Source organism: Hirundo rustica, chromosome 4 (assembly GCF_015227805.2).
Source record: "Hirundo rustica isolate bHirRus1 chromosome 4, bHirRus1.pri.v3, whole genome shotgun sequence".
NCBI classification, from domain to species: domain Eukaryota; kingdom Metazoa; phylum Chordata; class Aves; order Passeriformes; family Hirundinidae; genus Hirundo; species Hirundo rustica.
In genome coordinates, this window is record NC_053453.1 from 36,671,157 (window position 1) to 36,788,550 (window position 117,394).

The 117,394-nt window shown below is 39.3% G+C and overlaps 3 protein-coding genes and 1 long non-coding RNA gene across 12 annotated transcripts; 3 read left to right on the forward strand and 1 right to left on the reverse strand.

The window, feature by feature from the left end:
• Positions 1–1,428: 1,428 nt before the first annotated feature.
• On the reverse strand, positions 1,429–41,600 carry ZFC3H1 (zinc finger C3H1-type containing). Of its 5 annotated transcripts, none has more exons than XM_058420165.1 (35): positions 40,996–41,600; positions 36,259–36,678; positions 33,123–33,181; positions 32,682–32,877; positions 32,270–32,496; positions 30,599–30,722; positions 28,963–29,060; positions 27,833–28,036; positions 27,036–27,200; positions 25,332–25,469; positions 24,821–24,939; positions 24,333–24,479; positions 23,569–23,743; positions 23,219–23,350; positions 21,995–22,543; positions 21,801–21,910; positions 20,450–20,581; positions 19,437–19,558; positions 18,755–18,856; positions 18,281–18,397; positions 17,188–17,359; positions 15,227–15,413; positions 14,609–14,800; positions 12,487–12,724; positions 11,256–11,361; positions 10,969–11,167; positions 10,404–10,498; positions 10,044–10,154; positions 7,721–7,825; positions 7,467–7,632; positions 6,708–6,808; positions 5,477–5,578; positions 4,848–4,887; positions 2,403–2,465; positions 1,429–2,276 (listed from the first exon to the last, which is right to left on the reverse strand). In XM_058420165.1, the coding sequence occupies exons 1-35, from the start codon at positions 41,582–41,584 to the stop codon at positions 2,139–2,141; spliced, it is 5,940 nt and encodes a 1,979-aa protein (XP_058276148.1). In that variant the 5' UTR covers positions 41,585–41,600; the 3' UTR covers positions 1,429–2,138. The 5 variants fall into 5 exon arrangements, with proteins under 5 accessions (XP_058276148.1, XP_058276147.1, XP_058276146.1 ...); XM_058420164.1 differs by having other exon boundaries at positions 32,682–32,880; XM_058420163.1 differs by having other exon boundaries at positions 33,123–33,187.
• A 54-nt stretch (positions 41,601–41,654) lies between these two features.
• LOC120752184 (uncharacterized) lies at positions 41,655–55,656 on the forward strand. The gene is made up of 5 exons (XR_005700621.1): positions 41,655–41,736; positions 44,702–44,784; positions 45,546–45,769; positions 46,169–46,314; positions 55,442–55,656. It is a non-coding gene; the product is annotated as an uncharacterized LOC120752184 (long non-coding RNA).
• An 18,928-nt stretch (positions 55,657–74,584) lies between these two features.
• Positions 74,585–85,944, forward strand: TMEM19 (transmembrane protein 19). Of its 5 annotated transcripts, none has more exons than XM_040063208.2 (7): positions 74,585–74,620; positions 74,840–74,990; positions 77,717–77,830; positions 79,428–79,565; positions 79,869–80,123; positions 81,176–81,385; positions 84,153–85,944. In XM_040063208.2, the coding sequence occupies exons 2-7, from the start codon at positions 74,861–74,863 to the stop codon at positions 84,314–84,316; spliced, it is 1,011 nt and encodes a 336-aa protein (XP_039919142.1). In that variant the 5' UTR covers positions 74,585–74,620; positions 74,840–74,860; the 3' UTR covers positions 84,317–85,944. The 5 variants fall into 5 exon arrangements, with proteins under 5 accessions (XP_039919142.1, XP_039919140.1, XP_039919141.1 ...); XM_040063206.1 differs by lacking the exon at positions 74,585–74,620 and adding an exon at positions 74,641–74,737; XM_040063207.2 differs by lacking the exon at positions 74,585–74,620 and adding an exon at positions 74,641–74,737 and having other exon boundaries at positions 74,840–74,978.
• A 10,591-nt stretch (positions 85,945–96,535) lies between these two features.
• Positions 96,536–109,514, forward strand: RAB21 (RAB21, member RAS oncogene family). Its single transcript, XM_040061663.2, has 7 exons — positions 96,536–96,880; positions 103,566–103,625; positions 103,815–103,922; positions 105,535–105,598; positions 106,359–106,413; positions 106,847–106,935; positions 107,839–109,514. Exons 1-7 carry the CDS (start codon positions 96,734–96,736, stop codon positions 107,976–107,978), a joined length of 663 nt encoding a protein of 220 aa, XP_039917597.1. The 5' UTR covers positions 96,536–96,733; the 3' UTR covers positions 107,979–109,514.
• Positions 109,515–117,394: the final 7,880 nt, after the last annotated feature.

Below are 117,394 nucleotides of genomic sequence, written 5' to 3' on the forward strand. Positions count from 1 at the left end.
CAAGGAGGAAAAAAAAAAAAAAAAAAAAGTCTCTGCCACTCAAAAGACCGTACAGCTTCTCCGTACTTTTTAATTTCACTTTCTAAATTAACAATTCCTATTATAATCAGTCACTTTTATATACACATCAAGACTGTGTCAAAAGGCCACATGCAAAAACCATGGGTATTTTAATCAGAACATTGTGGGCTTCTGGTTTCCCCTTCCTACCTCCAAGTATCTTTAGAAGCCATTAAAGCACAGTATACATGATTAATCCCTGATGAAAATGTAAAGCCTAATGTCTCCTTTATAAGGTCTTTTGCTAAAAGTCACTGTACAGCAAGGCAAAAAAGGTCACCAGGTAACAGCCCTAAGCACAATACAAGACTAAGGTATTGTACAGGGCAGTGTAACTGCTCTATCCCTTGACAGCTTTTCCATTTTTAATAGTGGAACAGGTAAAATGGTATCTCACTAAAAAAACCACATGCTGCAGAAAAGTATCAACTGCTTATCTGGAAAATTTTAAAGACAAACTCTGAAAAAATATTTGGCTAACTATGGAAGAGAGCATTCATCAAACTTAAGGGGTTTTTTAAAAGAAAAACTGAATACTGCACTTAGGTGGTATGTGCCACATGACGTAAGCGTGAAAAAAAAATCAGGACACCACACTATTCCAGTAAAGAATAGGTATGAGACAATTTTCCAATACTGGTTGTGTAGTCTGCAGGCAAACTTGGCCATTAAAGTGAGTACTTTTACTCTTTACACTTATTTTTACTTTACATTTTTTTAAGCATGAATTATAAAATTAAGTATGAGTTGTTTAAAAGGATTTAAGGTGCAGAAACACTCTCAATTCCCCTGGAAGAAAACCAGTATGTCCCACTTTTTCCTCCTTTAAGAGAGCTTCATATAGAAGCTTTAGCTTCAGATACAGTAAGGGGTTTGAAAGTTACTGGAAACAGTTATGTCACAACTAGTTTGTCTCACTCTCTACCATGAGGATCACTCATATACTGGCATCTTAATGAAACACCTGCAGTGCAATAGGTACTACTGCCACCTTTTGATATTACTTGGCACCTATTTCATCTCTCTCTACAATGTACATGTAAGCAACTTTAGAAAGTAGGCCTCATTTCATTGAGGGCAAAAAGGACAATATAAAATGTATCTTCCTTTATTGAAGTGGTACTGATAGGAATAGTTATTATGGGACAAACAACTGTGTACCTGAGGCAAGGGGATGAAAACAACCCCAAGGGGACAGTTTTTCTATATCCACAATAGGCAGCTCAACCATATCTGCTTATCTCTTGATCAAACTAACAAAAGACAACCGATTTTTTTTTTTAAATGTGAGATTGTATTAAAAATATCTCTGTAAAAACACCTGTAATAGTGCAAGGAAGTAACAAAACAAAACAGATAAATATTATCTTTCTTTAAACTGTTAAACTTTATTATAAATTAAAATTTCTTTACAAAAAATTGCACATAATTGACCACTCTTAGGTTCTGATGCACTGGCATTTGCAAAAGTTTCTTTAATCTTCAAGTTTAATAGTCTCTGCCATGAGTCCAATGCAGAAAAGGGCAGTAAGCAGCCCTCTTAGAGCCTTCAAGTGCAAGAAGCATACTTGTGGCCACGGCAGTTACACTTTCCTTAAGAGCGGCTGCTTTTGTTTTAAATCCTGTAATGAAAAAGTCTCAAAAAAGGTTTAAAAAAGGAAAAACCCAAAATGGACTAGTTGTTTTTTACTGTAAACACAGCCCAGTAAATTAATCCCAAACACAGATCTCTCAGGCATCAGTGAGAGTGTCAAGTGAATCAGGAACAGCAAAACAAAGAAAATAGTAAATAAAAAGAAAACATAAAAAAATAAAGTCTGTCATTTTGATTAACTATACTTACGTAGATGACGTTATGAGAATCTGGCAGGGCCCAGAAGCAAGGCCAGACAGGGAGTTCATGTTTCCAGAGGAAGGTGATGTCAATTGTTTCCAGGTTCAAGGAAAGCAGACTGGAGACTTGATATGCTCAGCAATACTCATCTGCCTTACATAGATCTTAGGGCATGGATCAGCCTGAAGAACCATTCAACTGATTCTGGCATTTTATAGGACTTATGGCTGACCATACCCAGCGTTCAGTGATTCTTGTTTTCTGTTCTGTACGTGTTTAAATTTAAAAGCTCATCTAGGCTGACTCCAACCTCTTGGCACTTGGAAACTAGTTTTCTCAGGTTATCAGTTTTACCTCCTCCTGATGCTTCAAACAAGAGTTGCTGAAAGAGATGGGGAAGCAGATATAAGATTTAGCCAGAGCCTGAGCATCACCACATCTATGGATATGGGATATGCAGAGAATTTATATGAAACCTCAAACTTAAATCATAAGGAGAAAACATTACATCTTTCCACAGTGTTGCACATAGAGGTAACTTCTGAAGGGCTCTCTGATATAAATGATGGACCTGTAAAATAAAGGCATGTATTAAAAGTCAGCACAATTTCTGGCACTCAAAATGAATTATTTGAAGCAAAAAAATCTCTTGCAATAATTTTTAAAATAGTTTTGAAGTCAAGCATTAAATTTGTACTAAAAGCAAAGGCAAGTTTATGTCTGACCTTAATTCTGACCCTTGTATGAACATGATTAGTTACATGAGGACCTGCTATTTTTCTTCACAAGATTCTTGCCTCATTCATTGCACAGGATGGAACACATTCAGGGAATGAAGCAGCTTACTGAGTATTTCTTTCACCACTCAATATGTAGTCTCAAGTCTTGTCTATTGCATATCATCACAACCCTGCAATGAAAATAACTGTTCCATGGGCTTTTTTTGTTCAGCATCTATCTATCTATGCTTTAACAATCAATATGAGTCTTTGCAACTCTCAAAAAAAATGGTTTTACCATTTTATGGTTCAAAATAGAGGACCAAAATATTTAATACTAGTACTTACTCAAGTGTCCTTCAACTACTGGTATCTTAAGTCCCAACTTCAATCAGAGTCACTAGGGAAGGTATATGTTGGCATTTTAAATACTTGTACCCACTTTCATATTCTTTTAACAAACCTCTACATGACCTCTGAAGGAAATAAATGACAGGTTCTCCAGGAACAGGAAGTCCAGAATCTGAATCACAATTCAATTTTAAACAAATATCTTACTTGTTCACTAGAAAATCCAGTTATCTGGAACAATCACTGGTTTGTGTAAACAGTTTTAAGTGCTCGCTACATCCCAGACCAAGACCTCCATAAAAGCATGTGAGACTTTTCTGCACTGTGTGTGACTACTTAAGTCATTTCACCACATACCGTATAATTAGTGAGGCGGTTGCAGAAGAAAACCACAAGATTTCTTCTGGGTGTAATCCAGCTACAGTGTTTCACATATGCCTTCATTTTAATTGGTTCATTTTCTTTAAGGGCCCTCTTTATTATGCATTTGACAGATTATTTTTCTAACCAAACAAATCAGACAGAGTTCTTTTCAGTCACCGGCCTTACTATAGGCAGTGTCTTAAGATGTTGTCCATCTAATACAATGACTGAAGCAGGGATCTGTGACTAATTACAGATTACACCAAACCATCAACACAGAGACAGAATTAAGGTTGAATAGGCAATCCAGCCTTTGATAGCTCCTGACTTTGAGCTATTTGATCGAACAAACCAAATAATTCTGCTTAGGGGATGTTCTTTTTAAACATTCTAAGACCATAAAAAAGGAAAGAAAACATTTCATATGTGAGTCTAACAACAGCCATGCTCCCCTTTATGGATCAGTTAAAGCTTTAAGATTGATTCAGAAGACTACTGACAAAAAAGGATGCCAAGAGATGACACACAAAACTCAAATACCACAAGCAAGTGATGAGTGACAAATCCAGGGCCTCATGACAGCCCTCACCCTCAAATACACAGCATCTTTTCACAGGTGGAAGAGTATTTTGAAGGTGACAGCAACAATACCAGGAAGATCATTCTGTTTGAAAAGTGATGCTGTTGCTGTGCCAAAAAACCTCTTCTGTGTTTGTACATAGAGTGGTATTTCCCTACCCTAAGTACTAATAAGTAAACCTATTATTTTTGGAAAAAATTGGAGTCTTTCATGTGGTCAGGAACTATAGAAACTCTTTCCATACACTAGCTTGGCAGACCCACTCTTCCAAGTACTTCACAGAATCAAAGAATGGTTTGGGTTGGAAACCAGATCATCTAGAAAACAAACCGTCTGTCATGGGCAGAGACATCTTCCACTAAACTAGGCCAGGTTGCTCAAAACCCCACCCAGTATGGCCTAGAAACCTCATCCCTAGAAGAGATCTACAACTTCTCTGGGCAATCAGTTTGTGTCTTTACCACCTCACAGTAAAATTGTTTTTCCTAATACCCAATCTATACCTCCTCTCAGTTTGAAGCTATTCCTTCTTGTCCTAGTATGACATGCCCTTGCAAAAAGTCTCTCTCCAGCTCTGTTGTCTACTTGTAAAGATAGTTATTAGCATCTTCCAGCACGAGTCTTGCTTCCCTCTGCTAGAACTTAAAATACAACAATCTCCTCCAGGTTAAAAAAAAAAAAAAAAAAAAAAGGGAGAATACAGCCTTCTCAGTATGGGAAAGGTACACAGAAAGCATGGATTATATCATGAGTGCATGCTCTGTCTCGACTGTCAAAAACATTTCTCACAATTGAGGCACGTGTTTTGGTGTTTATAAACTATTTCAACTAACTAGAAATCTTGGATTTACAAGATTACCATTGCTTTGGATAAAGCAAAGGTATGAGAAGTTTTACAGAATTTCATAATTACTCATTTTAGTACACTGTGTCGACTTACTTCTCTTTGTCCCATTAGAAAGCATTCGGCAGCAATGGCTCTGAGGAAAAGAAATATATAAAAACATTTATTCTTGAATTATTTTAAATGCCATTAATGGCAGAATACTGACTGTGGAATGGAATTACTAATTCCTTGAGAAGAAACTAACTTCCAATGAGGTTAATCTTTGTGAAAAGATAAAAATAGCCATTTTTTAAAAACAACCTTACATGAGCAAGACATTTCAGTGGTTCCCCATTATGAACAAACACTGAAGAAAAAGATCAGTTCAGCATCACTGGATAATGGAGAATACTGCTATTGTGATATATAAAGGGGAGGGGTAGAGAGGGGGAGACAGAAGTCAATAGTTGAATTTAAAAAAGCAACTTGTAAATACATCATTCATCTTTATCTGCATAATATCCATTCAGTTTCCCCAAGAGGGAAATTCCGTTTCTCATTTTTAAGAAGTGACAGTATCTCTGTCTGCTGTATCGAACAGTTACTCTCTAAAGAATAAGCTAACGAAAAAGAAGCTTCCAGTACAAGCCCAATTGGAAGGACATTTCAGATTTACCTTTGTGAAGTAAACCTTACAAACAAAAGCAATAGCTATGAAAACAGATGTATGACTGTTGCATTACATTTTCCAGATGGCCAGGCATGTTGGGATATTATATGTAAACATCTTGGCTTGTAGTTTCAGAATCTGAACATTGCTCTCCTCCCAGTATCGCAGAAGCAGTCTGCAAAAGGCATTCATGAGAAAGGAACACTGCTCTAATCACTTGTAAAAGAAAAGCCACTCAAAGACACAAACACACTACACGAAATATATTATACCTAATCTGAGTCAAGAGCTGCAAGTAGGAAAATCCCAAGCCACCATATACAATCTTGATTTGATCATGCTCTCAGAGCAAAACAAGTTAAGATACACTTTCAGAGAATAACTAAGAAGAGTGAAATCAGAGAGAAAACATGATCTTGGCATATTACAAGTGGATTCACTTTTAGCATGCACAAGGTAACTGCACACTTGAAAAGACAAACTAGTTTCATAGTAATGGGGCTAGAGGTACTGTTCAGTCAGTTCTGCTCACCCATTTAATGCAGCATCAACATAGTCTAAGGGAGCTGCAAGTTCCATCTAGACAGAATGGCAACTTGGTTTAAAATGAAGCCATGCAACTTCATGTGCCAAAGGCAGGTGTAACATGCTCTCCCCCATGCCCACAACCACACATGAGCCTTGCTTTGAGTTCTTTGGGGTCACTGTTGATGATGAACAGTGTTTTGGGACTTTTCAACATTACTCAAATATTCATGCATTCAATGCACCTGAACACAGTAAAACACAGACTCCAATCCTGGCAGAGCACATTTTGAAATACTGTTCAAGTAAGAGCCAGTGCAATGTTTACATTATCTAGTTGTTTCCCCATCAGATTTCCTTTAAATTATGTTTTATCATTACTTAAAAAGATGTCAAGTTAAGCCTTAAGCTAGCATTGTTATAGACCAGTATATCCATTTTTATCTGCTCTGGAACTATATTAGTAATAGATCATCAAGTAACAACAAGATTTTAATATGTATCTGACGTTAATCTACCCACTTGAAATTTTGACCATTTGTAGTCATCATGCACAATGCAGAGTTAATTTCTGTATAATTATAACCTGCCTGTAGATAGAACAGAACATTGTCAAATCTAAGATTGAGATGATGTTAGAAGGCACAACATGCCTCAAGCAACATGCAATAATAGAGGAATAGTTTTATTTCTGTAGCAGAAAGTAAATTATGCATATCTTGCACAAAAAACAATAGTTATGTTAACTGCCTGCCTTAATTAGAAGTATTTTTACATACCTCAGTGCAAGTCCAGGATTAGTAGGCATGGTAGAACAAAACCGTTCCAAGGTTTTGGAATGCTGAGATTTTGGAATGCAGCTCAAATAAAAAAGAATTACCTGTAGAATTTGAATTATAAACATTAATCCCCTTTATAGGTCTTCTTTTGCTAAGAATAATGGTATGACAAACTGCGAACACTATGACTAAAATGAGTTGCCACCTTCAGACCTTATCCCTCAAGGGTACAGAAATCAATTTGTGTAGTATGAATTTAGTGTCAAATTGCTAGCACCACCTATTTTAGTCCTTCTAGCCTGCATTCAGTGCATAAAGATAAATGCATTATTTGTTAGCAAAATGGGATCCAAGATGTCTATAAGCTTTTTCCTGTCTGTAAAAGTGCTCAACTTTTTCCTCCTACTTTATTTCTTCTGTTTCTCAACCATCATAATTTCTATCATCAAAACTGTTTCCATCCACCAGTGGTACAGCTCTGCAGACCCTTCCATATATATTCCTTCCTATTCCTCTAGAAAAAAACAATTTTTTCATTACCTTGCCATAAAGTTTCTCTTTGCATTACAAGACCTTTTTTTGAAAAGATGACTGCTAGATGCTCTTCTGCTCAAAACACTGCTTACACTAAGACACTTCTTTTTCTAGCTCTCAGTGTTCACGTACTGGTGCTGTACTTGAACAAATAGATTACAGGTACCTGCTAACAGGTCATCAGCCTCTTTGTTTAACTAAAACTGTCCACAGACACATTTTTACCTTATTATGAAACTCGTAATTGGTCCAATAATCAGCAGAACTAAATGGAATTGGGTATCGTGTGGGGACTGTCACCAGACATCTGTTCACTAGATCAGTAAAAAGCTTGAATTCTTGAACTTTGTTGGTGGATTCAACAACTTTGCTATTGAGAAAAACAAGGTAACTGGAAGAAAAAGAAAAGAAAAAAGATGGCTCTGGTAGTGTTCACTTACTAGTTTAGATTAATTAACTTTCTTCCCTTAAGAACTTACTCCAACCAAATGTTCTGAACAGTTTCCTGCTGCATCACTGCCCCTAGAGCTGCTTCATAAGCATCCAGTGCTTCACCAACACTTGCATGAAGAGACTGGCACAAACTGTTTATATAAGAAGATAAAAATTGTTGTTTGTCATAAACAATACTTGTAATTACACACTAAGAGTAAGACACAATTAAGAATTTCCCATTCTCAGATGTAAGTAAGAAAAACAGTGTTTCCAGTTTAACAGTATAATGGACTGATTTATCAGTCAATTTATTAGAATGGGTAAGTCTCAAAAGCAGGTAAAAAGGAATAAATCAACCATGAAGTTTAAACTGCAAGCCTTCAAAAATAAATTAAATATTACAAACTGTCTTCTACTCTTGTAAAGTACCCTCTACTAATCCTTCTAATAGGAATGCTCTAATTGCTACAGAATGGAGACAAGTCTTTAGTTTCCATTTGGAAAGCTCCAGAACAATACATTTTGAAGTCAAATTAAAGCCACTTGAGAAATAGCATCAGTCTCTGGCAACAAAGTTAGTATTCTGAAACAAGTATTACCAGGATCTGGGGTAGAAACATACTGATTCTGCCAAAGGAAAAAAAAAACCATGAAGAGAAAGGTCAACACCCTCCCCTTCCCTTTAATTTTGTTCAACAGCTTCTCAAACATACAGTTGGACCAACACACAAGACCTCATTAAAGACAGGAGCAGAGACAATCTTAGATCAAGACACCGTGAAAACTCCGCATTTCAAAGTGTAACGTAACAATGAAAGAAAAGTAAGACTTGCAATAAGTATTGGGGGGGGAGATCTAACCACCTCATAAAGAAGGAAGATACAGAAATATAGAAAGATAGAGCTGACCTTGCTAAAGTCATATAATCAGTGGCTGATTCTACTCCTGCTTTCCCCAGGAATTATGAACAAAATCACCTATTTGCTACTCCTTCTAAATTTGTGTATTACATTTATGTGGAAACACACATGTGTGCACACACCAATTTTTCCAAGTAAAACATTGCTACAAGACCTTTAAGGCTTTTCTGATTTCAATCTATTTTCAATTGGTAAAAGTGAACTTTTGTGTCTTTTGTCCTCCACACCTGAAGAAAGGAAATATAGATACACAGGCCCAGGTACCTAGAAACTTATTGCAGCAAAACTCAAACTGAGAAAACACCCAATTATTAGCTCAGAAAGTAATTTAGGTACTTATTTCAGGAGCACTTATTTTCCCTCTTAAAAGCAGGTGCTAAAATACAGAAGAATCTTAGCTTATGTCAGTGTACCTTATGACTAAATAGAGACCTCAAGTGTCATAGTAATAATACTTCTACTGTGTAAGTGCCAACCCCGAAACTGAGCTTGTCAAGAGGTATTTTGTTAACAAAAAAAAAAAGTCTTTAAGCTGGTAGTAATAGACAATGCAAAAAAACCCTTACCTCATAATCTTTATATAAGGTTTAGATCAAATTTTTTTTAAAGCCATACATTTTACCTGTAAGTTGTCCACCAATTAAAAACAATAAGCAACAGTGTTGAAGAAGTTCTGAGGAGTCCTCACTCAGTATGTGAAGTAATATCATCCTTGCCCTTCTACTTATCTGAAAAGTCAAATAGCTACTTGTGAAGACTGTCAAACCCAGACCATGAAATGGTAAACTTCTTAAACAGCCTAAGCCAGCACCTCAGTAACCATAGTTAAGTAACTAGTGCATGTTACAGGTGGCTAATATTGTGGTGTCTGGTAATCCTGTATACTGCTGCTATCAAAAGGAATGATGGAAGAAACAGAAATAAAGCAAAAAAGAAAAAAAGATTGTGTATGCATGACAAAGACGTGTTTCTTTACAATCTCTTGCAGAGGAATAGGTTACCCTCCTGCACTACTTTGCTCTGGAGCTTCTCCATGAACAGCTGGAACAATGAGTTAAGGTAATTGCGGAGATCAGGACTAAACAGAATAGAAACTTTTGTGAAGTGAAATGATTGTAATATAAAAGGGAGAGAACTGAAAGCCAAGAGAAAGAAAACCACTACTAGTAGCAGCAAACCGAAACAAAAGTAAAACAAACAAATAACTTTGATATGAACACACCTATTTACCATTTCCATAGGTCAGAATTTCTGAAAGATTTCTCAAGTGGAAAATTTAAGTTGATATGCAACTCAGTTTCATAAAATTATCTCCATTGTGCAGCAGCATTTATTCAGAGAATCCAAAGTGATACACCCTTAGGCAGGTAATGAATACTCTGCTTTTGAAAATGCAATTTACTCAGACACAACAGCTGTTTCTCAGAAATTCCTGGGAAAATCTCACCAGTAGATCTGCCACAGATACGGGATTTGCTGGTTAACAACATCATCTGTAAGATGTTCTTTATAGAGAGGTGATGTAAATTCAATGGGCATTGGAAAATTCAAGAGATATCTACAAGAGAAAAAAGGAATCCAGACATTCAACTTGCTTGCTGTTTTATTTTTAGAAGCTCATGGCTTCATAAATTAGTGTCTATGCAAAAACAAGTGTAAACCTTATACCAAATCACCATTCACTGAAGTTTTGGCAAAACATGCATGCCATGCTAAAAACCAGAGCTTAAATGTTCTAGATTATCATGTAATTCAAGAAAATGCCAATACTGGCAAAATTTAAATTAAAGAATTATTCTAAACATACCTTAAGAGATCCATGGGACCATGCTGTTGGCATGTACTCTCAAAGAAAGCTGCCACAAAATCTTGCAACAGTGGAAGAATGCTGCTTGACTTTTCCTGTTTTGTTGTTTGGGTTTTTTTTTTTAAAAATGAAAAAAATTAAAATCAAACATAAATCTGAATATGGTAAGACTGATTTAAGCAAAATAAATAAGTGGTGTGTCTATTTCTGCAATGCTCCATTGTCTTCATTCTCTCACAAATGAAATTCAAATGAGGCAGTCAGCAGTAGAAAGAAGATAAAATATTACAGGGCATACTTTTACTTCCTGTTATTCTTGTTTACGGATATTAACACTGAGTTAGAACAACCAAATTATAAATCTATAATTTTATGTAATTGCTAAGATTATCTTTTATCATGTCACTTGCCTTGCCAATTATACTTTTCCTATTTATAGGAAGGAGTACTAGACATTACAAAAGTATCATGAAATTGAGTCAATTTGATAACATTTTTAAACACCCTAACCCCAAACTTTGCAGAGCTAGTAGACCAGCAAGTAAGTTTTGATGTGGAATATTACCTGTGAAACAAGAAATTTACACAATCGATAAAAGATTTCTGCATTCTGAGGATTCCTCTCAAAAGCTCCAATCCACACGTTGTGGGCATTTTCACTCTGCTCCATCTGCAAATACAAGGTGGCCAAACTCTCCAAGAGCTGACAGTTGTTAGGGCAGAGCTCCAATAAAGTTCTACAAAGTTCTGCAGCAGACTCCCACCTTAAAGAAAAGTCAAGGTTAAGTTAAACAACAACAACAACAAAAAATTGCCAAGTACTCCAGTTAAGAATGTCTTGAAACAACTTACCTTTCAAGAAGTTTCAGCAAAGCTATCATGTTTCTGTACAGAGGAAAGCAGATAGCTATTCTTTTGTCAGCTTCAAGGTTTTCATCAGTACATGTTTTCACTGCATCTTCAAAACAAAAGTAAAAACAAAGTCTTTACACGTCCAACAGTGTCAAAGTTATGTGAAGCCCCAACATAATAAAATGTCTCCAAGAACATAATGCAAATACATAAGCATGAAAAGATATTTCTGAGAGTGCTGTTTTTGCAAATCGCTAGAAACAGATGATCAGCTTTAGAAAAGCTCTCTTTACTTTTCACCACAGTACAAAGACAAATCTTTCCATTTCATCTCTTATTCATTTTAAAAATAGGAACCATCCTACCAATGAAACAGTAAAGCAATGTTACAGACAGAAACGTATCCCTAGATTTAAAATCACATTACAGGATTTTCAGCATAGTTGCTGAAAGCTACTGAGGCAAAAGCTAATATAGGATATTATTTTTCTCCTCAGTGTAATAAAGTCATCCAACATTGAACACCCCATTACTATAAGCTAGACTGCCTTCACTCACACAGCTGGGCTACTCCATTGATCCTTGAGAATTTCAACACTGCATTACCACCAGCAGAATAGGTATTTTCTCAGTGGCAACTCAACACTGCTGCCGGCTAACCACTAAATACTGACGTTTATAAAAACTATATAACAGCATTTGTCTGCTACTATGAAGTCTACCTCTGGCAGCACCACCATAAGCTAAAAACTCAATTTCTTCTAATATCTTCATTTTACATTTTAAAAAATGTATTCAATTTACCTAAATTGTGAATTAAGATAATCTCTTTTAAGGAAATACACTAATATTCCAGGAAAGTAACTTTCCAATAAACACATCCTACTGAGGAGAGAAAGAGTAAGAAAGAAGGATGGCTGAAGCTTGGCTTTATGCTTGCATAAGCTCAGGAAAACTAGCAACATTATAAAGACCAATCAGTGGCTTGTGATTGCTTCTCTGAACTACGATATTGTACCAAGCTAAGTTGCGGGTTGAAAAACAGATGAAAAACTCAGGGTGTTGGTTAAGCACCCAAGAACCCAGATTTGTTCAAATTAAAATCAATATTCACTGTATTAATTCAATGAGTTAGTAGTCATCAGCACTGTATTGAAATTCCAAAGTTGAATAATACTTCTTGAACTACAACATGTGAAGAATGTATTAAATATTTACCACCTTATCTTACCTTCAAACATAGCTAGAAGTGTATCAGGATCAGTCTTCACATCTTGAACTGTCTGCCACGGTATCAAAAATGGCTCCTTGTGCACAATTCTTGAAGGACTGACATTAGCTGGATCATAGAACTTGACCGGGAGAACACCAAATTCTATCAGATGTATGTAAGCCAGCCAAGCCAAGCAACGGTCACTTGCAGTAAGATGTTCTGATATTATCTTTTCATTTGCTGATTTTAAAGCATTCTGTAAAGGTTAAAAGAAATTACATTTCAACCAAAGTCTTTACGATTTAAGAATGGGAAAAGAAAACAGGCAGAGTAGGTTTTAATATTCTCAAAAGTTTCCCAGAGAGAAGACAGGGACTAATTCTTTATGCAAATCAGGATCATATTCACCTTATGTGAATGTGTGGCTATCCAAATTATGCACGGTTTCTAGTAAAAGGTTCAGAAAAACCACAGAAGATTGTTATTGCAAAAAGTGAAGAGAGACACTTTGAAAACATGCATCTCCTAAACATGTGTTCGTTCCATTTTCCTGCTTTATTCTCCTATTACTTCCAGTTCCATAGAAGTAATACAGTAGCTCTAAAACTCTCTACAACCTGGATTCAAGTTACTATATCCTACTAGGTTTTGTGTATTTGGGGTTGTTTGTTTGGCTTGGGGTTTTTATTTATTAAATTCTAGTTATAACAATACTAAGTTACACCTATTCAAGTCTCTGAAAGGGCCACCATCTCTAGACATGTTTTAAAAAATGTTTTGGAAACCTTACTGAGAACAAGGGTACTATTTCAATTTTTCTATTAGTCATTTGCAAAGACAGAACAGTCCAGTTAAACTAGCATATCCGAAATAAAATAATTAAAGCATGCAATTAAATAAAGTCTAAACACAAATTCCTTCTAAAACACAACAGAATCTCATGACCAGAGACGTGCCAACATTTTTCTGGACAAACACAGTATGATCAAACAATGCATTTTTTCAAGAGAATGAATATATTTGCAAATTTATGCAAAATTCAGCAGGACACATGTCCTGAAGCTGGTGAAAACTTCACCAGTTTCAAAAGCATTTCACTTATTCACTCCACAAAATACTTTAAAGAATTGCTTTTAAGTTTTCCAATACACACTGCTATTTATTCTGAAGTAGTCATTACTCTGAAATGATTTTATCGTATTTCAGAGAAAACACTCTTGCCCAAGCCTTTCTTTTGAATTGAACACATTTCAGAAAAAAAGTTTGGCTTTGTGATGATGCTTTGCAGAAAGGTAAGGGTAACCAACCAGTGTTATTCTCCCTGGATTCTCTCACTGGATTTTCATGTTGATTTGATACAAACAACTCTCCCTCTGTTCTTTTTATTCATCTGGAGTTACATTTCTCAGTACATTCGGGGAAAGTCAGCACAGCATTGTGCTTTCCCATTCCAACTGGAGCCAGACAAAAGCCTGAGGTTCTCAAACTCTGTCTGAGGGCAGTGACAGGCTGGCACCTGGTGGCAGGAATGGAACAACCTGCAACTGGAAGGACAGAGCTCCCACTTTAGGAGAGGGCGATGTCCATTTCTCACCCTCAGCCACAGCTTTTATCACCTACCCAACAGTTAACAGTCACCTAAATTACTTCTACAATCATAGTTCCAGCCGGAGATAACTCAATGACTTCAGAGTTGATATGAGCAATAAAATGTAGTTTAACAGTCTGCAGATTTGAGAGCAGGGCAATACTGCTAGATAACGACTATGTTCTTTCCCAAGAACTACTGGTTTGATAATTTCTGTAGCAATTTTGAATACCTGAGGCAATACTCAGACTTTTCACTGCAAAAACCTGATCTATGGCTTACTAGAAACCAAAAAACAATTCCCTGGGAATTGTTTTGAGACGTTGTAGTCTAGGCTATTCGCTACACAATCAAAAACATAGGCAACAAAAGCCCCAAAGGTATATCCATAGCTTTTACAACAGCATCACAGCTCAAAGCAGAAGCCTGTATTTGTTGAAGAAATTCTCCTAAAGCAAGGCACAGCTCCACTAAAGGTCAAACTACCACAGTCACACGCAATAAAAAGGTGAAGCTATGAAAACGCTCCTGGGGTGGTAACTTGGAAATTACCTGGAGCAGAACAAGAGCATTTTGACGTCTTCCTGTAAACAGGCTTAAATGAACCCTGTAGAGGAGAGTCTCCAGCAGCTGAAAGGAAACAAGATTTGGGTTTTCTCCTCCTCCTGTCACTTCCATTAGGAACTGTAGCATCCTCCCACATACATAGTCTTTTCCATCAAAGGAATTCTCCAAATTCAGAAACTAGAGAGACAAAAATCATAGTAACAACAATTATAATACAAGTAAAGCTTCTAGGTTAAAGTTTAAAAATCATAGAGATCACAAACTTCAAATAAGTCTTTTACTATCTTATGAACTGTTTCCTTCCATCACACCAAATTTTCATATTAAACTTCAAAAAATACCACTTTTAGTATGTACAAGAACACACAAATTTTGCATTCAATGTAACATATTGATTTAAGTAACTCTTACTAGCTGAGGAAAACCAATGATTTCTACAAACAACCTGCAAGAACTTGACTAGTTTCATTTTCAACATCTGAGTTTTCAAAAAGCTTCACTGCTTTTTATTTGACACTTTCCCTGTCACACGTGCTGACTTTATACAGTAGAAAACATATACTTACAGGAACATCTCATATATACTTTGAAATTTTTACTTACTGTCCACCAGATTTGGTAAGAGGGAGCATATTCCACTGCTGTTTCACACATTTCCTGTATCTCCTCCTTGGTTCCTCTTTTTGAGAAAAGTCTGAGGTAATGACACCAAATTTCAGGATTTTCTTTGTTATTCTCAAGGGCTCGAGCCAAAACATTTAAAGTAGAATCTAAACACTCAGACGACGAGCTGTTAAAATTAAATATTGAAAAAAGCACTCACATCAACCGCATTGGTATTATGACTTACACATTATCAAATATGAAAATAGATGCTTTTAATTAGAATGGAAGTCACACGCTGTAGGCCATCATTTTTTATACATGTTGTCCTTCACTATGAAGGGTTCAAAGCTTCAGCAAGTTTTCAGCCTTCAGAGGTTATCAGGTACAATTATCATAGTGCACAGAAATAAGTATTCTATGAAGATTGCCAATTCAAATAAAAGAGTGCAAATTAATTGAAAATGGGTAAGATTGATCTGTAAGCAAAGTTCCCAAGCTGCAAGGATATAAAGACATTTACATCATACAGGCTTAAGAACTTAAGTAGATATTTTAAAGGTGTAGTAAAGTAAGTCACATTTTTGTTAAATATTTAATTTACTTTCTACAGTCATTAAATATAAGCCTTTATTTTAGCATATGATACAGGTTCTGTCGCTAAGACATCAAAAAAAAAAAAAAGAAATCTTTTTTGAACTAACACATCGTAAGATTATACCCTCCAAGTAATACAAGATTAACTGAAATAACTGTCTATATACTGCAAACCATAGAGCCGAGCTTTAATTCATAAATACATCTTCCATAAAACCACAAAATGCTTCTGAGGTCCCACTTATTCTGAAAACGACTTTAGAAATTATTTTGCATGGACATTTATGAGAAGAAATGCACAAGTCTCAAAAAAACCCTAACACAGTTAACCATGCATTGAGTTTGAAGCTTTCCCAATCCCACTACTTTCACCTAATACAGCAGTCAAATTTCTTCAGAGTACTGACGAAGGGGGAATGGGAGAGGCAGCTGTTTTAAGAAAAGGATGTGTACCTTCCACTAGGTTTTCTCCCCTCTTTTCTTGGTTGTTTCCCAAGTACACATATTTAGAAGGCATGCTCTTCTCATGCTGCCACTTGCTGGTAACACTTTGATTACTGGCCTTTCCCAGTTCTACCCCTTCTACTGTTCAGGCACCTACTGATACAGTTAAACTGATTTTTTCCTACATTTTCCATTACCTACCGTTTCAAACAAGGCTTTTAAAGTAGAGCTGCTCCTCTCCATTCCCCCTTTGCTTCCTGCTACAGTTGCTCAACTGTACCTCATTATTAAAATTGAAGTCAATCATCATAATGGATGAAACCATCATGACAGAATTCCTATTGAAATGATCTGATTGCCAATAGAAACACGGTACCCTGTAGCATAATTTTATGGAAGAGAAGCTAGAGAAACTTAGGAAACTAAAGTTAAAAAATAATCACAAAATAAGAAATCAAGTGTTCAACTGGATGATTTCTACAGGGATAAAACCAACAAGCAGTACTGTACTTATAAGAAAATTTGCTGATGATAGTGATTTCAAACACTATTCCAACCATTCACTCTCTAAAGGAGAATGATTTGAGCTCACTGGTCCACTTTTACTGCTGGAAGTACAACATTCCACTGTAATCTTACACAAACTACTTTTCAAACAAAAACAGTTACTTCTTCCACACTACTTTCCATCAACTTCCATTCTGAATCAGAATCTACCCAAATATAAACCATCAGTGCAATTTATTACTAAAATACTGTACTAAATACAGTAGGAAATATAATCAAATCTATTTTTTAACCTGCTTGAAAGTAACAAATTATTTGTGGCATTGTTGAAGAAAGTCCTTTAACATCAAAAGGGAAACTTGATCCTAGCAGCAACAGCAAATGAAGCAAGGTCTCAATTGTAGCAGACATACCCTTCATTTTGATTCAAGTATTTATATGCAAGTTTAATCCAAAGCTGTACATCACAGGGGTTTTCTTGGACACTTGCTTCCAGGTTGGAAATGTCATCAGTCTCACTTGTAAAATACCGGACGTCATCTGGAGTCACCACTGTATCAAGCACTGGAACTCTTTTTTTATGTTCTGTGGGATGGGTTGTAAACAATATCAAAATTTTTTAAAAAGAAAATTTCCTTTTAAAAACAGTAGTGATCTGTAACTCTCACCAGAAGTGGCATTTATATATTTCAAGTATACCCATTGATCAGAACTAGCATATAGCAATATAAATAGCATTATCTCAGCAGCCTTCAAACTGTATTGCCTGTAGAGAACTGGTTATATTTCAAATGTGAAGGAATGAGAGAATCAGCAATAAAGGCTGCCTTGATCAACAGGCACCAACTGAGGCAGTTCATCAGGCAGCATTAGAACTAAACACATTTGACAAAGAAAAACTTATCTCAATTCTGAGTCTCAAAAAACCCTTTATAGAGATTTGCTAAAAAATCCTAAAGCTCCTACTTGCAAGTCACATGTGAAACACTGTCAGGTTACTGATGCTCTAGCAGCTTCCAAATATCAAATGCTGCTTAACCACAGCTTTTTATAACTCCTGACCTCATACCAAATACTAACACCGTACAAATTTAAGCTAATTGAACACTATGTTTTACTACTTAAAGTTCTGGAGGAGGGGGAAGGAGAAAGCAGGGCTGTTGAAGGAAAATACAATTTTTTAAAAATCCTAATGTTATATGGACTAGGCTGAAACATTCTAGGGAAACAGCTCCTTACTCCCCTTTTAAGAATAGGCAATTAGGTAAATTCCACCCTAACTTCCAGTCACATTAAAGAAAAAAATCCAATGGAATTACAAGTGTAGGTCAACCTTTATCCAAAAATTCATGCAAAATAATGTTTGCATACAGGAAGTGGAAAGTCAAAAAAACTATTAAAAGCACTGCTTTTCTCAAGAAGCACTTGAAAAATCAAGCGGTAGAAAGAGGTGGGTGGGTTTTTTCTTCCAGAACTCATTTAAAGAGTGCCACACATCCAGATTACCGTATTTAATAGGTCCAACAAACTGTTCCTCTTCACCGCTGCTACTATCTAACAGAGGTTTTCTCCAGTACTTTGGTCTCCATTTCCTTTTCTCTTTCCAAGTCGTATGTGGAGGTGCTGTAAACAAAGTAGTAAAAATTCTTTCACTTTTCTGTATTCAAGAATAAAATGTATTTCCTAATAAAGATTTTAGACAAAAAGATTCTGTGAATTCAACAAAAGTGCATACATTTCAATACTACTTATTTAAAATTTATTGTGCTTAAATGCACAAATAAATTCTATAAATGCAACTCCAAAATTATTGTATTATTGCCTTAAACTCTCTTGACCTTATTTTACCATAATCAGAATTTATAAAAATGAGATAAATAAAAGATACGAAAATATAATCTTGGTTTACAACATCATCAAGGTACTTACATAATTTTTAAAAGTTTATATACATTATATTTAATCTACCAAGTTACTTACTGTGACTTTTACTCTCATTGACATTGCTTGCCAGAAGAACAGCCATCTGATCCACTGACATACGATCTCGGTTTATACCAAAAAGTTTTTCAACATATTTTTCTGAAACAAGAATATGAGCAGCTTAGGTAAGCATATAGATTAAAACAGTTAAGTAACTTAACTGCAATTTAATAAATTCTATTATAAATTTATGAAATATGACTGCCTTAAGAGGCAGGCATGGTGATTTAACACACTAGCACAAAGAAATGAAAATGAAGGAAGTTTCAGTGGAGCTGGAATTTTATAACAATGCATTTGCCATTGTTATAAAATTCCAGCTCCACTGAAACAGCTCAGTGCAGTATTTACAGAAAGAACTGAGAAAGGAGAGAGGTAAAAATTCCATGCTCACTGCTCCCCAACACCCTGAATCCCAGCAATTTTTTTTTTTTTTTTTTTTTTTTTTTTTTTTTTGAGTGAGATGTTCCTCAGATCAGTGATTGTTGTCTTTCTGTAAGATATCAAGGTAACAACCCGCTAGAAAGGATTGAAATGGGCAACTGAAGAAACTTCATATAGCTGTTATCTTAAGATACAGCTTCACATAGAAGTCCATTCAGCAAAAGCTTTTAATGAAACACATTCCCTTCAGAAATTAACTTTTAGATACAAAAGAGAAAAAAAGATTCATAATAACCTGTGGCAGCACTGATTTCTTCATCAGTACTTTTTTCTGAACAGCCAATCAGTTCTAAATTGTAAGACAGAATATCCTGAAAGAGCTGCTTACGGTTAAGAGTGCAATCTTTCATGTGCTGCCTAAAACAAATAAATGAGCAATTAATACATTTATCACAGCAATAAAATATCAAGAAAGTTTTAGTACACACTTAGGTGAGGCATGAAGAAAACACCCACAGAAAAACTACTGTTTACTTTAAAATTTGGTTAAATATATTTTCTAAACTTAAGCCTGCATCACAGTACTGAGAACTTTCCAGTTCAAATAAGGGAATGATAGGAACTAGATATTATTGTATCTTAAGGAGTCAAACAATGGGCTGATGACAACAGCTAAAAGCTTATCCAAAATAAAGTTCACTCCTATTTTACAAGTAGTTAGGTTTCTATATTGGTTTCCATTCCATTTCCATGTATTTCCATTCCTAACCAATCCATATCCACTTCTAAACATATTGCACAACTTGATAAACAAAGTATTTTTTACTACAATTTAACACCAGCCTTTAAAGAAACAAACCTAGCCAGAACTTTTCCAGGAAACTAGAATTACACTACAATATCATTATTTCTTTACTTAATCATTTATTTGGTATACATTTTTCATATCAAGTGCGCTTAAGAGTATCAACCACTATGTTAAGGTTCTGCAATGAGTTGACATTTTGCTGAAGTCATATGCAACCAGTTCCATTTGAATTACCAGAAAAAAGTGAAATATTCTCTATCCAGCCACACTATTTTTCTAAGTTTACATCTAAAGAGCCTCCTCGTTCTTCATGGCTTAGATGAAAGAGGTTTTTCTTCCAAGTATATCTAATAGAGTATTAAAAATAGCCACATCTAGAACTTGTGCATAGGATCAGATATCCAGATCTTTTCAAAGAAAAGAAAACCGTACTTATTTCAGACTCAAAGTCACATCTAGAAGAGATTTAGTTTAAGCTAAGAAAATGAAGAAGAACTTACCACTGGCAGTCATCATCATTACACGTGCCCGTTAAATCAAAGCGGCAGAAACACTGTTTTGGCTCAATCATATTGCTGTATGTGATTGAACTGAGGTACAGCTTTTCCTTGGTACGAAAATAAGGACTAAACCTAAAATGAAACAGCGAGTTATTGTCATGAAGTACACAAGGCAAGACATCAGTTTTCTAAAAAATGTAATTAAAAATAACTCTCTGTATTAAACCTCGTTATTTCCAAAACCCCGCTATTGACCAAAAGCATCATTAACCTACAAGCTAAGAACAAGGTAAAAAAAAAAAAAGCCAGAAGAAGGGAACAAAGGAATACTTCTCAACCTAATTAAGTTTTCCTCTAGCATTCTCTTCTCCTTTAGGTGCAGAACTTCATTAATATGAAAACAGGAAGTGTAGTAAAAACCCAGTACGGGTTGAAAGTGCATTTCAGTAGTTTTTAGAAAATCTCATGCTCTAATCAGCATTAAGAAGAACATCAAAGAGAGAACTGTAAAGATTAACTTGAAGAAACAGTGGAGGGGGGCGGGGGGGAGTATTAGCCTTAGAATATATAAACAAACAAAATCAGTCAGTCTAGCAGACTAACACTCGTTTTAAATCTTTAGCTGAAGTTTGACTACATCAGTTTCGGGATTTCTAGCTCCCTCAGGAATTGACATCATGACCTACAACATAAAACGAATACTCCTGTAAAGATGGCATCTTCCATCATCTACTACGTAAGACCACTGCAATAAAAAACCTGAAGCACATGGTAGGATACAACTTCTCCAGTTTAAATTCCAGAGTTTTGTTTTCTAAAATTTGATGTGTAGGAATGAAGTTCTCTTTAGTCAAGAAGACAGATGTGCCAAATTGATTACCCTTGCAGATGTTACTGTCAGGTCAAGATGAATCACTGTGATTATGACTCTTTCCACTGAGGAGGAATCCAAAAATAGATGATTGAGCCAATTTTGACTCAGATAATGTAAATCCCAGCCAAGTTCAAAGACTGCATAATTGAAATACACTTCTCGGATTTACATTGCTTCATTCTAGATAGAAAAGGCCTCTTTTCAAATGCTTAATCACTTTTTTTGTTTAGTTGTATCAAACAATGTGCAATGCAATGCAAATACAGCATATTGCACAAAACCAAGGGACGTATACAGCCGAAAAAAAGAGTAAATGAAATCATTAGATTCCCTAAACCAGACAATATTGTTTAGGGATAGTCAGGTTTCTCTTCTCACTAGGACTCATCTTTCTGTACATGCCTAGATATCAAGGAAGAAGAAAATTTAAACAAGAACATGTAAGCGTAAGTCAAAGAGCTGCTGCAGTCTTCATACCTGTAGGATTTAAATAGCAGAAGAGGACTACGATACGGTCCAAATGGAAATGGTTTCACTTCAGCTTGTTTACTTTGTGATGTAAAAAAATCCATGTCCACTGAAATTTCCTAGAAAACAGATAAACAGATAAGAGAGCAGTTGCCATATCCCCTAATATAGACAAGCTTCACATTTAGTAGTAAAACATTTACCTGACCACATAAGAGATCTTCTTTCGGCACAATGAAGGCAGTACTTTTCATTAGCAGCTCTTTCAAGCTGTCAGCTTTAGCATAAAGTTTTTTCAATTCATCAATATTTAACCCAAGGAACAGCTCAGGCTTCTCTGAAGCTTTTTTAGAAAGTTTGTTTTTAGTTTCTTGTTTTGGAGTATCCATGTGTTTAAGATTTGGCTTAGTAAAAGAATTAGATTCTCTGAAAGATCGCCTTCGTTCCCTGTTTGAATTAGACAAAACTTCATCATCAAAGTAATTTTCTTCACTGTCCAAAGTCAATTTGTCCTGTGTAAGATCATGAAGCGATGGCTGAGGTAATGCAAATTCAGATTCCTCTTCTACATGAGGTGCACTATTTGACTGTTCCTTGGTTTGAAGTGCACGGGCCTCCTTCAACTTCTGAATCTTTAGAGCATATTCATACTCTAGTTGCTGCAGTCGTTTTTTCTCTAGGGCAATCAGTTCTGCTGAAGGTTTTTTTGGACTTGATGCAGGGGAGGTCTCCAATTTCAACATTTTGCTTGGCTGAAAAGAAAAAAATTCCCTTTATTTAAATTTTCTCATCTACTGATCTATCAACTGGAGGGAAAATATAGGCAAAATATTTAATTCAGGAGTTTATAAAAACATTTTAAACTCTTGCCTGAAGATTTCAACAAACAGCAGAAAAACAACAAAAGTTTGCCACAATTCAAGCAGAAGATTTGCAGGCGCTGTGATAAAAATTACTCTACATCATGTACCAGGCTTCAACAGAAGTTCTGGTCCCAGTTAAAAGTTGAGCTATAAAACAAATACACACAGTGTTGCTGGGAATAGGAGCACTAAAATTTAGAAAAATATTTTAGCTTTGTTTTTGTGCATTTTGTTTTTCAAAACAGTATCTGATCTCCTCCACAGCAACTTAGCTTCACAGTTTAACAAAATCATTGATGCCTACAAACAGTATTTTCTTCTTTCACAACCATATGGCTCCTCTTATTACTTATCTATGAATGCCATTCCTCTAGCATAGAAATGCAGGTTTTGAAGAGTTTTCTACCTCAAATGATTAATGCCTTTCTTTGAATTCTCAAAAATGAACAAATAGGAATACGCCCTACATTGTTTCTGAAATGTTTTCGTGAAATTCCATTTGAACTTTGTTATTCAAAATTGACACTTTTCCAAGCAGTTTGTTTTAAAAGCATGCTGACTTACACCAAGATGATCTTGCTCCAGCTTTCGTTTCCCAATTTCCTTACTTGCTACTGCTTTTGCACGAGCAAGTTCTTCTCCATATTTTAATGCCAGAGCTTTTTTTACTGTAACTCGTTGTTGAACTTTATGTATCTGAAAAAGTAAAGATAATAACTAAATACTACATCAAGCTGAAAACTCAGAGATATGACCAGATTAAAAAATATAATTACATGGAATTAATGAGATATAATATAACTAATTGGGAATTAATAAGTAATTCAAAGAAAGACTACTGCCTCCAAAAATCAGGCATCCCATTTCAAGATTTCTAGCTCTAAGAAACAGAAATATTTCAGAGTGGCAGTTACATGTTCCTGAAGCCTCTTGAGAAATGCTTTGTTCGCATTCAAGATCTTCTCTGTTGCTTGTAGCTGTTCAGCCAGTTTGTTAATTTTATTTTCAGCAATTCGAACATTTTCTCTCTTCTTGGCCTGCTGTTGCAATAGATTTTTCAAGACAGACTCATCCTTCATCAACAGCATTCTGAAATAGAAAAGGAACGGACATATTTTTTTCCAAAGGTAAATTGCTTAGAGCTACTGCTGCTCCTGCAAAACCCGTTAAGAACACAGCTATCCTCACTTATAAAAAGACTACAAATTAAGCCTCTCCAGATACTCCTAACATCCATAAAACAGTAAATACTGTCGATGTTACAGATTATAAGACATAATATTATGGCACCACAATCGACTACACAAATTACAAAAAACTACACAATCAAAGGAAGAAAAACACTTAGGTAGATGGATGTGGATAAAGAGATGAGGGAAGACTGTTCTTCAGCTGACGACTGACTACAAATCAGTTTGTTCGCAAGACCATACAGAAATAATTAAGTGGCAAATGAAGCTGAGAAGAGGATGCAAAGCACTTATAGTTCCAACCGTTAACTTGAAATTAGGGTGAGAAACATGGAAGAGGCATGCCACAGAGAAACGCCATATTAGGTGGCACATATCATATTCTAGCCACTGAACATAATCGTTCTTGGAATGTTACATATCTAAAAGTATCTACTCTTTTCACCCTGTTAAGCAAAAGGTAGGACTTATGACAGTGAAATGTATACCTGTTTTTCTTCAGCTTTGCTTCTGCTTCTGTGACTTGTCTGGTCACTACTGCTATTCTCCCAATTCCATCAACTTCGCCATCAGAATTTGCAGGGGATGAATTGTTCTTCATTGGATCAGACTTAATTAAGCGTTGTTTCTCACGACTGAAACAGAAATATTAAAAACAAAGATGTTCAGTAACTTCAACATTCATTTTAACGTGTACTCCCAAGAGTTTTTAAATCTTTGAAAAGAGTAGCAGGAAAAGATTTCAAGTTAAAAGAAAAAGTACTTTCCATAACTGCAATCAGTTACTCTAAGTCAGTTTGAATCCAAGGATTTTCTTTAGACCTCTATGTTGTCTTCCCAAAAAACTGCATGGGGGAAAAAACCTGAAGGTGATGGCAAGGTTTTTAAACTCAGATTTTTCTTCAAGTTACAAAAGGAGACTATTAAAGAGCAACAAATAAAACACACTTTACACTAACAATTAAACTAAGGTTACCTGGCAATCTCTTCTTTTAGAAGTCTGTATTCTATTTTCTTATCTTCTGGCAGAGCCTCTGGAGTTCTCATTGGATCATTCTCTTTTTCTGATTTTGGAGGGGCTTTGATTTTTGATGCCTGTTACAATTAGACTCAAGTCAGTACCAGTCACACTAGTTTAAAATACAGCTATCAAGTAGTATTTTTAAGAGGAAATTCTGACACTAACTTAAAGCTGTTCAATGCTAGTAAGATCTTCTAAGCCACTACTTTTTTGCTAATGATGCACTGAATTTTAATTGAGAAAGTCAAACCAAAATATATTACAAATTCTATCTTTGGGATGTCATCTTCAACAAAAATTTTTATTAACTTGTGCAATCCAAATTACAACATCGTCCAGACAGGAGTAATGTGCTCACTCTTATCCCTTTCTGATGCAATTGCAGTATTTCTTGACTGAAATCTGAAGTTTAAATCCATATATAAAGAAAAATCATTAAAATTATTAAAAATTTTACAGCATTTACCTCAACATTTCTCCTTGCTTCTTTTATCATAGATTCTAGTCCACCAAACACACTGCTAGTTGAGTTAGAGGGCTCTCCATCTGACTCACTGTCATCTGAGTCATTTAATGTAACCACAACAGACTTGTGTTTTGGAAGCTGGGGTGAGAATGTAAAAGGTTTTACATTAAGACAAAAGTTAGAGACACAAGTATAACAGAGGACATACTTATAAGAAAAGAAAGTTAACTCGTTTTGTTATCACATCCACCAATCTCACATTGTAAGAAAAAAATAAGCATTTGTACATCTCCACAAGACAGTAATATTACACAGTCTTGATACTGTAACATGAAAGGTACTCCAACGTTTTCAATCTATTCCCAAGCATCTGCAGCACACTTATTGGTCCATGGTCATAGCATACAAATCTCAAACATCTAACTCCCATACTTGATTAATAACTTTAATTGCAATTAAAATTATCATCTGTCATTTGCAAGGATTTTTTAAAGTAACTGAGAGATAACAGCCAATCAAATCTGCATTAGAACTGGTGCGGCAGACATACCAAAACTTCCTCATCTTTCTGCTACACAGTTATGATGTCTCTTGTCCCACAGCTGTACTTAGCTGATCTTACAGTGAACTGCTCAGGCAATTTGACTGGTAGAACACCAACTGAACATAATGAATAGATGAAATCATGATTAATCACCTTTTAACACAAGTTTAAAAAGCTCACTGAAGATCATGTGACTACCAATTCTAGCACGAAGAAAAATGCAGAAACAAGCAGACAATCTAGATTAACCTCTAATGCTCTGGAGTTACCTCTTAGAAAAAAAGCAACTTATTTCACATTTCCAGGACTGCTCTTCTGAGCTCCCACTGTAAATCTGGACAGTGTAACTAGTTATACATTACCCTTTATCTCAGAACAGAACCTTGTCAAAGCTCTAAGTGTCTTTCAAAGCATTAACCTCATCAAAAAGTACCATTTTTTAAAATTAAAACCACTCAAATTTCCAAACAGTTCTTTTTGATACTCTGGGCAATTCTCAAGATATGGGTTGTATCTGCTACTTCTAAATGTACTTCAGCTGCATCAGTTTTTCACCACAATAGAACAGGCAGGTGAAATTCCAGTTTATGTTGGTGCAAGGCACTGGTCCTCTCCTCACAATTACTGTTTCAGCCACACCCATAGACATGCAAACTCTGACATAAACAATATTCACCGAAAAATTCAACTCCTCCTAGACGGAAAAGTACTTCCCCCCCCACCCCCCATAAAAATTAGTTTTCCAACCCATTTAGCATGTTAAATAAGTTCAGCAGTGGGACTGATGCTCCAGACAGCACTTTAAAGGAAGGAAGACACCAACTGGCCAGGCGCAGGAGGAAGAGCAAGACGGCCTCTGTTTCGGCAAGGGTGTCTGTGCTAGTCTGGATCAGAAAATAATTGAACTGCATTTACAATCTCTTACTTCACTGCATGTTGGCGTATTTTGATGCTCTCTTCAGCTAGAAATTCTTGCTTCGGTGTCAAAGTCTTTCTAGGACAGCATATGAATTGGCAATGTGACTAATAATTCAAATGCTTAACTCAAGCTTCACTCTTCTGTGCTGTTATCACTAAAAGACCTAAGTCTAACCTTCACCTAAACTGAGCACAGTTTCAACTCATAGTCTTATTTGTAAGAAGCACCAGAATTTCCTTACTGTGATCACTGCTCGTGGAAGCCTTGGTCCTCTAACAAACTTTGTATTTTGCACCCGTGGCTGAGACACGGTATTAATACTGACAGCAGACAGATTGCTTCTTGGCACAGGCTGCAAGCTGTCTGGAACAGGAGGAGAAGGTGGACCACTATTACTTGATGTTTCCTAAAAAGTAGAACAAAAATATGGTCTTAAAAATACACACCGTACATAGTTATTTTAAAAAGCATCAGTATAAATGAGACTGTTTTATACACGTCTTGGAACTTGAAAATGTGATTTAGGCAGACTACTGAAACCTATGAGGCAAACATTCCAATTCTGCAGTAATATCAAAAAGGCACACAAGAGCAGGCCAGTTATTCACAGGTCAACTGCAAAAGACCCTTTAAGTATGGTCAAAATCAATACACTCTTTCAAAACCACAAGCTTAGCTTCTCACTCTAAAAGAAACTCTCAGAACAACAACAGAGTTAACCTCTTCCAACTCCTTTTCCTACAAGGCTGAAACAAAGTTACCTGTCTTACTTTCTAACTGAAAGTTGAAAATAATAAACATTTTCTGGCAGAAAACCCCCACTCCTTTGACGTACTCCAATTTCAGTATCTTGAAGTTTCACAATTGCTTCAGAAATAACAGGTAAGGTGCAATTTACAGTTCCAGAGTGGCTCTTGCTGTTTTGATTTTTTTAAGTCTCCAGAAATGCAGCATAAAACCCTCCTTTACAGCAGGTCACATTGAAATTTTAGTCAAGACTGCCATCTAGAGGCTGACATTCAAAAAACAATAGAGTACCTCAGCTCTGAAAGCACGCTTGTTGGCTAGAGACTTGAGTAATTCTTCTCTTAAGAGCATCTCCTCCTCCTCTTCCTCATCAGCAAACGGAGGCTTTGGTGGCTGCTCAGGCTCTTCAGGGGGAAGAGGGGGAAGAGGTGGAGGTGGCTCAAGAGAAACACAAGGAATACCCTCCATGTAAAGATGGCTCAGAGACGGTACAGGCTGAGGGGAAAAAAAAAAAAAAGTAAACCAAAGGTTTGAAATGTGAAGATTACTAGTCCTTTATGACTACTTTGCAGAGGTTGAGACCTAGATTATTCCACGGTTTAAAAGTAACCTAAACTGTGTCAGTTTAATCAACATTCAAACTACATTTACATCCCTGTAAAAGGCTGTCACTGAACAGTTAGTTATTTCTCACAGAGGTTAATGGAAGCAATAAAGTTAGATTTGGATAATGGAAGCTGTGGAGGCATACAAAATGTAAATGAGAATCTGAACCAGACGTAGTCTAGCCAGAGAAATAGAGCTGACCAGCAGGGAAATGACAACTTCCCTTAGTCAAAAGTTCAGAAGGTGTCATGAGATGAAATGATACCTTTCTATCGCTTTTCTGAGAAGAATAACAACCATTCACTGAAAAAACTGGTAGTGAAAAAAACTCCACATTAATTTAATTTCCATGTGGACTCTTAGGTGAGAAGACAGAAAACACAGTCAAAAGGCCCAAAGTTTGAATGTCTGATGACCTATATGTCTTTGCTTTTCCCCCTCTAGGTAACAAGTCAGAGATCAAGCTTATCTACCTACATATACGGCCTAGAGATAAGAGGTAAAGTTGCCTTGTGCTAACAGTTCCAATTCATTCTTTTTCCTTATGTGCTTCAGACAATTTCTGCTCTCTGTATGAAAAAGCACAGCTCTAACAATGAAGACAATTTCAATTCAATAGGGAAAACCTCCATTAACCAACAACTGCATCAGCCAAGAGATAGCTGAAATAGAGTTTTAAAAAAGCAACCACAAGTCTAACAGATAGTTCAAGGGAATCATTAAACAGAGTACAGTACCAAAACCAGAATCTAAATTTAATCCTAGCTTTAGCACTAGAAATCAGATACAAAATGAGAATTAACAAGGTTACTTACTGGAATTGGAGGAGGTAGTGGCAAGGAAATTGGTGGTACTGGAGGTGGAAAATATCCTATTGGACACTCAAAGAAAGGAGGCTGCACTGGGGAAGAAGCTGTAATTAAAATACTGAAGGTAAGATACCTGACAGGTATTTACTAAGTAACTCATGCTCTGTGCTTCAACTGATTTAATGTAGCAGAAAGAGACAAATGTTTTTACAGTGCACTAATTTCAACGGTAACACCAGACACAGCACACTACCTTTTTTAAATGTATGTGTATTTTTTGTAAGATGAGTCACATTTTCTTTTTCTGCTTTATGTACAAAATATCAGAACAGCCAACCAGTACTGCTAAGGTAATGCAGGCTTAAATTGAATTGAATTGAATCTTCCAAAACAAGATCTTAGTAGCCTGATTACAGGCTACCAAAAACGCAACACAACACAAAGTAGGACAGAAGCAGACCCAAAGCACAGCTGATATATTCTGAAACATTAAACAAGAGTTTAAGATGCTTTATCAAGAGAGATTTGTGTAGCTTACACATAGAAAATAGCAGGTGTAGTTTTTTAACAAACTAATGAATAAGGAAGGGAGACAAGAAAGGAGAAAAATAGTATATAAGAAAAAAGGGTAGAAGATGAAAAATAGTAGACAATAAATTAGTATGCTTAATGAATTTTTCTCAACTCTCCACATGCTGAGATGGAACACAGAAACCTGACTACTTTAAATGCATCTCAGACTCAAGAGTCAATAAATTATTTAGGCTGGAAGAGACTTCTGGAAGATGTATGACCTAGCACAAGTGCCCAAAGCAGGGCTGACCCCAAAATCAGGTTGTCGGGTTCCAGGTACATTTGACAATGTGGATTCCACAACATTTAAACCTGCTTTAGTGTTTGATCATCCATCTAAGAATTTGTTTTGTTACAATTTAAGTGTTGCTACTTGTCCTTCTGTTGCCCACTTGATGGAAGAGTTTGGTTTTGTCTTTTCTGCAACTGTCCACTAATTGAAGACAAGATCCAAATCCTTCCTTAGCCTTCTCAACACAAATGCAGCTTTCTCAGTCTCTTTCTGTAAGCCAAGTGCTCCACTCCCCCAATGAATTCTACGACAAGCAGGCCTGAAACAGTCTCCTTCAGTCAAAAAAGTCTTCTGCTAGGCTCATTCTAGAATGTCACTCTCTCTTACTGTAAAATCAGAAAACTGGCAATCTCATCAGTGATTAACAGGCCCCTCTAGCCACTGACCCCCAACGCCACAACCCAGTGCTATGGTTCATCTGTCACCTGAAGCCACACTGCTGACCCACAGGTCACTCAAGGGGCACTGGGACCCCCAGGCCCTTTTTTTGCAAAGCTGATGTCTGTCCAGTCAGCACCCTGCACAGCTGATTTGGAATACATAAGCATAAAACCTACAGTATTGCAATGAGAAAAATATACCCTGAAGACCTTAAAAATACTACTACAGCAGAGATAGAAAGAGTCAGCATCAAAACAATTAGTTCACCTTAAAATGTTAGTTCTATAATTCAGACAGCACAAAACGAAATCTTTCTTTCTCAAACAGTGGCTTATTTCCTACATTTTACCTATTTTTACCAAGCACCACATAAGAAAACTGGTAACTAAGTCTTACCTGGTGAGTTAGTTTCACTGTCTGTATCCATAGCAACTTCATCATAATTATCATACTGATATATGCCTCCTGCACTCTCTGTAGACTGCTTGTCCAAAGACCATCTCAAGTCTGTATCTGATGACTAAACACACAAAAAAAAGTGGGTTTAGCTGGTCATACATCATTATTTCAGAGCAAACCACTAAGAAATAAATTCTGGAAGAAGGCCCTTAGAATTTTTTCTTCTAATTGATTTATAAATGCAATTTACTTATCTTGTACAAGAAGAAGAAACTGAATACTACCTTTTAATGAAATCCACTGCAGGCAGCAACTAGACAAACCAATAGGCATTTTTAAAACTGTATCTCTTCCAGGATGATGGGGTGGGTGTTACGATACATGGAAACAATTCTTAAATACCTTCTGGGTCATTCTCTATCAGGTAAATGAGCATGGTTATATATTTCTGAAAGACTGCAAGTGAATTAAATGCTTTATTATTTCTGGTAATCTGCCATGGCAACTACCAAGAACGCTTGAACGACTGAAACAACTCTCAGGGGAAGAATCTTTTTATTGTCCCAGAAGGAGCCACACACCACACTGAGCCAAACCCAGAGACTGTCAACTCACAAATCAGATTGTTTAAAGATCTCCTAACACGGATGCCAGTCAACGCTTAGGACTGAAAATATGCAAAACACCTAAGTATGACTTCTTAGACTCCTCAACTTGTATCTTTCAGAGGCATACAGAAGCCATTTTGGTAGCTTCTAGAATATCTACTGTTCACAGCAAACATTTTTAGTCTCCATTTTCCACCCAGTAGTATTATAAACATGATTCTTCTACAATATGACCTAAAACAGGGAGCCTCAATTCCCTTAGAAGTTGTTTCTTCATACACCATTATTGGCTCCAAGCACCTGAAGCATCCAGCTGCAGTGCCTGTACTGCTTCCAGGATGAAAGAATTACTGCTATAGAAACAGTATTTTTTTTCTGTTTTGTACCAGTGTTTTAGAGGCAGACATTAGTTACTCAAGTGCCTTTTGCTAATCTCAATGAGAGAGCCTACAAGGATAGCATGATGACCACTGCAGTAACTATTACTTCATCAATTTGACATTATGTGAAGTTAAACTAATTATCTTTTGTCTGGGCATATCTTATGCCTCAATAAAATAGATTAAATACTACACTGAAAAAAGACAACAAAGCAATCAAGCCCTCCAACGACATTCTGAAAGAAGCAAGCTACTAAAGCTGTAATACACAAAAAAAGTTTGAAAATGTGGAGAAGAAAACCTTGAGATCTAAAAGAAGAAAGCCAAAGAAGTTTCACTGATAGGTTAGTGTTAAATTACAGGCTGTTTTTTGATCACAATGTTCAAAACATCTTTAGGAGAAAAATGCTTTACCATTGACTTGCAAATGTACAACTCATACAAAACTGATTTTCCAAATCCGAAAGGAATGCTTGTCTAGTATTAAAACACTGCAAACACTGAAGTATATTGAGCTTTTCTTTCATTGCTGTATTTTGGTTATTCTAGGGGTGGGGAAAGCAGGGAGAAGAACAGGGGGATTCAGACAGGATGGTGACACAAAACTAGGTGGGGCAAGACAGAAATCATTCATGAATCCTAAACGTAATGCCAGAACACCACATAAAGAAATTTGTTACCCTGCTTCTTGATCTCCTCTTTCCCCCAACTAGCTTCATAAATCGATTGTACTGTTCTTCTTGATTTGAGAGGTCCCTAATTTTTCTTATTTCTTCTTCTCTCTTTCTTCTCTCTTCCTCCTCTTCTTGTTTCCTCTGGTCTTCCTCTTTCTGCCGCCTGTCTAGTTCCTTTTGCTGCTGTATCTTCTTTGATGTCTTTGTCTGTTGCTTCCTCAAAGCTTGCTTGCCTTAAATAAAAAAAAGTATGTGATTAACTCCATGTAATTTAATTGGTTTCACCTAATCCTAGATTCTTCAAGAGCTTTGAGTAAATGTGAGAGCATTTAGAATGACTAAAGGCTCATTGCTCACATAACTTTTTTTTTTGAGGCCACACCACTGACAGCCATTTCAGTAACAGTAAACTTATTACCTGTAGTACTAGGTTTTTTTGTTGAATGTGCTTTTGTACTGGCTTTGATTTTCTGTGTTACACTTTTCGTTTTTGTTAATTTTTCCTTGCTTTCCTTCATCACCTGCTGTTCTTTTTGCTGCCATTTTTTACTAGCAGACTGAAGTGCAAGAAGCCTAAGCTGCAATTCAGACATCTCCTCCTCATCATCAAGCAGCTTCTTGAGAAGAAAACAGAAGAAAGGACAAGACAAAAAGTCAAGAAACATAATTCAACAACTTTTTCTTTACAAGGTCTTTTGAAGTCTTTCCCCAATATTTTTACAAAAAGGAAGCTCAAAAAACCTTTTTTAATAAAAACTGACAGTTCCTATTACCGGAATGATTCTGGAGTGCCATTTGGAAAAGCCACCAGAGTATCATAATGCAATCATGACTCATCTATGGAGGAAAATTTTCTTACCTTTTCAGATGTAACATCTGAACTGCTAAGCTTTCGCACTAATGTTTGCTCTTTGTCTTCTGTACCTTCCAAGAGAAAAAATACCATATTTTTGAACAAGCTGTTTCTCATGAGACAGAGCTACATTAAAATGATACATTAATTTCAATCTATACAACCATATTTTATCAGTATCACTGATACACAGCATAAAACAACAGCAGTGGTACATGCAAGATCACATGAACAAACATTCTTATAAATTTGGCAGTCATCATCATGACTGCATAAATCTAAGGCAAGACTTGTCATTTCTTAGTAACTCTGTCTTAAGGTTCACATGTACTTCCTCAAGAAACAAAGAAAATAGATTTGCAGACAAGGGGAAAAGAAGACTTCTTGTCATGTGTTTTCTATTACCATCTCATATCAGCTGCTGTCCTGAGCATCTCATATTTCACTGTCAGCTATTTTGAGTAACTGGTCACTCTTTTTCAGAACTAAATATAAAGGCCCAAAGCTGCAGTAAGAACACACCTGCTCTATTTCACACCAAAGGAAAACAGAAAAAAGTTATCCTATGGAAATAGATTGTACAGCACTGTTTTGCTGCTAAACATTTAGCTGTTAAAATATTGATTTCTTAGACTTCCCAAAATACAGTCAATTCTTATAACATATACACACACATTAATACACTATATTTTACACATTATATGCTGTAATAATGCAACATGTACATACTTTATTATAGAAAATAATTAGTAATATAATTGGCTGCAAAATTAATTATGCATTTTTAATATAATCATACATTTATATGTTTATATGCATCAGACAAAGGAAAGAGACATTTAGAGAAGCTTGGAGTTGTTTTGCCATTTTAGTGTTTCTTCAAAGATTCCTTCCCACAATTCAAAAAGGTGGAAAATAAACTCAGATTCTGTACAGCTTTAACTCTAGCATTTCATAAAAATTACATTCAGAAAGGCACTGATTAAAGTACCTTATACATAAACAAAAATGAAACTTAAAACATGCTGAAGGCCTTCCTCCTTGCACATGCATGCATTTTTTTAAAAATGCACAAAAAAGAAAAAGAGTGTAATATCTAATACCCATATGAACGATAGAAAAAATTCAAAAAGGTCAGTATGTTATGTAAAGTTCCTAACCATCCAGTTCACAGGAAGGAAGTAGGAAGACAGATGGCACAGGAAGTATTTTTTTTATGCAGGCATATGATGGGACATTCTATACAAGTACAAATGCTCTTTCAAACCAGAAAGGGGACAACATGGACACAAAAGTCTAATGCACAACACAGGAAGTGAAGTATGGAATACTGTCAAGCCTGTCAGAGCAGCTGAACCACAAAGAATTAATCTGAGAAGAGAATGAAACTTTCTTGAGTTTTAAGACAATTTCCTCAACTTTTACAGGTCTGCAGAAATATCCAGTATACCATTTAAAAATAAATAAAATGGGAAAATCAAATTCTGCTGATTTCCCAATATATGCAGCATGTACTGTGGCAGTAAAGAGATTAATGTATATATAATGCATATATTCACTTAGTACACATGAATCTGCAGTAACTCCAATCAGCTGAATTTTTCATTGGAAGCCTGCCTTACATTGTCATAAACATTCATTCATACATAATCTGTTTGCTTTCAGATAATTCATATGCCATAGATTTGAGTATCATGCAAAAATTAAAATCTCTTAATATGCTTATTACAGCATCTATTTTTCACTATCATATGAACTATATTATCAACTTCAGTGCTTTTAAGTTTGGAAGCTGGATTTTTCAGACTATTTTGCTTTTTAAATAGCTGCCTCATTCCTGTCCTGCTATGTTCTCTTTCCACAGACTACTAGGTCTTCTTTTATAATCAAAATTTACTTGCTTTCTTCATGTCTGTCAATAAAAGCTGTAAGACCTCTTAAAGAACAACAAAAACATCTATTATTAATGGGAAACACACAAAGGGGAGAAATTACCTAGAATGAGGTGGTTTGACTACTAATTATCAGTTTTCTCTTTTGCTTTCTTTACAAGATCTATCTTGTTCTGAAGTCATACATACATCATTCTGACTTTCAGTGCTCTAGTCCGACCTTTCTTCATATTCCTGCCAATTACTCACCTGCATTCCTATTTAATCCATTAACTACTTTGTCTCTTCCCACTCAAATTGATAGTTTACACACACTGGCAAATTAGTGTATATCAGGTGACAAGTGATAGCCTCAAGTGCCACCCTCAAACACAGCAATCACTTACTCCAACGACATGAAGCCATAGAGTAGGAAGGTTAAGTCAGCTGCCTTATTTTGCTGCAGACTTAGAAGTAAGCTCAAGTGCTTTTACCACAGGCCGGGGGGACATGATAGCTTGTTTTTCTGTAACTGGCTAACGCATCTCAACAAATATCCTCTTTAGTCAGCAGTTAAGAACTATCTTTGATGAGACAATTATTCTACCCTTTGGCTGCCATTTCGTCTACAAATCCTTTCCATTTCTGGCCCATGATTTATTGACTATTTGTGAATATCAACAATGATCAAAATAATTATCATGAAAGTATCTTACAGTGTTAATAACGCCAAGGTCATGGGTTTGATCCCTGCATGGGACATTAACTTTTAAGAGTTAGACTTGATGATCTTAGTGAGTATCTTCCAACTCAGAATATTCCATGATCCTGATCTTACACTTAAGAAAACAGACAAAGATGAAATACAGAAGAAGGGGTCTCTAAATGTTCTGTTTTCAGCTAAAAAAATCCCACATTCTGCTTCTGCAGAAAAGAACAAGGCAAAAGCAGAAGTAAAACTTTCAGTGAAAAGTCAATGATTTCTGCTGTGAACAGCAATTAAAACCTTCAAGTCTTGACCTCGTGCTTTCTACGAAACTACAGGTCTAAGAAAACACATTATTTAAAATAAAAATCCAAAGCAAAAACATGCTTCCAAGCATGTTTATGTAATTCATGGAATTACAAAACACAAGAGTTAAGTACATTGAATCTTAACTTTTAACATTTTCATTACAGTAAAGCTTTCCCCGATACCTAATAAATATAATACATAATGGCAAGCAAATAGAACTTCACAAGCTAAACTAACTTTACAAGTATTTCTTTACCTTGGCCAGATTCTGTTACTTCAGATTTCTGCGAGGACTGCTTCATTCCTTCTTTGCCTTTTTTCAATCTGCTCCTCTCAGCTGGAGTAGGCAGTTTTTGTCTGAGAGGTTTCAGTTCAAATGCCTGAAAGCCCATAACCGGATTTTTCTCCTCAGGAGGTACTTCTTTTATAGCGTCTGTTTTAATACTGTCATTTTCTACAGTTTTTTGGTCCTCAGTGTCCACTGTTTTTTCATCATCTTGTTTCTCATTTTCTTCTCTGTTGCTCAAAGCCAGTCTTTCATCTTTATTAATATGCTCAAGTTCTAATTGGATCTGCTTATACTTCAAGAGCAGATCCTCAAAACTTTCTTCCACAGAGCTTTCATTCTTAGAAGAGTAGTTCTGCTTTCTAGATGGAGACCTTCCAAAAGTTTTAGCTGAATTACTGGTCAAGAAATTTAAGACAAGAATTTGTATAATCTTAAAACAGTGGCAATATTACCATCGAAGACCAAATTAAGGCAAACTTATGACCATTCTTATATATTTCAACTTAAGGCTAGTTTGAAAAATATCCTTAATAAATTCAAGCAACATGCAAAAGCTGAAGCCATTATATATTGACAAACATTTTCTCAAATCAACAATCTCAAATATTCAAATACTTATGACAAGAAAGTCATGAATTGCTGAGAAGTCTCATATCTTACTCCATCCTCCTGGAAACAACAGCTATAATGTTGAGATGGTTCTCTATCATGGAAAGTCAGACTTCCAAAGTTCCTAACTCCAGTACTGACTCCTCATCTGACATTCTGAAAAAGATGAGTTAAATTCTTTCTCACGCATTTTAGCCCTTCATACATTGCCACATCTAGCCAATACTAAGTCTGGCCATAGCACAATTGCATGCTGCAGTAAATGCAGTTCAGCAAATGAGGTAAGGCACAGAAGAATCATTGATCAACTGAAGGGAATTTAAAAAAATAACCAAGACTTGCAACCAAAGCATTCAGAAATGCTGAAGACAACTGGGAATTACTAATTACTCAGAAAAGGCTGCTTATGAACATCCAAGGCAAACAGTGGAAATATTCTTAGGCACCCAGAACGAAACCTGTCACTATTAGAGGTGCAACTCCTCTTACCTTAACCTGACCTTTGAAAATGATCCTGTAAAATAATCATGCCCAAGGGGAAATCTTTCAGGATACCAAGTCAGGGTTTACTCATTTGACTCACAGTATCAACCCCACTGTGATAACAGCTGACTCACACATCCAGTTACGCAAAATGCTTTTTCAACATTTCTTAAAACAATAAACAGAGTAAAAGCAGAAGCTAAAACAGGCATCCTCTGAATGCAGACATACTAAATCCAAAGGAAAACATACTTATCTTCTGCTCGCAAGCATCAATGACTTGGATTTTTGCTATGTTAAGTTTTAACACTAGCATGAAGACTCTTGATACGCATCCTGCAAAAGCTACTTCTGTAATACCAGGAAATGTTTTGCTATACAGTGCTTTCTCAAGTGTCAGCACAAAAAGCAGAAACTAGCAAAGATAAACTACATAAAATCCAAAAAGCAATCTATAAACATGCTGAAAGTACTAAAAGCTGTATGCAGTGTAACATCAAATTATGCAATGAGCATATTTGTGAAATTCCCTTCAAACATATTTCTACTTCCAAAGAGCCAGTTACAGTCCTTATTTCATGAGTCACAGGGAATTCAGAAACTAATTGACTTACCATCATTTATAAAAGTAAGTCTAACTGCTATTTGCTACTGGAATCCTTCAAGAGGGAGCTTCTAAAGTCACCAGGAGATGGGACAAGACAGTTTTCAGATGTTTTTTGTGCTCAGGATTATACAACTGCAAGAAGCTCCCACAATGGAGTTAAACAGAAATTCTGTGGTTCACATATGTAAAATTTTTTTAATGTGGTTCTACATATAGAATGCAAGACTCCATGAAGTCCTGTGAAAGGCAGACAGGCATGTACATATTAAAACAACAACTGTGCTTCAACCAACTCAAGAGAAACTTCATCTGAGAACCAAAAATAAGAAACTGGAAGTTAGAAATGAAGAAAAAAGTACACTGTGAAAAGTTTAGAAATCAATGGAAACAGAAAGTCCCATAATGGTTCTGTATTTCAGACTCAAATTCCACAACTCTCTATGGAAGAATTCCTGGAGAATTACTATATAATAAATTAAAGTTACCAAGAATTGAAAGAGAAAAGCCTATTAAAAGCTAACACCCCCCAAAAAGTAACAAGAATTCTCCAAGTGTTCCACCATGTCCTTCACTCCATTTACATATATATTCCTATAAAACATGGTGCTAATCACAAGTTCCAAGGATAAATCAAGCAAACAATATGTGTCTTATCAGATTGTCATGGTTTACCCCTGGTCAGCAACTTATTACCCCACACTCTCACTCCTCCCTCCCATGGGATGCGGAACAAACTTGGAAAAAGGTAATGTAGCTGTGGGAAAGTGGGTTGAAAAAATAACAGTTTAATAATGGAAATCAAGTAAAATAGTAATAATAATGAAAAGGGAGATAACAAAAAGAGAGAGTGGAATAATACCCAAGGAAGGAGGGTGGTACACAATACAATCACTCACTACCCACTGAGAGATGGCCAGCAGCAATCGGTGGCTCTCAGCCAATTCCCCACAGCTTAATCACCGGGCATGACATTCAGTGGTATGCAACACCACTTTGGCCAAGCTTGGGTCTTAGTTTTGCACACTACCAGCTTCTTGTGCACCTCCTCACTGGCAGAGCATGGGACACTGGAAGTCCATGACTTAGTGCAGGCACTTCTCAGCAACAATTAAAACATCAGTGTGTAATCAACATTGCTCTCATACTAAATCCAAAACACAGCACCATACCGGCTACTAAGAAGCAGCCAAAACCAGGACTCCAGACACTTAAAACATTTTATTTTCCAGGGGGAACATCAAATACCATTCCAGGCCACAAGCTTCCTCGTATCAGTTGATATGAAAGTTTCCTCTGGTCTTATGCCATTGAACTACACCAGTACTCCATTAATTTTAAAACATGGAGGTACCTTAGTACCTATGAATTCTCTAATATTGACTGTAATAGGTGGCAAGGATGCAAAAAATACAGAAAGTAACTCATATAAAGGGAAAATCATGGACCTTCCTTAACCACATGATCCATAAACAATTGAATGCTCACTTATTAAAGAGCAATAGAACAGTCTCAGCCTACCATGTTTCAACAAATTAGTGAATCTTAAGTACCAGGAATAAAAACACTTTCCTCATTTTCTACTTTTGCTTTGACAATGGAATTATTAATTTCTGAATATTCTTTTAATTTAAAGGGAAAAGCAGACTCTGCATCAGTCTCATTAAGAAACATTGCAAGGTCTGTTTAGGACAATCTCTACATTTGCCCTGCAAGTAACTCCTTACACAGAAAGTAACCACTTTCAGGTACACAGATCAGATCAACACTGTAAACTAAGAGACTTAAAAACTATTTTCAGCATTAGAATTATCTTACTGTGAAACCCTGGGCAAATCACATCTTCACTTGCTGCTTCTCAAGATAAAACCCTAGAATGAAGGGTTCCAATGAAGCCTTCAACAATGCTATAGCTTTACCACATGAGACTAAATAAAAGCTAATTTACATAATCCATCCACATTTAAACAAGTAAAAATATTAATGACATAATAATCTTGTATCAAAAACAAGATCCAAGAGATCCAAGAAATCAACCCACACAGTCCAACAAAAACACACCCTTTGACTATTGATACGGACAATAAAACACTGTAAAATTCCAGAGAGCAGGATTTAACCACATCTCTTGCTCGGTGTTTTTTACACTCATCTACATTTTGACTTAGGCAGCAATGCAGTTACATCAAATAACCAGGCTGCCCCAAGCTACACTCAGCATCAGTTCTCTATGTTACTTCCTATGGCAAACAAGAAAGTCAGGGAAGATTTTCCCACCACTTTCACAATTCCCGCTGCTAAAAGGAAGAAATATCAGAACCCTCATGATCAGCTACCTAAACAACTCTTAAGAGCAATCAGAGGAGAACATCTTACAAGAAATGGTGGGTATGGCTTTCATCTGAATACCCACATAAAGTAGAACTTGTGAGTGGAGATCCACTCCAGCTTAGCTAAAACTGACTAAAGCTAAACCTATGTGTAATAGCCTCTGAAGGGATGAAAGCGGGGAAAAAAAAAAAAAAAAAAAAAAAAGTAGATCCTTCATTGCCCAATACAATCAATTAACAAGCTCAGGGTTTTACCTTTACAGTTCCAACACTAATTACACATATTAAAGCTGTCGCACCAAAGACTGACCCCCACTTCACAATATTCGCACTTGGGGCTAGAAAAGCAGCCGCCCGCAATCCAACCGACAAAAGCTTCCTTTCAGGCTATGCTTTTCCTTTTTCCCTACACACGACGGATCGGCCAAGCAGCAAGCCAGGTCACGGCAGTAATCCGACTTCCCAGCAGCCTTTCCTCAAGCAGAGCCGGCTGCCCCGGCCAACCCCCCGGATTAGCCTGGGAGCCTCCCTCTCCGTTACCGCTGCGGGAATCCCACTGCCAGAACGGGAGGGAAACGCGCCTCTTGCCAGGGCTTTCGGCCACGTAGCGCAGCACCGCCACACCCAGGCCCACCGCAGCACACGGACCCCCCAACCTCGCTCACATCTCAAGGATACATTTTCGAGGCGAAGGCTCCCTCCAGCCCTGGCTGCTACTGAACCCAGCGCCGCCTCCTCCCCCGGGCGGCCTCCCCGGAGGGTTGCCTGGCCGATCGCTGCAGCCTCGGCTCCGGCCCCAGCGCCCACCACCCCGGTAGGGCCGGCCTCGGAAGCGAAACCGGTCCAGGGCGTTGTGGCTGCGCTCCCAGAAGGAGAGCCGGGGGCCCGTGTCCGAGTGTGAGCCCGGCGGCATCCGCGGCGCCGGCGGGTGGGACCGGAACGAGTCCTTAGGCCGGTACCCGCCGTGGCCGTGCACGTGTCCCGTGTCGGGCGGGGGCTGGTGCCGCGAGCGCGGGAAGGGCCGCCCGGGGGAGGACACGGAGCCGCTCCCGTGGAGCCCGGGGGGCGGCCGGCGCCTCGAGTACGGCCTGCTACTGCTGTTGCTGCTACAGCCGCTACCGAGGCCGCCGGGAGGCTCCGAGCCGCCGCCACAGGGCCTGAAGCCGTTGTTGTCATCGTCGCTGATCTCGCCATCCTCCAGCTCCCCTTCCTCCTTCGGGGAGAGCCCGCTGGGGTCGGGCGCGGCCGCCGCCTCCGCGGCCGCCATGGGCTCACGACAACGGTCTCGGCGCGCCCCGCACCCCGTCCGCCGGACCGCGCGGACTCTCGCGAGACCACGCCCCGCCCGGGAGGAGACAGAGCCGCGATGCGTACAAAAGAACGGGCGCGCGACAACGTCCCTTTTGCGGGGTATCCTGGGTAATGTAGTTCTCCGCTCGGGGCGAGGCCATGCAAAGCACAGCCGGGGAAAGCCGGCGCCTCAGCCTATCGCGCGGCGGCGGCGGCGGGTGCCAATGAGCGAGCAGCCCTCCATGTTGGTAGGGGAGGCGAGGGAGGAGGCCGCCATCTTATCGAAGGGCACGGCGCCATGTGGGTAGGGAGCCGTGGCATGGCGGCGCCCTGCCCTGCCCTGCCCTGCCCTGCCCTGCCCTGCCCTGCCGTTCCTCAGTCCGGGACCATCAGTGGCAGCTCCATTTAGCGCCGTCCAAGCTGCGGGGGCATAGGCCTTCTGGGTGCTCATTGCGGGTGCTGGCTACCATTTCTGTGTTGGTGGGGCCCGTGGACTGCTGCTCTCCCCAAACAGTGCCCAGGCTCCTAAAGAAGGGAAGGCAGCGGGTGTTCAGGCATTAACTCCCAGAACCCTCTTAGTAGCTAAACTAATGTTAAAATCTTTAAGAAGGAGATTCCTGCAAAGCTTTCCAAACTTGTAATTGCCTAGAAGTTCAGATTGGTCTTAAAGCCTTCAGTGATACAAGTGAACATCAGAGTGTAGAACAACTGCATAAACACCTTCAATCATTTGTTTTATTTTCATATATCTAAATAGCATTCTGTTGCTGCCTAGTTGGTTGTTAAGGGATGCAACATCCTACCACCACTGCTGACTGGAGAGCAGTGATGACTTGCTTGTGCAGAAAAAATCTCTCATTTTAAATAAAGGCTTTCTGAGTCAGATTGGTGTCTCCTGTAAAACTCACAAACCCTGACTTTTAAAACTGAGAAACCTGAGAGATTCTTTTCAATTATGCATGCTAAATGTCTTTGCAGATTTGCCATTATTTTCAAACTTGGAGAAAGATGGCTGTGTCTTTGTGCTTTTCCTGAAAGTGAATTATTCAGATGTTTTGTTGGGTATTTTTTTAGTGAGTAACATGCTATGAAATCACAAGCACCAAAATAAAACTCAGTATCATGTTACTATTTATTTTCCCTTGCCTTCCTCTCTAGACTTCATTTAAATCCAACAAGAATAGAGTGGAGTCCAAAATGTTGTGCCAAACAGGCTTACTTTTCTTCACTCAAACCACTTTTCACCCTCTTTTTTTGATTTAATGGGACAAGCTATATGACTCAAAATAAATACCATTGCAGTGACTTTATACAAAACAGGGCAGAGTAATGGAAGGTGTATATAATATCATTCATTTCTCAAATTATTTTTTTCTGTTTAAAACAGTGTGCATTCTTTGAAGATGTTTACAGGGAAAAAAAGGTTTGCTTTTTCTCTCCCCCCTCCCAACCCCATATATACATCATTCTACATTAGTGTGTTATTTGTGTCAGTACTTCTATTCAAATTGTTGGTATCTCTAAGAATCTGGCTTACATTATTTTACATATCCCACAGTAGTAAAAACATGCAAATATGATATAGGACATACTGAAATTTTTCTCAAGTAGCAGCTGGAGGTCAAACAGGTTTCTTAAACATTGCTAGGTGCCTAGGTCCATGTCTGAAATCTAATCTGCTGTCGTTACAAAGCAGTTTGAATATCACTACATGGAAGCTGCAGAAATTTTCCTCCCAGAACACTTGGGCATCCCAGAGCTCTGCATATATCTGATTCCAGTTGTCTTTGTACAGTTACCTTTATTTCTAAGTGTTTTCACACACCAGTAGGAAATCAGTATCTCTTAGGAAAGGAAAATGTTTATAGAACTGTCAGGTATTGGCAAAACATCAGCTCTTTTATGGGAGATTATCCTGATGTGGGTATTCCCTCTCTATTGATTGTTATTGTATGTTTGCTTACTGTTCGTCCAACAAGTGCGCTGAATTTATTAAAAAATGCTATATAATCTGTATTATAATTTTCTATCTAAAAGAAAACTTAACCATCTGTACTTCACAATCTGTAAAAGAATACCCTGAGAATCTGCCAGTGGTTTTGTGTATCCTATAGTATCATATAACCCGTCTTTCATTTCAGTCATTTGATATTCCTAGCTTTTTGCTATCATCTAGGGTTATCATGCGAGTAATTTTAAATTTTCAGAAAGAAGCAGATTCACCACAGTTAATAAACAGAGGAATTGATAGTGTTAAATTCTGCTCTGTAAAGGGAATAAAAAGGCATGTGTAAAAAGAATGTGTTTTTTTGATGGTTTTACTACCTGCACATTTGAACAAAGGCCATAAACCTTTGAAAACTGCAAGGGAGCTGCCACTCAAATAGAAAACATGAAGATACTTCCTTGCTTATGATGTGAGTAATAGATAAAGAATTTTTTGTGAGGTTTTATTGCAATGTGTGATCCTAAGAGAAGAAAATTATTTTAGCTGCATTTGACTTCATGCCTTTGAAACAGATTATATTGATGCTGGAGAAAAAAAGAAAGTATTAAATAGTGAATATATTTTCAATAAAGGACAAATATAATAATTTAAAATACAGATGACCATACGTTTTAGTACAGAAGCACAGAATTTGACTTGTTTCAAAGTTTGAGGCAAGAAATTAGTAATATTTTTACCATGTAAATTAAATTCAATGATAAAAATTAAAGTGAGTTTTCTTTTTACAGAAGCACAGTCTGAGTTACAAGGATTTGGCCATATTTTAGAATATAAAAGGCATTCATTATTTTTTGGTACTATAATATTTGGCTTAGGCTAAAATTATTTTTGCTCTTCTTGTTTCGAAAGTGTCAATTACTATCATAGGTTCAGGTTGGATCCCCTGATTGGTGAGGTAACAAAGATAAATGTATTCTTTGCATTTCTTCTGCAGTTTTGTGGTTTTTCCTGCATTCTGTCTGTGCCAGCTGACACAATGTCCAGTTAATCCCTAATTTGGCACTGTTGCACAATTTCACATAATTTTGTTGTTCTGTCTCTTAACTCACTTCTTATGGATTTTTTTTCATTCTTCTTTTTTTACAGAAAGCTACGCGAAATTTTTCAAAGAAGAAAGCTGTTTCTATCCAAGCAGGAACATCCAACTTCAAAATAAACACTAAGTGTAGGTAAGTTCTTACTGAACAGTCTGAACAGTTCTTGAACTATCATTGAACACAATGCCTTCAAAAAACATATGAAAGTAAAAAGAAGTAAAAATTAGAGGAGACCATAAGATTGAAAAAAATAACAAAGAATCACATTCGAATAGCAGGCAGAGCTGCATAATGATAGAATTAAATACTTGCCTCATGTCATCCTTCAAAACAACTAATATTTCACGAAGAGCTATATCTGAGCAAATTATATTAAATACCTAAAGGAATCTTCCCTTGGATGAGGTGAAAGCATGAGATATTTATATGAGATAGGAGATGAAAATGAGATATTTCAGATGACTATTTATAAAAGTTTTTAATCTTTATTTTGGTATTTGTGATGAGTTAATACTAAAATACAAATCAGTCACATTGTTATGTTCTCAGACATGCTCTTGTTGATGAGAAAAGTCTCCTTTTTATGACTGTGCAATTATTCAGTAACTATCCATTACTAAAGAAGACTTTTTTGAAATATGGAAGATGTCAAAATGTGATTTTAGGTTTTTACCTCAGGTATTAATAGTCTGATGGAAGAGCTGATTCTAAGAGTTCTGTCTTTCCAAAAGACAAAACTCAGAGACTTTGTGTTTAGGAGCATAAAATAATCACTGCAGATAACTTCAGATGGAGCACACTCAAGTAGCAGTTAACCCCCGCCTGTTAGATGTTGCTAAAAAGAATGGCAATTTCCTCTCAGGAAACCTCAGCACCCTTTCCTGTGTCCTCAGAGGTTTTTAACTGAGGGTCCTGTGTTGGTACTTGAGACCCTATACAAGCCTTTGAGCAAGGACTCCTAGAAGTGAGCAACACATTGAAGAGAAGTAAGCAAGCAAGATCAGAAACTGAACCATGGAACTCATGCCTCCTTTAAGGCAAAGAAGACTGTAGGCTTTTTCTGTTGAGTTTGTACTTGTATTGGACACCTAGCCCATGGTTAAACCCAAAGACTGTGGTGAGTGTGTAATGCGCTTTTTTTTTTTTTTTTTTTTTTTTTTTTTTTTTTTTTTTTTTTTTTTTTTTTTTTTTTATGGAACGTTTTGTGTTTCTTAATTCTTCAAACTGTGTATAGGGTTGATTAATGTTATTTATAGTGTTATTTATAGAACACAGAATGCTACAGCCAAGTTAGAGATATTTAACAGATCAAGTATCTGTGGTAATTTTTTATGCTTGGATAGATATTCAAGTACATATATAGTAGATTAAGTGCGGCACTTTCCACTCTTTTGGTATTTTCCTCAGTTCTTTTTAAATACTTCAGCTATTCCTCAAAACATAAAGTTTGAAACTAAAAGCTCAAATTAGCATGATTGAAAATAATATAAGCAATTGTAACTTTTCTATTTGACAGGTAAATACTGCAATGGATTCGGTTCCACACAGAATGCTGGAAGGAAAAAGAAGTGAAGAAATAAACTTCTCATTAATTTCCTGAGACTATTTTTTCTGTTGAGAAGCATGAAATTATACTGTAGCATCATCTTCTATGTATGGAAGGTACAATACCATTCTTTTTGTTAAAAACACTCTAGAAACATATCAAAGCAATATCCTACCATGTCCTGCAGTTTTGAGAATTACTCTGTCCCATGTGGCGTGTTGCATTTGCTTTCAAATAACAAGTGTTCCCCAGTGCAACTAATCCCAGGTGATGGGTAGGAGTTGGAGCTTCATGCATATCTCTATTGGATCAATTTGGATCAGTTCCCATCTGTGACCTTGGGCAAGCAATTTCTGCCTTCAGGGTTTTCCAGATTGGTTGGTCTATGACAGCAGAGCAGTCATGGCAATCTCCACAGGCAGGGCCATGATGTAATGCTACAGGGTTAAGAACAGAACAGCAAGAGTCATGGCTGTTAACAGGAGTTTTTGTTGGAAATAGGCAGTTTTCCCTTTTAAAGAGAGGGCTGCAATAGGGTGGGGGAACAGCAACAGTTAGGGGATATCCTAGAACCAGAGTATTGAGGTGAGGTTTTATTTCAACTAAAAAACCAGCTGTAATGACCTTCCATGATTTCTTTTGTTTAGGCTTTATTTAGTTTTTTTCCATTCAATGTCTTTTCATACCAGCTGAAAAAGACATCCCACTGGACTGTGCCACCAGGTTGCCTAATTATTTATACTATTAAACATTTCAACAAGGGAGCTAGACTTTAAAAAATGAATGCCTTATAAAAGTGATATTACAAAAAAGGAATATGCATATTACTTCTCAGTTGGTAGCTGTGAAGTGTTGGGACTGCAGGCCTGGAGAATTAAACTGATATGTAAAGAGGTGTGACATGACCCTCAGTGCCAGGACAATTTCTCAGCTTTTCTTGCAGCACTTCACTGTTGTTTTTAAATGTAATCTGAACCATGAATATGTCGGAAAATTAAAGAATTTTAAATGTTTTGTCCAGCTCCAAACAACTTTTCTTTACCTATTTTCAAGAAAGCTCAGGAACCTTAACTTGGCAAGGAAACAAGTTGAAGGGGATGATAATCACAAAGGCACAGAGGGTTGATATTTGACTTTGCCTGTTCTGTTAAATAGGTGGGCTTTGATTCAATCCCTCAAGACCAGCTGCTGCTTAGGAGCAGCCCCCTCTCCAGGGACTTCCTGGAATCATCTCCTCAGAGCAGTCCAAATACCTCTGGAGAGAAGCTTTACAGATAAGCACTGTCAATTACTGAGAGGTAACCCTCACACAGAGTGTTTCAGCTGCACCCAGCTGCTATTTATTTTTTTCATTTAGCAGTATAAATACATAATCAAAGTCTTCCCTCTAAGTTAATGCAGAAAGAAAAGTTTCTTTACTGGTTGTTTCAGTTCTCCTCATGTAAAGGGACTTCAGAGGGGAGATACATTGCTGGAATCTCCTTGTGTTAATTAGTAGGAGGACAGTGACATCCATAGGCTCAAATTGACTGTATATGCAAATGTCCTACGACAATTCTTGAACATCATGCCATGAGCCCTTTCTGCAAACGATTCGGTACTAGTAGCCAGCAGCTACTAGTGGTCTGATTATTTAAGATCATTTATCAGTAAAAAAACCCCCGAATTCAGAATCTCTCCGTTTGGCAGTTGCGACTCTGGAAGAGTTCTTGAGTTTCACTTTTTCACAGCCTTTGACAAATGTTCTTTTGGGTTTGAATCTCGGGGGGGGGGGGGAACAAACAAACAAACAAACAAACAAACAAACAAAAAACCACCAGCTTCCAGCATGCCTAAGGCTTACACCTAAATCAGTATCTAACATAAGAGAAATAAAATATATAAGATAAATTCCAGAGAGTTGGATATATTTACAGGTGGAAGTCTCAGATAATTAACATAAAAGCAGGCTGGTAAAGTCTCAAGACAAAAGGCTGCAAAATATATTTTTTAAAGGTCATGAGCCATTCTACTAAAATAATCATGGATATTAAAAATATTCACTTATTTATTTATTGAGATTTCTTCTGAGAAGATTTTGTTTGAATCCTAGTGTTGGGGTTTAAGTCTCTGTGGAATTTTTTCCCCCCTCCCAAGTTGCTAGGAGACTAAGTGCTGAGTGCTTAACGTGGACAAAAGAACTGATAACTTAGTTTTGGGGGAGGGAAAAAAGCTCCCGGAGAGAGCGGAGGGTGGGGGGATCTCGCGGTTTTTTCTTTCTTTTTCTTCTTCCGGGGGGGAAGCACGGATCGGGCCACGGCTGGCTTCTGGAGTCCACGGGTAACGAAGGAGTCTAGTCCTGGGAATTCTACCATCTGTTGGAGTATCCAGGAATTCGGAATTTCTTCGCTATCCTGCTGGATTTTGGGTGAGACCGGGCCCCGCCGCTGCAGCTTCTCCGGCACTGCCACCTCTGCCTGCCGAGGACACCCCCTGCCTGCGGAGGACAGTCCACCGCGCCCGGCTTCCAGCCATCAGCGCCGGAGCTTCCACCGTGTGCCCTCGGGGTTCTTGGTTCTGTTCTACTATTGTTATAATTGCTGTTGGTTTTTGTCTGTCCTGTTATATTTACTAGTAAAGGACTGTTATTCCTTTTCCCCATAGCTCTGACTGAAAAGTTTTATTCTTAATCTTCCGAATTATAATAACACGGAGGGAAGGATTCAAATTCCTCATTTCCTAGAGAGGCCTGCCTCTCCATAGCAGATACCTGTCTTTTTCAAAAACCAAGACAGAATTTGGCGCCCAGATCGTGGGGCATTGAGAGAAAAAGGAATAACAGTTCTTAAGTGCCTACATTGCTGTGCACTGGATATCATGTGGTCTTGCTTAACCTGGTTTGGGTGGCATGTGGGTGTGGCCGTATTTCTCCCATTTGCAGGCCCTTTTCTAAACATGGGCCCTGTAACTAAGGTTACTGTGGCTGTCATCAATTTTGCTATATGGGTTAACGAAGTGAGGAAATCGTGGATTTTTAATTTCCTCTGGAAGGCAGGCACATGGATTCAGGGCTATCATACACTAACTGTGTGTTTCTGGAGTTACTTTAACAACGGTACCTACTGTGAAGAAATGACACCAGGAGAAATTTTTTCACAACCCTTCACCCAGCTCTTTGGGCCTACCCCACCAGTCTTTGAAGGGTTCAAATCTCTGAATGTTAATGACATCATACAGTGGCTGGTGTTGCTGGTATGCCTGTTCTGTTTAGCATTTAGAGATAAGGGGAGACTGACCTGGATAACTACCCTGATACCTACCCTAGAGAATAAGGATGCTGCCCCACAGCCTGAGCCCATCCCACAGCCTGACACTGCCCCGCAGCCTGACCCTGCCCCACAGCCTGAGCCCGTCCCACAGCCTGACCCTGCCCCACAACCTGACCCTGCCCCACAGCCTGAGCCCGTCCCACAGCCTGACCCTGCCCCACAACCTGACACTGTCCCACAGCCTGCCTCAGGAATAAACCACCCAGATTGGGTGAAGGAGATCCGTGAGATGGGCCAGATGCTGAGGGAGTACCTTGGGAAACCCTGCCCCAACAAAGGAGAGTCTGATGGTGCAGCAGCAGAACCCACAGACGTTACAACCGTCCAGGTTCCAGCTGAACCACAGGGGCAGCCACAGCCAGCAGCAGTGGCCCCTGTGGAAACAAAGAAGTATAAGGTGAAATCAGAGCACCCAGGCAACAAGGATAAGAAAGGAGGGCCCTCACAACCCGGGGAGGAGTCAGAGGTTGAGATCATCACTGAGTCCCTGACATATGAAAGTCTCCGTAATCTGCAAAAAGATCTTGCACGGCGGGGACGTGAGGCTTATACAGCCTGGTTACTTCGGGTCTGGGACCTTATAGGTACAGGTGTGCAGCTAGATAGTAGTGAGGCAAGGAATTTGGGACCCTTGACCCAGGACTCAGGTGTGAATCAGGTATTCGTAAGGGAGCCAGGGCCCCTTTCCCTTTGGGAGCGGCTTTTAATGAGTGTACGGGAGAGGTTTGTCCACAGAGACAGAATGCAAGAGCACCATCATAGAATGCGCTGGAAGACCCTTGAGGAAGGGATCCAACAGTTGAGAGAAGTGGCGGTATTGGAGGTACTCTTTGGGAGGGGTGGACAGCATGATAATGACCCCGACAAAGTCAAGTGCACAGGGCAAATGCTGTGGAATCTGGCAACTCTAGGACCATCTCAATACGCCACATACATTGCAACAATTCATCCTGATACCAACCGAGAGACAGTGGGTTCTGTAGCCAACAAGCTTAGAAATTATGAGAGTATCATCTGTAGCCCAATGCAGGCTCAGGTCTCTGCCGTGGCTAAGGAACTCAGGGAGAGGATGGAGGAGGTGACAGAGGAGATAAGGGAGGTGAGGGAGGAGATGAGGAGGAACAGTTCCCATGTGGCACCTGTGCGAGTTACGGGCCCCAGAGTCAGAGCTCAACAGCCCCCAGCTAGAGAGAGAGGGTACACCCCACGAGCTGACCTGTGGTACTTTCTGCGTGACCATGGGGAAGACATGGGAAGGTGGGATGGAAAACCCACTTCTGCCCTGGCAGCACGGGTGCGTGAGCTCAAGGAGAGAAACACTAACCGAGGGGGTTCCACTAAGATGAAGGTAGCCTCGACATCGCACGACCAGGCTGCCAGGTATTATAGAAGTGAGGATGATATGTCAGATCCCCGTGAAGGAACCTCTACCATGTATGCTCAGGAGGGGAATAATGACCGGTGCTAGAGGGGCCCTGCCTCTAGCCAGGGAGAGGCACGGGAAAACCGGGTCTATTGGACGGTGTGGATCCGATGGCCTGGCACATCAGAGCCACAGAAATATGAAGCTTTAGTTGATACTGGTTCTCAGTGTACCCTGATACCATCGGAATATGTGGGGACAGAACCTATTTCCATTGCTGGGGTGACGGGGGGATCACAGGAATTGACTCTGTTGGAAGCCGAGGTGAGCCTGACCGGGAAGGAGTGGCAGAAACATCCAATTGTGACTGGCTCAGGGGCCCCGTGTATTTTGGGCATAGACTTCCTCCGGAATGGTTATTACAAAGACTCTAAGGGATTCAGGTGGGCTTTTGGAATAGCAGCTGTGGAGGCAGAGGGCATTAAGAAATTGAATAGCTTGCCTGGACTGTCGGAGAACCCATCTGCAGTAGGACTTCTAAAGGTAGAAGAGCAACGAGTTCCAGTTGCCACCTCGACGGTGCACCGCCGACAGTATCGGACAAATCGAGATGCCGTGATCCCCATCCACAAGATGATCCGTGAGCTGGAGAGCCAAGGGGTGGTCAGCAAAACCCACTCACCCTTCAACAGCCCCATCTGGCCTGTGCGCAAGCCTGACGGAGAATGGAGATTGACTGTGGACTACCGTGCCTTGAACGAAGTGACTCCACCATTGAGCGCTGCTGTGCCGGACATGCTGGAACTCCAGTACGAGCTGGAGTCCAAGGCAGCAAAATGGTACGCCACAATTGACATTGCTAATGCCTTTTTCTCCATTCCTCTGGCTGCAGAATGCAGGCCTCAGTTTGCTTTCACCTGGAGGGGCGTGCAGTACACCTGGAACCGACTGCCCCAGGGGTGGAAACACAGCCCCACCATCTGCCATGGACTGATCCAGGCTGCACTGGAAAAGGGTGAGGCTCCGGAGCACCTACAGTATATCGATGACATCATTGTGTGGGGGAACACGGCAATGGAAGTGTTTGAGAAAGGAGAGAAGATCATCCAAATTCTCCTGAAAGCTGGTTTTGCCATCAAGCAGAGCAAGGTCAAGGGACCTGCCCGAGAGATCCAGTTCCTGGGAGTAAAGTGGCAAGATGGACGGCGGCAGATTCCCACTGAGGTCATCAATAAGATCACTGCAATGTCCCCACCAACCAGCAAAAAGGAGACACAAGCTTTCCTAGGCGCTATAGGTTTCTGGAGGATGCACATTCCTGAGTACAGCCAGATTGTGAGCCCTCTCTACCTGGTCACCCGCAAGAAGAACGATTTCCACTGGGGCCCTGAACAACAACAAGCCTTTGCCCAGATCAAGCAGGAGATCGCTCATGCAGTGGCCCTTGGCCCAGTGAGGACGGGACCAGAGGTGAAGAACGTGCTCTACTCAGCAGCCGGGAACAATGGCCTGTCCTGGAGCCTTTGGCAGAAGGTGCCTGGGGAGACTCGGGGCCGACCACTGGGATTCTGGAGCCGAAGCTACAGAGGGTCTGAAGCCAACTACACTCCAACAGAAAAGGAAATCTTGGCCGCCTATGAAGGAGTTCAAGCTGCCTCAGAGGTGATTGGCACAGAAGCACAACTCCTCCTGGCACCCCGACTACCGGTGCTGGGGTGGATGTTTAAAGGAAAGGTTCCCTCCACCCATCATGCCACCGATGCCACATGGAGCAAATGGATTGCCCTCATCACTCAGCGCGCCCGCATTGGAAACCCAAATCGCCCTGGGATTTTGGAGATAATTACAAACTGGCCGGAAGGTGAAAACTTTGGTCTCATGGATGAAGAGGAGCAAGAACAAGTGACACGTGCTGAAGAAGCTCCACCATACAACCAACTGCCAGCAGAAGAAACACGCTATGCTTTTTTCACTGACGGTTCCTGCCGCGTCGTAGGGATGAACCGGAAGTGGAAAGCAGCTGTATGGAGCCCCACACGACAGGTTGCACAAGCCACTGAAGGAGAAGGTGGGTCAAGCCAACTTGCTGAACTCAAAGCTGTTCAACTGGCCCTGGACATTGCTGAAAGAGAGAAGTGGCCAAAGCTCTACCTCTACACTGATTCGTGGATGGTGGCCAATGCTCTGTGGGGTTGGCTGGACAGGTGGAGAAAGGCCAATTGGCAGCGTAGGGGAAAACCAATCTGGGCTGCAGATGAGTGGAAGGACATTGCCGCTCGGGTAGAGAAGCTACCTGTCAAAGTCCGCCATGTAGATGCCCATGTCCCCAAGAGTCGGGCTAATGAGGAGCACCAAAACAACGAGCAGGTAGATCAGGCTGCAAAGATAGAGGTGTCAAAGATAGACTTAGATTGGCAACACAAGGGAGAGTTGTTTCTAGCTCGATGGGCCCATGATGCCTCAGGTCACCAGGGCAGAGATGCCACCTATAAGTGGGCACAAGACCGAGGGGTGGATCTAACCATGGACAGTATTTCTCAGGTTATCCATGACTGTGAGACGTGTGCTGCCATTAAGCAGGCCAAGCGGGTGAAGCCCCTGTGGTATGGCGGGCGATGGTCCAAGTATAAGTACGGGGAAGCCTGGCAGATTGACTACATCACCCTTCCCCAAACCCGCCAAGGCAAGCGCTACGTGCTGACCATGGTGGAAGCCACCACTGGATGGCTGGAGACCTACCCTGTGCCCCATGCTACTGCCCGGAACACCATCCTGGGCCTTGAAAAGCAAATCCTGTGGAGACATGGTACCCCTGAGAGGATTGAGTCTGACAACGGGACTCATTTCAAGAACAGCCTTATAAACACCTGGGCTAGAGAACATGGCATTGAGTGGGTGTACCATATCCCCTATCATGCGCCAGCAGCCGGGAAGGTTGAACGATGCAATGGCCTGCTTAAAACCACTCTGAAGGCACTGGGTGCGGGGACTTTTAAGAACTGGGAGAATAATTTAGCAAAGGCCACCTGGTTAGTGAACACTCGAGGTTCCACCAACCGAGCAGGCCCCGCCCAATCTGAGCCCCTGGGAACAAGAGATGGAGATAAAGTTCCCGTAGTACACATGAGAGGAATGCTGGGAAAAACTGTTTGGATTAATTCTGCCTCCAGCAAAGACAATCCCGCTCCTGGGGTTGTTTTTGCTCAGGGACCTGGCTGCACATGGTGGGTGATGCAAAAGGATGGAGGGACCCGCTGCATACCTCAAGGGGACCTTGTTTTTCGGTGAACACTGTGACTGTGTCTGTATTTATATTCACATGTATATATATGTATATTATTTAAAGATTTAAGTTCAATATAATATGTTGGTGTGGGAAAAAAATTCGGGGTGGATAATGTTGGGGTTTAAGTCTCTGTGGAATTTTTTCCCCCCTCCCAAGTTGCTAGGAGACTAAGTGCTGAGTGCTTAACGTGGACAAAAGAACTGATAACTTAGTTTTGGGGGAGGGAAAAAAGCTCCCGGAGAGAGCGGAGGGTGGGGGGATCTCGCGGTTTTTTCTTTCTTTTTCTTCTTCCGGGGGGGAAGCACGGATCGGGCCACGGCTGGCTTCTGGAGTCCACGGGTAACGAAGGAGTCTAGTCCTGGGAATTCTACCATCTGTTGGAGTATCCAGGAATTCGGAATTTCTTCGCTATCCTGCTGGATTTTGGGTGAGACCGGGCCCCGCCGCTGCAGCTTCTCCGGCACTGCCACCTCTGCCTGCCGAGGACACCCCCTGCCTGCGGAGGACAGTCCACCGCGCCCGGCTTCCAGCCATCAGCGCCGGAGCTTCCACCGTGTGCCCTCGGGGTTCTTGGTTCTGTTCTACTATTGTTATAATTGCTGTTGGTTTTTGTCTGTCCTGTTATATTTACTAGTAAAGGACTGTTATTCCTTTTCCCCATAGCTCTGACTGAAAAGTTTTATTCTTAATCTTCCGAATTATAATAACACGGAGGGAAGGATTCAAATTCCTCATTTCCTAGAGAGGCCTGCCTCTCCATAGCAGATACCTGTCTTTTTCAAAAACCAAGACACCTAGTCATTCTCATTTCTGTATCCAGACTACAAATGTCAATGTCATCAAGAAAAAATAAATGATTTGCAAAACTTGGCAGCTGGGAGATAATCTCCTGTTGTTACAGTGATGTCCTAGATTTCACAAACTTGAAGAATTTCAGATCTTGAAAAGCAATGCACTAAGTTTTGTTTATGTTTGTTATGAGAAAGGGATAAATAAGGCATAAACGCAGATTCCTTTCACAGATGAAGGTGCTTCCGCCCCCCTCCCCCCTCAGCTTGTCAAAACTTTTTTTCAGAGATTAAAATTTTAGTGCTACCTTACAGTGTTGTGTACAGTGACAGGATGTTCTGGGACTTCAATACCAATTTCTGACACTGGGTGGATCTCTGAAGTCAGAAGAACAAGAAAATAAATCTTTAATTGGCACTGTTCTGGCATGAGAAGAGTGGGTTGGGCTCCACCCTGTTTGTTAACATCTTGATTTCTCCATTTTTCATCTGCTTCAGGACAGAATGATTTCCTGTGGCATCACTTTACTGTTGTTGACTGAAAGAATGGGAATAAATTATCACAGCAAATAGACAGTGCAATAGTCTTTCTGATGAGAAACTTCAGTTGCTGAAAACATTGGGAATCTGCAATTCTTTGTCATAGGACTTAAACTCATCTAACTTTTGAAATATGTTTTCTGCACTAGTTCTGCTGAATCTGGACTGAAGAGAAAAAGGTAAGGGATATTTCTGCTTAACTTTTGAACACGTTGTTATAGCCACCTCTTTACGGTAAAACTTTCCTTCTTTATTCTGTAGTTTTAATTTTCCAGGATATTTTCACATTTCATAATTATCCAGTTTCTAAATGGAAAAAGTCTTCAGTTCCATAGCAGTGTTTGAAGATGGATGTATGGGTATTTGCCTTGGGAGACCCGGGACCAAAATTCTGTACCGCCAAAGTCAAAATATTGTATTTGCATGACTTAATTTTTTGATTTAATAAGTATTCAATGATACAAAATTCATTCTTTATTAAAAAGTAGATTTCCCAAAATCCAGCTTATTGTTCACAGAGTACTTGCTGCTTTTGTCTATCTGCAAAATAGAGCTAAATCTGTAGCACACTTGGCAAATGCATTATCCTTAATATTTATCTCTCTGAGGAAATAATATCTATCCGGTTTAACAAAAAACTGAACATTTGCACAGGTAAGACACAATATATAATTTTTCAGCTACAACCTTACAAATACAAATTCACAATCTACAGTAAATCTAAGAATTATGAGTTTTAGTTTATATTATAAACATAATAATTGCTGCAGTATATGTAAGAAAAATAATTCTCTTCAAAAGCATAAGGCACCACTTCTGTCCATAGTAGTTTTTAATAGGCTACTACTAAATTGTAGGGTCTTCTGTGGCACAGACTAAATTAATAACAAGATTTCTTCATTGTATTAAATGTGGAAGGTCCCAACGTGCTGTGGATTTGAATTTGCATTCAAACCACAGCTGGATATTTCCCTTATGAACTTTCCTTATAACTTCTTTGGTAGTTGTACGGGTAACAATTGAAGAATGATTTTATAATTTATCTTATTACAGGATCCAGAGACTCTGCTTAGGGCTCAAGTCAACTTTTACATATGTTTAATAAAATGTTTAATAAAATGTTTCACTGCGTATAAAAAAATGGCAGATCATCTGGTTTTATGTTGTTGTTTTTCGTGTGATCTGGAGCAAGGCATTGACGAATGTTACTTCTCTTCCTTAAATTTTGCCCATTTGTGAAGTTTTTTTAACTTCTTATGATTAACTGCTATAGAAATGTAAAGTACTTGTTGCTAATTCAGAGAGATACAATATCCTCAGTATTTAAGCTGTATCTTCATAGCTGATGCTTGTGCATATAACACCCAGCCATAATGTAACACTAATAGCATCTTTATTCAGTTTTAATATTCATAATGATTTTGATACTTCACTTTTAACTATTCCATGCTTTTAGTAACATGAAATGATGAAATAAAGTTGAAGGTGATTTAAGAGGTTTTTTTCATGCTTTAGTAGATTATATATAATGGATTATAAATGTAAAATAAGAAATATAACTGCAGAAAAGAGATGTGACCACTATTTTTCTATACTTCCCTAATCAGAACTGTATTAAGTACATATGCAGTAACCTCTGCTGTGCTTCCAATCTTAATCAACTGAAACAGACATAAATAAGGACTACATTCAATAGTGGATGAAGTGAAGAGATGGTTACTGTATTTCTCCTATCAGAACTACCAAGAGCCCATTCGTATTCATCATATGGTTTCATTAATCCATTTGATGGTGTTGATATCATCTCCCTTGAGTTTTTGGGTCAATCTTCGCATTGTATCACCACATCTTCCCTGACTTGCATGGCATTGCAGCATCATACAGCCACAAAGGTTTCATACCAGAATGCATGAAGTCTGTTTTGTTACAAAAGCATCCCACTCTTCATATTGAAAAGGCAGAGAACTGGAGTCACTATAGCTTAGAGCAACTGAAAACAATGTTGGCAAGAGGCAAAGGGGGAAGATACAAAGTCATATCCTTACTGGAGACCCAACAGATGAAACACTATCACCCATTGATTACACTGGCAGAGTTTACCTTTCAAACAGCCATTGTGCAGTTTAGTGCCCTTTTATTTCATATGCAGATAAAGACATTATGAGCAACCACTTGAAAAGTCTCAGCCAGAAATTATTTACACAGACACCGCATTTTGGTACTTAAGCCATTGTTCAAAGAAAGCATAATTTACCCATTAAGGAGACTGTTTTTGAAATGAGCCACGTTTCCATTGCTCTTCATCTTCCAGTGACTCACAGTGTGATCTATGTTTTGAAACTCTACAATGAAACATAGATTCACATACAGTTAGACTTGATAGCCTGTTCATGTGGTTTCTCTATTAGGAAGAAATGTTTAGGAATACTACATTTTTTTTCCTTTTGCTAAATGCTGTTGAGCTAATATAAAAGCATAGCAGTTGTAATTGATTGGGGGGGGGGGGGTGGTATTTGTTTGCTTTTTGGTTATTAGGGTTTTTTGTTGGAAAGCTTCTAAACTCAGTACAGAATGCAAATAAAACTCTTGTAATACAGATATCCCCTAGAAAATCCAGTAGCCTTCTGGTTGGAATAGTCAGTTAAAAATAGTAAATCAAATTTCCATCCTTGCTCTCATTAGTTCTGGCAAGTCAAGACTAGTAAGCATTGGTCTTCTACATGCCCAATGATTTCCAAATTGTTGATAAAACTGTCATGTCTGCAGTCAGACATCTCTTTTTTGAGCTTATTACATTCAATTTTGATTAACAAGAAGATACAAATTTTTTTTTTTTTTTTTTTTTTTTTTTTTTAAGAATCCAGGCCTGGCCACTAACAACCTGGAGGCAATATTTTTTTATTAAGATTTTATTCCATATCTAGACGTAGCTTTGGTTGACCTCCTCACCTCCCAGTATCTCTTACAAATTATTTTAAGCACAATGAAAGTTAGTCATCTTAAAACTTTGGCACTATTTGTTGCATTATAAACAGATGGGACTCTTGTTTCTTCATGCAGAAAAAGCCAATCGTTACTGTCACAGCCCATTTTTATAGTGTTTTCAAAGACCTTGTGTTTAACTCTAATTGGTTAGTAACTTTCTTGCCACTCAATTCATTGGTTAGAAGGTGCTTGTGTATGTACATGCTAAGACTCACTCTTACCACAGGTGTTTACGTATTTTCTTTGCAGATTCTCATGGGATAGAGTTCTTGTTTTTACAGGTGCAAACGGCTTTTTTACAAGAATAGATTGTTATGCTAACTGATCCTCATTCTCATATGTCCTGGTTTGGGACAAATTTGGGAGAAAACCCCTGTATAGGATCCCTCCAAGGAAGGAAACCCACGTGGCCCCTCCCTCCAACCGGTCCGGAAAAAAAACCCAAAACCCTCTTTGGAGAAAAGTGGAAAAAACTATTTTACTAAACAAATGAAGTGCATACAAGTATAAAGAATGAATAATATGAAACAATGAAACCTCTCCTTCTGAAGTGAGATGGCAAACTGAGAAAGTCCTTGCCGTGGGTGTAGCTTGGCTCTCTCTCTCAGCGTCTCCAGTCCCAGTCCCTCCGGCGCTGCTGGAAAATGCCGAGGTCCAGGCCCCGGTGGGCCGCAGGTGCAGCCCCCAGAGCTCCCCTGGGTTTTCGGTCCAGAGCAGGTTTAAACAGTTCCAAGAAAAAGGGAAAAAAAACAGTCCAGGGAACTTCTCTGCCCTAGCTAGCTGAAACTAACTAAAAGCAAAAAAAAGATCTCTGTCCTGCTGTCTCTCCAAGCCTCCGCCGAACACACTGTCCGCAGAAGAATGTGGAGGAGTCGGGCAGTTTTCTCAAAACAAACTCCGCGCTTCTCCTTGCTCTTAGAACCAGTCTTAAAGGCACAGGACTCAATATACAGCACAAACAGAACAGACGATTGGGGATACAGGCATCATAAAGTTACCCTAGGACATTCCACCCCTTGTATCCCCATATCGTCAATTTACTAAAACTAATATATATTCCAGCTCTACACACACATACATCTATATAAAAACAATATGCAATATACAGCTACATACAGTGGCAGTACCATTTAGCACACAGTGATAATTACACACAGTTCTCACCCAACAATCAAATCTCCCTGGGGTACACATCGTGTGGTTCCATCTTTCTGCATTACCCACCATGTGCAGCCTGGTCCCTGAGCAAAGACAATCCCACGGATGGGATCCTCTGTACTTGAAGCAGAATTGATCCAAACTGTCTTCCCTAACAAACCTCTTACATGTACTACTGGGACTTTCTCTCCATCTACTGTATGTAGGGACTCAGACTGGGCAGGGCCTGCTCTGTTGGTGGAACCTCGGGTGTTAACTAACCAGGTGGCCTTTGCTAGATGCTGCTCCCAGTTTTTGAATGATCCCCCACCCAGTGCTTTCAGGGTGGTTTTTAGCAGTCCATTATATCTTTCTATTTTCCCTGAAGCTGGTGCATGATAGGGGATATGGTACACCCACTCAATGCCATGTTCCCTAGCCCAGTTGTTGATGAGGCTGTTCTTGAAATGAGTTCCATTGTCTGACTCAATCCTCTCAGGGGTACCATGCCTCCAAAGAACTTGTTTTTCAAGGCCTAGAATGGTGTTACGGGCCGTAGCGTGAGGCACAGGGTAGGTCTCCAGCCACCCCGTGGTGGCTTCCACCATTGTGAGCACGTAGCGCTTGCCTTGGCGGGTTTGGGGAAGGGTGATGTAGTCAACCTGCCAGGCTTCCCCGTACTTATACTTGGACCATCGCCCGCCATACCATAGCGGCTTCACCCGCTTGGCCTGCTTGATGGCAGCACACGTCTCACAGTCATGGATAACCTGAGAAATACTGTCCATAGTTAGATCCACCCCTCGGTCTCGGGCCCATTTATAGGTGGCATCTCTACCCTGGTGACCTGAGGCATCATGGGCCCATCGAGCTAGAAACAACTCTCCTTTGTGTTGCCAATCTAAGTCTATCTTTGACACCTCTATCTTAGCAGCCTGATCTACCTGCTCGTTGTTTCGGTGCTCCTCATTAGCCCGACTCTTGGGGACATGGGCATCTACATGACGGACTTTGACAGGTAGCTTCTCTACCCGAGTGGCAATGTCCTTCCACTCATCTGCAGCCCAGATTGGCTTTCCCCTACGCTGCCAGTTGGCCTTTTTCCACTTCTCCAGCCATCCCCACAGAGCATTGGCTACCATCCACGAATCAGTGTAGAGGTAGAGCTTTGGCCACTTCTCTCTTTCAGCAATGTCCAGGGCCAGTTGAACAGCTTTGAGTTCAGCAAGTTGGCTTGACCCACCTTCTCCTTCAGTGGCTTGTGCAACCTGTCTTGTGGGGCTCCATACAGCTGCTTTCCACTTCCGGTTCATCCCTACGATGCGGCAGGAACCGTCAGTGAAAAGAGCATAGCGTGTTTCTTCTGCTGGCAGTTGGTTGTAGGGTGGAGCTTCTTCAGCACGTGTCACTTGTTCCTGCTCCTCTTCATCCATGAGACCAAAGTTTTCACCTTCCGGCCAGTTTGTAATTATCTCCAAAATCCCAGGGCGATTTGGGTTTCCAATGCGGGCGCGCTGAGTGATGAGGGCAATCCATTTGCTCCATGTGGCATTGGTGGCATGGTGGGTAGAGGGAACTTCTGCTTTGAACATCCATCCCAGCACTGGTAGTCGAGGTGCCAGCAGGAGTTGTGTTTCAGTCCCTACTACTTCTGAGGCAGCTTGAACTCCTTCATAGGCAGCCAAGATTTCCTTCTCTGTTGGAGTGTAGTTGGCTTCGGACCCTCTGTAACTTCGGCTCCAGAATCCCAGTGGTCGGCCCCGAGTCTCCCCAGGCCCCTTCTGCCAAAGGCTCCAGGACAGGCCATTGTTCCCGGCTGCTGAGTAGAGCACGTTCTTCACATCTGGTCCCGTCCTCACTGGGCCAAGGGCTACTGCATGAGCGATCTCCTGCTTGATCTGGGCAAAGGCTTGTTGCTGTTCAGGGCCCCAGTGGAAATCGTTCTTCTTGCGGGTGACCAGGTAGAGAGGGCTCACAATCTGGCTGTACTCAGGAATGTGCATCCTCCAGAAACCTATGGCGCCTAGGAAAGCTTGTGTTTCCTTTTTGTTAGTTGGTGGGCACATTGCTGTGATCTTGTTGATGACTTCAGTGGGAATCTGACGCCTTCCATCGTGCCACTTTACTCCCAGAAACTGGATCTCTCGAGCAGGTCCCTTAACTTTGCTCTTCTTGATAGCAAAGCCAGCCTTCAGGAGAATCTGGATGATCTTCTCTCCCTTCTCAAACACTTCCATTGCTGTGTTTCCCCACACAATGATGTCATCGATGTACTGTAAATGTTCCGGAGCCTCACCCTTTTCCAGTGCAGCCTGGATCAGTCCATGGCAGATGGTGGGGCTGTGTTTCCACCCCTGGGGCAGTCGGTTCCAGGTGTACTGCACGCCCCTCCAGGTGAAAGCAAACTGAGGCCTGCATTCTGCAGCCAGAGGGATGGAGAAAAATGCATTAGCAATGTCAATTGTGGCGTACCACTTTGCTGCCTTGGACTCCAGCTCGTACTGGAGTTCCAGCATGTCCGGCACAGCAGCGCTCAATGGTGGAGTCACTTCGTTCAAGGCACGGTAGTCCACAGTCAATCTCCATTCTCCGTCAGGCTTGCGCACAGGCCAGATGGGGCTGTTGAAGGGTGAGTGGGTTTTGCTGACCACCCCTTGTGTCTCCAGCTCACGGATCATCTTGTGGATGGGGATCACAGCATCTCGAGTTGTTCTGTACTGTCGGCGATGCACTATTGAAGTGGCAATTGGCACTTGTTGCTGGAACTAGGACGCAGGGTAGGACGAAAAAACCATAAACTGAACATACCCAGAACAAACTCCAGTATCTTTATAAGCTTCTTGTAAACCATAATCACCGAACCCAGCAAAATAGCTATTCTAATTTGTGCATCCCTAATGTAAAAGCTGTATGTCAGGGACAATATTGGAGCTATTTCTGGGTAAGAAAACAAACCTAGGGACCAGAAAGGTATTAAGACCTCAAAAAAGCCTAGGGAACAGAAATGCAGAAAAGACTCCATTCTAAGAGACATTAGGAATTCAAGAAGCAACATGGCTACTGATTGTTTAATCCCCACCCAAAGGACAACCAAAAAATGCAGTTAATAATAATCAATACAAGTTTTTTCCACTCTCTCGTGCCCCGCAGTGGGCGCCAGTTAGAAGTATGTCCTGGTTTGGGACAAATTTGGGAGAAAACCCCTGTATAGGATCCCTCCAAGGAAGGAAACCCACGTGGCCCCTCCCTCCAACCGGTCCGGAAAAAAAAACCCAAAACCCTCTTTGGAGAAAAGTGGAAAAAAACTATTTTACTAAACAAATGAAGTGCATACAAGTATAAAGAATGAATAATATGAAACAATGAAACCTCTCCTTCTGAAGTGAGATGGCAAACTGAGAAAGTCCTTGCCGTGGGTGTAGCTTGGCTCTCTCTCTCAGCGTCTCCAGTCCCAGTCCCTCCGGCGCTGCTGGAAAATGCCGAGGTCCAGGCCCCGGTGGGCCGCAGGTGCAGCCCCCAGAGCTCCCCTGGGTTTTCGGTCCAGAGCAGGTTTAAACAGTTCCAAGAAAAAGGGAAAAAAAACAGTCCAGGGAACTTCTCTGCCCTAGCTAGCTGAAACTAACTAAAAGCAAAAAAAAGATCTCTGTCCTGCTGTCTCTCCAAGCCTCCGCCGAACACACTGTCCGCAGAAGAATGTGGAGGAGTCGGGCAGTTTTCTCAAAACAAACTCCGCGCTTCTCCTTGCTCTTAGAACCAGTCTTAAAGGCACAGGACTCAATATACAGCACAAACAGAACAGACGATTGGGGATACAGGCATCATAAAGTTACCCTAGGACATTCCACCCCTTGTATCCCCATATCGTCAATTTACTAAAACTAATATATATTCCAGCTCTACACACACATACATCTATATAAAAACAATATGCAATATACAGCTACATACAGTGGCAGTACCATTTAGCACACAGTGATAATTACACACAGTTCTCACCCAACAATCAAATCTCCCTGGGGTACACATCGTGTGGTTCCATCTTTCTGCATTACCCACCATGTGCAGCCTGGTCCCTGAGCAAAGACAATCCCACGGATGGGATCCTCTGTACTTGAAGCAGAATTGATCCAAACTGTCTTCCCTAACAAACCTCTTACATGTACTACTGGGACTTTCTCTCCATCTACTGTATGTAGGGACTCAGACTGGGCAGGGCCTGCTCTGTTGGTGGAACCTCGGGTGTTAACTAACCAGGTGGCCTTTGCTAGATGCTGCTCCCAGTTTTTGAATGATCCCCCACCCAGTGCTTTCAGGGTGGTTTTTAGCAGTCCATTATATCTTTCTATTTTCCCTGAAGCTGGTGCATGATAGGGGATATGGTACACCCACTCAATGCCATGTTCCCTAGCCCAGTTGTTGATGAGGCTGTTCTTGAAATGAGTTCCATTGTCTGACTCAATCCTCTCAGGGGTACCATGCCTCCAAAGAACTTGTTTTTCAAGGCCTAGAATGGTGTTACGGGCCGTAGCGTGAGGCACAGGGTAGGTCTCCAGCCACCCCGTGGTGGCTTCCACCATTGTGAGCACGTAGCGCTTGCCTTGGCGGGTTTGGGGAAGGGTGATGTAGTCAACCTGCCAGGCTTCCCCGTACTTATACTTGGACCATCGCCCGCCATACCATAGCGGCTTCACCCGCTTGGCCTGCTTGATGGCAGCACACGTCTCACAGTCATGGATAACCTGAGAAATACTGTCCATAGTTAGATCCACCCCTCGGTCTCGGGCCCATTTATAGGTGGCATCTCTACCCTGGTGACCTGAGGCATCATGGGCCCATCGAGCTAGAAACAACTCTCCTTTGTGTTGCCAATCTAAGTCTATCTTTGACACCTCTATCTTAGCAGCCTGATCTACCTGCTCGTTGTTTCGGTGCTCCTCATTAGCCCGACTCTTGGGGACATGGGCATCTACATGACGGACTTTGACAGGTAGCTTCTCTACCCGAGTGGCAATGTCCTTCCACTCATCTGCAGCCCAGATTGGCTTTCCCCTACGCTGCCAGTTGGCCTTTTTCCACTTCTCCAGCCATCCCCACAGAGCATTGGCTACCATCCACGAATCAGTGTAGAGGTAGAGCTTTGGCCACTTCTCTCTTTCAGCAATGTCCAGGGCCAGTTGAACAGCTTTGAGTTCAGCAAGTTGGCTTGACCCACCTTCTCCTTCAGTGGCTTGTGCAACCTGTCTTGTGGGGCTCCATACAGCTGCTTTCCACTTCCGGTTCATCCCTACGATGCGGCAGGAACCGTCAGTGAAAAGAGCATAGCGTGTTTCTTCTGCTGGCAGTTGGTTGTAGGGTGGAGCTTCTTCAGCACGTGTCACTTGTTCCTGCTCCTCTTCATCCATGAGACCAAAGTTTTCACCTTCCGGCCAGTTTGTAATTATCTCCAAAATCCCAGGGCGATTTGGGTTTCCAATGCGGGCGCGCTGAGTGATGAGGGCAATCCATTTGCTCCATGTGGCATTGGTGGCATGGTGGGTAGAGGGAACTTCTGCTTTGAACATCCATCCCAGCACTGGTAGTCGAGGTGCCAGCAGGAGTTGTGTTTCAGTCCCTACTACTTCTGAGGCAGCTTGAACTCCTTCATAGGCAGCCAAGATTTCCTTCTCTGTTGGAGTGTAGTTGGCTTCGGACCCTCTGTAACTTCGGCTCCAGAATCCCAGTGGTCGGCCCCGAGTCTCCCCAGGCCCCTTCTGCCAAAGGCTCCAGGACAGGCCATTGTTCCCGGCTGCTGAGTAGAGCACGTTCTTCACATCTGGTCCCGTCCTCACTGGGCCAAGGGCTACTGCATGAGCGATCTCCTGCTTGATCTGGGCAAAGGCTTGTTGCTGTTCAGGGCCCCAGTGGAAATCGTTCTTCTTGCGGGTGACCAGGTAGAGAGGGCTCACAATCTGGCTGTACTCAGGAATGTGCATCCTCCAGAAACCTATGGCGCCTAGGAAAGCTTGTGTTTCCTTTTTGTTAGTTGGTGGGCACATTGCTGTGATCTTGTTGATGACTTCAGTGGGAATCTGACGCCTTCCATCGTGCCACTTTACTCCCAGAAACTGGATCTCTCGAGCAGGTCCCTTAACTTTGCTCTTCTTGATAGCAAAGCCAGCCTTCAGGAGAATCTGGATGATCTTCTCTCCCTTCTCAAACACTTCCATTGCTGTGTTTCCCCACACAATGATGTCATCGATGTACTGTAAATGTTCCGGAGCCTCACCCTTTTCCAGTGCAGCCTGGATCAGTCCATGGCAGATGGTGGGGCTGTGTTTCCACCCCTGGGGCAGTCGGTTCCAGGTGTACTGCACGCCCCTCCAGGTGAAAGCAAACTGAGGCCTGCATTCTGCAGCCAGAGGGATGGAGAAAAATGCATTAGCAATGTCAATTGTGGCGTACCACTTTGCTGCCTTGGACTCCAGCTCGTACTGGAGTTCCAGCATGTCCGGCACAGCAGCGCTCAATGGTGGAGTCACTTCGTTCAAGGCACGGTAGTCCACAGTCAATCTCCATTCTCCGTCAGGCTTGCGCACAGGCCAGATGGGGCTGTTGAAGGGTGAGTGGGTTTTGCTGACCACCCCTTGTGTCTCCAGCTCACGGATCATCTTGTGGATGGGGATCACAGCATCTCGAGTTGTTCTGTACTGTCGGCGATGCACTATTGAAGTGGCAATTGGCACTTGTTGCTGGAACTAGGACGCAGGGTAGGACGAAAAAAACCATAAACTGAACATACCCAGAACAAACTCCAGTATCTTTATAAGCTTCTTGTAAACCATAATCACCGAACCCAGCAAAATAGCTATTCTAATTTGTGCATCCCTAATGTAAAAGCTGTATGTCAGGGACAATATTGGAGCTATTTCTGGGTAAGAAAACAAACCTAGGGACCAGAAAGGTATTAAGACCTCAAAAAAGCCTAGGGAACAGAAATGCAGAAAAGACTCCATTCTAAGAGACATTAGGAATTCAAGAAGCAACATGGCTACTGATTGTTTAATCCCCACCCAAAGGACAACCAAAAAATGCAGTTAATAATAATCAATACAAGTTTTTTCCACTCTCTCGTGCCCCGCAGTGGGCGCCAGTTAGAAGTATGTCCTGGTTTGGGACAAATTTGGGAGAAAACCCCTGTATAGGATCCCTCCAAGGAAGGAAACCCACGTGGCCCCTCCCTCCAACCGGTCCGGAAAAAAAAACCCAAAACCCTCTTTGGAGAAAAGTGGAAAAAACTATTTTACTAAACAAATGAAGTGCATACAAGTATAAAGAATGAATAATATGAAACAATGAAACCTCTCCTTCTGAAGTGAGATGGCAAACTGAGAAAGTCCTTGCCGTGGGTGTAGCTTGGCTCTCTCTCTCAGCGTCTCCAGTCCCAGTCCCTCCGGCGCTGCTGGAAAATGCCGAGGTCCAGGCCCCGGTGGGCCGCAGGTGCAGCCCCCAGAGCTCCCCTGGGTTTTCGGTCCAGAGCAGGTTTAAACAGTTCCAAGAAAAAGGGAAAAAAAACAGTCCAGGGAACTTCTCTGCCCTAGCTAGCTGAAACTAACTAAAAGCAAAAAAAAGATCTCTGTCCTGCTGTCTCTCCAAGCCTCCGCCGAACACACTGTCCGCAGAAGAATGTGGAGGAGTCGGGCAGTTTTCTCAAAACAAACTCCGCGCTTCTCCTTGCTCTTAGAACCAGTCTTAAAGGCACAGGACTCAATATACAGCACAAACAGAACAGACGATTGGGGATACAGGCATCATAAAGTTACCCTAGGACATCATAATTCTTTTTCATGGGAATTAACAGGCTAGTTATTAATTCAGCTGCACTTAGCTGAAGTAACAAGCCTAAGCCATGATTTATAAGGCCTTTCTTTTATAGGTTTTTTTTTACCTATATGCAACAAGCATTTAACAGAATTGTCTGCTAATCAACATAAAGGTAAACGTGACAGAGTTCTTGAGCCAAAGATCTGTCCTGGTTTAGGCTGGGATAGAGTTATTTTCTTATTGGTAGCTGGTACGTTGCTGTGTTTTGGATTCGGTATGAGAATAATGCTGATAACATCCTGGTGTTTTGGTTGTTGCTAAGTTGTGTATCCAAGGGCTTTCTTGGTCTCCTGCTCTAACAGTGAGGTGGTAAAAAAAAAAAAAAAAAAAAAAAAAAAAAAAAAAAAACAACAACCAAAACAAACAAACAAAAACACCACAAACAAACAAACAAACAAACCTCAACAAAAAATCCCGCAAAAACAGAAACAAAACCCAACCAACCTACCAAACAAAAACCCCACCAAAAAAAGTCAACAGCAACAACACAAAACAGCTGTGAGGTAGCATAGCTTGGACAGCTTTCCTGAACTGGCAAAAAGAATATTCCGCATTATAGACCATCCTGCCTTGTTGCATAAACTGAGGGAGTTACCTGTAAGGGGGGATAACTGGGGTTCAGGGATGGTGTCTGGCATTGGTCAGCAGATGGTGAGCAATTGCTTTGTTCATTATTTGTTTTTTCCTTTTTATTGTCATTATTTTTATGTACTTTTTTTCCTTTATTTCAATTTTTAAACTGTTCTTATCTCAACCTACAAGTTTTGGTTTTGATTCTCCTCCCCATTCCACCAAGGTGGAGAGGAGGTAAGTGAGCAACTGTGGTGTTCGTAGTTGCCAGCTAGGTTTAAACCCCAACAAGACCCTAAAATCTAACTATGACCAGTGTGGGAAAAATATGTTTGCATATTCCATCACTGCTTCTCAGTCTGCCTAAACAAGTTAAACTGCTGATTTGAATCATTATGTATGACAAGTTACACCTACTTGCTGTGGCAGATGTGGAGGACATGAGTTTTCACAGGATAAAAATGTATGTAACTTAATGATTCTGAATCATTTAAAAGTTATCTCAATCTAAAAGCCAGCCAATCCTGTTCCCTGCATAGCTATAATTCTGCATAGACTATGCTCTGCATAGACATCATACAGCAGAGATGCAGCTCTAATGACAGTCAGTGGTACTCTACCAAGCAGACCCTTGATGAGACCAGTCTCCTCTCCTGAAGTCCAGGACAGTGAGCTTGCTGTGCACTGTCTCGCTGTGCACCCTCCTCAAGTATCTTGAAAGCCACCATTCCATGGTCACTCGCAGTCAAAGCTGCCCTTGAGCGTCATGTGCCACAGCAGCCCCTCCTTGTTGGTGAGAACAAGGCTCAGCAAAGAACCTCACCCTGTTGGCTTCTGTGTCACTTGGAGAAGGAAGTTATCGACACACTTCAGGAACCTCCTGTATTGCTTATGTTGTCCTTCCAATAGATATTGTTATGGTTGAAGTCCTTCAGGAAGGTGAGGGCTTGTGAATGTGAGGGTGCTCCTATCTGTCGCTGAAGAGATGCATCCTTCTGGTACATCTGAGAGTCTGTATCCTTCCATTCTAACACCAGTCAGAGCAGCCATCCCAGCACGTCTCTATGGTTCCAGTAAGAGTGTGGACCTGCAGGCACGTGCACATCTCTAATTACTGTTGTTTATTCCCCATGCTATGTAAGTTTGCATAGAGCTATTTGAGTTGGACCCCGCACCCTGCCCCTCCAATGAAGCCAACTCACTGCGTGGAGTGGCTGGAATTCCTTTGTGCTGCTCTTCAGGTGCTCCCCTGCTGACCTATTGTTGCATAAAATTGGAAGGAAAGCTTTCCAAACAATATTAGAATGGATAACATAAAGAGCAGTCTTTTAATGGAAGCTTTCAGGTACACAGATTATCCCTATGTGCACATGCAACATCAAATTTTCATAATTTTTATAAGTTTAACTAATTCGTATATCTAGCTAGTACATCCAATGAGAGACTGGTTGCCCTGATAACCCACCCTTGGACCTGCCCCACTGGAGTCTCTCCAAGGGGCTCTTAGTCCTGTATCTTGTTATGTCTCCCAGGTGCTGGTGCAAAACAAGATATCCTTGTTGGAAATCCTTTTCCTTGAAAATAAGACCAAACAGTATTTCAAGAATGTGACATAATGTGTTCTAAAGTGCAAGAAAGTGCTAGAAATTATACAACTATATATTAAAATCTACAAAGCTACAGATACATAAAGAAGCTAAAAACCTTCAGGCATCGCTATGATCCTCCTCCAGGTTCTAGAGATCTCTTGGGGAGCACTGGCATCAAAGCAGTGGGGCTGGGATGGAAGGATGTCCTCCCCTGGTAACTTTAGTTTACAGCCCCTTTACCATCTTGGCAAGTCTATGAATGGAAATGGTCATTCCTTGTACATAGTCCTTTTACATCTTTACCTGCCTTGCTTACTGTTACCCTTCCCCGTTACTGAATTGCCCACTGCTGAACTCTGGTTTTTTTTTTCATGAATTTATTTTTGCACTCTAGTTTAATTCTTCCTGCTCTGTAAAATGCAAATATACTAGAGATATCACAATCTTGAACACATGCTACTTTCAATATGTTGGTTCTTCCCTGAATTACTTGATAAAGTAGAAAAACACAGCAAACACACATAGTAATAAGCTGGGTCACTTGTAATAAATGACCGTAAAAAGGACAATAAGGCTACTATGAATAAATTTAATTGGTGTCATTGTCCTTGGATTAATTCATTTAACACAAAGCAAAAGCCTATTCACACATACTTAATAAAATTTTATAATTAAAGCTTCATTCTAGGTTCTGTTCTTTTTTGGTAAGTGATTTGGACATTTATTCTTCATTTGCTGCTTTATAGACCACAGTCCAAATCCTGGTATGAATACTCTTGCTATAGTGTTAAGCACTGACATTTTTAACTGCCTCAAAAATGTTAGGAATTCATCTGTATAGCAACTCCTTCAGTATGAAAATTACTGTTTGCAATTTAGTCGGTATTTTCACAGGCGACTACTAATTATGAATGCTCTACATAAGATGAATATTTATCTGCAGTATTATGTTACCCTGGTTTTTCTGAGCCTTTTGATTTTCTTAAATGGAGTCAGATCTTTTTAGTTATTGTACAATATTAAGAGCAGTTTTCTACTTTTTCTCACAGATGTAACACAAACAAATCCTTTGTTTTTCATTCTCTTTGTTTGCGTATTTCTAACCTGAAAACAATTGTAACTGACAATTGGTCTGGCCACTGAGGCTGAGGGGTGGAAACCCCAAAAAGCCAATCTTCTGCTAGACCCACAAATGTATAAAAAGTAAGAAATAAACAAAGGGGTCTCTCTCCGCCGGAATTTCAGCTTTTGGGCTGGACGGAGAAACCTCTGCTTTGCAAAACCGCTTGTCTGCGTGTGGCTGCTTTGTGTGTCTCGGTGACAGTATTACTTTTCCCTTCCTGCAGGATAACTTTTCCCCCCTCTGTTTTCTTAGCTATCTAAATACACTATCAGCATAAAATTTTACAGTCTCACTATGTTGTCTTTTTTAAGAGTGTGAATATTAGTCAAGGCCCTGGTGAACAGCTGCACTTAATACAATGTTAACAATGTTTACAGATTTATAATTTTGTGTATTGAAAACTATTTTGTCTTCAATCAGTTTTTGGTTATTGAGAAAACAAGATTGTCAATGGAGAATACAAGATGTTTAAATTAGTATTTAATTTTCAAGCTATATTATTCATAATTAACTCTATCAAGCATAAATATGAATAATGTCAAGCAGTGAAGAGAAATTGAAAGTTCTATATCAGAGATACAAAAAAATAAGGCAGACAGTCTATTTCTAAAATCATCATAAAAATTTAGAATTGTTATGCTGTATTATGGCAAGTCTACTAAATTTCTAGGAAAATAATAACTGTAAAAGTTACATGCTGTGTACAGTAACAGTAACATGTTATTATCTTCTTTCTGTTGCCCTGCGCTTTTAATCATCTCACATTCCTGCCTCTTATTAAATCATACTTTTTTTTTTTCTCCTAGACTGCACTGGCCGTGCTTTGCATCCTATACATTTGGTAAAAGGTAAGAAGAAACTCTTCTTCTAAATACTGGGTAACTTTAAATTCTTTTTTTTTTTTTTTTTTTTTTAAAAAAAAAAAAAACAAAAAACACAAACTTCTCATATTTTTCTTATTCCATGTATGAATTTGGATGGAAAAGTGTGGGGAAAAGCTTTCAGGTCTATTTGTTGTAAGCAACTGTTACTTGCTGTTTTTTTAAAACTCTCAAGCTTATCACTACTATTAGGTGTGAATAAGGAATGAGGGGAGGGTTATAACTAAAAACTGATTATGAAATGAATGTATCGCATGTATTAAATATACATAATGCTTTTCTGACTCATTCAGGATGGCTTTTTAAATACATTCATTCTGTATTCACAATATTGTAAGCATCTAGATGGCAATTTAAGTTTTTTTAAAACCCAGCTTTTACTAATTAGAAGTGGTGTTGTGTTGTTGTTATTATTATTTTTATCATTATTACAGGACCTAGTGAAAAAGAATGCAACATCTAGAAAAGAGGAGTTTAAACACAATATATGGGGCAATTGTAGAATTGTTGTATACATTACTTTCAAAACTCTAGCTATGTCTTTCAGCTTCCAAATGTGGAAAAGTCTAATTTTGTGTGCACTTCTTTCCTGTTTTCTAATCTACTTGTAACATTGAATGTATACCAAGCTACTGCAGGAAAATTTGTTTTCAGAAACACTGGAAGAGGGATGTATGAAGCCACATTTAACAAGACTCAGAGCTGAAAAAGGAGTCAAAGCCAACATTATTTATGCAATGGTTGTTAGGCATTTCCTGACCATAACCACCTTTCTCACACCAGGAGTAGAAGAGCTGCGCTCCCTTTTGCTGTTCTCCAGCAGCAGCAGCACCTTTGGCTTTAAGCCAAAATGTAAGGTGTGTAGATAAATTAGTGCAATAGTCTGGTATGTCCCTAAATCAGTGCCAAGCGCTACTTCACATGGGTATGGGATCTATGAAGGAAGCTGAAGAGTCCTTTAAAGCTCCACAAACCTGCCCCTCTTCACACCAGCTTGTGTGTTACCATTAATCATAGTCCCACTATTTTACAGAACCACAGATAACAGCTCTAGGATTCCTGCAGGAACATTTGTTTCTCCACCAGAAATTCCAGTATCAGTCTGTTACAGTTTAGAAAACAGAAAGTAAGCAATAAATTAAATAAAACAATTTATTACAGTTAAGGATGTATTTAAATGAGTAAGCTTATTGGAGTTGGTTTTACCAGAACAAGCAGCTGCTTGTTCAGCCACCATTTTGAGTTGATCTTGTTCTGATTGAAAATCTCAGCTAGTTAGATTTTAGCAGAAGAACCTAAGCAATGTCATGCCAGTACTATTCTTGAAAGGTGTCCCATTCTTACAAAGCAGCCCAGCTACTGAGTCCCTGATTCTCAGATCTCAAATTCAGACCTCAGATGGATGTTTAATGAAAATTTGGGAGGTAAGAAGGAAGACTAGATATACCAAAATTAGTACTCCTACATTACTATTACTAGGTATCTCTACTTGAGATAAATTTTAGTTTTAGGTATCTCTACTTGAGATAAATTTTGGGTGTTACTAGTATTTGTTACCAATAAATATAGCAGAAAATAAGGTAAAGCCTAGTCTAAGTAACCTGTTCCAAGTTTTGTCTCTAATTGCCTGGAGAAAATACACTATAAGCACCCAAGTATTAACTTTAGCCTCTACTTTCTTCAGCTAAAACCAGGTATTTGTAAATCTTTAGGGAGTAAGTTTCTTAGCTTAGACAACATCTGAAGAAGCAGCTCCGAGTCATAACTGAGTATTCCTTTCACAACACAAAAATATATCCAAGTTTATGAGAGAAAAGAATGATCTTTTTCTGACAGAAAAAGAACACATGGAGTGTGTTTACACCTTGATAGAAACCTACTCCAGGTGCTGAATAAAAAGAAGAGAACATGCCTCAAAAATACATGGGTGCCACAACTAGAAATATTCCTAAATTTAGTATGGAAATTATAATCTCTTAAATTAAGATTGCTCACTTGAATTTTCTAGCTTTAAAAACTACTTCTGTTGTATATCAAAGATCCTTTATTGTCCTTTTTTGTATTTTTCTGCCTCTCGCTGAACACTTAAATAAATATTCTGTTCTGCTGCTGCGGATACATATGTAGTCCACGAGAAAAACAACAACAACAAAACAAACCCCCCAAAAACCCCCTCGTGGTTACTGATGTTCATGAGGTGATTTATCTATACAACTTGAAGGTTTTTGGTCTACATTCCACTGAACAAATGCTAAATACATAAATGCTTCTTCAGGATTATCTCCTGGAATGCCTGAGGTCTTATTTATCTCTCCTTTATTTTGAGGCTGCTGCCTCAAAACATTGGATTTTTGAAAAGTTGTGAAGTTTCACCTCTTTCTGTGCGTTGTTGACAAAAGTTCTAATGTGTGGAAGTGGGAGCTGTGCAGTCCGTCCCGCAGCTAATGTCAGCTTAATTACAACTCGAGTGTTTTGGGAGCCATTCTGACGTGCTCCAAGAAAAGCCACCAGGCAGGTTTGGCATGTTTTCCTCCCAAGTCAACTTTAGGAAGCGTTTCAAGGCCCTTTCTTCTGCTGTTAATGAACTTCGAAGTGCTCCAACAAGTTTCAAGCCTCATCGGGGTACTCACTGGTCTCACTAATTATCCTCAGACTTCATGCCTTTCACAGGCGTGTCGTTCCTGATTTTATTTCGCAAACCGGCCCCGCGGCAGCCGCAAGGACGTGCCAGCTCCTGGTTGAGCGGGCCGCGGCGCCCCCTCGCCGCGGCGCCCCCTCGCCGCGGCGCCCCCTCGCCGCGGCGCCCCCTCGCCGCGGCGCCCCCTCGCCGCGGCGCCCCCTCGCCGCGGCGCCCCCTCGCCGCGGCGCCCCCTCGCCGCGGCGCCCCCTCGCCGCGGCGCAGGCGCGGGCGGGCCCGCGCGGCCGCCGGCGGAGCATGCGCGGGGAGGCCGCGGGGCGGGCTGGGGGCGGTGCCCGCGGCCCCCGGGAGCAGGTCGGTGCGGGGCCGGGCGGTGCTAGCGCCTCCGGCCGCCCGGGGCGGGCCGGCCGGGGTGGCCGCAGCAGCCTCTCCATGAGCGCCTCGGCGCATCCCGGCAGCGCCCCGAGGGAGGTGCGGGCCGGGCCCGGCCGCGGCTCCGGCCGGGTGGGAGGAGAAGGAGAAGGAGGTGGTGGCGGTGTCGCTGATGCCCTGCGCCTTGTGTTTTCCCATCAGGTGTTGTCCTTCTTGCTTCCCATGTGCTATTACCAGGAGGATTCCTTCAGAGAGTACCTCAAGATGATGGCGAATATGGTCATCCTGAACTTGCTTATTTGTATTTCGCTGGCGTTCTGGATCGTGTCCATGACTGCAAGTACGTACTACGGTGAGTCCAAAGGCCGGGGAGAGGCTGGCATGGCACGGCCACGGGCGAGCCCTCTCCTCCTCCTCCTCTAGACAGGACACAGAAAATGGGAAGACGGGTGTACACAGCCCCTTCCTTCGTCAGTAGAGCTGATAGCCTCACCTTATCACAGTAGGTGATAAGAAGATGCTGACAGCCCAGGGATCACTTACAATTCAAAATGTTGGTGTCCTTTGTGACTTCTTTCTCGGAAAGAAAGTAAATAAAAATCAAGAAGTGAAAAGAAAGACCGAGCTGACAGAGGTCTTCCTATATCAGGGAAAGTACGTGACAGCATGGGGAATGCGCCAGCTTTCAAAACTGTTTTAGGAATCGGCAACATCTGCAAAGTGCAGAACAGGGTGTGCAGGAAGACGTCCTTAGTCGAAGAACAAAGAGAGGGGAAATGGTATAAGAAGATAGGGATGTATGGATGGAGTGGTTGGCTTAGGTGTGTACTGTCAGCTCAGCGTTCTGCTCAGGCTGGCTGTGACTTAGAGTTGTGTGTAGTTGCAGGGACACAAATCCTCTCTACAGTCTCTCCTTTTTGCTCTAGGAGCATTCTTACAGCAGTGTGCAAAAGCAGCTGGTACTGCCTGCAGTATCAGTTTAAGTCTAGAAGAATTTAACTGCTTTTCCAGGACAGGTAAAGGCTTATTGTTCATACCCCAGCCAGTTTGATGCAGGAAGAGCTCCAGTGTCATTGCAGTATTGCTGAAAGTGCCTAGGGCTGCAGTATGAACACCTTCAACTGCCTACTGTTACCCTGGATCCAGAAGAAGCTATAATAAATACTCCCACCCCAAGTATAAGGTGACTTTTGTAGAGGCAATTGCATGTGTCTGCTCAGTGGTTTTCAGTGCTTCAGCCTTTTGGATGGGTTAGTTCTGGTACAGCATTAACTATTTGTTGTCTGGATACTTCTACTTTGGCTTGTAGTGAGATGCCAGATGTGTAGAAGTTATGCAGAAGCAGGCTTCACAACCAGCTTTTATTTGTGTCATTTGTAGCTACCCAAGTTGGATTTAAGCTTGCAGCTTCATTTATGTCTGCTCTCTAAAAGCATAGCTTTTCTGACAATTAAGATATTCTAGTTCCTGTTCTCTTATGTGAATGGGAATTTACAGCATAGCGTGGAGAGGCCTGGTATCAGGTGAGTCAGGATAGGGCCTGATAGAAAGGAGAAGACTGAGGGCAAATCCTCCTTGTTGTAGGGAATGGTTATGGAACAAGAAGGACATAAAACTTCTGTTGTTCATTTTCCTGAGACTGTGGAAAGAGCTTGGCTTTTCAAGGAGGTGAATGAAGCATATGGTAGTTAATGGGCTTTAAATGGTTCAGCCTATAAAAGTGGTGAAATTCACAGTCCTTAATATAAATATAAAAATGCTACAAACATACTTATATTAATGTACAGTTTATAGTAATTTTAAGCACCAAACAGTGGCCTAGATGTTACTGGAGCCAGAGTGTCAAAGAACACATTCATTGTTTTATTAAAGATCCTATCTTAGTCTTAACTATTTACATTTAGTAGTAATTTAATACAAATACCTTCCTCTCCTACAAGGAAATCCAAAAAGGTTAATATAAACATGACCTTGAGGAAATGAAAATTCTGTTTGTTAGCCAGGCAAAAGGAACCCCTTTGTGTTCCAGCACTGCTTACACTTAGGTTTGCACCAAGAGCTGCTTGATTTGTGATAAGCAATACCATGCTACAACACTGGAGGGCTCTTCATACACAGGTGGTGCTTGTCTCCTGAATTTCTGGCTCAGCCCTGGGCTGCAAGATCCCCTTGCTCACCTACTGAGGCTTTGGGGCTTTTCAATACACAGAGGAGAATTTTTTTCTTGTGAGTCTTTACGTTGCAATGAGTGTTTTACTGTGATTTCACAGACATATTTGTCCTGCTTTCCACCAGGGAGCCCATGTTTGTGCAAAGGTTGGGGCACCAATGACACCAAAGTTCTTGCTGAAAACCATCATCTTTATGTTTTCAGCAAGACAAGCCTTTGTGCCTGTGTGAAGCCTTTCTTTTACAAGATTAAGACTTACTTTATTGCAAGATATGTGATGTCATGTATTTGTGTAGGAGATGTAATAAATAACTTTTCAAGATTTTAATTTTTTTTTAATAGTAAAATGTACATTAACTATTGGCTTTAGCTTTTAGAATTTGTGGCTTTTTCAAACTAAAACTGTCACTTCAAATCTTGCCGAGATAGTCATCAGCTCAAAGTATATTTTAAAGAACCGTACATCAGGGTCAGAAGAACTGAAAGGGCTGATGTTTCATGAAGAGGTCACACTGCTTTCGCCTAGCAGACTCTTTTGCTTGGCTTTTTTTGGTAGTGGAATTTTATCACAGTAAATTCAGATGGTAGTTTTTGAAGTTCATGAATACCTTTTAGAATGGAAAATATTGCCATATTTATTTCTCGTCACATTTTGCTATTTTTTGGTAATTAACTTTAGTTCATTAAATATGTTTTCTTTTGATAGCCGAATAGAAAAATTGAGTAGATAATTGCAGATATATTGTCCTTCCGTCCATATGAATATCTTTCTTCTGAAGGATAAAAAGTTTTAATCTCTATTACAATCAAAATTTAAGTATATACCAGGAAATAATGACTTTTCAGAAAAGAAGACATAAAAAAGGCTTTATGAGGACTATCTGTAACCCTGTTATTTGCTTTATCAGGTACTTTACGACCCATTTCTCCATGGCGCTGGCTTTTTTCAGTCTTGGTTCCACTAATTATTGCTACACAGGGTTTTAAGAGGAAGAGTCTTGATCACAGTGGTGCATTGGGAGGTATGTTTTTTTCTGAGACTTAAGCTAAGCATTTAGTAAACTAAAGGTCCTTTTTATTGTTTGCAGTTTAAGACTTTACCTAGTTCTATTATGATAAAGTGTAAATATAAGCATACTTTTGGAACCCTTGGCACTGAGAATTTAAAAGCAACAGCACATATACCCCAAATTCATACTGGGGATTTTTCCCTCATGCCTGTTTAAACAGTCAAGTTAATCCTGTGCTACTGTTTGTAATTGATTGGATTAATATTATTTTTATATATATATATATTATAAATATATTTTATATATTATATTAATATAATATATTATAATATATTATATTAATATAATATATTATTATAATATAATATATTATAAATATATTAATATTTATATTATTAATATAAACCTAGAAGATTCATTTAAACTTCAGTACAGTATGCAGTTAAATCACATGGTTTGGTTTAACATATAGAAGGATTCACAGGGAAACAAAGAAATGGCAGAGGTAGTGGTAAAAAAAGGCCCTAAACTGATTGTGTCAGCAGCCTTCCTTCTTGGTGGGTAATCAGTTCTCCTTTCTGTATGGTTCTCCTTTCTGTAATAGAAGAAGTTCTTGGCATTTTTTGGCCTGGCAAAAATAAGAAAATTAAATCTGTACTTCACTAAGAACAAATGATTGTTTCTGAAAAGTTTTTCTAGACCACATGATAAAACGCCCAGCATAACGTACGATAGTGTTTATTGAAATCTGATGCAATGTTTCTGGGTGAGGTGATTCACCCTTGTTTTGTGACATTGTCTGAATTGATGTTCAGTGGAGTAAAACGGGGCCTCAAATCCTTCCTTCCCATGTCACCCATTTTGCAAATCTGCTGTCTGTGAGAGTTAAGGGAAGCATTTTATATACCGACAAAAATCTTTTTGACTTTTCTGTTCCGACCTCTTAGCAGCTCTGCTAGCCAATTTATACTGCCATTTGCTCTTAAATGCAGCCATTTTTCTTTCAGTCCTTTAGAACTGTAATCTCATGGTGAGGAGTGAAAGTAGGCCTCCCCTGTGAACAGGGACCTAAAAAATGAATTCCATCAAGGAGATCAAATACTTCTAAAAGTTACAGAAATAAAGAGGTGGAATAAAAATCAGAAACTGAAAAAGAAAAGAATAGAGAAGTAGCATCTGCTAAGATATGGAGGAAAGTTTTACAGGTTATCTTAGAGACCTTGGATGTGGGATTTGATACCCAAACTGATGATAAACTTCCTGATAGAGGCACAGCCACAGCTATATATTTGCCCCTTATGAAAATAATAATATTCTTCAGACAGAGTACTTGAATTTCAGTTATATATTCTTTAGATTCTGGGGGATTTATTGCTTCTCTTTTATTTTTGCACAGTATTACTGATTTGTGGCAAAAGGTCTTAAAAATCACATGCTTCATCAGTTACAATAAAATTAGCAATTTGACAATAGAATCTCATTTTGTGTGATTATCTTATGTTTATCAGGAAGATACTCATCATATTCAGAAAAATAGAAATACTTAATTGCTTTGCAAAGCAACCATTGTTACATGAAGGAACTTTATATACTTCTTTTTTCTTCATAGGACTGGTGGTTGGATTTATCCTTACAGTTGCAAATTACAGTTTCTTCTCTTCTTTGTTTGTGTTTTTTGTTACATCTTCAAAACTTACTAAGTGGAAAAAAGATATAAAGAAGCAAATAGATTCAGAATACAGAGAAGGTAAGCCAAAATACTTGAATTCTTTCAGATCCCTTGTGGAGAATAAATATTGCACATTCTTGTTCCCTTCAAAGGATCAGATGAGACGTAACATCTAGAGTAGGGAATACTGAGATTCCCCTCGACCCTATCCCTGTGAATATTAGCGAGCCACTTGCTTTTGCTTCTGTTATTTTTAATAAATTGCCATACAGTTTCTGTTTTGAATGTGTGTAATTTTAAATTTAACTTTATATACGTGTTGTTTTGCTTTTGCCTCATGCTGTTGCCTGAAATGACTAAAATTCAGTTTTTATACTTCAGGTGGACAGAGGAATTGGGTTCAGGTATTCTGTAATGGTGGTGTTCCTACTGAACTGGCTCTCTTATATATGATAGAAAATGGACCGGGTGAAATTCCTATTGACTTTTCAAAGGAATACACGGCATCATGGATGTGCTTATCCCTTTTGGGAGCTTTGGCATGCTCTGCTGGTGATACATGGGCCTCAGAGATTGGTAGTGCTATGAGTAAAAGCAAACCAAGATTGATAACAACATGGGAACAGGTTCCAGTAGGTAAGGTGTTTCCTCTTCTACATGTTCTTAATATTTTGTTAATCTGTTTTGAATTATGTATCGAACTTGAAAAGTTCCAGAAAAGACATACAAAACAAGTATCAGAAATCTGGGATTAGAAAAGGTTACCAGGAATGCATTTTCTGAAATGGAATATAGTCAACTGTGTTTCTTCTGCATCTTGTTGATGAGATGCATGAGCATAGCAACCATGGAGCTAAAGTCATTCTGAATGCTGTCACTTCTGATCTTTGAAAATACTAAAAGAGTTTATATTGCTAATATGAAGAATACAAGTTATCAACTGATATTTTTCAGGCATTATTTTAATCAGAATACATATATACTCAACAGAGACACTACAGAAAATTCATTTTTTAACCAAATCACTAATTTCCTTTAATATTCTACCAAGGCTGAATAAAATGAACTTTCTGTCTGTCAAACGTTGTCTCCATGGTGGATGTCATTGCTGCTTTAAAGCAGTATGCCTTTTTTAAGTCTTGCTGGCAAATTGATCAGAGGTACAGATCTTGTTGGATGGGAGTTAAATGCATGGGAGTTTTCTTTCTTTATATGCATTCTTCAGATTTTTATTCAATGAGCTATCAAAGTCTGTGGATTTGGTTCTTTTATTTTTAAATGTGTTGGAGAGACATGTCTTAGTATACTACTTCTGAAAGAGGGCATTACTTTAGTATGCACATCTCAAGGTCTGGGGTTTTTTGAGAAAATCTCTTTTATTAGCCCACCACCACCTAGAGCAGACAAATACCAGGTGACATTGAGTGGTGTGCTATCTAGTTTAATTTAATTTAATGCTGGTGAATATTTCTAGAGAACTACCCCTAGAGACAGGAAGGGAGTAGTAACAGGCAGTGATGGTACAGGTTAAGCTGCTCAGCAGCATAATGGGAATTGTAAAAAACTGCAGTGGCAGAGCCTTGTAGATGGAAGGGGAGAAGATCACTATGGACAGTTTTGATTTCATGTAAAACATTTCAATTAATATGTATTCAGTTTGTAAATCACCTACATTTTATTTGGTTTAGGTACTAATGGAGCAGTTACTTTAGTGGGCCTGATCTCAAGTTTGCTTGGAGGCATGACAGTAGGTATAGCCTACTTTATAACTCAACTAATTTTTGTGACTGATCTGGAAATATCTGCTCCACAATGGCCCATTATTGTGTTTGGTGCAGCAGCTGGCCTTCTGGGATCAATTGTTGATTCTTATTTGGGGGCTACAATGCAATACAGTGGTAAGAGTCTTTTTTTTTTCCCTTTATTTCCCCCCCTTTCTCCCAATGTAACCTAAAATTGGACTTGAACTTCAAGAAGGGCTGAGGATATGATTTTTAAATGGAAAGAATTCAGAAATAGCAGCCTAAAGGACAAAGGGAGCAAAAATAATAGACATAGTAATGGAAAGGAGCAAGCATGCTTGGTCTTTTTCCACATTTCAAATTGTTTATTGTGGCTTATTATCTTGTTGATGACTGAAAGAGACAGAGATTACCTTGGAAGAAGGAATTGCTGCCCTCTCCTTTTCTATGTCTAATTATAGTAACATTTTGTGAGAAAAAATGTCAGCTTAATTTTATCCATTTACTTGGATTAAGTTATCACTGCAGAAGCTCCATTCCTAGCTCGGAAGTCTTAGCAATATGCTCAAATTTAAGAATCAAATAAGAAAATGTGAACAATAGTTTGCCTTCTGGGTTTTTTCCACTGCTTCCTCTAGAAGCTCTACAATACAGAGCACTGTTTCCTATAACTTAAGCTTATAACAAACTAGCTGTGACTTTAAATAAAAAGACAACATGCATTAAAAAAAAAAAAAAATTTGGTGATTGGCTGGTTCTAAATTATTTCGGTGTTTATTCATTGCCCCAAAGAATCATTGCCTGTGAGGAAACACTACAGATGACCTTTAGGCTGTGCTGTAAACTTCTATGTTTCAAAATTGTTTGAAAACCGTATCTGACACTGTTGTGTTTAACAGCTTGTTTACAGAGAGAACTTAAGTTTCCAGGTTTTCTTGTTGGTATGCTTATTAATTGGAAGTCAAGGTGTGAATGTGCAGATGAACTACCTGAGAGACACAAATCCTTTAGGTCTGCCATTACAGTGACACCTACAAACTGTTGTTGATGCTCTGGATCTGGCTATGCACCATTTTTATGTTCTAAAAGTTCAAAATACAATGGAGTGTTTCATTGTTAGATGAATTTTTAGATGTTTCTGTCCTAAACGAGAGACTTAAGCACTCAGACAATGTTTCAAGCTCCTGATGAGGCAGATGCATTAAGAGGATGGAGTAAACCTAGCTAATGCATGCCTGCATTTAATCTGCATCTATTTCTTCTTCATTTCATGTATTTTTTTCCACGCTCAGCAACTTTTTACCTTTTTAGCTGCAGCAGGGACAGTATGCAAGTTTCACAGTTTCTTTAACAAATACATAACCATTGCTGGAGTGTGTATACTATATTGTACACATACATACTGTGTATGTGCTCCTCATTTTCTGTCATTTTCTGTCTCTCCTTCAGACCACTTTTTCATTCACTTTTCAGTGTGGACTAAGAAGGAATACTCTAGTCTCTTCAGCATCTTGAAAAACAATAAATATGGCAGTGGGAATAAAGAATTGTGTCTCTTTCTTTGAAAACAGCATGCTGCTGATCCTTTCTGTCAGTGTTTTTCCTTTTGGTAATATTCTGAGATATGGTATACCTAATAGCCTGTGATACACAGTTTGTGAAGGAAAATCCACCCCTGCCTGCACAATTATTAATTAAAACTTTGAATATCTGTGCAGAACAAGATTCAAATTTGCCCATGTTATCAGTCTGTTACTATTCTGTAAATAACAAAGCTAACAGAAGGACTGTTACTTTACCTACTTGTTCATGCTCAGAATATACACTTTATGTACAATTGGGGGATATATTTAGAAAAAATTATTTCCAGTTTTTCCTCAAAAAAAGTACTACTCTCTAAAACATAGCAAGTGTTGAGAGTTAAACTGTTAGACTTCAATTTGACTTTTCTGTAGCTCTTTTGCATTATTTAAGGCCAGGTTTAAATGTATGTTTCAAAACAGCTTTACCAACTCTATACCTGCCAAGGAGGTTTGTAATGGGGGATTTTTTAAGTTTTATCTGAGGTGCAGAGGGGTTTTTTTTAATAAAGCAGCAGCTTTCTTTGAAATTTCCAGGTTACGAGTGTTGACAGATAGTAAAATCTAAGAAGAAAAAAATTAATATATACTGATTTAGTTTGGAATGTTCCAACCTTAAATGTGTGCATGTGCACGTACCCAGTTATACTTCAGTACAGTGTGAATTAAAATCAGGTGTTCTAGATTGGTGTGCTTTTATCAGCATACAGAATGATGTAGCTGGACAAAATGTAGGATAATGGTGTCTGTACAGTAATGGCTAATGAAGCACAATATTAAAGTAGTGACAATAAAGAGGCAGAGCAAGAAATTACCCAAGTACTACAGCAAAAACTCCAGCTACTGGTAGTATAAAAATGCTATGTAAATAGAATTTATAAATTCAGGCTTTGTAAGGAGCTTGTTTCCTGTCAGATTAAGTAATAATGTTGTTTCTATAATTTTCCTTTTAAAACAAATACATCTTCTTGCCAGGAACCATTTTGCTAATAAGTTGTTTCTGTTCAAAACAGCATCCTTTGCTTTAGAGTGATGCTTTTTCCTCTTCTGATTTAGCTTGTTTCATTCCTTTCTTTGCTGGGAAACGACATAAAGAGAGAAGATTTGACAGAAGTGTAGCTTCTCAAAAGAAGTTGTTTGTAATGTAAAGTACTGCATTTATACCCCATTCTTTGAAGGTACCAAATTAAACTGACTGTAATTTAGTTTAGTCTGATGATACCATCTTATAGAGATTTAATACTGTTACAGTAAAATAAATTTAGGAAGGTGTATATATTTGGTTACTAAGTTTCTCTTCATCTTGTTTGGCTTTGTAAAATGAAGTTTTTATCTTTTTCCAGGTTTTGACCAGACAATTGGCATGGTTGTTAACCATCAAACAAAAGACTCCAAGCACATATCTGGAAAACCTATATTAGACAACAACGCCGTAAATCTTTTTTCTTCTGTAATCGTTGCTCTGGTGCTTCCAAGCACGGCCTGGTTTTTCTGGCCAAGGGGTTGAAATGGTTTAAGGTTTTCTGCATGCGATTCATTTATGTTCAGTCTTGCTCAGAGATTCCAAGGAGTTCCAGTTGAACTCCATTTAAGAGATGGATCTGAAACATTCAGAGAGCCAAAGGACTTTCCATCTCAATTTGTTAAGGCTGTAAACCTCATGTGGCAATCAGCATCTCTCAGGAAGGTGCTTTGTCAACAACGCTCTTGTCGCTCCTCAGGCAGATGTAGGTCATTGCCAAGTGAGGTGAAGCACTTAATTCATTTATCCTCCATTTTTGGAGCTGAAGTGTTGGTGTCTATTCTCTCCGATTTACAGCATCTGGAAGGGCAAGAAGCTGGAAATAGAAGTTAATCCACATCAGTTGGTGTGATGGAATCTTGTGGCTATTGTCCAAGCTTGACACAAAGTACACTGCAGCTTTATATAGGCAATGGTAACATGGGTGAAGTGGGTGAATTGTGGTATTTCCCATTATCTACGGTTTGTAAGGTCTTTTGGAAGTATTTGGGCAGGGGAGAGAGAATTCAGCCTTGTCACCTGATACTATCTCCACTTCCCTGAGAATAGGTTTGATAAAAATGTTGATCCATACTTAACATTTGAAGCAAAATCTAAATTTAAGTAGAAATGCTTTTTTGACACCTTTATTTCAAACTAATGATATTTATGAAGATTTGTCAATATTGTAGTACTTACCAAATAATTTAAAATTAAAAAATGACAGTTGTGAATTCACATTCATCTCTTTAGAAAGAGAATGCTTTTTTCTATAAGCATAGAATTGTTCCATAAAGTTTGGCTTTCTAACCAAACTATACTCCTTGGTTATTTCTCAACAGTGGAAATGTTTCCCATTTTGTTTGGGGCTTCTATTTAGTGATAATGGCCTTAGCCAAAGAAGCTACAGATGTTATCCTTGTAGCAAATGGGGGAAGTCACACTTAAAAACCATTTAAAAATAGAAATTTAATTTTTGATGCTCAGGCTCCTGTGTTAGGTAATTCTGTCTTCCATCATTCATTTATAAAAGTTGCAGAAGTGATGTAGCCAGTACAGATTGTATTTAAACTTTAGAGATACCCTCATAATAACCTTTCAGTGTTGATATTCAGAAGCATGGACCCTTACTTTTAATGTATGAAAAGCCTTTTATTGTTAGAGGTAGATGAATATTTTGTATTGAACATCTTTTTTTTTTTTTTTTTTACAAGAGTCTTGTGTATATGGTCTGTCTTAATTCAATTATCTTTTTTATTTTTCACCTTTTATGGGAATATTAAAAAACTTTAACACCTTCCATACTGAGTTTACTCTTTTGAAATCTATACAAATCTGGAATTCATCACTGTAACTGCTTCACTGTATTACCCAATTACAAAGATGAGATTTCAAAGTAGTAAATGCTTTCTGAAAAGAACAAATTGTGTAGCTGCTCTGTGTCTGTTCCTGGAAGGGCACAAAATTATGGAAGTAATATATGCACTTATACTGTAACAATAAACACTTGGGAATTTTATGCACTGTTTCGGCTTGTGCTGCTTCTAAATAAACACTGTATTAGTTATCTTGTAAGATTTTATTGATACTGTTGTGGTTTCTAGAATTGAGCAAGATTAAATTTTTGTAAGACACTTTTTTTTCTCAATTAAATGCCTTATTTTTATATTCTTTCGTTTCCTGAAGTGAAGTGTACTCTCAGCCCCTGAAGTGAACATGGTCAGCTTTTTCACTGTTTTTTATAACTTCATTTGAAAACCAGCTTACCGTGGTGAGAAGACATCGGATTTCGTATTCATAGCAGCATGAAATGCTTTGATCTGTGATCATATGAACAAATGTGATCTGACTGAACTCCTGTATTTAACATCTTCAAAGGACATCATTTTGGATTTTTTTTTTTTTTTTTTTTGGTCATGTCTTAGTGATGACACTTGAGTTGCTTTTGAAATTTCCACTCATAGTTTTCCAGTATACAGAAAGATCTGCACATACTTAAACTCTGAAAAGGACGGCATTAACTTTGGGTATATTGACTATTACTTAGGTAAATATTATTACATTTAACTACTTAGTAACTGTAAACTGACATGCTTTGGGGGAAGGTGGAGGCAGGAGTAGGCCATAGGGGGAAGTTGCAGAATATGACAAACTGCCTGTAAATTGGTGTGGGTCACTAAGAGCAGTTCGTGGGCTCACAAGGCAGCAGACAGAGATACCTCCTGTCCAAGTGCTACTTGGAGAGAGAGAGGAAATGCAGGAACTAAAAAGAAAAAGGGGAAGTTAAGAGAAAACCAGGAAGATGATAGATTTGGAATTGCAAAATAGTTTACTGCAGTTAACAAATTTAATTCCATTCATTAAACACTTGAATTATTCTTTAGCTTCAGAACCATCGGTACCCCTAGTACATACTTCTGTCACTGATTTCACATTCATAATTAAGTGGTATCAATATTTCCACAGCACCAAGGTAATACACTCAAAAACTTTTTAACTGAAGCAGTTAAAATTGTGAGTTACAGGTCCTCATGCTTGGCTTGATTAGTAGATGTGATAGATGTCTAAGTAAAATTTTGACATAATTGCATGTGAGAAATCATTAGCTAGGACTCACCCGGACTTGGTGCTGTGATTGTAGAAGCATACTGGTATCAGAGTCACCAGTATCTATTTTTTTTTTTTAATTTCAGTTTTGTTGCTACAGCTGCAGATGGTCTTGGGTCTGCTTTTGCTGCATTTGAGTGGTCTATCATTACACAACTCCCTGGGACAGCAAAATAAAGTGTAAAAAACAAAGGGGATATATCACCTCTCTTGGGTATTAAGGACAAGATCATTCTGCAGACTGACTTTTTCTGACAATAAGGGGCTGAAATGTCATAAAATACTGTTGGTATTTTACAGAACCAACTTAGGCACTATTCACATAGTGAATCTGTTAGGACTGAGTTTCCTAGATTTTTAAGTAGGATTTGTTTTCCTTGGATTTCTCCCGGCAGAACTTTGGTCTCCACGCAGCCTTTTCTTTACATTTCATTATCTAGCATTTTAAATTGCCATTAAGTTGCTTTTCTTCAAGCAGGAGTTAACCTGTTTTACAGGAAATTTATTCCCTTAAAGCTTTGTAGGTATGTTACAGTCTCTGCTTCTGGCTATTGCTATAACTGGATAATAATTTTCAGTTTAAATACTGCTTCTCTTGGGGGATAAGGTGCAGCTCTGGATACAATTATGGACCTGTTGTAATGCACAAATCGGAGAAGGTACATTAATTCACTCAGACTATGTGGATCCCTGGAGCACTCCCAAGCCTGCAGCCACCCTCAGTAAATATTGCCAATACCAAATGAGGATGAATACAGAAATGTGGAAACAAAGCTGTTGAGCAAATGGCAGGTAGTACTTGAGTATTCCTAAGTCTGTAAAACTTGATTCCAAGTGAAGAAATTACACTAGGAATATTTGGTATCTTTTGTACAACATTCATCCCACAAAGTCAATTTTAGTATCTTCCTACTACAACCCCTAATTAAAACATAGAGTCACAGAACAGCCCAGGTTGGAAGGAACTTTAGAGAGATCATCTGGTCCAACCTTTTGTGGTACAGGGATCTTTGGTGGGATTATCTAGAAACAATCAATCTGTCCAATCATATTTTGAAAACCTTTGATAATGGGCACTCTACCACATCCTTATATACCAGAGTTTTCCTTGAAACTCAGTAAGACGGATGCACGGGAAAGTAGTTGACCACCGTTCTGATTTCTGATCAGAAAACACTTTGTGATTGACTGATGGTATGAAGCAAGTGTCATACACTTTATCACTTTGAGAATATCTTCATAATAAATGTATCCTCCTATAGCAGACCACCCAGCAGGATTGCTTGCTCTGTCATGTTCTGGGATTTGCAGTTTTAGAGCAAGGACAAGTGTTTGCTAATCCAGGTAAGATTCAAGTAGTGAAGACTGAAATGTGGAAGAACCAGCCTGACTCATGCTGAGGAAAGAATACCACCAGTGTGGAAACAATTGCCTATTTGCAGGGACCTGCTGAGTCATCTGGTCTTGGATAACTTGTTTGTATCTCTCAGCTGGTGGCTGCTTTTTTGTGGTTTTGTTCAAACAAGCATAAAGCAGAATTAAATACTGCAATGTGATCACTGTCCAAATTGGTCTTGGAGGTTCAAACTCACACCATTAGCAAGGATGACAGTGGTTTAAAAAACCAGAATGCATCCTGCAATTAGAGGAAACATCAGTAGAAAGCAGTAGGAAGTCTTCTGGTGCTCATTTGTTAATACCTTTTAGTATCTTCAGTAATTATTTTTGTAAGGTCTTTGCAGCTGCAGCCCTAGCTGCAAAGGGGGAAGATAGAAGGACATCATAAAAAATCGTGCGACTGTGCTCTGATGTTTCTTGGTAAAGGGCTCTTGCTGCGCTGGCTTATGCAGAGTTTAGCCCAGTACTAGAAAAACAATTACTTCGGTCATCCTGCTCTTTTTGTCACTACTACTTGTTTTCCTGATATTTCATTATTTCACTTGTTGACTTCCTAAGTCCTGAAATCATTCCACTGTCAAAAGCTGCTATCATCAAATGCTCCCCCAAAGCAGCAGCAGTAGTTTCAGTCTGCCTTAAACTGCCAAATGCCCTGGTTATGGTGCTCCCAACAGGTGTGCATCATCTCATTCCATTGAGTGTCTCATCCTAATATAATTTAGAATGAAAAAGTGAAAGGACATGATTCATGATGCATTGGGATGAGAAGCATGAGTGTTACCTCTGAATTCTAGAAACTGTCTTTTGGAAGGTACCATAAGAAAGCAAAGACTTGAGTGTCAGCATCTGACATTGCACTCAGTGGTGTCTACTCGAGAAGCTCTGTAGTGGATCTAGCCTGTGCAAAGCTATGCCAGAAAAAAAAAGGATCCACCATCAACCAAACCATAAAAAGTGCCCAAAGCCCTTATCACAAGGCAAAAAGGAAGTGTAATATAATTTATAGTTCTTTAGAGTTTAAAGTGAAATGAACAAGAATGTTCTCACATTGTTTGCCAGCAGATTTGAATAATACACTACTTACATTCAAATAGGTTTGGTTTGGAGTGGATTAGCAAATGTTTCACTTGGGTTCAGAACTCATCTGAAATTAGAATGTAATCTAGATGTTAAACTTATATGCCTTACCTTTATCTTTCCTATCTCTAATGAAGACAGTTTTTTATAATATATTTCGGGTTTTTTCCCCAATGGCAAAAAAATGGATGCATATGTATCAGTCTGTGCCCATGTCACGGTGTCTGCAAATCCAAAAACAACTCCTGCACATAATGCCGTTTTGGGATTTTTGTCCCTAGTTCTTTGCAATTGTAATCATTAAAGGTCTTTTACAATGGCTAAATATCCCCTTGTGTTTGTTTTTTGCCATTATTTGAAGAAAGCAGGTTGGGTTTCATTCCAGTTTCCTTTAGCTCTTTCTCTGTTTTACCACCCCCGCTCCTGGACTGGAGTCTGCAGCTTCCCTCTGATCCTGACTGTGAGTAAGAGGAACCACAGAACAATGATTCTTTTCATAGCAGCAGATACAAAGTCAGTGTCTACTGTTCTGGGCATGACACAGGACTGATCTGTTTTGTGAAATCATTTTTCTTTGCTAGTGCGAATAGTCATATAAAACTACTATTTTATGTCCTCTGGGACCTATAATGTCTCCCTTCCCGTTCAGGTTTAGGGAAAAGTGAAATGCAAACCCACAAAAACTGGCAGCTAGGGCTGAAAGTTGCACAAATCTGAGCTCCACTCTTGCATTAAGGATTCTGAGGAGTGCTAAGGTACCCTCATATATATGAGAGTTTAATGCAGAATTTACCTTTAAGTTAGAAAGCAGTTCTAAAAAGATCGGCTCAGCGTCTTCTCCAGAATCACAGCATCAGTCCTGTGTATCAGGACACAACACAGACAGATGCACACCAGGATTATTTTATTACTCTAGTCAAGAGTACCTAGAATAGGTTTCTTCCCAAATTTTTTCAGACAGGAATGCTGAAAAGCAGGAAAGTAACCCTGTGCTGGCAGGGGTTTTACAAGGCCCCATTCAGGGGTACAATGCAATTTGGTGTAGTGCTCTCACTCACAGGTGGGTGCGGGTAGAGGCTTTGGCCAGAAACACATCACCACTGCTTCATGTTACAACATCGTTCTCAAAAATGTCATCATAATCTAATCAGGCAATGTGGGACCCCATGGGACCATTCATGTTCAGAATCTCTTGACAGAGCAGAATATTTCTGTTTTCCTGCAGAACTGAAAAGACAGATGTAACTCCCCAGCCAGTCACTTGTCCTTTACACAATATTTAAAAATGCAGGACTGAGCAATGGTGATAATTGACAATGTAATTGTTGCTGATTTGTTGACCTGCTCTTCACCAGTATCTGCTGAGCAAATCACATCAAGGAACGTTTCACAAAGGAAAGTGTCCGCAAAATTTATGTATTTCAGGAGTGCAGCAATAAATTTTATATCAATGGTAGGAGTTGAATGATAATGTTAAAAATGGTTTAGTTAGTCTTTTTCCTTGTTTCAAAGGTTACTTCAGGATAAATTGCTTCAATTTAAACCATATGATGTAGTCTTGGGATTTCTCCACTCATTCCCATGAAGTATATGTTTAGAATACAAGTTTTCCTCTAAATTGTAGACGTCTAATAAGGCTCTACGTTTTAGTGAGTTTTGGTTCTCATTTGGGCATCAATAATTCTGACTCTTTTTTCAGTAATGAATATGATGCATACAATATCAAAATAATAAATTTTAAAAATTTAAATTATTATTAGATGTGAGAGCTGGTAGACATAGTCTCCTGTGAACTGGGCCTGGTGATTGCCTGAAATGCAATCTGTATCTGGCTAAACTCATGTCACCAGTCTACCCAACACCCCTCATGAAAACCTGTCAGAAAATAAGGAATTATTTGCTTTACTTGGTAATTGGTCATGGTTTAAAAAACTTGTGTTTCAATTTGAATCTGAATGTGTCTGGCTTTACATTCCTGCTATTCATTCTTTCCTTGTGCTTGTTCCTGCGACAGCACTTATGAGCTGATCAAAGTGAGTCCTTTCCTGCTCTCTGCCCCATTTTTAATCTGTGTGCCAAATTCCAGTACAAGTTTTATCAGTGCCATGCACTGAGATAAAAAAACTTCTTCATTACTTGCTTATTTCATATCCAGGAATTACCTCTGCCCTTTTGCTGCAGTCATATGCTTAGATATCTGCTAGGTTTTGACTCTCTAATTTGTTACACTGACTAAGAGGTAACACTTTTGTATTCCTTATAATGTTTCTACTTTTCATTTTCAGAGGACAGCTTTTTATACAGTTTTTGCTGGATACCCCATTCTTGTCACTGTTTATCACATTGACAGTGCCATATCACTTCAAGTTTGATTAGCATTGATTTTATATTTACTTTACAGGCCATTTAGGAAACCCTAAAGGCCCTAAAGGAAACATCAGTTTTCCAAGAAAACTCTCTCACCAATAACTACTCTGAACCGCTCATCCAGTTCTCGATGCAATGAATTTGTACTTCATTGCATGAAAAAGTAATTTTTTTCCGATTGTTAGCATGTGGGTACTAAGTCAAGCTCCTGAAAAAATTAATACAGCTATGACCTTACCTTTGAACAGCCAAAGACTGTAATGTCATCTCATCCTCTGATGAGACCTATTTTTCCATTAGATTTTGTTGACTGGCACACATAACATTTGAATGCTTCATTTAATTATTGGTCTTTCTTTTGTGTCATTACTTTTCTTTGTGTCATTATCTGCTCCTCCCCACAGCTGAAGGTGTGACTGCCACAGTGAAGATGGGTGTATCAGGGCTTGTGTGCACAGAAGGCTGTGCAAGCCTGTGTGCAACAGGCAATTACTATTGCCAAAGAGTAGGTCTGTGGACAGGCTGGTTGCTGTTACACAGATGATGATTTGGATGGAAATGTATAGGTGATTAAGTATGCCTTACATGATTCAAAATAGGCCCATTTTGCTCACAGCAGCTCATTTCTATCCTCACTGCTTAGCTGAAGATCAGTTACACTGAAACTAGTAGGTTCTAGGATGTCCCTGAGGAACCCCTTTTGGCACCCACGCTTCCTTCCTATGTTCCCATTCCTTTACAGAAACTCATGGAAAATCTACCGGCTTATCAGCCAGTACATGAAAATGTCTCTTTTACTGCTGTGGCCCACGGTCAGCACACTGCCAAGATCTTTCCAGGGATCTGCTCGCACATCTCTCTCACCCTGAGCAGAGTCTGAGGGGGCCTACAGTGCCACTGACGTTGCCATCTCCTGCTGTACCACACAGCAGCAAGTTACTCTGGTGCAAAGTTCCATTCTTTATACATCCCATGAAGTGAGTACAGCCCTGTGGGTCTGTTCTTGAACCTGCATGCTTCCGTGTTTGAAATCATTGGCATGACTGTTTAAACAAGGTTTGCCCATGACTGGTAGTTTATGATTGTATGGGTCCCATTTTTACTTTTTAAATTTTAACTAGTTCTGCCTTCCTCTGGAATTTTCCTAATCTGTCAACATGTGTTTAAAATGAGCATTTCTGTCTTTTTTTTTTTTTTTTTTTTTTTTTTTTAATGTTTTCATTCTTGATACTGTAATAGCACACATCTAGTAAACAGACTTCTGCAGCAGGGAAGTTTTTTTCTTTTGTAACTCTTTAAAACTATTACCTTTATAAGCCATTGGTTTACTCTCTCTTAGAGGGTTAGGGCCTCTCATTTGGAGTTGGAACATTGCCTTTGCTCCTGAAAGTAGAAACACCAATAGCAAGGGGTCAGTGAATGGTAGAGCAGTATGCTTGCTGTTCTTAGCATGCATCCAGGATGCTGCCTGTCAGGATGAGAATCTGTCACGATTGCATGGGGATGGTATTCAGCATTTCCATATGTTGACATGGGTGTATGAAAACCATAATGCAAAGTGGCAAAGACTTCAGAACTGCTTTTCCTGGAGGGAAATGACATTTACTCACAATTCTGCTTCAACATGGAGAATTGAACTTTTAGAAAATAATAATCTTTTTCTTTACGAGAAAAAAATGACATTGTTTCTTGCTAGCACTGTTCCTTAGGTAGAAAACAGATTCTGTTTTACTTATTTCTTTAAATCCGAAAAACATTTCATGCTCCACAAATCTCCAAGGACATTATTGAATCTGTCAAGTACATCCCCGTTGGTACACAAAGTCTCTCAGCAGTGAATGAGTGGGTAAAACATTCAGAAAAGCCCCTCCAGGTCAACAATCTTTACAAATTATTCTTTTTTCTTTTTCTTTTTTTTCTTTTTTCTTTTTTTTTTTTTTCCCACATGCTTTGCTCTTCACCTTTATTATTTGTCTTCTGAACTTGAACCTTTCTTTTTGATTATATTATTAAGTTCATTTTAAGTGGGTTTTTGCTGTTATTGTTGGGTTGGGATTTTTTCCCTGTTCTGATTTCTTGCCTTTTTGGACATCTTGTACTCTTATGGACATTGATCTTTTATAACTGTATATTATTTGGCTGAGAGTTTGTAATATGATTATTTTCCAAGCAAATCAAATAAATTCAGAACATTTTTCTGCAAGTATATCAAATTATGCTGAGAAATATTCTCCAAAGGAAAAAATGGGAAAAAAAGACCAACATTACCTGCAAATCAACTGCTACCCTTATAATATTCAATACATAATTGTCCCAGAAATTAGTTGTGTGTTGTCCACAGCTTGGGAGGTGCTGTTTATGCTGTTGTAGGTTTGATCAACTAGAGTATCTCCACTGACAGCTACTGCATACACTTAAGTTCACAGTGGAATCAACACATTGAATATTTTTGTAAGGAGATCTAATAATGCAAGCTGAAAGAAGAACATTATTTTCACTTTCAGAGATTACGCCATCTGTGAAATAAAACACTTGAGTAGTTTTACCAGAAATGATCAAAGGTCATGGCAATGGATACAGTAGCACAATTTGTTTTGGTTAAATAACATACAGAGTATTGTAGTATCTTCATGAAATACAAAATATATCTTAAAAGGCATTTCTCATGCAGATGTAATCAGCAACACAGATAACATAGGTCTATACAAGTGTTTTTACAAGTTTATACAAGTGTAAAAAGGGGAAGCAAAATAAATTGAAGCAAAAAACCCCATTCTCTTCTCAATTTCTCTGAAACAAAATAAACACTTCCCAGATCAAATTAGCACTACTAAAATAACTTTGTAAAAGTCACAGATAGTTAAACCTACAGATTTTACAAGGTTGTGTATGAAATTACAGTGAAATGTGACACTTCAGGTAGCTCTGACAGAATTCTCTGTTCTCAGCCAGATCTCCCTTTTTAATTTTATTTAATACAGGTGACTGAAGTTTTGGAAAGTACAAGACTTCTCATACAGCAAAATCAGTAATCACAGGTTCCATAGCAGAGAGAAAAACAGAAATGATGGAATACCATAGTTACTCGCAGCAGTCTAATGTCGGCAGGAAATGCATCGTTTAACTGCACCGCGGCAGAGTTCTCTGAGAAACAGCCAACCAGAACTGAGCTTAGGTGTCTTGTTTTGGTGCACACTCTGTTAGAAAAACCGTGCTCACGGTTGTGCTGTCAGGGGCATCCAGTGCATGGACTTCGTAGCAGGTGTCTCTTAAGCAGCCCTTTCCAAAGCTTCAGCTCTCTTTCTCACTGGAAGATAGCCTCTATTTCCACTACAGTGTTCACTGTAGTAAGACATTTAGGACTGATGAAAAATTGCCCATGCAGAAAATATAATTTTAACAAATCAGATGTATCAGTATATGGATCATTTCCAGGCAAAGAAGAACTGAAAAGTACAAATCAGCCACATTCTTCAGTACAATCCCGAGTATTTATAAAGCATGTACATGGAAACTGTTTTTGTTGAAAACAGTAAAAAGCTGTAAGAACAAAAAGGTTTTTGAAGACAACCCTCCACAGAGCCGTGTGTCTTAGCAGATGCATTTGTGAGCAGTTACCCAGGAAAACCTCAACCTGCTGGGCCTTGCAAGCAGCTTGTCCTCATGAGCACTGATTTCCATTGACTCTGGCAATCTTAATCCAAACTCCATTTTGCCTCCTTCTATTCAGCCTGAACGAATAATTACCATGCTGATCAGTTTTATTGCCTGCCCGCAGAAGGCATGTCTGACAGAAGCCAGGATGACTTTTCAGCAAGATAGTATTTTTATAGCAACTTGCTGGAAGCACTTACATGCTAATAAAACTGGAAATTTATTTGAAGAAAATATATGCCTTAAGATTGTGTCCGCATTGATTTTTTTCCCCCTTGTCCCATTTCCTTTATTTACCAAAAAGGTTTACTTTACTTACATCTGGAGGAAATAAAAATAATCCGTTCTGTATATGAATGTAACACCGTCCAATGATGAGGCTTCTTACTTCAGAAAATCCAATCCTTGTTCTCCTGGATGCATTCGCTGTTCTTTCTTCTATTCTCTCTCATACAACAGAGCATAAATACTATCCGACAGAGAAAAAGGGAATTGCATTATGAAGCCCTTTAATAGACATTATTTACTTACCACTAAATGATCTCTAGAGAGAAGTTGCGCTGCAGTCGTTTGGATCATTTTATGAGCATTGTTTTTATTAAAGAATGATAGCCAGTTTTACAAGGCAGTTATCCAATTCTTGCTTATGAAAGTCTACTGGACTCGTGCAGTCAAGGAACTCGACGGAAGAACGTTTTACTTGTTCCTTTTTCCTCACCTGCTCCCACACCTCTGGTTTAAAGTACCTTATTACGGACTTTTATTTGGCAAACATTTAGAGACTAGCGCTGCTTAATTCACAGGAACGAAAATCACAGGAACAAAATCCCTGCCGGTGTTTACGAGGAGCTTTCGCTTTCGGGGAACCTCTCGGTAGGTACGTGCGCTGCCGGAGGGAACCCCAGCATGAGATTTAGGGACAAATCCTCACGGCCGGCGGCGCTCGCGCGGGATCCCCGCCCTGGGGCCCGCCCCCGCACAGGCCCCGCCCCCGCACAGGCCCCGCCTCAGGCCCCGCCCCCTCCGCGGCTGCTGGGCGGGGCCTGCCGCCGCCGCCGCGTCCCCCCCTCCCATTGGCGGCGGGGGCTGCGCGTGACCGGGCGGTGCGTGACGTAGGAGGAAGAAGCCGCCATTAGGGGCAGAGGGGCCGCGGGCGCGGGGCAAGTTCGGCTGCCGTGTCCCTCTCTAGCCTCGGTCTCTGCGGCCTTGCCGGTGCCTCTCCATCCCCGCCAGGCCCCTGCGGGTCCCCGTCCCAGTGGGCGGCGGCGGCGCCGCGGTGCGGCCCGTTGATGTGAGGCGCGGCTCGGCGGCGGGACGCGGATGGCGGCGGGGGCCGGTGCAGCGGCTGGGGGCCGCAGCTTCTCCTTCAAGGTGGTGCTGCTCGGGGAGGGCTGCGTGGGGAAAACCTCGCTGGTGCTGCGCTACTGCGAGAACAAGTTCAACGATAAGCACATCACCACCCTGCAGGTGCGGGCCGGGGCGGGGTGGCGGTGGTGTGGGGGTCCCGCTGTTCTCCCCTCACCTTGCGCACCTCCTCGCACTGCTGGCGGTGCCTTGTTCGCAGCTCAGTGGCAGCCGGAGCCACCGCCGCCGCTCGCTAATGGTGGCTGTCCCTTGCCGCGTTTGCTGGAAGCCAATTTTCTCGTTCCTTTCACTCCTCAAACCTAAGTTTTCGATATGTTTAGGCCTCGTTTCTACTCTGCGTACTAACTGCCCCGTTCTTCCCAGTTGCGTATATAAATGTCTTCATTTGAATCTTGGAAAGTATGATGCAAAAGTAATGTTGTTATTGTAATCATTGTTAGTGGACCGATGACTAAGTGTTTCATATGAGCTGCTTTTCTGTTAATCACAGTCTTCCTCATGTTCTTAAATCCTAACACTGGCACTATCTAAATTTCTGTTTAAGGAGAACAGCTTTCACAAAATGGTTTATGAGATTAAGGCTTATGATTTAATAACGGGAAGGATTCTTAAAGCTTAATTGCTTGTCACGACAGCTCCCTGAGTTTTGGCTGGATTCTCGGTAGTCTGTTGTTATAAAGAACTACAAAGTGATGTTCTGGTAATGAAATGTGACAGGGTGCCTTCTTGAAAGTAATGGCTTTTTTCATGGCCTACTAGTTAGTGATGGATGGCATGTATGCCGTGATACAGAATAAACTGCTTGTACTGTACATGATCTCAGAAAGCATGCTTTGAAGCTCGTGTTGTGAGTGGTGTGTTAAGTGTTTCAGGATGTCATCTTGCATAGGTGGAAGTGTGGATTTAATGTATACCACTGTTGATACTATTTTTTAATAAAGAAACAAACTCTGCCGCTTGGTGAATCAGTAGTGGGTACTCCTACTACCAGTAGTAGTTCAAAATGTGAACTAATTTTTAATTTCTTGAAGTACAGAAGAAATAGTAGGTGATATTAAAAAGAAAGTTTTAAGGTAGCTATGTGCCATTTGTATGCATTTAGGGGAAACTTTTTGAATTATGTATCTCAGAAGTAATTAATAGTGAAACTTCTCCTTAAAACCAAATTGGCATTATAGATGCATTAGATGCAGTACAAGGAATGTTTCATAAACAGATAATGTACCTCCATTTTTGCTGTGAAGAAGTAAAATGATTATGGTTTAGACTTAGTCATCCTGTGTTCATATTCAGCTTTTGAGTTCATCTATTGGTAGGTTTACTAGGCAAGGTATTTAGGAAGCTAGTTGTAGCTGTCATGCCACAGAGGTAGTTGATATTTGGTATGCCACAGAGAGGCCTGATAGCTTGTAGGTGTCAGAGATGCAGCAGTATAGCATTGAGAAAATAATCAGTTAAAGTGTATCAAAATGATCATGTGTAGCTGAATTCTCATATCCCATGTTTTAAGAGTTGGTCCAAGTATACTGTTTTGTGATTAAGCTTATGTTGTTGTTTGGTGGCTTTTTTTTTTTTTTTCCCCCTTTAAGTCTATAGTGGAAAACCTAAAATTATAAGCAAAAAGTGGGTTGGAATACAGGCTTGGGTCACAAATATCATAAAACACACTTTTAAATTGCTCCAAAATGCTGATAGGAAGATGTCTGTAGATAGTGTGGCTCCAGAGCTTTTGGTTTAGACTGTCTGGAGGAGGGGTGTGTTGAGGAGTGGAAGCATGTGCTCGCAGTTCCTACTGAGATTTTGTTTCTCCACTGTAACCAGGTTTGTGGGTGCTATCTCTGTCTTTTAACTGACTGCACATGGTTTATCAAGTTGTTTGCTTTTCTGTTCTGAGCCTCCTTGGCCACATATCCATTTTACTGATTGTAAAATACAGTGTCAATTGTTGTTGAATCTTACTGTGCATGATGTGCACTTGTAAAGTATTATCTTTATTATTTTTATTTATCTACATCTTACAGTTCTAGAAAAAATTGAAGTGAGTTCTTCCACTATTAAGTTAAAAGATAATTTAAAAATAAGATGAAAAGAAACTAGGGTATATGATTAAGCAATGAAGTAACATGTTTGCAAAGTACCCTTTGTTTTTTGAGGGTTTTTTTGAGATAAAAGGCTTAATCTGATATGGTTGCTTTGTTTCATGGCAACAGTTCAGAGTATTGCACCAAACTCCTTTTGTTCCAATAAAGCCAAAATTAGATAAATACTTTGCTCCCAGTCCAGCAGAGACGAGTGACAATGATGAATCATGTGAAAAGATCACTAGATATTGAGACAAGAGGTTCTCCGTCCACAATATTCTCTAACTTAAAAAAAAATAAAGTATTGCAAAGTGCTTTATTCCAGTATGCAACAAAAGGGTGGTGAGACTGTAGCCTTCTGGAAACTTCATTTAGTGATGTTATTCTGCTGTGAAATTATTCTTTGTATACACAAATAGGTAAGTTTCTTTGTTGCTAGTAACAGAAGACTTTGATTACCTAAAAGGGATCAATTTCTCCACCCTCCCCACTCCCCTTCTCTCAGTACTAACCGGAGTGCACTGGAACCTCCTGATTTAGGAGGCTGCTGGCATGTGTTGCTGTAGTTGTGTTAGTATCAGTTCCTGCTGTTAAGATATTGAGACCTGCATGTTGAAGTTAAGGTAGCTACTGATTCACAGAAGAAAGCATCTAGTTTTAGAACATAGTGGAAAAGCTGATGAAGGAGAAGTAGAGGTTTTTGCACACAATTCATAAAATTCATAACCTGTTGGCAAACCTGGCAGGGCAGTTAGAATTCGTTCCCATTGTTTGAAATATTTAAGTAAGGGCCCTCATCTTTATGCAGTAATTATAAGATATAAATTGATACCAAGTGACCTGTGCTGGAATTACTCCAATAATAAACCTCCTGTCAAACTATTGGGTTTTTAAATTAGGTAAATACTTTTTTATAATTTAATTACCCCAGATAAATATAACTTCTGAATACTGTTCTCTTAAATGTGTGGAGGATTGTGGAATATCCAACCCAAGAGATCTGCTGATGTGGCTGTAATTGGAGAGTTCCTGATTCCTTTGATGGACTTGGCATAACCTGGAAAAGCTGTCATGGTTATCGAGATAGCTGAGGGTGATTGGAAGACAACGTACGGAAGTTCAGTGCTATATGCACTGTTTGTATGCCTGACCTGCTTCTGTTGAACATGAAGCACTCAAGGGCAGGTGTCACACACCTGCTTTTGTTTGGTGACTTTTAAGACGCTCTCTTCCAGCTGTGTCTTCCTTGTGTTCTACTCAGGCCCCTTTATCAGCTCCTATCACGGCCTGGTGGGCTTAGAAAACTGAACTCATAGAAGAAAGAATTAAAAGAAAGAAAATATTTCCTACAGCCACATCAAAAGATTGGAATTTTAGCTCTTATAATTGCATTATTCTTTTCTAAGTGCCTAAGTATTCTTCAAACCAGTCATAAGACAGTAGAGTCAAAATATGAAAATTAGAAGCTTCAAAGAGTTGTTTGAAATTACTTATCTTTGAATTAACCATGGTCCTGTGAGTTTTTGAAAGTCCTAGCAAAAATGTACTGTCATAGTAATTAAAATAATATGGAAAAGAGCTACTGATTGTAAATCGAGTCACAACTCAGACTTGTAGTTCTCAATTCAGAAACCTTTTGGGAGTTTAGAGAAAATGTTTGAGGCTTTTTCTATGTGTAATTACTTAGTGCTGTGTAGGTAGTCAAAGGCTAGACTTTGAAACTTGACAAACTTTAAAATCTTGGCAACTGACTTCTTCTCTCAACTATCTCAAAACAGAAGTTAAGGCTCCTTCTTATGAGTTGGGTTTTCCCAAATTTCTAAAAACCGTGTAGTCCTGCTGTTCACTTGGTTTGTTTTTCTCCCTCACTAACCTCAGAATGGTTGGGGAGGGGTATGTATATGTTGAAAGGCTGAAAGATATTAGTTGATTTGTCTTTTGGCATGCTTGCCACTGTGGATGTAAAATGTTTTATTGATAGTAAATGCACCAAACTTACCCATACACACCAGTTCATGAGGAGAGCCTACTAACTGTATTCTTCAAGTATATGAACAAAATAAAGAAGAATGAAGCATTAAATCTGTAGTATAGTACTGATGGTTTTCTCCAGCTTATTCACAAAGCTTGCTGCTCATGACTAACCATGACTGCTTCAAATACCGGGTTCCAATCTTGTTATCAGACAAACCTGCTTGTAATCAGAGTATCTGGTAGAGGATACTGTCTCTCCTTTTTTGATTATGGGCCTAAGACTTTAGATGGACTAAAATTTAATCATTACAAATTCATCAAGTTTTAATACAGAGAGCAAGTATGATAGCCCAGTGCTACATACCCTTGCCACAGTCTCATGTGGTTATGGGTGTTTTTGTGATACTAAAAAGCCTTATTTGCTTGTAGGAGTCTATTTGTGCTGGGGTATATAAAAAATAGAAATCTATATCTGAGTGATAAAAGACAGTATTCCTATTAAAAGCTGTAGTGCCTGAAGGACAGATGATACTGAATCAAAACTTACCTATGTAGATAAATCTATTTTCGTTTTTGGCCTGTCAGATAGGAGATATACTTGTGCTATTAACTGGGTGGTTGTCTAAAGCTACAATGATATGACTTTATGGATACTGAGTTCTCTGTGTTTTTAAATATAAATCCCCTTTCTGTGAAAGATTTTTCTGCTCAGAAATTAATTCTCAAATACTTGTGCTGAATTCACATCAGCGAAGCAGGTTTGGATTGTTGGTGTTATGACAAAAGTAAACATTGCTCAAAAGAGCTCTTCCTTTGAGGTTTGCAGTAGAATATTGAGAACTGTAGTACAGCAGATCAATAAAATATTGTCAGGTAAGCTTGATTCATTGTGCCTAACAATAGCTTCTCTCCCTGTGACCCAGCTGTTGGTGAATTAAAACTTCTGAAGTTACCTCCAAGCTTTCGGCTTTTAAACTGTGGTGTAATACAACAAATGATGAAGACTACTGATAAGTTAATCCTCAGGGATGGACCTTCTCTAGAGTTTTTAATTAAAGAATGAAAAGTTTTTTTGATGTTGAAGATTGGCTGTTCTTCTGCTAAGCCATTTGTTACAGGCTGGCTAGAGGGTCAAATCCATTTAATGTGCTGTCTGGAAGTTTTTCCAGAGTTTTGATGCTACAGTGAGTCCCTTCACTGTAGACTGAGGGGGTAGTGTAGTGTTAATGCTTTAATTATGTTGGGCACAAGGGTTCTAGTGATCGGTTCTTTCCTATCTGCTCTTGGGAAGTGTCTGTTTTTCTTATGGTCTGTTTCCTCTCTCTCTGTTCTTTTTATCAGACTTCATGGGAAGGTTTGGGGGAAGGTATAGCTTAAAGATGAAAAGCTTTTTTCTAATCATCTCATCTTGGGTCATGCAGATGCCAGGGAAGTAGCTGAAGAGCAGGAACTGCTCTAGCAACTGAATGTTGAATGACTTTAACTACAATACAGGCAGCACTTCAGAAAGGCGCTTTGATAGCAGTTTAGGCTGGTGTACACTGACCTGTTGTGGTCTTATGTGTGCATTCTGGTTGCTGGTGTAGTTGAGCAGCAAGCTGGTTCAAGCAGCTTGTCTGGCCCATGACACTTTCCACATATGTGACTCTTGGTTCTGTGGCTGGTCAATGCTTGTACAGAGTGCTTCTCATACAGAGAGCTGCTGCAATCCAGCCTAAAATAATCTGTGATTAATGTATCATGAAATACCACTGAATACGTGTTTGAACCCAAATACAAACTGAGGTAAAACTGAAAGGAAAACTCACTATAGTTGAAGGCAGAAGACAAAAGTTAGCCCTTGGTAACTGAATTGTTTGATATAACATGTTACTGCTAGTTTTTAGAATGGGGGGAGCAAGTTTCTGATGCCTTGAGACCCTCTTTTGGTCCATTAATCTTATATTCAATTATATTCCCTTTTTAGCTGTCCAATTATAGACTTGGTAACAGAGGTGATGTTTGAAAATGTGAATCATACAAGTTTGGAGGAAACTAGACCTACTCAAGTTACTGCAATTAGATTAACCTTGCAATGTGCTCTGGAACTGTAAAACATTTCCAGAAGTTATAGTGGAATTCTAAAGCAGCTTGTATGAGCTTATTCTGAGGCTTCTCAGCTCAAACAAACAAAAACACAGAACCAAAAAGCAGATGAGGGTGAGTTGTGGGCTCACTTCAGCAAAAAAAAGGGAAAAGTTATAGACAAGGAAACTTGTGAAATACTAATGTTCCAAGACATTTAGTGATAAATGAAAACAATTGTTTATGGTTCTCTTATCTTACTAATAGTGAACTACTTTGCCCAATTCCTGTAGATTAAAAATCCTGTTAGACAGGTTCCTACCCAAACTTCATGTACTCTTGTGAAATGCTTTGAATTCAGCTTAGATTTATCAGTGTTGTGAATTCAGACTCTTTCCACACAACTCATCCTTCCCAAATCTTTCAAAGCAACAGCAAAAAGATGTAGTAAATGATTGGTTTAACCCAAATTTATTTAGAATAGGCTGCTGGCAAACTTTAGTGAAATGACTAACTGGCTTCGTATCAACTTAGCCTTCTTGCTTACAGGGTCTTTTGTTCTGGAAATATGTGTTTTATTGATTGTGATGCTTTATTAATAAATTAATTTGAAGTCAAATTATGTGTTTGGTATGTAAAACTTAACTCTAATCTGTATTGCTTTCCAGGCATCTTTTCTTACGAAGAAGCTAAATATTGGTGGAAAAAGAGTAAATCTTGCAATATGGGTATGTTTACATTTCTGTCTTTTACCTCCTTAGCTAGCTAGAATGTTTTTCTGAAAAAAAAAAAACTTAGCCTTACTATGTCACTAGCGTTAGGCACTTCTTATTAAAGTAAACTTTCCCAAGTATATGAATTTCCTTGAAGTATTGTTTGCTTTGTCTTAAATGCTAATAAGTGTATTTTAAATGCAGGATACAGCTGGTCAAGAAAGATTTCATGCATTGGGGCCTATCTACTACAGGGACTCCAATGGTGCTATTCTAGTATATGACATAACAGATGAAGACTCTTTCCAGAAGGTACTGGGCAGCTTTTACGTCTAAACTGTAAAGTGGTTGAAAGATAATGTGGTATGTGTAAACAGAAGTCTTCTGTTTTCAGCAATACTTGTTATATTTGTAGCTCATGTAACGGAAGTATACAGCTTATTTGTATTCTTTTGAAGACTGACTTCCCTGCTATCAGGTTATTCAAAGAACACCAGAGGATTAGCTCAGCTTCTTAGAGCACAGTGCTAATAAGGCACTTGGGTTTGATCCCTGTATGGGCCATTCATTTAAGAATTGCACTTCATGATCCTTGTGGGTCCCTTCCAACACAGAATAAACTGTGATGTAGCTGTGAGAGTTACCTGTGACAGGCTATAAACATAAACCTGGACTGTTGTCATGGTATGCTGTACTGATATTTACTGTATAAACCAGATTACTAAAAGGTACTACGTGACATGACCTTTTACTGATCAGAGAACTCTGAAATTGCAATAATTGATAGTGGAGACATTTCCTTCTCTGTGATAAGTTATTTGTTCTTCAAATCCTCATCAAAATGTGTAATTTGATGGCTAGTTATTTTATGGCTGTATTAGTTGATTAGTTTGATCAGGTGAGGGGTTTTTTTTCTACCCTGTGTCAATCCATGCTTCCACTCTATAGGATGTTTCAGCTGAAAACTGGTGACACTCTAAGCAAGGTTGGCTCTGATTAGCTTTTTGGCAAAACCAGTTGGACTTCTGTGTAAGAAGTAAGGGAAGTAAGAAATTGTGGTTGCATGGGCAAGGCTTGGGTTAGCAGCGATACAAATAGTGTAAGGGTACAGATCCACAACAGCTTAATTTAAATAGTGCGTTGTAGAGTAAGTAAAGCACTTGTGCTAGCAGTTAAACACTTGCTGCTACTGCAGGATGGTGATGACTTGTGGATACTGCTTCAACTTGTGCCTTTTCATGCTGAGCCCTATCTAGTAAAACCCAGTGATACCAAAACAGAATGTGCAGAAAAAAGGAGGGAAGGCTGATTTACAGAAGTTACTGCAGAAGTACTACTGTATCATGTAGCCTAACTTATTTTTAGATTCTTGTAGTGATTGCTTCTCTTCACAATTATTCCCTTAAAATAGCAGTTCCTAAATCAAAGCAGTGATCATACAACTTTCAAAGCACAAGAACAGATTTGATAACAGATACCTTACCATCAGCTGACTTAACATGCTTGTCCCATCTGTTCTCTAATGAAATAAACATCTGTTACAATCTAACCTGAAAAACTCAGTTCAGGTGCCTCTGCCTTTAAAGTACCATTTGTGGTCTGTCAGTAAGTGCCTGTTGATAAAAGATCTCATGTCTGACCTAAAGTGGCCTATGCAGTGAACTTGCTAATATTGAGTGTGGTGAGTTATGTTTCTCAAGTAATTGAACCATTTTATCTAAATTATTTGCTCTTAATTTCACCTGTGAAACCTGCAGAATAAGGGCCATGTGTAGCTATCTAAAGAATACTTTTCCATCTATGTTGCTCTAAATATTTTTGCTTTACATTGAGTAGATGGTTAATGAAGGAAATGGGATGGCTCCACATTGCCTAAGTTAATAGTATTTCAAGTGAAAACAAACTCACCTCTGTTTTTTTGCAGGTAAAAAACTGGGTAAAGGAATTAAGAAAAATGTTGGGAAATGAAATCTGTTTATGTATAGTAGGTAAGCCTTTTTTCAACATGACTGAATTGGAAATATCTCATTTGATTAATAGCATCTTCCAAATGCTGCTTTGACAGCTTGTGCATGTGAAAGGGTAAAGCTTATGTTAGATATTTAAAATTAAACTGGAGCTAGAGTTTCAATAGATCACATTGAAGAAAATAAGAGTTTGATTGAAAAATAAGCTGTTTAATTATACACTATCAGAAGTGCATGGTACAGACACCGGCAGATGGTAGTTTAACCAAAAATGTATATTATCCTTCTTTGAAGTACTCAAACTCATGGCTTTTCTCAGTGGCATAGACTAGGTGCTTGTCTGTTTTAATAATTAAGTGCTTGCATGTTGGAGTGAGTCCTAAAGCTTGGAGCAAGCGGAATGGAACAAGTGCTGGATTTAGATTTAAATCTGATCTAATTATTAAAAAACTTTCATGAGGCTATGTGGATATGTGGACATTCTACAAAAATTACCTCTGCAGCACATGCAAGGTACTAATAAATCACAAAAAGTGCAAAAAGGCTGAATTGGGTGCTTTATATGGAGGCTGTCCTTATCTCTATGGAGAACTTCATTGCCTGTAAATGCTTGTGTGAAATGAGATTCTCAAATCATATTGCCCTTGAAAGTGAGACCTGTGTAAGAGCTGGTCTTTACTGGGACAGCTTGAGAAAATAGAGTACCATGATTACACGTCTGCTTGCTTTTTGGGGTAATTTTAGAGTGCAAAGACTTAAAAGATTAACTTGTTTTTAACAGGTAACAAAATAGACTTGGAAAAAGAGAGACATGTTTCAGTGCAAGAAGCAGAAATGTAAGTCACACATATTTCTAATAGAAACAGTCACTGCAGAATTATGCTGGAGTAATAAACTCGTGATGCTGTTAACATAGCAGCCAGCTAGGCACTGCTGGCTTATGCCTGCCAGTTGTTAAGTGTTCTGTTAGTATCTGAGTCACAGGGTGTCCTGACTGACCAAACTGTTGAGAGCTTGAGAGTTGTTTGTGATTAAAGTCAACACCTGCAGTTTAAATCCATTTCTAGACATGAGATTTTCTTAATTTCATCTAGTGTGCTGCATCAGTCTTGGCAGCTTTAAACACATAGCTCCTTTTTTTGTATTAAATAAGCATATGTAGATTAACTCTGAAGTCAGAATAAAACCTCTTGTGATCATCTTATTCCTTCATGTAAAGTGGCTTAGAAAGATTGAGTCCTTTACTACAATGAGGCTCCATTTCTACAGGTATGCTGAATCTGTTGGGGCAAAACATTATCATACGTCAGCTAAACAGAACAAAGGAATTGAAGAACTGTTTCTTGACCTTTGCAAAAGTAAGTATTATATAGTTTGTTGGTAAGGAGCTCATTCGTAAAATGCTTCAGAAATACTTTTCAGGCCATATAGAAAAGTTTGAGTGTAAAGTACTACTTAGAACTGACTTCATTTCCGTCTGCTTTAAGCCACTTGTGTTCTGTAACAACTCTGGCAACTTGATGTGTGGATGCTTACAGTATTGCAAGTTCATGCTGTACTCCAAAAATGTCTTGGTTATTTGTTGGAGCACTGACTGCTGTTCCACTTACCATGCATAAGTGGTAACCCAAATCCAACATCATGTTACTCGTCTCACCACTGCTTGCTTCAAACGCTCTGTTTCAACCTCTTTCAAAAATCTTCTCAAATAATGTCAGTTACAAATCATAAACTCAAAGCTTTAATGATGCAAATTTGACACAGATCTAAACAAATGGTAAAGATCATTATATGTGGGATGAAAATCCAACACAAACAAATCATCCTATGAGTTGTATTTCTGTGATAAAAGAATTTAAGGAAAAGGTCTCCTGTGTTTCTGAAGAGGTCATTGGTTGGGGTTTTTGGGGGGAGGATTTTTTGGGGAGGGTGGAGTTTGTTTGGTTGGTTTTTTTAACAGTGTTAATGATATGGGTGGGTAAATCTAGCTTTTAAAGTTGCTAACTCCAGGAACACCTGAGGATGTCAGTGGTCTCCCTTAGTTACTAGGAGCTGCTGTATGTTGGGTGCTTTAGAAAAAAGATTTAACGTTCTTGCAGCTATGCCACATGATTCCCGAGTACTTAGTTCTGCATAACAAACAGGAAAACCATTTTTACTGAACTTTTGTCTCTGTGCATATAGTTCAGAGAGATTAAAGTAGCAGAGTCTTACTGTAAAAATGTAGTGGAATGTGATCTAATACACTTCTTTCTTTACAGGAATGATAGAAACTGCTCAAGTGGATGAAAGAGCAAGAGGCAATGGCTCCAGTCAGTCAGGAGCAGCAAGGCGAGGTGTACAGATCATTGATGATGAGCCACAAGTACAGAGCAGTGGAGGGTGCTGTTCTTCTGGATAATTATAAAACTGTGCATCACTGCCCTCTCAATATGAAGACTGCCATATTCCAAGTCACACATTCTTTACCAATGGAGTAATAGAATTTAACAGTATTTAAAAGTAATCACATGTAACACTGCAGAGACCTTAAGTGCTAAACTAGTGGCGTCTGTGACCAGAGAATTGGCGTTTTCTACAGTGGTTAACAAAGCAATTACCAATGGCCTTTTTACATATTTTTCTTTAATGAGGAATAATATGCATGTAGAAAAGACCTACTTAAAGGCTTCATTTATATTCTTTTAAATCAGATCATTATTTAATAACTTATATACGTTGTTGTTGGAATGGTATATGTTTTGCAGCTCTTTGTATTTTGTGGTAGATGGAATTGTATCACTTCTAAAATGCAAATTGATTTTTTTTAAATTAGCAGATATCTGAATTAATATTTTTGCAGGGCCTTCACAAGCCTATAACTCAACTACTTTGATATATTCTGTTCATCTGTATGCCAAGCTGATAAAATACATTGTAAATTACATATTAAATATTTTATCTGCTTTTACAGTTGCAGGTGCAGAAATATGTACATCAGTCTTGTCAGTGATTGTGAAGTGAATAAGTCAGTGAAAGATGCAAGCTTTTCCTGTGCACTGTTCAATTGCTCATTCTATTCCCCTACCTGAAAATTTGTTTTGGGTGCATCCATAGCTACATCAATTCTTTAATCCATTTCTGGCAAGCAGTAATATTTAGAGTTTCCCCTTACTGGCAGAGAATGTTTCTGTAAAGTGCTGTTTAAAAATGAGATGTTTGACTTGCAGCTAAAACAGCTGGTGCATGCACGTACCTTGCCTCTGCAGTTACTTTGTCCTCTCAGAAGGTCCCCAGAAAGTCAAAGCAACTTTAGCCCTCATCTGTCTGGTAGCCAGTAAACCAGATGCATGAGAAACTCTTTAGCTGCTTTAATACATTTGTTTCCAAAGACAGCATAATAAACTATTCATGAGCATTTTTTTTTTCCCTGCAGGGCTTGAGTGAACAATTAATTGGCATTAACTAGAACTTCTAATTTGGAGTGATTAAACTGAAGATGTGAAACTTGCCAGATGTAGCTGTAACTTCGGGGATTCTAGGCAGAATTGAACTTACTCCAAACTTGCTCTTTCTCCTGTAAAGAATTTTGAAAAAGCCTATTTAAGTTTCTGGAGGAGGATTTTCAGAAAAAGCATGTAAACTACTATCACAAAAGAACACAAATGGTGGTAGCTGAAACTTCGAAGTGTTTTGTGCTCTGACTTTTTTTACTTAAGTTGTCATGCTTGGAAAAACAGTAAAGGTGATGTCTATGACAAAGTAGAATATCCTTGGCCTTCCTTTTTCTGAAAGGTAGATTTAGTATTGCATATGAATGCACTGAATGGTGTGGGTATGTTCTGATACACAAAAAAAAGAAGTAGTTATGAATTAGTCTGTGTAATAGAAGTGTGCTGTCTTCAATCTGATTATTTTTATTTTCTCTGAAATAATAGACGGCTTTGATACAGACTGATCCTGGTGCATTTTATCCTTTTTTGCCTTAACTGTGGTATAGATACTTTTTAGACTACCATTGCTGTGCTTTTCTGATGTGTTTGTATGCATGATGGAGAAAGGTGGTCTGTTCATACTGGTGAAGATAAAGTTTCTCGGCTGTGCAGAGCTTTGGTGTGAATCTAAAATCTATGACTATATGTGTCAACATGTAGCAACACCATTAACTTTCAGGTATCTAACAAGAGTGAACTCTGACAGTTGAAAACCAGATTTGTTTGATCTAACTGGTATCTGACAGCCTTGTGTTACAATATATGAAGATATGAAGGTGAAATTGTCAAGTCTTGATGTTCAAGAATGGAATTGCCTCAGAATAGGAATTTCAGGTTTTTTGATTCAAATTTAATTTTTTCCATCTCTGCAAATAAAACCCTGAACAGCCCAACTTCAGCTAAACTTAGTTGAAGCAGTATGTAGAATGTATCTTTCTGCCTGCAGCTAAAGAATTTTTAGTGTATTGTGTGATAGGGACATCCCATGGAACTTCTGGCAATTACAAAACTGATGAAGGCATGTTGATACTAGCTCTTAAGTCTCTTACAGAATTAAAACTATTACTACTGAAAACTTAGGTGGGTATAAAGAGGTCTACAATTTTGTAATACTAAAAAGGTTCTGGTTGCTATTAGTGAAATATTTTTAAAAAATCAAGTTACTTTTCTTACATAAGCTACAACATAAAAAACTCACTGGAAACCTTCCTGTCTAAGCTGTGGTTTGGTTGGTCTTTATTTATGAAACTTAAAATCTGTATTTTCAGGGTATCATTATGTAACTGGACGAAAGTATAGCTTTGCCAAGTCAGAGGAGCTGGTTGAAGACTAGACAGAGGTGAAAACATGAATTATTTAGACTGATTAACATAAGACTTCAGCTATTCATTGTTAGCAGACAGAATACAACAGTTCCAGGAAAAAGTATCTTTGTCAAAGATACTGAGAATGTTCTTTACACTTGATATACAGAAAAGCACAAATAGCTTGATTTTCTATATTTGAGCAGGATCTTACTCAAGTAACCTGATGTTACTAGTATGTGGCTTGCTTTTCAAGAATCTCGAATCTTGCATTTGATCTAGATTGCCTGGTTTGTACATCTGAAGGAGAGCTGTTTTCTTGTTGCTGATGAAGTAAGCTATTGCTCATTCTTTTGAGAAGTGAAAGGGAACAAGGCTGGCTATCTTTAGCAAGTACCTCTGTTGTGGGGCAAATAGCCAGACACCATTGAGCACGCTTCGTCAGGGTATATCTTGACAGAGATTACTCACATACATACTGAAATAAAATGGTCTTACTTTGTGCAATACCTTTCTAAAACTACTTCTAAGTGCTTGCTCATGGTCTTGATGCTACTGTGAATACATGAGATACCTATGAAACTTTATTACTTGCTGAAATAAAATCCAACAAGCCAAAGTCCAACCGCTTTAATGCAGCAGTATGTCTCTCTGCTAGGAGTTATTTATGGACATTCTATACTGCACTTAAACTTTACTTCAGAAGCTATAAAAGATGGGATAGACTGATTCAGGTAAGGACATACAAATTCAGATGTGTAGTATTTGGAGATGACTGTAACTAGCTGCAAAGACTGGGAGAGATGGCTTCATCTAGTTAGCAGTGATCTTGCACATGATTCCAAAATGGGGGTATCCAGTTGAACTGTATGGCATGGTCTCTTGAAGCAGTCAAGTAATGGAGTGTTACCTTGATTATATTACATGTTTTTCTTCAGTGTTCACACATTGGGGGCAAGTATTTTTTCCATCCTACCACATTGAAAACTGCCTACAATTCTTTAAAAACTTAGTAATTAAATTTCTACTTTAGTTTCCAAATCAGATGAAAAAAGCTTTGCAGAAAGATATGATGGTATGGAAAGTGGTTAGATCTCAAATGGAGTTCTCCAAAAATGTTGGATGCTGTAAAAAAACAGTTTAGATGCAGGTCAGGAATTTCCATTAGCTGAAAGTAGTTAAGTGATACAGATAGTAGAGAATAGGAATAAGAGTTAGAGCCAGCCATGTCCCATTTCTCTGCTTTTGGTGGAATGAAAAGGAGAAGTAGGTAAAAATAAGAATGTCGGAAAAACTGAGGGTGCTGGTAGTAGGCTGCTGAGTAAGGTGCTGAGTTAACCTTTGAGTTGCTAGAGCCTCAGCAATGGCAATACCTTATTCAGGACTTCTAATATCACTGCTTGGGTTGTTCTTCTGTGACATACCATTTTTGCTTTATTAAAGGTAATGCAAAGAACTTTGAGCAGGCTTTCAGGCACAATGCTAACTTGCTCAAAACTTTTTATTAGAATATGCTAATTTATTTACTATTTACATTTCACTGACTTTGTTAATCTTAGTCTGCATCAAATACTAAGAATTTTTTTCTTGAGAAGTCAGGAAGTATATCATGCCATGAGGGTAACTTTTATTACTATTGTGTCAAGGAGTTGCAGATGATGATCAAGATCTTTAGTACTACTTGCTGTGCAAGCTCAGCAAGGTCCCCAGACTAGCTCACTAGCTCTTAACAGTGCTGGGCACTTGCTCCTGCTACTCTTTGGAAGATTCTGCTCAACACTAGGATTTGCCTTCTTTACAGGCAAGCCTGTACATCTCAGTGATGTATCTATCTAATAAATTTAGGCTTTTTCTAACAAATAACAACGTATACTCTTTGTTCCTGTGTGTTCTGGAGCTGTCATTGGCCACTGTATTGAGCAGATTGAGATGGAGATGATTTGGAGAGTGGTGGAAAATATGCAATGTTTCTTGTCTTGAGATGGCTTGAAAAGTGAGAGTCCATGAAAAATTCAACATTATGCAGAAGTGTTATTCTGCCCAAGATAATAGAAAGTAGTTTGGCTTGGAGAAAATTTTACTGTAATAAGATTAAAGTGACAAATTGGTCTATTTTTTAAAGTGAAAACTTGTTTCAAGCTGATCTCTCTAGTCTTAATTTTTTTTTTTAAGACTTAGGTTCACTTAAGTTGGCCCATGCCTTAAATTGATTGCCATGTTACACAGCCATAAACTAAACTGATTGTTGGGAGGAACAGCATACTTGTTCATATTCCACGGGCCAGTTTACATCTTAGATTGTATTTATTCAATACCAGGATGTTGAAAGATAGATTAAAACAACTATTTTTTCAGTCTCTTTCCACTGCTTTGTGCACTCAAGTAAGTAACATGGATGTGATGCAGATGCAGGGCCACTGTGAAAAGAGGGCTTTGTTCTTTTCCTGCTTCTTGGCTGCATTGATCCTTGTTGCTAAATTACTGCTACAGGAGACTGCGTGCTATGCAAGAAAGCAAGTGCACATTCTCTCCTTGCTTCTCTAGCTCTTCTAGACAGTGATGGGCGCTACAGCAGTAATACCCCGTTCCTCTCAGTTTGATAACATTTTTTTCCTCAAGAGGAGCTTTTCTTACATCCTGACAAATGATTTTTCTCTGTGTATCTAATCTCACCGATCCCTTTAAGGGATTTTAATACTTTATTGTATCTTACCCAAAATGTGTTTAATTTGAAAGCATGACAAGGAAGGGTAATGAGTAGCAGTTTTACAGCAGTCTTCACTAGCAGTTGGCCATATCCTATCTCCAAAACAGTGAAGAGAGAATATTGAAAGTTTAATGGTGAGTCCTTGCTAGCTCGGTATCTGACTCCTGATTCTTGGATATTGGAAGTGATGTATAAGAAATCTCAGTTGAGAGGATTAGAGAGAGCAAAGACCACTTCCTCATTGGATGCAAATAGTTGATATCCTGTGACAAACTGAAAATCATGTTTTTGAGCTGTTGAAACTTAAATTGCAGGCCCTTCTTCAAGTTAACCATCACTCCATTCTGATAAATCAACAAATTTGGGACTTGCAATGGAAGAGAACAAGTAGTTTCTTTTTCAGAACAGGAAACTGCCTAATCAGGCTTGTTTTAGTAAAAAGAGAAGAGAAAAAGCGTGTGCTACCTAAATCTTTAAGTGCTGTCAGTGCTGTTTGATCATACAGGCATTGTAATGATTGTCTTACTGGATTTTTCTCATCAGATAAGCTCATTAAGCTTATCAGTCTCACTCAAATAGAAAGAAAACATTAGCAGGGCAAATCCAATGCTGAAAAGGATGCAATATTTTTAATGTTAGGTAACTTAACATTGTTAAATGTTGTAGGAATATTCTATCTGGCATTTGTGGATAAAGAAGTTTTGTAAAAACATAGTGAAAAATATGTGGCAGAGGCTTCACAATCATTAACTTTCCCCGTGCATTTCTGCAGATAGAGTTCTTGAATACATCTTGATATATTTTATATACCCGTGCATTTACAGGAAAATATTCCTGTGATAAATTAATGTCAAATGGTCAATCAACTATAGAAACAAGGGTTCTTTTGTCACGACTGCTGGTTTATCAGTGCCTACTATTAAAAGTGAAAATGCATGGAAATGAATCAATAGGGGAAAAAAGTTGTACTGAAAATCAATACAGAAAGAAAACATTGTCACTTCTTACATTTACAGAATGTTACAGAATTTGAAACTTGATGACAGTCTATAATAAAGTAGCCCTGAAAGTTACTGGAAATTCAGGACAGTGACTGAGACCACAGGTTTTTTTTATGTTACACATAAAATATTTCTGAACCCACCTGAGCATGATGTGTCAAAAGATGGCTTTAAGATGTCAAACCAGGCTCACTGAGGTTGCTGTAAGTTATGCTAGCATATACCTCAGAGACTGTAGTATGAGCATATCCCCAGTAAAATATAGCTTTGATTCTCAGCACTGGTCTTGGGTATCTCAGAACAGAGGAAGGAGCAGTTGCTGTTGAACCACATTTATGTTTAACAGTAGCCTCAGGGATGCTGCCTGTATGCAGCAAAACAAAGTCAGACATGGAACCAAGGCTAAGGTGGGAATTTTCCACCAGCTATGTGTCTGTAACCTACTGCTGTCTTGTCTCCACCAAGAGTGCTTGTTCATACTTCCCTAGTGAAAACTGCTGGTTGGCTGATGCTATGCATTTGAACTGGGTGGACATTGTGAGTGAAAACAGCAAACAACAGGAAAAGCATGCAAGATGAGAGTAATTTGCATGTTTCTGCTTCAGCTCTTCGTAGCCCTTTCACTTGCAGTTCTAAAAAGTCAGCAACTCTATCCTACTATCTTCTTGTCAGAATCACTGAAATTGTCAGGCTGGAAGGGACCACAGTGGGTCATCTGGTCCAGCCTCCCTGCTCAAGCAGGGTTGTCCTAGAGCCCATTACATGGAATTGTCTGGACAGTTCTTTAATATCTCCAGTAAGGTAGACTCCACAACCGCTCTTAAAAAAAGTGTATTTTCTAGTTAGTGAGATTTTTGGTTCAAGAAAATAAAACCCTGGCCTTTTTAGAGTAAATGTAGTTCCTTCACAGATTTAGTCATTCCAAAATTTCAGCATTTCCCTAAATGGGTTATATTAAGGGGTGAAGAGCAAGTGTACTGCTTCTAGTTAACACCCTCTGATCAGAATCTTAGGGTGAATATTTCAAACAGCAAGAGGCAGCAGAGTGTATCACACCTCTGAAGTCCATCTGCTCTCCCACTGTTTTCTGACATAGAGTAATTGCAAAACGATCCTCAACTGTAAGATCTGCCCATCCTGAAGTTGGGTTGAGGCTTAAAATTACTCCAATCAATTGCCTGCAAAGAATCCTTTCAGTATGTGAATACTGCAGTGCTTAACACTATTTACACCTATTCTTTTTGAGAGATTTAGGGATTTCAGTCTGTATGGGAAATGGAGTGATCTCTGAAGTCGATTATGGTTGCAAATGATCAGGAAGTAAACATTGACTGCCTTTACCCTAAAACAATTGTTCTGTTAGTTTTCTGCTCTTTCCAGGAAATGTTGTTTGTTGCTATTATGATTATATGTAGAAGTGATAGGGCTACAACTGTTTGTCTTCCCTGCTGAATTCCTAGCTCTTGCAATACTCGTGTGCCAACTGGCAAACAACAGATCAGTTTCTGTGTAGTCATCACACTCGGATAGCTTCCAGCTACCGTCTGTGAAGGCTGATGCAATCATGAATTTCTCTTAGCATGGCAAATGCAGAGCGTTCATGTTAGTATCTGTTCTGCTTCTTTCGTGTTTAAAACCCCCCACAATTTTCTGCCCCTATGAGAGAAAAAAGCTATTTTAAAGTGATGGTCAGTTACACCAACTATAACGTTTTCTTATGTGACAACTCCAGTATGTTTTGGGTGGATTCATATTCTGGGGTTGTATTGATACACAGATAAAAATAATTCAAGTTCATAAACATGAACTCAGTGCTGTGCTTAAGGATATACAAAATGTGACCGTGCAAAGGCTTCAAGAAATTTCATCATCCAGCATACATGCCTTCACATCTTATTACATCTCCACACCTTCACACTTTGAATGCAAATAAATATTGTTGGGGTATGGTGTTTCCTTCTTTTTAATTTTGGTCAATGTATACTTATTTTGTTTGTCCCTATTCTTGTCTGACCTTGTAGCAGAAGGTAGCTTAAGCATGGAACAGTACTCTATCTGCATGTTCTACTTGTGCAGGTTAGTGGTTTTATGTTTTCGTTGAGAAATGGTTAGAAAGGCTATGATATCTTCATCTCTCAGTTTATGGTTTGAGGTAGAAACAATTGGTAAGAGAGGAGATCCTAACTGGTCCCAGAGGCTACATTTTTATTAAGAAATAAATTAGGCCATAGTGCATAAGGAGCTCTGGCCTTGAGAACAGATGGCACAGTGCAGCTTTAATCCAGGTGCTCTTCTGCCCTTTAAATCATATTTACATACTGCTTGCTTGCAGTGGCTCTGCTGTTCCCAACCCTGTCTCTGCATATTAGTCTGAGAAACCTTAAATGCTATGGTTTGTAATTACATAAGAGAGCAAACTGGTGATAAAATGCAAATGCTGACTGTACCCCAGGGGCTTTCTTGGTTGACCTGTATAGATGTAGCCAGGGCCTGAGTTCCCTTCTGCTCTCCTAATGGTGGAATAGGATGAGAGGATTTCTTAAAAATCCTTTCCTCTTGCATGGGGAAAATAAGACCATTTCACAGCTCCATCTTTGGATATTTCCTTTATTGTCAATTCATGCTGAGGACTGGTACCTCTTAAAATATGAGGAACTTGAAAAGCCTACTCTGCAGTTATCTCCTGGGTGTCTTGCTGCACCCAGAGTACAGGACAGTGCTCCATTCACTATCTCATTGTGGTCTGTGACAAACTGGAGTAGCCTAGAAAAACTCTGGGTTGCATCTGTCCATGCAAGGCTTGGAATACATCCATTTCCTATGAGGAGAAATAAAGATCAAAGGGAAAGATATTTTTGGCACTGTTTTTCTTTGTTCCTCTGCTGTGGGATTGTACAAATTAAGCCTGTGATGGAAGGACTTGACAGGATCTGCGCTTGTCTTGTGTGGGCCAGGTTTTCATGTGGCTGAGCATGTGGGCAGCTGACACTTCTAAATACAGGAAAGTATCTTGGAACTCCACTGAAATAGCTGTGTGAACAACAATAGCAGCTGCTGCAGCTTTTGGCACAGCAGTAATAGCTACGCTTGCAGCTGCAACAGCAACAGAAGCCACGGGAAAGCCAGGAACACTCTGGCTGCACCCTCAGTGTTGGCTGGTGTGCTGTGACTTTTATGTGACAGAAGTTTTAGAGCAGATGGTTAATTAAAATTCAACAAAGAGTGAGCCCCCAGGCTAAAGATACCCTCCTCCTTAGATTCCCATCTGTGTAGTATATGAAAGGTTGGACTTTAGCATAGAGCTACAGACTGTCCCATTGTTTTCTTCGGGG

What these genes read in the sequence shown, in the direction of transcription:
- TMEM19 (XM_040063205.1), top strand. Translation starts at nt 74,699, where the DNA reads ATGAGCGCCTCGGCGCATCCCGGCAGCGCCCCGAGGGAGGTGCGGGCC. An exon ending in ATGGGAACAGGTTCCAGTAG is followed by an intron (nt 80,124 to 81,175) that starts GTAAGGTGTTTC and finishes TATTTGGTTTAG; the next exon opens with GTACTAATGGAGCAGTTACT. An exon ending in GGCTACAATGCAATACAGTG is followed by an intron (nt 81,386 to 84,152) that starts GTAAGAGTCTTT and finishes ATCTTTTTCCAG; the next exon opens with GTTTTGACCAGACAATTGGC.
- RAB21 (XM_040061663.2), top strand. Translation starts at nt 96,734, where the DNA reads ATGGCGGCGGGGGCCGGTGCAGCGGCTGGGGGCCGCAGCTTCTCCTTC. An exon ending in AATCTGTTTATGTATAGTAG is followed by an intron (nt 105,599 to 106,358) that starts GTAAGCCTTTTT and finishes TGTTTTTAACAG; the next exon opens with GTAACAAAATAGACTTGGAA. An exon ending in TCAGTGCAAGAAGCAGAAAT is followed by an intron (nt 106,414 to 106,846) that starts GTAAGTCACACA and finishes CCATTTCTACAG; the next exon opens with GTATGCTGAATCTGTTGGGG.
- ZFC3H1 (XM_040061290.2), bottom strand. Translation starts at nt 41,584, where the DNA reads ATGGCGGCCGCGGAGGCGGCGGCCGCGCCCGACCCCAGCGGGCTCTCC. An exon ending in TTCCACGAGCAGTGATCACA is followed by an intron (nt 25,470 to 27,035) that starts GTAAGGAAATTC and finishes TTCTCACCCCAG; the next exon opens with CTTCCAAAACACAAGTCTGT. An exon ending in CTAAAAGAAGAGATTGCCAG is followed by an intron (nt 24,480 to 24,820) that starts GTAACCTTAGTT and finishes TTTCTGTTTCAG; the next exon opens with TCGTGAGAAACAACGCTTAA.